The 139,259-nt window shown below is 35.5% G+C and overlaps 1 protein-coding gene across 1 annotated transcript; it reads right to left on the bottom strand.

Annotated features, from left to right (window-relative positions):
* Positions 1 to 22,123: 22,123 nt before the first annotated feature.
* On the bottom strand, positions 22,124 to 122,672 carry mTTF (mitochondrial transcription termination factor). The gene is made up of 5 exons (XM_081769313.1): positions 122,021 to 122,672; positions 93,140 to 93,312; positions 64,445 to 64,541; positions 47,009 to 47,162; positions 22,124 to 22,551 (listed from the first exon to the last, which is right to left on the bottom strand). The coding sequence occupies exons 1-5, from the start codon at positions 122,583 to 122,585 to the stop codon at positions 22,173 to 22,175; spliced, it is 1,368 nt and encodes a 455-aa protein (XP_081625439.1). The 5' UTR covers positions 122,586 to 122,672; the 3' UTR covers positions 22,124 to 22,172.
* Positions 122,673 to 139,259: the final 16,587 nt, after the last annotated feature.

The raw sequence follows: 139,259 nt of genomic DNA, 5'->3' as shown, positions 1-139,259 counted from the left end.
TTTAGAATGGAAGGTCTTTCTTCGATCTTTCGGGCATCAAATTTTTCTATGACTTTATTGAAATCTGAAATGCTGCTCGTCAAGTTTCTCTGAATAGAAAGCATCGCTACCGCAAATATTTTCCGCTTTATTTTCTTTGGGGTCCAGAAACACCTCTCTCCTTCGACAATATGCATTTTGTTAGCATTTCTTTGTATAAATATACGGAACAAAAAGTCCATTTTCAGGAACCACGTATTTTTTGTCTGTAAAGAAGCATGAAATCTAAGATGTTTTCCTTTGAAAATTAAAAAAAAATAGTGTAACATTCCAGCAAATTAGGCTAAAGAAGACAGATGAGTATTGGAAGTGAATGATTTGATATTAATTTATGCTCTCCGCCGGAAATCGAACACGGAATCATGTGCACGAAGGACACAGAGCTAGGAATTAGACCCGTAGTAAGACATTTTCTTCTTGGAGAATCGATTGACCCCCCTTCCCCCCCAGAATAGGATTTTAAAAAAAATAAATCTTATCCCAAGAATTTTCACCTTTGTATTATAAATGTTAAATAAAATCTATTGACTTCGAACGACCGCCCCCCAAACTTTCAGCCTGGATCCGTCCCTGCTACCACCAGACTTATATTTGTTCTTTGCGAGTTTATGTTTTGTGAATAACTTCTTTCTTCCACGCGTCTGTATCTTCCTCACCCTATCAACTGAGTCAAGCGCTTCTAAGCGGAGGAATTCGTAACTATTACAGAAGCTGACCAGTTGCGGAAAAAATGCAACCGTAAGGGACCAATACGGGAAGATAGGAGCGTTGCAAGAATAAATCCACTTCCCCATGTTAAGAGATAGGAGCTCGCTGCCATATGCTCAATGTTACTGCTTCCAGTGGCAACGTTCGCTGCCACTGGAAAGGTAAATCTCTCTCTTTCTTTCCGTTTTTTAATTGACTTTTTTCAGAAATGCATCAATACTGTTTTGCGCTCAAGAGCAAAGGTTTATTTTTTACTGATACACTACTTTAACACTTAAAAATATTTTTAGTATTTAAAAAAAATCCGGTTGCACAACCATGCAACATATAGTACCAGCCGCCACTGTTATAACAGCACTCGCAGATACTACGAATCACTGAAGAGTCTGCATTTGCCACTATAGCTTTACGAAATTTAGGATGTTCTTTGCACAACGTACGAAGAAGAAACCTCCTTGTTTTCCTCTTGGGAACATATTGATATGAAGAAACAGTGTAAAAGTAGCATTATAAACAGGTTGATCATTATCATCTCCTACCTCATTGGAACATAAACCTAATGATAAACATCAGGAAGTCTATTCTTTGAAAACTAATTTCGTCTGGCGTATCCTATTTTAAATAAATAAATAAATATCCATATGGTAACTTTGTTGCGTCGTTAAAACTTTCTTGAAGAAATTTTGGATTCTCAAGAGCTATTTGATAACTTATATACTTAATTTGTGATTTATCTCTTGGATTTTTAAATAATACAAGATCAGAACAATTCAAACTCATATCTCTACTTCCTTTTCCCTGATGAAATATGTTTTGTGTACTAAATATTACACTAAGATTTCTATGATGAGAACTCTTTGTAAAGAAGTGAACTATATTACTGTTCACTTCGCACATATGATCGTCAAGAATAAAATAAGGTCCAGCTTCAGGTAAAAAGTATTGTTCGAGGTAATCCTTCAATAAATTGCACTTTCATTTAAATTTCTCTATGGATTTTGCCACTCTCCATAGCACCAATGAATATGAAACCATGAGTGATAAATTATAAAGTAATCGTATAACAGAAAGTTCTTCGACGTCCACTTGGTCCAGCAACAATACATAAAAAGAGATGTTTCCACGTCGTACCCATTTTAAAGGAATATGATAATTATCTCTTCAACCATACATTTATAAATGTCCGTATTAGACTTTTCTTTTGTTTGAAGGAGTGTATCCATATGGTGCAGAATCATACGAATTTAGAATTTTCGGTCGTTTTATGTAATTCACCTTATTTATACATATGTGTTTCTAGCATGCTAACGATAGTATAATCTCTACTTCGGCAATTTTTTTCTCATTTTTAATTTGACTTCTGCAGTTTGAAATTATTATTCCTCTTCACAAACTCTCATTTTTTTCATCACATCAAAGTTTAAGTGTTTGGAAGACTCGTAATTTAATGAAAATCCTCGTACTTTACATACTTGATACTCTTTATTCGTACTCGGTAAAAAAAATTCGTAACGCATAATTCTTGAGACCAGTTGCTACATATTCTGCAATATATGCCTCTTTACCATATTTGAGTAATTCATTTGTTAAATCACTTTAAAAAGTCACCAGTTGGAATTGTGCTTTCACCAGGTTTTTGTGTCTAAATTACTGAATCGGTATCAAAATATAATACTCTTGTAGCTGATCTAAATACTTATACAATTCTAATCTATATGCGCTGAATATGCTGCTGTATATGCGGCTATGACGTTTACTGTTGATAATGAAAGAGGAACTTCGTCTGTGTATTGCCAATATCATATAACATGTCATTTATTGGAAATATTTGATGAACGTCTACATCATGTGCTGTTAATTTATCATATAACTCCTTGAGGTCATTAATGATGCTTACATGTTCCATGTTCTCACGTTGACCAAATTTTGTTTACCAAAATGAATTAAGCATTAACTTAGCTAAACTCCTATGTTCTGGATTATATTTAATTTTCTTTACGTCTAGTCGTATTCCTTCTTCATAAAATTATTGAATGTACTTCTCTTTTAGCTTATCCGTCTTTTCCATGACTGCCATCTACTAGCTTCCGTTTTTGCTTTCAAAAAGGTATTTATGTATTCTGCAAACAATGCATCACTTTTTGTTTCCTCATCATATTGAACAACATTATACGCCCAAATGTCATCAATATTTTGTATCTTTTCCCAATGCTCTTCTTATTTCATCTGCTACCCACCTACCATGTAGAACTCCTTCATCACTGTGATTACAAGTTGACTGATTTAATTCATCACAACTTGTACGACAGTGGAAACATTAATCTATCATTTGATTTATAAGGCACTACACGATGAAACAGTTTTTGGAGGAAGAATACTTAAGTAATCCTTCTACCTCTTCAATGCTGGGAAACTTAGAATCTCCAGTCAAATAGGTGGTCGGGTGATGAATTGGAAATTTCTTAGTTTTGCATATATATGGATATAGCCTATTAACTTCTACATCTTTATTTTTCTTTAGGCTCTTCTGCTTTATGATATAAACATGGTATTCACAAGTCCTCCACAAAAAGCGTCACGAGGATTAAATGATGTTTTCTTTGTGGATGGATGATTTACAACATACATCTTCATCTCCTGTCAACTGTTTTTTAAATTCAGAATCCCATATTTCGTGAACATCACATCCGAAATCCTTTAATTTTTGAATCATCTTTGTTGCTTCATATAGAAATTCCATAATGTCTGTAGCATTGTTATATATGGGATTTCTCGGTCATCAGGGTAACAAAAAATAACACCGTGTGTAAAGCGGCCTTCATATTCCCACACATGTATTCTTCCTGTATCGTCTGTCCATTCAACATCTAGTTTCATTGATACAATTTACTTTTTCTTACTACGCACAGCATTGGTAGTTTGACTTTTTCTTGGTTTTTCTTTCCAAGCTAATCACTGTGTTACTCCAATCGATTGTACATTTTTCCATCGATACCCGTTCTTTGGTATGACACCAATAGTATTTAAGAAATTTCTTCGATACAGCAAGCTACTTGCGCTAGCGATTGTAATACATTCAAGTAATGGATTTACATTTGTTTCTAACTCAAATGTATTCATAAAAGAAATACATGCTTGATATAAAATTTCTACATTTTATACACAATACTTTGTGTTCTTCTTTCATTTTAAAGTTGTCACTTCGATGTTCATTATACCATTCCAGGAACTTCTTTCTTCTGCTTTCATGGTGTCTGCTCCATAATAAAAATGTCTGGAAGTATACCTTCATATGTCTCGTTCTCTCGTCGATTGAAAAAGTGTGGGAAATACTCTTTGCAAAATTGAAGACCAAACGCACCACTTAATTTACTTAATGGCATAGGTAAAAAACTTAGTGAATCTATGAGTTACATTACCTACTTTAAGAGAGAAAATTTTGGTCCCATTTATGATCACTTCTGAAGTCCAATTCATCTCAATCATAATCTTTATGATGAATTGCACATCATAACCTTTGAATTATGTGCTATGCATTTTATTGTGTTAATGTTTGCACGTCGTTTTCGTAGATGTGTTAGGAAGTCTCTTACATTTTCTCCAAATATATATTCATGTATTCCACAAACGATACATTCATTTTTCGTGTTGTTATCTTCATAACAACGGTAGCATGCATGCTGACTAACCAAGACATTAGGTATATGTTCGTATATGTTTGCTTCAACATAATCTATTTTAGTATCTCGTGTCATTCAATATCATACCAAACAATCATAGCTCTCTTTTCCATTATATTTTGATTCGCCTTTTTTGATCATCATTCACTCACTTTCATGTAAAATTAGTGATTAGGAGGTACGATAGTATAACAAATGTTGCAATGCGTTTCTCCACATACATGAGATCATTTTTCCTTCATAACATAAATTTTCAAGCACTATGCACATCATTTCACAATTGAACATAAAGGTTTTCCATTTTAATAGGTATGACTTGTGATAATCATAACATGATTGACCATATAATTCTCGATTACAATCATTGCATGTAATAATGTATTCTCTAATGTCACATGGTAGCTTCTGATGACATCGGTAACACACAACTATACAATGTTTTAAATGTTCATGCTTTATTGCATATTTCTTATGACAATTTCCGCAATAATAATTGCAGCTAAAACATGCTGTCAAGCTTTCAATTACGTCGTAATGATTATCCCTGAAAAGTAAATTTAATGGTGTTTTCTCTTTATCGCTCGGTGGTGCTTCAAATATCACTTCTCGAAAAACCCCTATACACTGTGATTTTTATAATCCTTTAAACGCTCTTGAAATTTACGAATTTCAGGGATTCCAACACCATGACTAAGGTCTACATCGGCAGCTTTACACAGGTCTTCTGCTTCCTTTTCTATTACATATTTATATTGATTTACATATCTTTTGTATTCTGATTTCTACCCTTGTGTTTTTTAATCCTATGGCAACGACGATTGCATTTGCTAAACACATTGTACCTTTGTTCTTAATTCTAACAATACCCTGTTTTGCTTTTAAAATATTTGTTAGTATTCATAACACCTTGTTTCAAAGGACTTTGTCTTCTTGGCATGCGCACATCATGAAAGTTCACTATACGATCTTCGTTTATAAGAAAAGGCGCATTACTTTGAAGTACTTTTTCATAACTCATCCCTAACACTTCTGAGAGATTTCTAGCTTCTCTAAACGATAACCAAAAGCGACGATGTCCTCTTTCATTTGTGATTGTTATTCCCTAAGGGCCAGTTCTACAATATCCTGATATTCTTTTTGATTACTATCAGTCAGAATTAGATATCAAGAAGTTGTCAAGTACTTTAACCCGTGGATCGTTCTACAATGTACTGTGCCTGATATACACTCTGTCAGATAGTTAACCCGAAGCAAGGTTATAACGGACCATTTGATTGGTTGGATTTCTGTTACTGATACTGAAAACAACTGCGTTTTCAGTGTGCTTGTTTAAATTGAAGGAGGTGGAGAAAAGATTACTGCTGCAATGGCATGCGAAAAGCGAGTGCGAGAAAGAAGCCAAAATTTCAATTTTCAAGAAACTGAATTATTGCTTAATTTAGTGGAAAACGCAAAGCTATAATTAAGTGTAAACAAACGGATGTGTTGACATGGAAGGATAAGGAAAAATCTTGGAATGAAATCACAGAATGCTTTGATAGCCAAGCAGGTTCTGCCTCACGTACCGCAAAAACACTCAAATATAAGTATGAGGCATTGAAAAAAATAGCCAGAAAAGAACTTGCGAAAGAAAAACAGAAAATGTAAAAAACAGGAGGAGGTGGCCCTGTCGTTGTTAAGAAGAACCCTTTCACCGACAGGGTCAATAATGTTGCTTCCCTGTCGTTGTCTGCGTTAGAAAACGACTTTGATAGTGACAGCATACCAGGTGAGTACACCTTATGTTAATTATTCTTTATCCATATTAGGTAACACCAAGAACTCTTCGGCAAAAGTCTAACAGAAAGGGTCCAATATTTCAAGGCATTCAAAGTGTAGATTTGCTTCCTTGTACTATAGTGTAACAAAATCCGTGCCTATCAATAAATCTTATTTCCCGGATTCTATTCCGCAGAGAGGGTTCAGCAATACATGCAGCAAAATGTTGATTAGTGTCATTTTGTACATATTTGAAGTGTTATATCGACAAATATGATACAATTTGGAAATTATACCTTGAACAATAGAAACAAAATCAAATTACGGGTATTCTGAAGCAGGACGAGGGCCGAAGGCCCGAGTTGGAGTAGGGTAGAATACGCGAAGTTGTATAATGGCTTCGGTTAGAATAGGGTTAGTTAAGCCACTTTGTTTAATTAATTAAAATATATTTGGACGTTGCTCGCTATTGAACTATCTTATTATAGCTTACTATTCAAATATCGCAATCTTTGCATTCGGGCTACTGACGTAGATTACGGTGGGGTAGGTTTGATTGCATTTTGTGTGTAACATTTTACTACGGACACTGTTAAATTCTCACATGTTAAACATTTCGCCTTGTATTACAGTCTAAAGTTCATAGGGTATAGTTATGTTACGGGCTGTTATTTAGTTTCTCCCTCAAATCATTACGTTACGAAACATAGCTGAGCGAGCGAAGGGGATTAGAAACACTGCACGGCTCGTTGTGTTCCACCTTGAATCCCCTGATAATACCACGTTTTGTTCCACCTTGACCCCCCTGATAAGTGACAGTAGTGGCTCTGGATTTGAATTTGGGGGAGATACAAAATACCATCCATGTTACGTTCACAGTTTGTACACACCAATACACAATAAACAGTACCGGTATCAGTTGCTTCAACGATAACTGTGCCCTCTCAAAAATATGTTCATTCATTCCACTGCTGGTTTCTGTCAATGATGCTTCTTTACCATTTATACGACGTTCATATCTAAATGTGTAACTCTTCCTTCACCACTTTCTTTCAACACCCCTTCTATGGACAATAAACAAAACGTAATATTTCCTCATTTTATATATAAATTTGGGCGTTTATTACGTAGTTATCATCTAGTTCCATCTTCCACTAAAGCACGGCGAACTTCACTGAAGACGGGAACCTTGGTAGAGGGAGGTGTGACGTCACCGGTCCTTCTTGGAGACGGTCGAGCAGCATAGGTTACGCGGGCAGGGATCAGATATATTTGGTTCACTGACCATTCCAAAAATGCCAGGAAGATGTTGTGTTTCGGGCTGCAAAAGTAATTATTCGATAAAAGGCGTTGTTTGTGAATACGTGTCGTGTTTTTCATTTCCTAAAGAGGATGCGTTACGTGAAGTGTGGGTCCGTAATATTCCACTATAAAACTGGAGTCCTTCCGTGTCAAGTGTTGTGTGTGTCAAACATTTTGAAGCTGATTGCATTTTACGTGAAATTTCTAACGTTGATTCCAAAGGTGAATTGCAGCATTTTGTATATGACAAACCACGTTTGAAAACTGGGTCTGTGCCGACTATTTTTAGTAGTCTTCCTTCATATCTATCAAAAAAAGCCACCTTTTTTAAAAAGAAACAATCCCGATGACAGAGCTTTAGAAATTGATAAAAGAAAACAATTAGCTGAAAACGAGGTCTTAAGAAAACAATCAATAGAAGATACAATATTAACTTACGAACAATTAGTGGAGGGAATTGGTGACGAACTGTCAAAACTGCAGTACGAAAGTAGGGCTGTTGGGTACAAGATCTTGAATGATAAACTTGTGTACTCTGTAAATTTTATTTCTATGACAGTTGAATTTTATTTAAACATAGAAAGGGAAAAATGAAATGAAATTTTGAGTTTTACGTTCCACGGTTATGCCGGTTAGGCTAAAGGAGACGGTGATAATGAGTAATGAATTAAATTGTGGAATGAAGAAAGTGGGAGGAAACGGGAGAACCCCGAGAAAACCCACGCACACGGTGTTTGTCCACCACAAAGTTCACTTGGCGGGAGCAGGGTTTGAACCCGAGACCAAACATAGAAAGGGATTTAAAGGTTTCTGCATATTTGAATGATAATCCAATTAGTTATCAAGAATTAGGTGGTATTCTTGGACCGGAGTTGCTTAACAAATGGAGCTCTTTGAAGCAAATAATGAATAATTTCCTTGACTTCCTTCTATAGAATTAGTGGTAAAAGGTTTAAAATCCAAGATTCAAAATTTAAAAGACGATGAAACTCTAGCCGAACGATTGGAATTTTTATCGGAACAAATTTCCTTGCTTTTCACTTCGAAGAAAAACTACTCCCCTCGCATGATTTCACAGCTTTCATAATTTACATGCAATGTAGAAAGTGTTATGAAGCTTTAAGAGCAAACAAACTTCTTACATTACCACATCCTAAATATTTGCAGAGGCTCACAGCGTCATTGCACATTTCTCCAAATTCCAAAAGCGAGAACAACTATCGGGAAAACATTAACGGAACTACAAAGATGGGTTATTTTACAATTGGACGAAATATATGTTCATGAGGGAATAGAATACAGGTCTGGAAAAATAACTGGTTTTGCGCAAAATCATGGTGATCTTACAGAAGCTAAGACTGTTTTAACTTATTTGGTATCTTCCGCATTCTCTTCCTTTGAACATGTAGTCTCTTTACATCCAGTAAAAAGAATCTCATGATCACAAATGGCCGATATTACTAAACGAGTTATATGTATATTAGAAGAATACAATTTTAAAGTGTTATGTGTTATTTCTGGCAATAACAAAATCAATCAGAACATGTTTTCAATATTAGCTGAAGATTCAGACGATGAATGCACTTTGTTCGCCCCAAATATTGACCATCCAATCTACTATATGTATGACACTGTTCATATACTAAAGAATATTAGAAACAATTGGCTAAACCAGAAGGACCAATGTAAGACTTTCATGTTTCCTGAGTTTCCATCCGAAACTGAAACCTGTAATGTAGAATCTTTGAAGAAGGCTGAATTTAATAATCTGAGAACAGTTTATAAGAATGAAAAAGATAACATTTTGAAGAAAGGGTTTAAATTAAACTAAAAAACGGCGTATTCTACTAATCTGGAGAGGCAGCAGGTATCACTTGCATTAAATGTGTTCGGTGAAGCACTAGGGCAGCAATGACTACTTTCGGTTTTCAAGATACAGCAGTTCATTGACATTATTTGGAAATAATGAATTATGGTCCATTGTGAACACAAAAAGTAGTGGTTGTGGTTTTCGTAGAATGAACAAATTTGTTTATCCATTTTGCTCTGTTGATGATGATCGATTGCAATTCCTTGAGGATTTGATCACATGAGTCAGTAATTGGATGAAACAATGTGCAAATCTGAAGGGAGGCTCTTTGACCAATGATACAAGGAAAGCTTTAATTCAGAGCACGAAATGTCTTTTAAGTATAATAAAGTTTTCTTTGACAGTTTTGAAAGCAAAACATGTCTTACCTGGGAAATTTCAAACAGATAAGTTAGAAAAACGTTTTAGCATGTACAGACAATTTAGCGGGGGAAATTATAATGTTAACGTCATCCAAATATTAGAAGCCGAAAGAAAAATCAGAGCGAAGAATGTGCTGGAAATAAAGTCAGCAAGGTATGGTATGATAAAAGCTGAATTTTGATTCCATTAAGTTGTTTAACGACAACTTTTGTGAACAACTGGAAGATACAGGCAAGATTATAAGCGATTCATATAAAGATATTGATGCTGTTGAAGTACAAGAAGTTGATCAGTCGGCACTGCTATATGTTTGTGGATACGCAGCATTTAAACTTAATACAAGATTAACTTGCGCGCAGTGTTCAGAGCTTGTTGTTAAAGAAGAAGAAGGCGACGGGTACTTTGAAAACATCAATCGAGGAGGATTATCAATTCCATCCGATTTTCTTCTAAGTGTTGGAAAAATTGCTTTCAAGATAATGAGTTCGCTTGTGTCCCAAAACTATGAACATTCCTTCCTTCAAACTTGTGAGAAGCAACACAAACTATTATGTAGTTTAATAGTTAGGAGAATTAGTGCAGACGAGGCTACTAGCGCAATTGTTGCAGATAAATATAGTGTTTGTGGTTGTGAAGTGAGCAAAATTGCAAGTAAATTATGAGTGTGTTGAGCAACATCTTACTATCCAACTACAAGAAGAAACGCAATGATTTTTTGTCAGTGAAGACAGGAGACACAACAAGGAAGCTGAAAACACTCAAGTAAATCTGCAAAGGTACGTACATTGTTTCTATTTTATATCAAAATTTGTTATGCTAATGTTAAATAATTTGTTAACGTTTTCAAAGCAGTATTTCTGTGTTATAAAGTATGAAACGGTAAAGTACAAATAATAGAATCATAGTGCCAGTACATACTCTTCTGTCTTCTCTACAACAAAATTTCAACAAGAAAAAATATTAAAAATAAACCTCCTGTATTTCCGTGCTGCGGCATGCTGTAAGTCACGGCGAACTTCACTCGCCGTGTTAAGTCAAGTTGGAAGACGGACCGGTGACGTCACACAATTCTCGAGGAGTGGAGGGAAGGTTCCCGCCTTCAGTGGAGTTCGCCGCGACTAAAGCGATACAAATTTAAGAAAGAAAAAAAAAGTTCGCTTTTGCATAAATGTTAGGTTAGATTAGGTTAAACTTACCTCTAAACTGGATGACAACTTTGGAATTTAACCCTAAATTTGCACTAATCTCAAAATCGAAACATCGCATTCGTCACATGATTCTGCCATATTGAATTCTTGCCAAATAATTCACTTATCACATCACGTATAATCATGCGTGCATTTCAATAATACCAACAATTTAAACCATTTTCAACTGCAGAACCAGATATTAAGCGACTTTCACTCCACAATTAGGAACAATAAATTCACTATTTCCTATAATTGTAAAAGGAATATTAACGCATGTGGTGGACCAAATATTTTTATTGTTTATAAAAATATCAGTACTTGCTTCAAATCGTCAGCTTTGAAGAATATTTTGTGTAATATAATTACAGCCACTTATCGCTACATCTTCATATTAATAACTGGTTTCTTACTAAAATTTGTATATGATAATAAAAATTAGATGTGAAACTAGTGAAATATTATGATTTTTCCTTTATTTTTGGCACAGGATTCAGTGGTACAGCGTTTACCCCTGGTTCAAAGGGTCACAGGTTCGATTCCCGTCACGGCGGACGACATCGTATTCATGGGTTTTATTGGGGCTTTCCCATTTTCTCCAACTCTTTCATTCCCCCATTGCTTTCTTCATCATTCATTGCAATTTTATCCGATCCTTTAGCACATAGCTTGCATAAGTGTGGGATAGTAAGCTAAATTTCATTTTTCCTTTATTTTTATTTTATTTATTATTTTTTGGGTAAAAAAATATGCAGTCCTAGGCTGCAAGAAAAGAGATACAGTAGCGCCTCAGTCATTGTAGTAACGTTCTGTATTTTAATTGTTCCTCACTTTATTGGCCAAAAGTAGACATGTACGCCGCCGAAATTGCTGATGATTTCACCTTATTATCCAATATTATTAATATAGGGTCCGTTATGTGTAATGGTAGGGTAAGGTACTAATAAATAAGCACAGAAGCACTTGATTAAAATTGGCCAAGCATGATTTAAAATTTAAAACTGTAACTTAATCCTTAATGTTGAAAGGCATGGGTTTAATGAGAATTTGTACCATATACATAATCTGAACATTGAGTACTAGTGCAACTGGTATTTTTCATTTGGATTAACGATGTGCATTTCCTATTATCTTTGAAATCTTTTGGTAAATTTTCCAATTAGTTTATATTATAATCTAAGATTAGAAATAGTATAATTGAATATGTGAATATGAAGAAAATAAAACAGATTAAAATATTATTTAATAGACAACCTGTAATAAAAATTTCCCATATGTCAGTAAATTTTGGGGAGAGATAGGGACAGAAAATAATAATAACACTTCAGTTGAACAGCAGGATAATATTTTTTTATGTATAGGTCATGCATGCCTGTTAAAATTTAATTGCTTTTTTTTTATTTTATTTTTTTTTTTTTTTGAAAAACAGTAGTAATTCTTAGTTGAAAGTAATGATACTTTCTCTTAAAGATTATTTCCTCTTTTTGAAAATATTTTGTAGTATTATACAGCAGCTTATAATACTAAAAATAAATTATTATTTCCGTTTTCATTTAGTTCATCATGTTACCGTGTCTACAAATGGGTCCGCGGATAGCCGCCCAGTTAATGATGTGAATGGATCTATTATTAATTCTAATGATAGCCGCCCAATTGCCACCATCCCTGAAGATTTCCAGGAAACCCTTATTCTTGAGGTACGTTAAATGCATTATAAATAAAATCTGTTACTTTGCCAATTTTCTTGTCGCAGCTGTTTCATACTGCAATTTTGTAATACGTCACATGAAACACACGTAAGCATACTGACTATAAGTCCTACTAGTAATAAAATCTTTGTTAACAGTTGATGTATTTCAATGCCCTTACGTTAATTTTTGACATAAGTAAGATTATTGTTAATTTCAAATGTTAATCATTCTGTTTTCACACCTTCGGATTATGAACCGACAATTTCAGTTGTTGAAGTACCAGATTGAACATCGGCCGTCTTCTTAGATCTCCAGCTAGCGAAGAATTGCGGCACCAAAAAGGCACTTCAAATGCACCTTCATCTCAACCGCTTCCATCTGCAGTTCAAGGTGCTTTTTTTCTGTAATATCATGTTTTATTTTTAAATCATTTTTAAAAGGTTAGTATAGGATTTTTGAGAAGAAATCGAAACACGACTTCTAAACCTACGGTACGGACAATTTGCCACCATAATTCGACAAAACGGACAATTTGCCACTTATCCCCCGAAAGGTGGCCAATTTCCCACATAGTAGCAAAGCTATGACAGCGAAACAATATAATTTGGTGATTTTTTAAAATTCTACGCCGTAATATATATACACAATTTATATATTTTTTTCCATTTCAAACAGTTTTTATTTCACGAATGTTTCGAATCCTATTTTAAATTCATTTTCAAGTCGAAAGTTTAAAAAAGTGACCGGAGGGAAGCAAATCTGGCTCGCACTTTTTGCAACGAAGTCTTAAAAATTTTTACATGAGAAATACGATGGTTAAGTCAGTTTCGGAACGGATTCTTATGAACCACCTTGTATTCTCGCGTTCCGAAACTGATCGCAAAACTAACTTGACCATCGTAATTCTCGTGCCAAAATCTATAAGAATCCGTTGCAAAAAATGCAGGCCACATGTGCTTCCCTCTTGCCGAAAAAAATAAACAATGACAATAACTATTATAGAAGATGATGATTATAATTAAACAGATTGTCCAATTCTTCATTTTTATATTTACTTGTGAGTTCTCTGGTGATGTTCCATTTTGGATCCAGTTGTCCTGTATCCTGTCCTGTGTCAAGGTTTAGGTCTTGATTTCTTGTCCCAATTTGAAAACCTTCCGTGGTGTTTAATTCTATTGTAGATTTTAACCTATATATATATATATATATATATATATCAATTTTACCTCTGAATTTGATGATGTGAGTAAGGCTTTCTTCAACATATTTTTGAAGATTCGACGTAAGGCTATCACTTCTTATATTTCAAACACGTTCCTACATTTGTCTATGTTTCTTTGGGTCATTCTTATACAATAATTTTTGCAATACCGATTCACTTGATACACTTCACTGCTCTGCAATTTATCTGTGTAATAATTTTTCAATTGTATCAAATACTTTTCTAAGTTCCTTCCTGGTTGGATAACTATGTTTACTTCATAATTTGAAAAATTCTTCTTATTTTTTATTATTAGTTTTATTTATCGATTATTTGCAATGCCTAACCATTTATTTCTTGTACTATTTTTAATAGAATTTCTACTTTTCTTGTCAATCTTACATTTTAATAGAGATTCACCCATTCTAAATGAATTAAATGAATGGTCGTTCCAAATAATCGAGAATTCAGTAAAACTGTCATTAGAGTTTTTCGAAATTATACTCTAAACGCAACCACACAGCTAGAAAGGAAATTTGAAAAAATATTTGATATAATGTAAAAATTACTACGCAGTGGAATGTATGAAGTTGATTGGTATTGAAATCATTATTGTATAGTATTTACCCAAAGAAACATACAAACACAATGAAGAAACATATTAGGAATGTAATGGTACGTCCAGACTGGGGAACAAGTTGAGCGCCTTTTGTTTAGCAACAAAGTTGACCAAAAAGTCGACTGTCTGCACTAAGCAAAAGAGCGATTTTTGTTTAGCAGCAAAGTTGAGCAACCAATAGAGGTAAAAATGAAATCGAGTGATCTTTCCTACGCAAAAGTTGCTAAACATTTGTTTCTCTTCCAAAATGGAGAACTTGCGATTTGTTCCGCAACAAGCGCTAGTATAGATGTGCATTAAATTATTATTTAGTTTGTGAGTGCCTTTTTAATAATGTGCATTTGGTACATGAAAGGCTCTAAATATCATTTTACTATGTGAAACTTTTTCTTAAAAAAAGATTTTCAGACTTTAACAATAATGATGGTTTCACAAACTTCTAGGTCATAGGTTCTAGACTTGGGAAGCTAGCTCTCTTCGGGTGCGTGAGGAGCGAGCAAGTGGGCCGCAAGTTTCGAAAGAAAGCAAATATGTAATTATGAATAAATCACCACTTTTAATAAGCATTTAGCTTTAGAAAACATACGATATTATTATTATCTAATAGGGCCAGATGTGCTTTTGGCCGGACAATCTCGGTTTTGGAGTCGGGTCCCGTGTCCGGCTTAGTAGTCGAGCCGGATTCCCATTTGTCGTGCTTTTCTGAATCAGATTGAAAATGTTTAACTTTCCACCACTCTTATGACTGGATGGCTCTAGTTTCAGATATTTCAGAATAAGCAAATTATCACTACATAACAGACAGATTCTTTGGATATGTTGTTAATTCTAAGATGAGACTATTAGTTTCTTTGAAAAAAACAAGTGCCAGTGTGATCTTTTTTTTTAATTTTATAAACGGGCTCATGAATACATTGTGATTTCAGTGAAACAAAATTATACAAGAGACTGTTTCGCTTGGAAATTCCGACTGCTCTTTAAAAGAGTTTGTTTGTTCAGGTGTCTAATATTAAGTCCATTGATATGGATGGACTTTACGAAGGATTCAAGGTATTTCAAGAATTAGCAGCCTCAGTTATGTTCAAAGACAACAAAGATATTTAAAACTTTTCGGAAGTGCGAAAACACCAAGCAAGAAAGGTTCTGAAAATTTAAAGAAACTCGATCATATCTTTCCGTACAAAGTAATAATGCTTACTGCAAACAGGTATTTTCATTAATGAGGGGAACAATTTTGCAAATTAATGAAGTCCCACTTTCTAAGTCAATGTGTCAGTGCCAGTCATTGCCTTCTGCCCACCCTATTTATTAATGATAATAATAATTGGGTCATGAGTCACTCTGGTGTGGACACGCGACGTGCCAAGGAATTCTGTCGTTAATCCTTCGAGTTGTTGCTCGAAAAGTTGAGCGACCTTATTTCGTAGTGTGGACATGCGACTTGACAAAGGATTTTGTTGCTCAATAAATTTCTTGACTTATTGCTCAACATTTTGCTGGATTTTCTTAAGTTGATCGACTTTTGCAACCTAATCTAGACGTAGCCTAAGAAGTGATAGCCTTGTGTCGGGTCTTTCAAAATATGATAAAGACAGACTTACCCACAAAATCAGAGGTAGAATTGTATTTTTAAAAAAATATTTGGTCTAGGAATTAATTCGTGCGGGTGGACAAGAGATGGCGCAACGAACGGAGCGTCCCACAGTTCCGTGTATCCACACATGTGTTGCAAACCCCTGTCACCGCGTATCGTTCGTAGTATAGGGCAGTGGATTAAAGCGTCAACAACACCAGTTTGTAGTTAAGTGAACATGGCGCAATTTGTGCCTGATAAAGTGTTTTTGCGGGGTGTCCTGCTGCATTACTTTAACATGCAGAAAAGTGCGACTGAAAGTCATCGTATTTTGGTGGAAGTGTATGGTGACCATGCTCTAGCTGAGCGAACGTGTCAGAAGTGGTTTGCACGGTTTAGAAGTGGTGATTTCGGCTTGGCAGACCAAGAGCGTGCTGGACAGCCAAAAAAATTTCAAGACGAAGAATTGACAGCATTGCTCGAGCAGGATTCGTGTCAAACGCAGGAACAACTTGCAGCAGCATTAGGCGTTGATCAAACAACAGTCTCCAAACGCTTGAAAGCCATGGGAATGATTCAAAAGATGTCACATTGGGTTCCACATGAATTGAAAGACAGAGACGTTGAAAGACGAAAAACCATTTGCGAATTGCTGCTTCAACGACAGAGCAGAAAGGGGTTTCTGCATCGAATTATTACGGGTGATGAGAAGTGCATCCATTACGAGAACCCTAAACGAAAAAAGGCCTGGGTGAAACCAGGTGAACCAGGTCCATCACAACCAAAACGAGATATTCACTGTGCAAAGGTTATGCTGTGCATATGGTGGGATATGAAAGGTGTGGTGTACTATGAGCTGCTGCAACCGGGTGAAACTATGAATGGAGAACGTTATCGACGACAATTAATGCGTTTGAAGCAAGCTCTGGCCAGAACACGACCAGAATGGGAGAACAGACATGATAAACTTATTGTTCAACATGATAACGCTCGCCCACATGTCGCAAAACCGGTCAAAACCTATTTAGAAAATGTCGGATGGGAAGTTTTACCCCACCCGCCGTATTCACCAGACGTTGCTCCTTCGGACTACTATTTGTTCGATTGCATGAACAACGATTTGATTGGACAGCGGTTTACTTCTTCAGAAGATATCGAAACATGGGTCTCTGACTGGATCGCTTCCAAGGATGAGGACTTCTTTCGCCACGGAATCCGTACATTGCCTGACAGATGGGCGAAAGTGGTGGCTAGCGATGGACAATATTTTTCTTAAGGTATTTATGTATTTTGTGTTTGTACTACAGCTTCAATGTGTGCGTACCAACCGCACGAATTAATTCCTAGACCAAATAAATAAAAACCGTGAAAGATTTTCAAATCGGATAAAAAATCAATAACCAAACCAGAAAGTGTAAGAGGAAAAAAGATTGGTTTCAAGCGGTACGCATGGCAAATTTTCAGCGCCAACTCGGTTGTGTTTGTATGTAAAGATCATATGTGAGTATAAACGTAGACTTAACCCACACTTACATTCACATTAATTCTCTGGTGGTTGACTAAGGGGCATGGTGGCGTAGTGGTAGAACGCTTACCTCTGGTTCAAAGGGTCACAGATTCAATCCCCGTCCAGGTAAATTTGTGGTGGATTCTGCCGTTCCTCCCACTTTTTCATTCTGACATTTCTTTCATCATCATTCACTTGCTATTTCATCCGTCTCACTTAGCACTTAGCTCGCATAACTGTAGGACGTTAAACTAAAGAATTAACTTTACAAGGCAAAATTACCGACTGAGCTTAGGCTACTGGTTAGCGTTCTTGCTTCGCAATCGGAAGGTCCGGGGTTCGAATCCGGAGATATTGACAGTTGTTTTTTTAGTTTTCCCTCAGTTACACCAGACAAATGCTGGGATGGTTCAGTGAACTATAGGCCCTGACCACCTTCGTTGCACTTCCTTTTCTATTTGTGTTAACTGTTGAGTGCTCCAGTGTTAAATGGCCATGGATAAATAAATGATATCCATGCTTTTAAAAATATTCGTGCTTGTTAGTGAAAACATATTCGTAACACATTTGTTTCAAACCATTTGTAGATTTAATTACAACCAGTATTTTCATTTATTTATGTATGTATTTATTATTATTGTGATCAAATCCAACTTTGGTATCTGACATCGAGATTCACAATCACCGGTATATATTGACCTTCTTACCTTTCCTCCTCTAATTTCTACTCCCAAATAAATATTATTTCAGGCGACAAAATAGCAACCATGAAACTATCAACTGATGGTAAATAACTTGAATCTGCTCGAACAAATCCCTTCCATCATCGCGCAATAGAATTCAGTTGTGCACGTATCAGACAAATAACAAAGTAGCTGAACTCCTCTGTTTAACATGTGACATGGACCAATAAAATGGCGTATTTTTGCACTCCAGATTCCGCACAACTTCTATGTTTTATTACTCCAATAATTAAGATTTTAAAGAAATATTTTAATGGTCAGTTTGAGTTGTTGTTTCAAAGTTATTTGTAGAGTTAAATCTGAAATCCTCACACTACCGGGGATTCAATTTAGTGGAAATCCCCATTTTTTCTTAGTTTTCTTTCCAGCTAGTGATACTATGTAAAACAATTCGTCATTGTAGTTGAAACACGATGATCAGCACTATGATATCTACGGTAGTTGTAATAGAAATTTTGATAAAGTTATAAAATTTGAAACCTACATTTGAATGCATTAGTTCCTTTAAGCATGGGTTGGATATAATAATGTGAATAATACATGAAAATCAAATTGAAATTTCGAGCGTTGTTGTACAATAAGTGTTGTTGGTGCATCATTGTTTTATTTTTCACGTCCTAATCACCAGTTTTTAAGTTTTCTGCCATAGCTTCTCTTAACAGAGTTATTCTAAAAGTGATTCATACAGTTCTTTCTTTTAGCTACTTCAATGAATTCAAGGGCAAAACGGTGCAGGACAAGTTCAGCCCATGATACAAATAAGAAGTTTCAGGTGTTGCCGGATGCGGAAATGGAACTTGTAGAATTGCAAATAAAATATCTGAAAGAAGAGGAAAAGCGTCAAGCGGATTCGTCAGAGGAAAAGCTGAAATTAGAGCTGGAACTCACTAAAGAAAAATTTCGAAATAAGGAAAGACGAGCAGAAGAAAAACATAAACTGGAAATACTAGAATTAAGAAAGCAGTTATTGCAAAGACAATTGGAATGCAAATCATTCGCAAGCGAATAAACATGTGTATTTTTCTTTTCTTAGGTTTACAGTCATGTTTTGTTTTATTTAACACTTTTCTAGTTTTTAAGATCTTAGCTTTTTTATTCTATAGTATGTGATCTTCTTATTCTATTATTTATAAGCCTCATGTTTATATTTCAATGTGTTTGAAGTACGTCGGGTAGAACCAATTTGACTATTAAAGTATTCGGAAGCTTCAGTTCAGTTTTCTCTTATCCTTCTATGTGAACACATCCGTTTGTAGACATTCACTTATCGATTTATGTTTCTCCACCAAATTCGGAAATATTACCAGATTTATAATTCTGACTTGTATACAACTAATTGTAGCCTTGTAATAGCTCACACAGTCTGATGTAAATTCTTCAGCATATTATATATATATTTAAAAAATAAAGAATTGTCCTTGTTTATGAAAACTATTGTTTATTTCCTTTTTTTTATTTATTTATTTTTACCTCAAGGATCAGTACTGACATTAAATTAATAAGCTTGAAAAGTAATGTTAGATAAGAAAATATCCACAAGAGAATTGATTATATCAGTTCTCCATTCTAAAATCTTTCTTTTACGACGTTTTGAATCCTATTCTGGATTCATTTTCAAATTAACAGTTTTTGGTTTTTAAACTTTGTTGAAAATGAATCCAGAATGCGATTCTAAAACATTCAAAACGTCGTAAAATAAAAAGTGTTTGAAATGGAAAATTGATATAATTAGTCAATTATTTTGTGAATACTAGTGTGTCCATTCCGGCGAAGAATTAAAGAAAATATATTCGAAATTTTAAGATACTTTTTATTTAAGGGTATTAATACCAGGGTTGGAAACTGGTCAGTAAAATACCTTACTAATCTACTTAAAACGTAAAACGACAAAATTTTTAATTATTCACAATAGTTTAAATGATCGACAAGCTCTGAGCCCAATAATCAAACAATAATAGATTTTTTTTCTTTTTTATAGGGAGACGGAGAAAGTAAAACGGACACGTTGTTTAAGTAGAACGTTGTTATACTGCATCCAGAATCAAGCAGCAACAAATATTTTTTTTCAATGGATGATCAAGTAGGCAGAGCACCGATTCGCTACTCACACACACACACAGCAGTTGTGCCGGCTCAGTGACGTTTAAAACCGGGTTGTACGTGTTCTCTGTATTGTAAGTTACTCAGCGCTATTTGCTACTGTAAGATTACTTCTTGTGAATTAAATTGAGCTGTTGTGGTCTGAAAATTAATTACGTTGCGAAAAAAATAAAATCTTTAGTTGATTATTATCCCATAATATGGAATAAGCAACATAAAAAACTTCAAATGTGCATGAGCCGCAAAGAACTCTTTGAAGGTTTTTCTTATTAATCATGATTTGAACTGTGAGGAAACTTTATCGCTAAAACTCAGTATAAACATACTGTTCTATGAAGAATTTTTAGAAATAGGAAAACTGAGAAGGAAAATTTCAGTATAAGCTTACTTTTATACAACAATTCTTTACTCTTTATGTGTTATTCTTGTATAAAAATTAAATGTAACTTTGTTTTTCTCAAATATCAGTAAGCTGCAAATACATCTAAAGAAAATCAAGTAGTATTACAGTTCTTCGGTTATCTGTCAATTTAAACCGCGAGGTTTGTAGTGTTGAAAAACCAACATAGTTTAGAGATGGAATGTAATGTTCCTTCTACTGGAAGTAATCAAGTTATATATCTGCACTACAACTTCCGCTAGCGTAACTCCAAATTTTTACCTTGAAAAAAAGAAATATAATAAAATATAAATAAATAAATAATGTAGATTTATGAATTGTAAATATCATAAATAAATGGAGAGAATAAATAAATGTCATTGGTGCAGTGTAATTCATGCTTCTTTCCAAATTATTCTACACTTGGTCATAGATGTATCTGGTTTCAATGCTAATTTCATGATTCAACGAATGGACGTCTTTTCGTCGAAAAGTAAATTAGGAACTTTACCGATACATCCTTTCCGAAATGCTCTGTGTATGAGAATAAGTAAGGCACAGATATATGACCTTACGTGGAATAAAAGTATAGGTACCTATGCATATATTGATGGTCTTACCTCAATTTCGATAAAAAGTGGCTTACGACTCTTCGTTAAATCGTTGACGAAGTATTCGTATAAGATGAGCTCAACTGAAAGTATGCCTAAAATTCGTATTGTTAGATGGGCACAATAACAGTGAAGGACGAACATTGTATTTTGGAAAGTTACCAACAACAAACTTCAATTTACTTCCATTTTCGTGTTTCGCGTGTGACGTCTCCGGAAAGACATGATTTGGGGGATGTGAAAGACTTGATACAATTACAGTAAGTTTTAACTGTAAAACATTTAAACCTCCAGGTATGTTTTCATTTCATTATCCAATAAATAGATAGAAAGATATCGAACGTATAATTTCAAATGTTTTCAGTTAAATAATATGTTCAGTGTAATGCATATATGATAAGCCTTAAGTGTAGTAGTCGTAGATAAGAATGTGTAATTCTATTACTTATTCCAATCGAGCTAACCACTAAACTGTCTTCCGATTGTTGATTCCTTTATCCTTGCATTATTGTGTTGGGTTTATTTCCTGTGGCCACATCATTGTGAGGACCCGCTGGAGTTAATCAGACTCATAGCACAAACTCGGTAACAAGTACAAGGCTACTGTCGTGAGAGTGTGGTGCAGAGCGGATCCGTGCTGGTGTTCCCTCAGTGGTGATAAGTAATTATTATAAAAGTCGGAACGGAAGAGACCCAATACGGTAATAGTTTCAGTTATTTCCTTTACATTTTATTCTCAATTTGTTTCAGAATACGTATATTCATTTAGGTAATTCAAAGAACAAAACTGGATTTTGAAAAATCACAAAAATATATTTTTCTTTACTTTTACTACATTGCATCATATGAAAAAAAGACGTCTTTTTCCTATACACCTGTTAACATACTCTTCATATTGCTTTTTACTTTTGCATAGCACTGTAAGGCTTACAGGGTTGTAACCACAACTTCTTAATTCTTCGAGTCGTGACTGAATTGTTTCTAAACTATGGTTAAGAATTCGAGGCGATAAACACACTTGTTCTGGAGTAAAACCTTCTTCATATAGGAAGTCCAAAATTTGTTTCAGTTTGGGTACATTCACTTTCAGCAAATAAGGATTTTTTCTGGTAAGCAACTCGACCAAATCTGTGTTGCATTCCAAACGATCTGACAGGTATTCTATAACACTGCTACGATTTTCTAGCACTTCTCTGGTTTGGATGAATCTTCTGCTTGTGCTAAGGAAAAAACAAAAAGAATAACCTTGCAGATACAGAAAAATTCCATATTATATATATATGTATATATATGTACATAAAAAATTTGTAAGTTGTTAGTAAGACAACCAATCAAACCGCCCTTTGCTTTCTGTGCTGAATGTTTGTCTTTGACATGTGTAGTTCGAAATCAATACTCACAAGTAAGGTTTCCCAGGTGATACCCGCCAATTTTAATCAAACTTCACAGGTTTGTAGAACAGCAAAAAATAAGCGACACGTGTTTTTTCATAGTGGCCCATATGCATATTTAGGCGGTAAAATAGAGCTGCCATATTCTGACAACAAAGCATACTTTAGGTAATAGCGCGAAAACGAGAAGAGATAGCCATACGTTGTAAAAGAGCAAGTTGTCATGACACGATAAGCATTTCAATAACACATAGCGCTTACACGGGGATAACACACAACATCCGCAAATGGACCAATCAGGGATGAAAAGCAGTCACAGAGCTCTATCTATTATGCGAAATCCAAATAACGTAGGTAAGAATAAAGAATGATAAAGAATAAGTGATACGTGTTTTTTCGTTTTTGCAAGATGAGACAAAAAACGTAAATAGATGCATCGTTATCTCAATGTCGAAAGATTGGAGAACTGGGAATATGAACATGTGAACGTCTGTATGAGAGGCAACATGTCAATCAGTGTTGTAGAACTTGTTGCAGACACGCCAGAAGAGAGACATTGGCTCAAGGACATTGTAGTGTAGTGTAAAGAAGCAGAACCAGAAATGCGGCGAAAACTGGGTATTACCTGGGAGTGTATGTATACGTCAAACATGGAAGCCGTACAGTGTGGAAGTGGGGGCACAGTTGTGTTTTGAGACAAATAGACGACCGGTTGGTGGAGAACGTTTGTGCATCCTATACGTGGATATACGTGTGTTTGTGTGTATATGCCATGTAAAGATACCGGTAAAGTCCTGAACACATGAACCCGTGTGTTGTGAAGTAGTCAGCATGAGGTGTGTGTAAGTAGTATGCTATTGTTTGCAGTGTTGTGAAAATGACGTATGTAAATCCACACAATGTGCTGGATATGTTTATGGACGCATATAAAGAAACAAAACGTGTGAACACTGCAAAAAACCGAATATGAAATGGAAATAAAGGATATACTTGTTGATGTCCTGGAAAGTTTCAGGAAAGGTTGTAATACCGAAGTAGACGTTACAGATGATCTGGTATTTAGTGATAATGACGTACATGACGTCGCTTCTTCACTCGCTAGTGAAGATGACACAGAAAGCAACGAAGACGAAGGATTATCACAATGCAACGTCGGTATTGTGGAGAAATGGAGCACCAGCGAAGCTGTAGACACAGAATAAAAAGTGAAGGCAGTGCAGTTTTGGAAAACTGGAAAAAAGAGGCGTCTGTCGTTTGAAACTGTGAAACATAGGTTCAAGATCGTCAAAAGTAGGAATGATTTCTATAAATGGGAAAGACAGTTGCATGACAGTGGAACAAATTATGAAAAAGGGACGCATATTGATGCAATCGTATATGAGAAATTTCATACTGCTAAATGCAAAAATCTTATAATTCATGACACAGACTTACGACGTTGGGCTATAGAAGCTAATCAAACTGTGGGAGTCGACGGGTTTAAAGCGTCAAAGAAATGGCTATGGCAGTTTAAAAGGCGTCATCACATCGTGTCACGGAAAATTACAAAATATGTCACGTACAATAGCGCAGAACAATCCAAAGATATACATGATAATGCTAATAGGTTCGTGCAAAGTGTTCGCTCATGTATAAATTCTCATGGCACGGAGAATGTGTATAATACAGATCAGAATGGATTCAATTTGGAATTTCATTCGGGTAGATGTCTGGCAGTGCGTGGAGAGAAACAGGTCTACGCAAATGTGCAGTCTGTCTGCGGCGACACACAGTTACACGATACAGTCAATCGTATCTGCCAATGGAAAGCTACTGTCGCCTATGCTCATCGTCTTAAAAGAACCTCAGGGAAAGTTCGGGCCACGGGTACAACAGACAATGCTTCGACCAGAAAACTTGATTTGTGCATCGACATCCGACAAAGTAACCTAAGAAATAATCAAATTATGGTTTCAGTCTGCGTACCTAACACAAGTTTGTGACCGGACCGTGCTATTAGTAGATTCCTGGACTGGGTATGATAAAGATGATTTGGCAACTACAGGGTGCGGCACGTAAAACCGGCCCGTCGTAATATTCTGGTATATTGTGTTTTTGGCAACACTTAAATAATCTACCTTCCTACCAAGAGATGGCGTGCCGAGGTCGGGTCGACTTACGTGACCTGCAGCAGTCACGTGCAGCCGCAACCAGTGAAACTTGTCGAAACCAGTTGAGAAAAAGGCCTCGTTGTGTTAAGCCGGGTGAGTGTCAGTGTGTGATAATGCCGTATTCGATACCCGAGCGTGTTGCCATTGTTGAAGGGTTCATTCTCACTGGGTCTTTTGTGAAAACAAAGAATTTGTTTTGGGAGAAATTTCCAGGACGTTCTGTGCCAGCAAAAAGCACCATTCAGGAATTGATTGAAAAATGGCGGCGTACAGGATCGGTTCAAAATGCTCCCAGGAACAAACGACCATCTGTCTGCACACCTGAATTAAAGATGCAGGTGGAGGAGATAATGACAAGAAGTCCTCGAAAGTCAACCAGGAGATTGAGTCAACAGGTTCATGCGAGTGAGAGAAGTTGCAGACGTGTTTTAAGGGGATTGAAGTTAAAACCGTACAGGATAAGTGTTGTGCAAGAACTGAAGGAGCCTGACCTGCAGAAGAGGGGGCATTTCTGTTGATGGATGTTGAGCAATGTTGCCAGTGGTTTCTTGGATCCACTAATGCTCATCATGAGTGACGAGGCGTGGTTCCACCTGTCTGGGTACGTAAATTCCCAAAACAACCGGTATTGGTCGACAGAAAATCCACACGCAATCCACCAGGTACCCTTGCATGATGAGAAGATTGGTGTTTGGTGTGCCATTTCCGCCACACGCGTTATTGGGCCCATATTCTTTGAGACGACAGTGAACAGTGACGTGTATATGGGAATCCTGGAGGAGTTTTATACACACTTGACCGAAGAGGAGCGTCAGTTATGTTACTTTCAGCAGGACGGTGCAACATGCCACACATCAGCTGCATCATTCTCCCTTGTGCATGAGATGTTTACACCAGAGAGGACAATCAGCAAAGGCTTGTGACCTCCTCGGTCACCAGACTTGTCCACGTGTGACTTTTACTTATGGGGACTGTTAAAGGGAAGAGTATACGAAACAAATCTACACACAATTGAAGAACTCAAGACCAGGATCCAGGATGTCACCAATAGCATTACAACACAAGAACTGACAAGAGTATATATGAATCTCCTCAATCGTGCTCACATGTGTGTTGAAGTGGGCGGAGAACACTTTCAGCACCTGCTGTGAAGGTGAGTAGTCATATTCAATACATTACATTTCATTTGTGTGTTGTAGTTAATCATATTCAATACATACATTTCATTTTATGTGTTCACTTTACGGGCCGGTTTTACGTGCCGTACCCTGTATCACAGATCCAACCAAACAATGTATACACGACTCCAAAAGTGCATTACCACCTGCAATTCCACTTTTCCTGCAATAGCAGGCAACCCAAAAAGCTCGGCGGTTGGGTTGGTTGCAAATTCGAAAGGCGTTGGACTAAACCTCAATTTTGTCACAAATATATCAGTGTGGCAAACTGCAAATAAGAGAATAAAACAAATTGTTAAGAATGACAATTTTATGATTGTGACGGATTTTGATGACATCAAAAGTTACAAAATGACTTACTTAAGCAGTTCAAACAAGATGAATGGCAAGAAACAGATATAAGAAGAAAGCATTTCTCTCTTACGCCCATCCCACCCAAAAAAGAAACTCAAAAAGAAAAAGTTATATAATATAAAGGTTTCATATAAAAGCCTAACAGCACAAAAACAAATAGATGAACGAAACGAAAAAGAAACAAACACAGAATAGGGGACACCAGTGGCGTAGCAGACTTGCGGCCCTCCCATCTAAGATAAAGAAATTGGACCCTAGTTGTAAACCCCATTTTATAATAATAATAATAATAATAATAATTATTATTATTATTATTATTATTATTAAAAAGTCATTTCTTTTTCAAAATCTCTGACTCTGCCTAAGAGCATGAATGCATATAGCGATCATATGTGCACATTTTGTCAATGAGCGGTCCCAAAGGCCAAAAGGGGTGGAAATCTCCGAGAGAGAGAGAGCTCCTTCGTGGCTAAGCGGTTAGCGTACGCGCCTTTGCCGTGGGAGACCCGGGTTCGATTCGCGGCGGGAGCTCATGTGGTTTGGATTCCACGTAGGTCCACGTCTCACAGCCTCGCTGCTGAACGGGACGTAAAACTCAAAATCAATCAATCAATCTCCAAGAGAGAGAAATAAAAAACTTTCTTATGGTAAATTCTAGTTCAAAGTTCGAAGCACTTGCTTTTGCACGTGACTTTTTCTTTTTTCAGGGAACAGAAAAGTTCTGGCGCCTAAGAAATTATACCATATAATATTGCAAATTTGCAAGTGGATGTATTTACATTGCAATTTGTGGTAATAAAGATATGATTAGAAAACAATATTGTAATAAGTAAGTTTAATTTCTTCATTCATCGCAAGTCTTAGGGGCCCCTTATACCTCGCCGCCCCCCGAATATCGATATCGAAAATTTAGAATGATATATTCATGTCCATATATTCGCGATATCGAATGTTGATATATGATAATATAGATATCGACGATAGCGATGTATCGACATATCACAGGCCCAGGTCCGAGAAGTGATGCTTGAAATATACTGGAATCAACAATCAAATTCTTAATAAGTTTTCCATTTCCGTATTCAATGTTGAGGGGGAAGAGTGTGAACCCGAATAGAAATTTTAAGAAAAACAAATGTTAATATAAAAGTAGGTTTTCCGTCTCCCCTTGAATACAAAAATTAACAGAAAACTATTACTGCAATTTACCTTTTACTTCTGTTTCTGATTGTTATCACAAATCAGCGACAGTACACATACTTTACATAGTATACCAATACACACTATAACTTTTCACAACCAAGCAAGCCGGAAGATGAATTTCCTGTGATATTAAAGTGGAATGTTCTACAAAATAGTCATAATTCATTGGCCATATTTCTATCAGTACTTTGGTACGGACTAAGAGCTACAAGACTAACAGAACTAGAAATTAGATATTTCATTAATTTTTTCTCTCAGACTAAAAGACTACTGCACTTTCCTGAGATTTTCATTTTCTTAATATAAGTCCCCTATCCTGGGCTAATTCTGGCTAATCGGTAAACGAAAGAGCAAAGTTTGTCAACTCTCAACAGTTTGTGAGAAGATATTTCACAGTTCATGTTGTTATTTCTTCGTTGCAAAAACACTTCTAGTTGACTCTATTCATGGTGAATTACTGAACTTATAAACATTTACAATTATTGAAAAATGAATATTTTTAAACATAAAAAGTCGTTACAGTTCAGTAGTATGCAGAAGTGAAAGAAAATATTGTTTATTTGTTGAGATGTGCAAACTGAATGTGAATAAGTGTTTCCCATTCTCTTGTCCAGAGGCGGATCTACGATGAACTTCTGGGGGCTCGGTGGTTGGTAATACTCCTACTTAGAGCTATTTTTAAGAGCTCCAAACTCTGGAATGGGTTTTATTTATATATAAAATAAGAAATATTCCCTTTCTGGGAGGCAATCGCCATGATCGCCCACTGGATCCACCCCGCTCTTGTGTAGCAGTCTTTGAAGACATTTAGCTCGTGTATGCTCCTGCGATGGTGATTAGGAGTTGTAACATCTGGATAAATTTTATACTGATATCGGATAGAAACTTATCGGGATTTGCAATATCCGGTTGACGGATAACAAAACGGATGACGGATAACGGATAATATCAGGATAATGGTTGACGGATAATATCCGGATAACGAATGACGGATAATATAGAGATAACGGATACTATCCGCATGATGGAAAACGGATGACGGATGATATCCGGATGACGGATAATATCCGGATAATTTATAAAATTAAGATAACGGATAATATCTGGATAATAGAACATTTGGATAACTGATTACATCCGGATGACGAATAAAGATAATATCTGGATAACGTATGTGGTTTGAAAAACAATATAGGAGAGGGACTTATCAGTCTTTTATCCTCATGGAGTTATTAAAAGACGATCATTGGGCAGTGGTCTTTACCATTGAAAGATATTGCTTCTTAAAATGTTTCCTAGTAACTTCCAATTTTCTTGTTCTTGTTGGGTGCGATGGCTAATGGTAGAGCGCTTACTTTGGCGCGCGTGGTCCTTATTGTTTCGATCCCCGCCCAAGTAAGTTGTGTGGTGGAGAGTATCGTATCCGTGGGTATTCTCAGGGTACTCCCGCTTGTTCCCACTTTTCATTCCACTAATTCCTCTTTTACCATTGACTTGCTTTAATCATTCGGCGCGGCAGCTCAGTGGTAGAGCGCTTCCTCTTTTGCGTAGGGTCTTAATTGTTTCGATCCCCACCCAAAAAAATTTGTAGAGGACAATATTATATCCGTGGTTTTTCTCAGGGTACTCCCACTTCTTCCCACTTTTCATTGCACAAATTCCTCTACTATCATTGACTGGCTTTAATCATTCCGCGCGATGGCTCAGTGGTACAACGCTTCCTCTGGTGGACCAATTAAATTTGAGGTGAGATCGTATCTGTGGGTCTTATCAGGGTACCCCCGCTTCCTCCCACATTTCATTCCACCAATTCTTCTATTATCACGGACTTGCTTCAATCATTGGGCACAGTGGCTCAGTGGCAGAGTGCTTCCTCTGGTGGACCAATTAAGCTTGAGGTGGATGAGATCGTATCTGTGGGTTTTCTCAGAGTACTCCCGCTTCTTCCCACTTTTCACTCCACCAATCCCTCTTTCATCATTGACTTAGTTCAATCATTGGGCACGGTGGCTCCTTGGTAGAACGCTTCCTCTGGTGCGTTGGGTCCTTTTTCGATCCCCTTCGTGATAAATTTGTGGTGGACAAGATCGTATCCGTGGGTTTTGACAGGGTACTCCACCAATTCTTCTATTATCATTGACTTGCTTCAATCATTGGGCGCAGTGGCTCACTGGTAGAGCGCTTCGTGTGGTGTGCCAAGTAAGTTTGTGGTGTACAAAATCGTATCCGTGGGTTTACTCAGGGTACTCCCGATCCTTCCCACTTCATTCGACCAATTTCTCTACCATCATTAATTTGGTTTAATCATTGGGCGCGGTGGCTCAGTGGTAGAGCGCTTCCTCTTGTGGTAAAGGATAGTTTGTGGTTTACAAGATTGCATTCGTGGGTTTCTTCAGGGTACTCTCGCTTCCTCCCACATTTAATTCCACCAATTCTTCTATTATCATTGACTTACTTTAACCATTTGACGCTGTGGCTCAGTGGTTGAGCGCCTCCTCTGGTGGGCCAAGTAAGTTTTTGGAGTACAAGATAGTATCCGTGGGTTTCCTCACGGTACTTTCGCTTCTTTCCACTTTTCGTTCTACCAATTCCTCTATCATCATTTACTTGCTTCAATCATTGGGCGCGGTGGCTCAGTGGTAGAACGCTACATCTGGTGCGTGGGGTCGTTAGTGTTTCGATCCCGGGGCTAGTAAATTTGTGGTTGAAAAGATCTTATCCGTGGGTTTTGTCAGAGTCGTCCCGCTTCCTCCCACATTTCATTCCACCAATTCTTCTATTACACTAGTTAACAAAGGTTTTGTTACATAAAAGGAAATACCTGTTATAGGAACTTTTTGCGCTGAATTCGAATATGCACTCGGTTTTTCTCCATAACGTACGATTTTCCCTAACAGAGGGATTTTCGGGAAAATCCCTCAAAAATTTCCCTTTTCGTTTATTTTACACCCCAAGATCTTGTCCCCTTGCATATACTAACATAGAAATTATACCTAAGTATACTTTGATTCATATTTAACAAGCCCTCCAAGTTTCGTAATAATCGCTTTATTCTTTCTAGAGAAATAAATATGTTTGTATGTATACTGTGTGTACTGTTTATTGCACCTTATAGTAATGCTTTCAGATCTCTTAAGTTGAGGTAAAACGTTTTGCTTTATTACCACAAACACATATATAAAATATAATACAATATAATTTACAAGTGTGACAATTTACAATAAACAATAATACAAATGTACCAAAAGGTCATGAAAAGACAATCAAAACTATCACAATATATGAAACTTCCATTGGGTTACAAAAACGTACACTACTTCCTTCTTTTGTAAGAAATGTTGCATTCTCTAACAAGACCCCAACAATAGTCCCCAATCATTGAAGGATCCCATCGTCCCTGGTACCTTTTCTCCATTGCCATTATATCTTGGTGGAATCTTTCCCTGTTCGTCGCTGAGAGCACCTAGGTTAGCAGGAAAGAAGCTGAGGTGGGAGTGCAAAAAGTGGATTTTTAAAGACATCCTACAACCCAACTCTTTGTATTTCTGTATCATGTCCTGTACGATTTCTGTGTAACTCTCAGCTTTGTTATTGCCCAGAAAGTTGCGCACAACACACTTAAATGCTGTCCAGGCAGCTAGCTCAGCACTGTTTAACTTGCTGTCAAAGCTATCATCAAGCATTAATTTCCTAATTTGGGGACCAATAAACACTCCCGCTGAAATCTTAGCATCACTCAGGTTAGGAAACTTATCTCGCAAATACTTGAAACCTTCACCAGATGTGTCCATGGCTTTGACAAAGTTTTTCATAAGTCCTAACTTGATATGAAGTGGCGGTAGTAATATCTTATTAGGATCTACCAAAGGGGCGTATTTGACGTTGCATTCTCCAGGTACGTAATTCACTCTAGGTTCCCATTCCTTCACTTCATGTTTGTCATCAGCTCGGCTATCCCATAAACATAAAAAACATTGGTACTTCGTGTAACCGCACTGCAGTCCTAATAAAATACCAACTACCTTGAGATCACAACATATTTGCCAACAATGGTCCTTGTAATTTATAAGATTTAGCAAAGTTGACATGGTGTCATAGGATTCCTTAATCTTCACTGAGTGCGCAAGTGGTATAGAAGGTTTTTTATTTCCATTATGTAAAAGGACAGCTTTAAGGCTGACCTTTGACGCGTCGATAAATAACCTCCATTCTTCTGGAACGTAAGGAATTCCTAGCTCCGCCATCAACCCATTTATATCCGTACATACGCACACATTATCTTGCATTGAAAAATAGCTTGAAAATTGAACATGCCTTTTCCTGTACACTGATATGTTCGTTTCTGCATCCAATAAGTTCCACTGCTGGAGCCTTGATCCCAGAAGTTCCGCCTCTTTGTTTTGTTAGGTGCAAATCACGGACTAGGTCATTAAGTTCACATTGCCGGATGAAATGTGGCTCGCGAACGCAGTCAGGGATGAACGTTGGATCCTTGGATGTACATGTTGATGTCGATGGTTCATCAAGGTCATGATCATCATCAGAGTCTTTTGGCCATATCTCTTCCCAGTTGGTAGGGGGCTCGGGAAGTGGAAGTTCTTTTGCATTCTGTTACATTTGATAACAAATATTGATAACCATTTCATGAACAAAACGAAAAAACTTGGAGAATTGTATATATATATGTATTAAGATATACATATACTGTACGTTTAAAAAAATATACGTTGGAAGTACATTCTATTTTTATACACGTTTCTAATTTACAGAGAGCAATACAAGTGTGTTGTTGACTATTGTAAATATTAATTTTTATGTCTGTTTGTAGTAATAAAGCAAATCGTTTTTACCCCAACTCAGGAGATCTGAAAGCATTACTATCAGATGCAATAAACAGTGCACACAGTATACATACAAATATATTTATTTCTCTAGAAAGAACAAAGCGATTTTTACGAAACTTTTAGGGTTTATTAAATATAAATCAAGGTATACTTAGGTATAATTTCTATGTTACTATATGTAAGGGGGACAGGAGCTAGGGGAATAAAGTATCTGAAAAAGGGAAATTTTTGAGGGAATTTCCCGAAAATCCCTCTGTTACGGGAAAACTACGTGATGGAGAGAAACCGAGTGCATATTCGAATTCAGCGCAAAAAGTTCCTGTAAGATCAGGTGATTTTTCTCATGTAACAAACAAAAAGTTTAAATTTGTTAACTAGTGTTATCATTGACTTGGTTCAATCACTGGGCGCAGTGGCTCAATGGTAGAGCGATTCCTCTGGTGGGCAATGTAAGTTTGTAGTGGACAGGATCGTATCCGTGGGTTTACTGAGGCTACTCCCGTTTCTTCCCACACTTTTTTCCCCGCAATTCCTCTATTATCATTGACTTGTTTTAATCATTGGGCTTGGTGGCTCAGTGATAAAGCGCTTACTCTGGTGTGCCAAGTATGTGGTTTACAAGATTGTATCCGTGGGTTTTGTCAGGGTACTCTTGCTTCCTCCCACATTTCACTCCACCGATTCTTCTATTATCATTGACTTACTTTAATCATTGGACGCTGTGGCTCAGTGGTAGAGAGCTTCGTCTGGTGTACCAAGTAAGTTTGTAATGGACAAGATCGTATCCGTGGTTTTTGTCATGGTACTCCCGATTCTTCTCACTCTTAATTCCATCAATTCCTCTATTATCATTGACCTATCTTAATCATTGGGCGGGGTGGCTCTGTGGTAGAGCGCTTCCTCTGGTGGGCCAAGTACTTTTGTGGAGGACAAGATCGTATCCGTGGGTTTTGTCAGGGTACTCCCGCTTCCTCCCACATTTCATTCCACTAATTCTTCTATTACCATTGACTTGCTTTAATCATTGGGCGCAGTGGCTCAGTGGTAGAGCGCATCCTCTGGTGGACCAAGTAAGTTGTGTGGTGGACAAGATTGTACCCGTGGATTTTCTCAGGGTACTCCCGCTTCTTCCCAATTTTCATTCAACCAATTCCTCTATTATCATTGAATTCCTTCAATCATTTGGCACGATGGCTCAGTGTTAGAACGCTTTATCTGGTGCGTGGGGTCCTTATTGTTTTCATCCCCGTCTAAGAAGTTTGTGTTGGACTAGATCGTATCCGTGGGTTTTGTCAGAGTACTCCCGCTTCTTCCCACATTTCATTCCACCAATTCTTCTATTATCATTGACTTGGTTCAATCATTGGGCTCAGTGGTAGGGCGCTTTCTCTGGTCGGCCAAGTAAGTTGTGTAATGGACAAGATCATACCCGTGGGTTTTCTGAGGGTACTCCCGCAGCTTCCCACATTTCATTCCACCAATTCCTCTATTATCATTGACTTACTTTGATCATTGGGCGCAATGGTTCAGTGGTAGAGCGCTTCCTCTGGTTGGCAAAGTAAGTTTGTGGTGGAGAAGATCGTATCCATGGGTTTTCTCAGGGTACTCCAGCTTCTCACGTTTCATTCAATCAATTTTCTATTATCATCACTTGCTGGAATCATTGGGCACGGTGGCTCAGCGGTAGAGCGATACCTCTTTTGCGTGGGGTCCTTATTGTTTCGATCCCCGTCTAAGAAGTTTGTGGTGGACAAGATCGTATCCGTGGGTTTTGTCAGAGTACTCCTGATTCTTCCCACTCTTCATTCCACCAATTCCTCTATTATCACTTACTTGCTTTAATCATTGGGATCGGTGGCTAAGTGGTAGAGCGGTTCCTTTGGTGCGTGGGGTTTTTATTGTTTCGATCCCCGGTCAAGTAAGTTTGTTGTGGACGAGATCATATTCGTGGTTTTTCTCAGGGTACTCCCGCTTCTTCACACTCTTCATTCCACCAATTTCTGTATTATCATTGACGCTTTAATCGTTGGGCGCGGTAGCTCAGTGGTAGAACCCTTTCTCTGATGCATGGGGTCCTTATTGTTTCGATTCCAGGCCTAGTAAGTTTGTGGTGGACAAGGTCGTATCCGAGGGTTTTCCCAGGTACTCCCGCTTCCTCCCACATTTCATTCAACGAATTCTTCTATAATCATTGGAGATGCCTTGGTCCCTTGAGCATTGCGGTGATGTCAGAAATCAGATTCGGTCCCAAGCATTTGGGCTGTGATGTAAACCTTTGCTGTGGTTCAATCTCAGTATTTTATTACGCGAGGTAAAACCATCCATACAGCTATAAATGTTGTAATATCTTGCGCAAGCAGGTATTGACATTGAGTCAATCGGAACCACATTTTTGGCGCTTTGAGGCCAGAAACCGATTTCGGACATTACGCTGTCCTTAAACGAGTAGGATCTTTCCAATGTACCATTCGCGTCCAACAACCCCATGTTTAAAAGGGAAATAGAAAGGACCCGTGTCTAAAACTTCCGGACCCAGTTTCTTGAGGTTCAAGGCTAGGGATCGATTTCTGATACCACCATTGTGCTCAACGGATCAAAACCTTTCAAGTGTCGCCAACGCCGTCAATCAACTTCATCTTTAATAGGTGAATAGAAGGGACCCGAGCCCATAACGTCAGCACCCCATTCCTTGAGCTTCATGGCCTGAGCCTGATTTATGACATTACTACTGCACTCAGGGGCAGTGGTTACGGTTATGGGCACGAGCGAGTTCGAGCGAGTTTTTTTTTTTGAAACTCGATTCGACTCGAAACAGACATCTTTTTGCTCGACTCGAAAAATTTCTTCCAACTCGACTCGAATTTGGATCGTTTCGAGTCGAGTCGAGCCAAATCAAGCCAAATCTTGTGTGTAGTTTCAAGTTCATTTTTCACTTATTCTACATAAACAATATAATTATTATCAATGTTGCTACTTCCACTACAACTTATTATTATTATTATTATTATTATTATTATTATTATTATTAATAAATTCTGTAATTAAACTTGAAGGATAGGCGGTTTGCGTTTGAATACTAAAAACTAGTTGACTGCCGAATTCGGTAGTCGTGAAATCTAGGACACAAGGACATCGTTCACGAGGTTTTGTGTTTGAATTCCGGAGGAGCAAGTACTCGTGCTTGGGCCAAAATTTGTTATAAGTTATAGCGTGCCAAGCAAACATGTTTAAAACTGTTCTGCCTGTCTCTACGGTTGTCAACGACTTGTGCGGCTTGGCTCACAGCTTATTCATTATCGAACTGAACTGAGAAATAGTGATGCACACGAGTCGAGACACAATTTGTAAAATTCGAGTCGAATCGAGACTGCTCGTAAAACTCTTGATTCGACTCGAATGTCTCAAAACTCTTCACATATTTTTAAAAATAGTTTTGAAGAAACTAATCACTCAGAAAGTTATATATATCCAAGGAGGTAGGGATGGGGATCCAAGGGGAGCTACAGCCCTCTTGACACTCAGGTATACAGTGGATAAAATAGGCTTCAATCCTGCTTTACACTGGATAAAGCGGCAAACTGTGATTTAGTCGCTCCCTTGATCATATCCTGGATCCGCGGCTTTAAGGGTTCATAGCTGTAAAACTATGGGACCTATCGTTAGGGATGCGCACGAGACGAGTCGAGACAGAATTTTCCTGACAAATTTCGAGTCGAGACAGCTCTTCCAATAAAAAAGAATACATTTTTCGAGTCGAGACATCACTTTTACAGTACATTTTCGAGACGAGAAAGTCTCAGATTTTGTCTCGTGCGCATCCCTACCTATCGTAGTCGGGTTTAAGACTTCACTTAGAAACTAATATGTGCGCTATCCAAAAATAGAATGTTTCTGAATCTAAAGTACACATGCGACAATTTTTAGAGAGGAACTTTGGCTATGTGCATATAATTTGAAGTACTCACCAAATACCTATATAAAAATTGTTTCAGAAGTATGGCAGAATTCCGAAACATGGATATTTGGATAGCGCACGTACTAGTTCCTAAATAAAGTCTTGACCCTACTACGGTAGGTCGCCTAGTTTTGCAGCTATGGACCTTTAAAGTTCATTTCTTCATGTTTTTGGCAGCCTATAACTCCGAAATTAAGCATTTGTGCACCCAGGTTGGTTATTACCTTTTGTCTTATCTTGGTGTCAGGAACAGTATTTCTTCCAGATATGTTTTTGGGGTACTGCCTCCCTCCCGGAACTCTGAGACTGCCCCCCCGAGGAGACCAAAATATTACGTCTATAATACGATAATAAATAGAATAGTACCAGCAGTGCCCCCCTCACCCGGAACATTTTTTTCTGAAAAACCAACTGGTCAGGAATCTCCTTGCATTTTTTAATGGAGTATCGCATCGCAGTTTCCAGTGCAAATGGGAATGCAATGCAGGGCAAACATGGAAATGCAATGCAAATTGAAAAATGTATTGCAAATTGCGATACATTTGTGTCTTAAATTACTACGTAAGCGAAAATAAGGAGTAAGTTAAAAATATATTGCTATTATTTCAAGAAACTTCCCCCGACTTGAAGGGTCGGTTATTGCAAGAAAAAATGCCTCGACTTTGGATTACAATAGTTTTCCACTTTTGTCTTTCCTTCCCTTTGTCAGTTTATTGTTACTGGGTCATTCGCCAGATCTCAGGTTTCGGGTGATTATCCTTGTTTCTGAGCGTGTAATAATAAAAAAAATTTCCTTGAAGAAAAGGCGCATTGGCAGCAGATTGGACCTAGCCGATATATTGTATATATAGCATGGTTGGGTCTTAATTAGTAAAACGCAGAAGTGCGTACAGTAATCAGCAAAACAATAACGGTATTCTTCAATGCCGAAAATACAGTATAGGAAATTACACTCATCTTTGTCTCTCTTTTCTTTTTGCTTTTCATTTAAGTACTGAAATACCTGATACCCATTTACGTTCCTTGTTAAAAACAACATATGTTTTAGCAAGATTTCTTCTTGGAAGACGCCGCGAATCTCAAAAAACATCCCGAACAAATGGACTCTCTCTTTCTGTGTGTGTTTGAACCAACGGGTTGTTTTTCCTAAACCTAATTGTTGAATTTGCCGCTGTGGTAAAACTATTTCGCTCAATTTGACAAATAATATAATAAAATATAATAATTATCCAGCAATGAGCGTGGATTGCTAGGAAAAGCAGTGAACCCTAGGAAGTAGGGGCGGATCCAGAACGGACTTCTGGGAGGGGCGTGGATTGTAATACTGCTACTTAGCTAGTTTTAAGAGCTCCAAATTCTGGGATGGGTTTTATTTATATATAAAATAAGAAAGCTTCCTCTTCCGTGGGAGGGGGCGATTGCCCCGATCGCTCCCTGGATCCGTGTCTGCCCTATAGCCTCTGCCCGAAATTAAATGCATTGATCTATTATTTCCAATTCGAAGCCATTTTCGCTTCCATGTTAATGGTGACGGAGTTCTTGTTCTTTGTATCTCTGTACTCAAGATAATAATAATAATAATAATAATAATAATAATAATAATAATAATAATAATAAAGCATCTGAATAATAAAGATATTTTTCATCCTTCTTTAAAATTTCTGTGGATTTCTCTGAATCTGGATATGTTTTATAGTGTATAATGCAAAAAGGCTTCAAACAGCAATCTAGCAAAAAGTATTTGTGTAAAAGACACAAACGCCTTATCAGTTGCTCTGCAAAGAACTACTAAACAACTGACGTTGTTTCTGTTTGCCTTTAAACACAATGTTACGATTTACAAGGCACAGACAAAAGTAGAGAGCAACGTGAAATTTCGCCTAAGGCCACCCTCGTTGCTAAACTGAAGACTAGCACTCTGTCAACATATTGCATAGCTATCAATAAGTCACACTCACAGGTCCTTTCCAAACGTTTTGGTATAACAGGTTAATCAAACTACGTTGTTGTAGGTAAGGAATGAGACTGAAAGACCCATAAGTGTTGGAGCTCAGAGCCGTAGCTAGAAATTTCGTTGCCCGGGGCGAAATAGAATTCGGCGTCCCCCGACACTCACCTTACCAAACTTTTCCTTTCTGTGCTTTTATTTTTAACGTATAAGAGAAACACCTTTTTGTTGTTATGCTACGCTGTTTTTTTACCAAGCCGCTTAGACAGACCATTGCAACAGCCAAAAGCGATCGTTATGTATTCTTTAACAAATAAAAGCCACTCTCAAGAGGCTTATTTTAGACCTGCTGCTAAACTTGCCAAACTACCTGGGATACAAATCCATTTGGAGAATAATTATAAAAAAAGCATGGAGTCGATTCCCCTACGTCAGGACGACCATGTTAGACATGGAGTTGGTGGACGCGAGTGGTAGCGTTGGAAAGGTCCGGGTCACCTGAGTGCAGTAGTAATGTCAGAAGTCTGGCCCAGGCCACGAAGCTCAATGAATGGGGTCTTGACGTTATGGATTCGGGTCCCTTCTATTCACCTATTAAAGATGAAGTTGAACGGCGTTGGCGGCATTTGAAAGGTTTTGATCCGTTGAGCACAATGGTGATGTCAGAAATCGATCCCTAGCCTTGAACGTCAAGAAACTGGGTCCGGAAGTTTTAGACACGAGTCCTTTCTATTCCCCTTTTAAGCATGGGGTTGTGGGACGCGGATGTTAACATTGGAAAGACCTAGTCGTTTGAGGACAGCGTAATGTCCGAAATCGGTTCCTGGCCTCGAAGCGCCAAAAATGAGGATCCGCATTGGGTCAATATCAATACCTGGTTGCGTAAGATAGAACAACATTTACAGCTGTATGGATGGTTTTACCTCGCGTAATAAAATACTGAGATTGAACCACAGCAAAGGTTTACATCACAACCCAAATGCTTGGACCAGAATCTGATTTCTGACATCACCGCAATGCTCAAGGGACCAAGGCATCTCCAGTGATTAAAGAAAGTCAATGATGATAGATTTGGTTGAATGAAATGAGGGAGGAAGCAGGAGTACCCTGAGAAAAACCACGAATACGATCTTGTCCACAACAAACTTACTTGACCGGAGATCGAAACAAAAAGGACCCCACGCACCAGAGGAAACGCTCTACCACTGAGCCATCGCTCCCAATGATTCAAGCAAGTAAATGATAATAGAGGAATTGGTGGAATGAAAAGTGGGAAGAAGCAGTAGAATCCTGAGAAAACCCACGCATACGATCTTGTCAACCACAAACTTACTTGGCCCATCAGAGGAAGCGCTCTACCACTGAGCCACCGCGCCCAATGATTAAAGTAAGTCAATGATAGTAGAGGTATTGGTGAAATGAAATGTGGGAGGAAACGGGAGTACCCTGTCAAAACCCACGGATACTATCTTTTCCACCACAAACATACTTGGCCCACCAGAAAAAGCGCACTACCACTGAGCCACTGCGCCCAATGATAGATGCAAGTCAATGATAAGAATTGGAGGAATGAAATGTAGGAGGAAGCGGGAGTAACCTGGCTAAACCCAGCGTTACGATCATGTCCATTACAAACTTACTTGGCCCATCAGATGAAGCGCTCTACCACTGAGCCACTGCGCCCAATGATTGATGCAAGTCAATGATAAGAGAAGAATTGGAGGAATGAAATGTGGGAGGAAGCGGGAGTACCCTGACAAAACCCACGGATACGATCTTGTCCACCAAAAACTTACTTGGCCACCAGAAGAAGCGCTCTACATCTGAGCCACCGCGCCCTGTGATTAAAGCAAGTCAATGATAATGGAGGAATTGGTGGAATAAAAAGTTGGAAGACGCGGGTGTACCCCGAGAAAACCCACGAATACGATCTTGTCCACTAGAAACTTACTTGGTCCACCAGAGGAAACGCTCTACCACTTAGCCACCGCGCCGAATGATTCAAGCAAGTAAATGATAATAGAGGAATTGGTGGAATGAAAAGTGGGAAGAATCCTGAGAAAACCCACGCATACGAGCTTGTCAACCACAAACTTACTTGGCCCATCAGAGGAAGCGCTCTACCACTGAGCCACTGCGTCCAATGATTGAACCAAGTCAATGATAATAGATTTGGTGGAATGAAATGTGGGAGGAAGTGGGTGTACCCTGACAAAACCCACGGATACGATCTTGTCCAAGATAAACTTACTAGGCCGTGGAACGAAAAAGTTAAGGACCACACGCACCAGACGAAGCGTTCTACTACTGAGCCACCGTGCCCAATGATTGAACCAAGTCACTGACAATGGAGGAAGAGTGGAATGAAAAGTGGGAGGAAGCAGGAGTATCCTGAGAAAACCCACGGATACGATCTTGTCCACTACAAACGTAGTTGGTCCACCAGAGGAAATGCTCTACCACTGAGCCACTGCGCCCAATGATTGAAGCAAAGTCAATGATAATAGAATTGGTGGAATGAAATGTGGGAGAAAGCGGGAATACCCTGACAAAACCCACGGATACGATCTTGTCCCCCACAAACTTACTTGGCTCACCAGAGGAAACGCTTTCCAATTAAGCTACTGCGCCCAATGATTGCAGAAAATCAATAATAATAATAACAGAATTGGTGGATCGAAAACTGGGAAGAAGCGAGAGTACCCTGAAAAAACCACGGATACGATCTTGTCCACCACAAACGTAGTTGGCCCACCAGAGGAAGCGCTCTACCACTGAGCCACTGCGCCCAATGATTGAACGAAGTCAATGATAATAGAAGACTTTGTGTAATGAAATGTGGGAGGAAGCGGGTGTACCCTGACAAAACCCACGGATACGATCTTGCTAGACCGGGGATCGAAAAAGTAAGGACCCCACGCACCAGGTGAAACGTTCTACTACTGAGCCACCGTGCCCAATGAGTGAAGCAAGTCAATGATAATAAAGAAATTGGTGGAATGAAAAGTCAAGCGGGAGTGCAGTGAGAAAACTCAGGGATACGATCTTGTCCACATAAAATTTACTTGGCCCACCAGAAGAAGCGCGCTACCACTGAGCCACCGAACCAAATGATTAAACCAATTCAATGATAATAGTCGTTGCTGGAATGAAAAGTGGGAAGAAGCAGGAGTACCCTGAGAAAACCCACGGATACGATCTTGTCCACCACAAACGTAGTTGGCCCACCAGAGGAAGCGCTCTACCATTGAGACACATCGCCCAATCATTAAGGTAAGTCAATGGTAATAGAAGAATTGGTAGAATAAAATGCGGGAGGAAGCGGGAGTACCCTGTCAAAACCCACGGATACTATCTTCTCCACCACAAACATACTTGGCCCACGAGAGGGAACGCTTTCCCATCGAGCTACTGCGCCTAATGATTGAAGAGAGTCGATGATAATAGAAGAATTGGTGGCATGAAATGGGGGAGGAAGCGGGAGTATCCTGTCAAAAACCATGGATACGATCTTGTCCACCACAAACGTAGTTGGCCCACCATAGGAAACGCTCTTCCATTGAGACACTGGGCCCAATGATTAAGGTAAGTCAATGATAATAGAAGAATTGGTGCAATGAAATGTGGGAGGAAGCGGGAGTATCCTGAAAAAGCCCACGGGAACGATCTTGTCCACCACAAATTTATCAGGCAAGGGATCGAAACAGTAAGGACCCCATGCACCAGAGGAAGCGTTCTACCATTGAGCCACCATGCCCAATGATTAAAGTAAGTCAATGATAAAAGAGGAATTGGTGGTATGAAAAGTGGGAAGGAACGGGAGTACCCTGAGAAACCCACGGATACGATCTTGCCCACCACAAACTTACTTGACCAACCAGTGGAATCGCTCTACCACTGAGCCACTGCGCCCAATGATTGAAGCAAATCAACGATAATGGAAGAATTGGTGGAAAGAAATGTAGGAGGAAGCGAGAATACCCTGAATAAACCCACTGATACGATCTTGTCCACAACAAACTGATGAGGACGGGGATCGAAACATTAAGGACCCCACGCACCAGAGGAAGCGCTCTACCATTAAGCTACCGTGCCCAATGTTTAAGGTAAGTGAATGATAATAGAGGAATTGGTGGAATGAAAAGTGGGAAGAAGCAGGAGTACCTTGGGAATACCAACAGATACAATCTTGTCCACCACAAACTTACTTGGTCCATCAGAGGAAGCCGTCTGTCACTGAGCTACTGTGCCCAATGATTAAAGCAAGTCAATGGTAACAGAAGAATTGGTGGAATGAAATGTGGGAGGAAGCTGGAGTATGAGAAAACCCACGAATACGATCTTGTCCATTAAAACTTTCTTGGCACACCAGATGAAGTTCTCTACCACTGAGCCACCGCGTCCAATCATTAAAGTAATTCATTGACTACAGATGAATTCGTGGAATGAAAAGTGGGAAGAAGCGTGAGTACACTGAGAAAACCCACTTATGCGATCTTTTTCACAAAAAAACTTAATTGGCCCACAAGAGGAAGCGCTCTAACATTGGGCCACTGCGCCCAATGATTGAATTAAGTCAATGATAATGGAAAAAGTGGTGGAATGAAATGTGGGAGGAAGCGGGAGTACCCTGGCAAAGCCCACGGATACGATCTTGTTCACTACAAACTTACTAGGCCGGGGATCGAAACAGTAAGGACCCCATGCGCGAGAGGAAGCGCTCTACTACTGAGTAACCGCGTCCAATGATTACAACAAGTCGATGATAATAGAAGAATTGATGGAATGAAAAGTGGCAAAAAGCTGTAGTACCCTGAGAAAACCTACGGATACGATCTTGTCCATCGCAAACTTACTTGGCCGGGGATCGAAACAATAAAGACCACGCGCACCAGAGTAAGCGCCCCCTTGGCCCTTGGTCCACTTATATATGCATATAAATTCATTATATGCATATAAAAGCCTGAAACTGCGGCGCAAGTATTAAGAATGAACTGCTTATAAGAATATGCATTGTACTATTATCAGCAATTTATGTAAAAACTCATATCGGTTAATGTATGTTGTGAAAACCATATCCGAGCAGGTGTCGCTATTTTTTCTTTACAGAGTGTATTCGATAAAGGCATATCCTACACAAAAGTAGCGTGTAATTGCAACTTAAATTTTATTTGCTCTGACACCAAAACCATATCCACGAAGAAATTAATTTTTTTTCTGAAGACAGGTAATTCGAGTTACTATTCGGTTCAAACTCTCCTTTGTCGTGAAGTTTGTCGAAGAATCTGAAGCTTAAGATATATAAAACGATAATTATGCCTGTTGTGCTGTATAGTTGCGGAACATGGTCACTTATTTTGAGGAAGAACTCGAAGTATTTGAAAATAAAATTCTGATGTGAATATTCTAGATCCAAGATGGAAGGGAATGGGGAATGGTGGAAACTTCTTAAATAATAATAACACTGGTATACAAATTTTGATCAAGGTCGTGCTTATGTTGGTTTTAAGTCGTTTTCTTAATTGATCAATGAATGGCTTAACTTGGTGACCAAACGCTTCACTTCGGTTATGCACAAGAAATCCCGTCACCAATTTATGAAAGGCCTCCCAAGGGTTTCTCTCCAACTCCGTCTTTTTTTTTTAAGTGTAGCACTATAATGTTTGACAAATCTAAGGTCCTGTGAAAATATTAGCCAGAACTTTTGCCTCTGATAAAGCTGGAAACATTTGTTTGATACATTATAGGGCAGGTGAATTGCAATCCAGAGCTTCCAGAAATTGTTTTGCCAATCTCAGCTTCATATGTAATGCTAAAATGAGAATCTTCTCCCTGGGCACTAATGCTTCATTTATCACATTCTGTGTTCCTGGAATAAGCTCCGTTCTTTCAGGCCACACGGTTTGATTATAATGCTGGTTAGTTGCCCGACTGTCCCACAGACATAGAAAGCAGGAATATTTAGTATAACCACTTTGCAACCCAATAAGAAAACCAACAATTTTGAAATCCCCACACACGTCCCATTGATGTTCCTCGTATTTAGTTTTCTCCAACATCAGCTTCACATTTGAATATCTCTACTTAATCAATTTACAATTCTGCTATGAATCTTTAGAATCTATATTCTCTGTTTGCTACTCCGAACAATTATCTTTAATAACAAATGCGATAAAACCTAGCGAATATCGAAATAAAAGCACGCAAATTGCTCTGCATAAATCAGTATAGGAGAAAAATAAAACATGCTTATATCACTGAAAATATTGACACTACATAAATATAAGTGTCAGATTCGTGTTCAGGGGGCCAAAATACATAAAAATTCATCAAGAAATAATAATAAGCAAAATTTTGTATACCACTGTAATAATAATAAACGGCACAGTTCGTATCGTTTACTTAGGTTAATTAAGTCGTCTATTTTTTTCTCGGACTCCAAATCCCTAACGACCTGAGGAACAGTTCGCCCTATTGTTACTCGACCTATCATTTGATCTCACAGAACAGTAAATAGTTCTCCGAAATCTTTAGAGCAGTAGTTCCGAATCTTGTTTACCTGGCGTGTCCTTTCGTAAACACAGTATAATTTATCTCCCCTGACTACTAAGCATTGCAATGTCAAATCTTTAATAATAATAATAATAATAATAATAATAATAATAATAATAAATAAATAAATAATAATAATAATAATATCACCCATGAATGATTACTTCCAGCAGAACTTTTATATATCATTGTAGTGTATTATTATTATTATTATTATTATTATTATTATTATTATCATTATTATTATTATTATACCAGGTTTGTTCTCAATGAAACCACAGTTAGTATGCATAATTATTTTGTGTTTCTACGGCATTTAATTTAATGTCTTTGTTATAGTATTCGTATGTAATGAATGGTAATGAACAGTAATTAGTAATTGAATGTGGTTTATTTCTGTCAGTACTTTGTGACCCCTAGTTCACACAGCTTGTAAACCACCGCTGAAGAGCAAGCCATTTTGACAGCCTGTAGAACTTCGCGTCGTGAGTCTTATCAGAGATATTAGTAAAGTGGATCTTTCTATGTTTCGACTGCGCATTACCAGTGAATCTTCATAACGGATAGTAAATAATCCTGATAATTCATATAATATTGATGAACGGATATGAAACACAAGTATCACTGATAAATATCATTCGTCAGTTACAATAGATTATGTCAGGATGAAGTACGTTTAAATTTGAGACAATACAAAAAAAAAAAAAAAAACTTCATCCTGCAACAAGAGGTGTTTGGTGCAGTTGTACTCAGTAACTCTACTTGAGTGTCTGAGACGTTTGGCTGCTGATCAGGATGCGCTTGTAGTCGAGTCCTACTAAAATACAATTTTTTATAAACTTTTCTGGAAGTTTTTGTGTTCGTGTCCTGTAGGATTCGATTAAGTAGAATTTGAAACAGAGATGATTAAGAAAACAGACCCCGTTTGGTAGAACTTATAAATATATCATTTAAACGTGTTTTGTTAAACTATCAAGAAGTCCTAGTCGATTCCATGCAGCATCTATTTACATAGGCGAGATTTTAATTATAGAAATTATGCTAGAGAAATCAGGCGCATTCTGGCCTAATTCCCGTTCTCATAATTGTTGACGAATATAATCGTCATTTTCATTTGTTGATGAATATGATAATCGTTTCCATGTAGCTCTTGGTGGAGTGACATACGATACGGGTGGAACTTGTGATGGCTGAAAATACGAACAATATTTGCCTGATTCAGGCCAAACTCCCTTGCGATTGAACGTGTAAAAACGTGGGATCTATCGCGACAGCAGCTAAAACACTAACTTTATCCGCCATACCAGTCACTGATTTGTTTCTCGTACGACGTCAAGGTGTCATATTTCCAGTTTCCCGCAGTAGCTTAAAGATTACGTGTAAAGTCCATTTTCTTCCGGAGTGGTGGATATACAGCAGTATCTCTTATCGGTATTGGCTGCGAAAACTTAACTGTGTATTTCGCGGTAATTGTGCGCTTTCAGAGGCCAGCATTTTAACTCTTGTTTATCTCAAAATCAACTTTTTGAGTTACCTCACTTTACACACCCACTCGAGGACTGTTTACTTGGTTTGCATCTGTCGGGTATCTCTCAGCGCACCCACACACTCTTCTTACATCCGCCATACAGTAACAGCGATCGAGTTTTCAACATTCGCAGATACCATCGTCTCGAGTAAATTCACTACATTCGCTCACGACGTTCCCATGTATTACGAAACAAACACTCGACTCAAACCACAGCATGGACAAAATCGTTTAGACCATGTGCCTATCTCGTATATGTAATGTTGAATGATGCATTAGTATTCGTCTATGATTTCTTTCGACAGTATCTCTTGATGTATGTGGACTAGACAGGTACAGTGAACACCACTGACATCCCCTACATTACATTTTTTTCTTACGAAATTATATATATATTTATATTTTTAAATGGGCTACAAATATCAGCCTTTCTATCAACTTCACGTTTATAAAAGCAGTGAATCGATTGTATCTTCTATTGTCTACTACTATTAGCTTTACTTGACTTTACGATAAAAGCAATGTTTCGCAAACCTAACAATTTCTTCTGTTGCTAGATGGGTTCAGTACTTACTTTGAGAATACCTTCTCAGTACATCGCATCATCCATGGTTTAATGGGTTCTATACCAGCCTCTTTAGCTCTTTCCAATCTACTTTGAATCAACTGGGGACTGTGGCGGAGTACCCACATATCCTTCTGCACATCTTTGGGACAAACACCATTGTCTGTAAAGAGAACCATAACATTGATGAATAACATGCTATATATTTATAATATTACTATAGCTTAGTGTTTGTTACATGACACTGTGTAATCTTTTGAAAGTTCTATAAATGTCTCCTTTGTACTCCACTCACAATTGGTAGCTCTCAATTGTGGGGAAAACAGTGATTAGGAAATCATCTAAAGTAAACATATTGTACTGATTTTATAGGTAGAGGCTAAATAACGGTCCGGGCTAGTCTTTTTCCCCTTTACCAATTTATTATAAAAATTGTTAAATACAAATGTCTTTGATTACAAAGAATAAAATAGTGTTTATTTTATTATTGACCAGATGAGAGGAAATAGGTGTTTTGCACGGTGCCCCTTTTCTCAAGGCAGTCTCCAAGGCACCTGATGGTTCTGGTGAGTCTTGAAGGATAGCCCCCTCAGCCCAAGGCAGCTTCACGAGGCTTGGTTGTAGCAAGGATCCCTAGTCCAATGCGACCTCGGGTTAAGGAAAGGTGTATCCCTAGTCCAATGCGACCTCAGGGCAGGTGCTGGTTAGTTGATCAGTTGGTCGACTGATGCCAGGTCCCTCGGTGGTTGGGCTTTTATCTGTCCTCTTCGGGTCCTTTCGTGAGGTCAGTCTTCTTTTGGCTTTCCTCGGTGTCTTCCGTGTTGGCTTCTTGTCTGCTACACCTTTTACAATAAATACTTTTTACGTGTTGTATTGACATATGCTTCTGTTATGATGTGGAGATCCTTACAATATATGAAATAAATACAGTCAATAGACTATATATTATAAAATCATTATTCTCGAGATTGCCTTTTCCCATATATTGGAGTAAATTCTAGTTTCAACAAAGATTCGGAAGAACCATTTACCAAAACACACACTGAAAACAAATTTCTTAATAATTCCTTCGTCTTTAATCCATTTAATTAGAACATTTATGATACTCCACCACGGGTTAAAACATCACAATAGAACTGACAGTACTATGAATATTAATAGATTCTACACTTTCAATGACATTGCAAAGTTGTCGAGGAATGTTTTAAAAAGAAAAATAGTGTTTATGCATGGAAATAGTCAAAGTCGAATTTAAGTACAGTAGCACGTCGATAATCCGAACGCGGTCCCTAGAAGCTTTTTACATTTTGTCTTAGCTCTAGCGATAAACAAACAATAGGATTGTCCGTAGGCGTTGCGTGAAGTCAGTGTTTTTACAAAAGCTCATTTTTATTTTCTCTTAGTCCTATACAAGTTAAGTTTTAAGTGTGAATTACAAGAACAGTGTAATTTAGTGTACGAGCAGGTTCTTCAGAAACATTAAATGTAAGTAGCCTTACGTACGGTATTGTAATTACTGTATGTACTGTATAACCACTGTATCGATAGAAGAGCACACTGTACAGTATATTTAAGCCTAAGTGGCATTTTCTTGGTCATTTTCGAAAATCCGAACTGCCTATGGTCCCAATTAGTTCGGATTTTCGACTTCCTACTGTAAATGAATTTCTTCGATGCGAAACGTATGTGTAGAAAACATTATAATTCAATGGAAAAATATTTTTAGACGCCAATTTCTCTAACGGTGCGAGTCCCAGTCCAGTAATGCATTTCTTCATTCTTTATGTATCATATACATTGTACAATCCTGTTAGAATTCTTTATTTTTTCTTTATTTTCAGGCCAACCACTGTATCCAGAAGTGGAGAGAATACGTATGAAATGCATGAAATAGAACTTCAATTCGTGTCGTTCATCTTATTAGTAGAATTTTTAATTATCCTGTTTAGCTACATTGTTATTAAAGTTTCGCTTTGGTTAGTACCAACAGAATGTTTATTTAGTGTTTGTCTGATATATAGTTTATTTATTTATTTATTTATTCACTTTCCATTGGCCCCAACGAGCTAATGCTCACATTAAGGAGCAGTACAATCCAAATAAAACATGACAATATATGTTTGTCATAGACTAAAAAAAGAGACAAATAAAAGAAAGAAAAAAAATAAAGAAACAATAATGGAAATAAAGTACAATTATATATATATATATATATATATATATATAAGAAAAGGAAATACATGGTAACTATTAAATACACGGAACAATAATAGAAATTCAAAATATTGCATAAGATGTTAACTAGAATAACAATATATGAAATACATGAACAGAAACTTTTATAGTTATGGATTATATATGTAATTTACATTAACAACAAATTTAGGAAAATATCATATAGTGTGATAGTTATTTACAATGAGCTATAAACTGCTCCCAGTAAAGCTGTGTCACCTGTTTCTTAAATATATACTCACTACAACAATTTTTAAGTTTATCTGGAAGATCGTTATACGTTTTGAGTAGACTGTATTTGACACTCTTCGTGCCATAGTTAGTTGAGTTCATTCTTCTTATATGTAATGCATTTCTACGTCTAGTATTGTATTCATGAATATCGTTATTTTTTTGAAGCTTGAGATTAATGTGTGTCTGGGAATTTATAATTTTGTAGATTAAAATACTTGTTTGAAATTTTGTAATTAAATTTAGTGGTAATATTCCTGAGGTCATGTGCAAACTTTTGCTGGAATATCTGGGAGCTAATCCATACATTGACTTTATTGCCTTCTTTTGGAGAATTGCTAATTTCTTTATATCTGATTGCCTACCATTCTGCCAGATTACCGATAAGTAAGATAGGTGGGGTTGTATGAGTGAATAGTATACTGATCTAACACTTAAATTTGGTACGATATTACGTAAACGACTGAGAACTCCCACAACTGGTGATATCTTCTGTGTTAACATTAATATATGTTTATCCCATACCAGACCTAAGTATTTTACAGTACGTGCTCTGAGTCTAGTCAATTCATCTATCTGTAGTTTGTCAGGGATCCGTATTTTAAATGAAGGCTTATGAAACACTAGAAACACTGTTTTGGAGGGATTCAGCACCAATTTGTTTTCACAAAGCCAGCGACTTAAAATGTTTAAATCGTATTTTATATTACACAATAGTTCTTGGACAGAGTTTTCAACATAAAGTATTGTTTTGTCATCTGCAAATAAAGCAACTTTACCTTTGAGGTTTAACTCTTTTATGTCATTTATATAAATCAAAAATAACAGTGGACCTAAAACTGACCCTTGTGGCACACCATGAAGAACTGGTAATGCAATGCTCTCTTAACCATTAACATACACATATTGTGTTCTATTGTTCAGGTAACTTTTAAACCATTTCCTCCTCCTATTCAGAGTCACTGCTCTTATTCCAGTTTTTTTCCAATTTTTTAAGCAAGATTGCATAGTCAACTGTATCGAAGGCCTTTTTTAAGTCAATAAATAACCCTGCTGCTAGTTTATTGTTGTCTAAAGCCTCTTCTACTTCAATTACTGAATCAACAGTTGCATTTAATGTACTGCACTTTTTCCTGAATCCATATTGGTGTTTGTAAAAGAAATTAAATGATTCCAGATATCTAATTACCTTATTGTATACATACTTTTCTATTATTTTTTACATACAGTTTAGAATGGAAATAGGTCTGTAGTTACCTGGTTGTAATTTATCACCCCCTTTAAAAAATGGTACAACTTTTGCTACTTTACACAAAATCGGAAATGAACCAAGCTCAAAAGAAAGATTAATGAAATCAGCTAAACAGTACTTTAATGTACTTTTACATTTTTTAAAAATTTCGTTGGTAAGATTATCTTTTACCGTATTTCTTTTCATCTTTAGTGAGTTAATAACAGCTAAAACTTCATCAGCAGTCACAGGTTCGAAGTAAAACGAATTAACTCTGCTTTGATTACTGTACTCTTGGTCATGTACTTTAGAGATTTGAGATACCAAGTCTAGTCCTACATTTGTGAAATATTTATTAAGTGCGTTAGGTACTTCTTGGTCAACTATTTCTATTTCACCAACACGTAATTTAGCAACTTCTGATTTTTTATGCTGGGTTGTGTTTGTTACAATCTCATTAACCACTAACCAAAATTTTCGAGGGTCATTTATATTATTCATAATTCGTTCATGATAGAACGCATTTTTTAGATTTCGTTTCTCTTTCGTAACTAAATTTCTCACGTTCTTGAACTCTTTAGGTATGAAATTATTTCCAGGATATTTTTTGTAAGAACAAAATATTTATCTCTTCTACGTATTAGTGATAATAAATGTTCAGTCATCCAACTATTTTTGTAATACTTACGAGTTTTAACTATATTTGTGCGATTAATTGTAGCTTTCTGAATTCCAACATTTATATACGAAATTAATTGATTATAGAATTCATCGATGTTATTCCCATCAAAAGTTAACTCATTTCTTGAAAAATAATCATTTGCTTTCTTAAAATCAATTTTAGCACAACTGTTTTGAACCTCTAGCTTAGTCGCTGAAGACTGGACCTGAGTTAAGCTAGTGTTCATAATTAAAATATTATGATCGCTAAGATCTATTGCTATATTATTAATTTGCACTTCATGTTCCAGTTTGTTAACAATGACATGGTCAAGTAAAGATTCACTTGTATCAGTAACCCTTGTTGGGTATTTTACATTAGCCTGACATAAACCATTTAAATTAAGAAACAAATTATAATATATAGTTTCGTTCTCTTTTGGTTTTAATGTATCAACACTGAAATCACCTAATACGTACATTATACTGTTACTAAAACAATGAGTTATTTCTTCAAGGTCTCCTAAAAGGTTTTCAATATTATTTCTGTGTGGATTATAAACGTCTACCAATGTAATTAATTTGGAACCTATACAGAGTTGAATAGCAAGAATATTATGAATGTTATTAATTGTTTTTACAATACTACCAGTCCAATCGTTCTGGAGATAAATAGCAACTCCACCCCCTCTCTTACAATTTCGATTTACATGAAAGCCTGTATAATTCTGAATATTATAATAATCACTTTCTCCAGAATATAGCCATGTTTCGACAATAACGATAACATCAATTTTGGGTATTCTTAACAACAACAATTCAATTTCATCCCATTTGTTCCTTATACTTCTCGCGTTGATATACAATATAGAAAAATTCTTGTTTTCGAATGTAAGCTTAACTTGTTATTTACATAATCATCTATACTATCAAAAGTGTCTTCACTTATGTTTATTCTAAATGTTGAAGTATCGTTATCTAAATTGTAATCCATAAACTGCCTTAAACTATAACATGGTTGCTTAACATGGTTTTCAATTGCGGAACTTTTTAATATCATCATCATCCCTTATCCACACCGCTGGGGAATTTTCAAGTTGTCTTACGTACACTTTACAGTCCTTCACCCATACGTATTTGACCTCAGGTCGGAGGTCCCTTGCCTTCTTGTGCAGAGTCTTGTTGTACGCTGTAAGATGTTCATTAATATATATATCTTCTTTGGGGCCTTCTTAATGCCAATATATGCACTTGTTAAGTTTGGTTTGGATTTCCTCGCTGCTAGTACCGCTTCTTTCTTCCATCTGTTAAAAAAACGTACAATGATAGGCTTTTCGCATTCTTCTTTTCGAGTTGGAATACGATGCACTATATCTAAGTCCTGTTCTGTTATCGTTACCCCCAATGCTTTGCCAAGATTGATTATGGTCGTATAAAGATTTTCACCATCTTCTGGGACACCATGAATTTCAAGGTTGTTCCTTCTTTGGTACTGGTTCAACTCTTCTAGTTCTTTCTTACTTGCACTGTTATTTGAACATTCATTAATTCCATTCTTCAGTTCTTTTATATCTTTCCTGAGTTCTTCGAAGACAGCGTCTTTAAATTGCATTGCTTTCCGTATGTCTTCATTTTCCTTAACTACTGAGTCCAATTTCGTTTCCAGTTTGCTGTAGTTTTTAGATAGTTTATTGAAATTATCTGAGAACTCTTTCCTTAATGCATCCAACTGTTCTTTGAGCAATTTGTCATATTCTCCCTTCGATATTTTGACACAGTTCTTATGAAACCAATCGTTACATTTACCTTTACAATTTAATTCACCTTCACTTTTCCCCACCTGATTACCACACACAGGGCAATGGCATTTATCTGATTGCATTTTAAAGTATTTACACTGGTCGAACCTTTTCACAGAATTGCAACAGTAAATTTTGTTTAGCGCACTGGTACCACTGTTTCGACTTTTTCAGAAAGCGAATTTGCTACACTTTTTGCAGCTGATTTGCAATACTGATTAATGGCAACTGGAGAGGTAATTCAATTTCACGCAAATTGCATCAAAACGGACTTCATCATGCAACACTTCACTTCCCTTTAGGCCTACAATTATCCTAACTCTATTTTGTAAAATGGTTTTGCAGTCCCATTGATAACTAATTTGAAAAGTTATCAATACAAAGAACACGAAGGTGGCCCTACCTTGTTTATGGGTTCATCCAGTCAGGCACTCATACTTTCTTTAATATATTCATTCTGTTATTTCACGTTCAAGCACACGGCCCCTTAGTGTTACTCACTGAACATTCATACATCATTCAGCATCATTAAATCTCTTCTATAAAACAAAAATCCACTTGATACAGTTAAATATTGAAGAGCCACTCAAACCAAAACAACCTTGTTCAACCAATGTTGCTAGAATAAAAAGTTCGTTTTTTTAATTAGTTCGTTCGTTATTAGTTCGTTTTTTAATAGTCAAACGTAAAAGTGCAGATGCCAGATGAAAAAAATAAATCTTTCAGTTTTACGTTTAATGGTTATGTCGTGTAGGTTAAAGGAGACGGTATGATGGAAATGAATAAAGAATGGTGGAATGAAGAAAGTAGGAGGAAACGGGAACCCCTAGAAACCCATGTACACGGTGACTGTCCTCCACAAAGCCCACTTAGTGCGAGATGGGATCGCAACATGATCCTATGTATCAGAGGTGAACGCTCTACCACTGAGCCAATGCTGTCTATTAGATATATTATATAGATGCCTCCAATGGTTAAAATACTTATCTTACACTGAGCTACACGAGCATATGATGTATAACACACCAACAACATATTCATCGAAGAAATTAAACGTCTACTGACAGCACGAAACCCGTGTTATTTTTCAATCCAAATTCTTTTATCTTTGCAAAATTTCGTTGAAGAGTTTAAAGCTCAAAATATACAAAACGATAATTATGCCTGTTGTACTCTATGGATGCGAAACATGGTCACTTAACTTTGAAGAAAGAACGAGGACTGAGAGTATTTGAGGATAAAAACCTAATACGAATATTCAAACTCAAGAGGAACGGGAATAGGGAATGGTGGAATCTTCGTAACAAGGAACTGCATAATTTATACCATTTATCAAACATTGTTAGAGTCAATCACGTCTAGGAGGCTTACGTGGGCAGATCATGTAGTCAGAATGGAAGACATCAGAAACGCTTTCAAAATTTTAACTGACAACACACTTGCAAAAAGATTATTAGGAATAAGGAGGACAACATTAAGATTGATCTCTGAGAAATAAAGAATAGAAAGCTGAAACTCGATCCAATTGGCTAAGAACACATGTTAATAGGAAGCTTTTATATAGAGGGAGTGTAACAAAATACATGTTACAACGCTTGTGAGGTGAATCTACTCACATAATCAAGCAAAAATTAAATTAAACATTTGCTCAGAATCACTTAGTGTCAGGGTTACAGGCTGCCGAAAACATGAGAAAATGAACTTCGGAAATGAAATTTCTAAAACGTGTAGCCACAAAGCTAAGGCAACATGTTATCGTCTCAGACTTATAATCTGTTCTATCCAAAATTTCATTATTCAGAGTCTTCTATTGGCAGCGCAAAGGATTTCTGGACATTCCATTAAGAAAGGTAAGTTCGATTCATGACGCATGGAATGACGTTCAAACAAGTAAAAAATAAAACAGTTCACAGAACATTGATATATTGAACAGAATTAAGGTGACGACGCATTTTTGGATTGTTGTGCCTGGTTGCCTAACTACAGTAGAGATTGGCTGTAGTGGATAAAATTAAATCTAATAAAATTTTTAGTTTACTGTCCACGATTATGTCATGGTCTAAAGAAAATAGATTCTTCATGAAAATTATGGATTATGAAACAATCGTTAAAGTAAGAATATAGGATCAACCCCCTCCCTCCTCCAAAGAAACTCATGGACATGACGTTATCCACCAAAAGCTCACTTATCGTGGGAGAGAAATTGGGTCCTGTTATAGTAGAGATGAACGTTCTACCAATGAGTTACCGTGAATCGCCGAAACCCCTTCACGTAACAGACAGAAGATTGTGTTTACAATGTATGGGAGGTCATGACGTGTAGAAGCAAAAACGACGATGTATCAAAAAGTTGGAAAAAATCTTTGGGCGAGTTTAACGTCCCATGCCGGCTAGGCTAAAGGAGACGGTGATGATTAGAAATGAGTGAAATGGTGGAATGAAGAAAGTGGGAGGAAACGGGAGAGCCCCGAAAAAACCCACGCACAAGGTGTTTTTCCACCACAAAGTTCACTTGGCTTGAGCGAGGATCAAACTTGGGACCCCACGCACCAGAGGTGAACGCTCTGCTAGTGAGCAACTGCGGCCCCATGAAAAAGTCGGTGTTAAGGAGGTAGACACATCGGAGAGCTTGGAAACATGACCTTCGAGGCTAATACTGAGAAGAGAACCATACTACAGAAGTGCGACGGGATGCGGACCACAAAGGCAGAGTTACATGGACTGTCCAAATGCGCAAAGATCGGGTGCATAAAGTGAGTCTCCCAGTAGGGGCAATCATAGTGTAAGTTGCTAGTAGGAGCAATTATCTCTGGAGCTTTCCGTTTGAACATCGTGTCTGCGCAGAAGATGTTTCTTATGATAATATGGCTTAACAGCGTCGGAAAAGTTAACGTGGCCAATTATCACTATTGATTATGACAGTGTCGTACATCTCTGGATCTCTTGTCTTAAAATACTAATATTTACAGTAGCTCGGATGGTGAACTCTCCTCTGTCAGATATGCACTTTATTTACGGAGAAGCATCAAGTAGTAGCGGGGAAGCGAGCATATGTAAGGTGAACGGTTCCAAAAACAGAGGTTATAGTCTCACATCTTTTATCAGTTACTTGATATTCGCCTTCGAGACAGTAGATCTCCTTCACTGTCAAGATGAGAACATATGACCTCGTACTTTGTGTATGGATCAAAGTATCTGCATCGATAGGGACGCGTTCTGATAGTAGAATACGCACTACAGTCCGGGCGCTGAATGCTCACCATCTCAATGTGTGACGTGTCATGTATGAAGAAGAAATGTACCCATTATAAGTGTGTATGATGCAGAGTTTATCGCTACAGGAAGAATTTCATCGTGATCATGCATTTCCCAATAGTTTCTTCAGAAAACTGTTGCTATACCGGACTTTCTATCTATATTTTTGTGTACCAAAGAGGCAACTAGGACAGACATGTTGAACAAGCACAACAGTTGATTGGGATGTTATTGAACTGTATGCTACTCTTATGCAACACCATCAGCACAATTTTTCACTAAATGTACAGTGTGGTGAAATACAGGACAACCAGATTGCTCTCTATTTGTTTCTTACCCACCTCTGTGATGGCAATTACCGTACATTTCTATGTGACGTCGGGGGCGCGGTGGCTCAGTGGTAGAACGTTTACCTCCGGTGCTTGGGGTCCCTGGTTCAATCCCAGCTCGCGCCGTGTGGACTTTGTGGTGGACAAACACCGTGCTCGTGGGTTTTCTCGGGGTTCTCCCGTTTCCTCTCACTTTCTTCATTCCACCATTTCACTCATTTCTCATCATCACCGTCTCCTTTAGCCTAACCGGCATAGCGTGGGACGTAAAACGTAAAGATTTCATTTCATTTCTATGTGATGTCTTGCCGGAATTTTAAGGCAATTTGCCATTAGCAATTAGGTAGCGACTATAGTTTCGAAACGATGGCGCACTTGCATATTTTGGCATGAATATTAGAGACTTCCGCAATCAAATATTTGGATTGGCCACAGTAAAAATGTGCCTTGGCCACCACACTCATCCGACTTAGCTATATTGGATTTATTTCTGTTGGTGTCCCAAGCCAGAAAAACAATCGCCAATGCCATCTGTGTGATGAGGCCAATGAGGGACAATTTTAACATCGTATCTGAGGTGTTCTTTATTTTCTCTATCTTGTAAAGGTAAGTAACTTTGTAATACAATTCAGTATTATACCGAAGGCAATCTCAGGGAGTCAATCCCCATGGTAATACAGTGGGACTCATTTTATACGTTCGATCTTTGCACACTTGAATAGTTTATGTTGTGATCCTTTCTTGACCACCTGCCACCATACTACTGTATTATTGTCGTTTTTACCAGGGTCCATCTCGAAGGTTCATGTAACATGGTTTCGGAATGTCAGCCTCCTTAACACATCTGTTTTCGACATTTTGTCAGAAAGCCTGTTTCATTGTTCACATATGCCATTGTGTCCCATCCGTTCTCAACATTTTGTCCGCTACAAGAAAAAGTTGGGAGGCATGATGTCTCAGTGATAGAGGGTTCACTTATCTGGAAGGGAAACACAATTTCGAACCCAGAGGAAGTGAGCTTTTGGTGAGTAGCATTATGTCCGTGATTTTTTTTTTTTTTTTTTTGCGGGGAGGAGAAGGGGGCAACTCCCGCTTTATAACATATCTCAATTATGTAAGGTGATGATTTGATGGCTAATAATGGTGGAATGAATGAAGTGGGAGGACCGCGAGAAAACACACGCACACGGTGTCTGTCTGTTCACCAGATCGAACCAGGGACTCCACGCACCAGAGGTGAACGCTCTACAACTGAAACACCGTGATCCCCAACACCCGTTTCCTATCATATTTATACTAAACCAATTCCTTCATAATCAATAACTTCCATTAGCAACTTGTTTCTTTCAGCCCCAGGGCAACATGGAGACATCAAACTAAAGAATTTATTTTATTTTATTTTACCGCTAGTCTTTCCTGCCGTAGTTATGCAACCACGCACAACAATCAAAAAATACTTCACTATCTTGATTCTGTTCAAGGTATCAATGTTCTTTGAATGAACTTCCCGTTACTTGCTTGAACATCATTCCATAGTTCATAAATTGGAATTACCTTTCTTAACGGAATATTACGGAATTCATAATTTCCTGTGGGAGAATCCCTTGCGCTGCAAATAAAAGATTCTGAATAATGGATTTTCGGATAGAGTAGATTATAAGTCTAACACGATAACAAGCCGCCTTAGCTCTATGGCTACTAGTTTTGAAGATAATCACTTCCATAGTTCATTTTCTCACTTTCGGCAGCCTGTACCTGAAATTCAGTGATTTTGAGCAAATGTTTAATGGAATTATTTTTTTTGTTTGCATGAGCAGATTCACCTTGCAAGTGTTGTAACATGTATTCTGTTACACCTTATACATTATTGCAGGCACTTTCCGACATTAAAAAAACTAAGTAAATCTAGCTGGTGATGTCACTTTATAGCATTACTGTTTCCCGAAAAAAAAATAAATTAATTTTATGAATCCTAAATGATTTAGTCGTCTTTATAGTTACAGATTTTTTTTTTTTTTTTTTTTTTTTACATTCCAAACAAATATGCTATAATTTATTACTGTTATTGTTATGCGCAACGGTTTTCAATCTTAGAGAAAATAACACATTATTTACCTGTACATCCAAAAACTTGTGGTAATGGCATTCCGATAAGCAGTCTAATAAACATCTTATCCTTAGGCCTGTACCCAGTCATCCCATGAACTACTATTTTACTCAGATTATATATATATGTATATTAATGAAAGGGGATTTTTGAAAATTAGTAAAACATTTATTTCTTTTTGTTAACAGAAAAAGGAAAACTCAAACATCAATAGAAGACAAGAAGAAAAGAAAAAAAAACTATACAAAACTATTGTCATTAATTCCAAGAGGAAGCTTATAATTTTAACAACAAATGATTTTATTACATTCTAGTTATTGTTATTCTCTGATGCCGACTTTCTATGAACAGTTTATTTCTGTATTTCACTGTATATAAGATATCACAATAAATTATCGCTGTTAAACATATTTCTAATTATTTAAGTAGTTAGTTGAAAACTACAGTATTTAACAGTTTAGGTCAGTCTAGGCACAGTTCCATTCAAGCATTCCATATATTATAAACATATAAATTATATCCGTATCATAGTCTGCAATCGTTCACGGTAATATCAACTCACATATTTTCCTTTTTTTATTATTATTATTAAATCTCTTTCCTTCAACATGTGGTTCACATATTTAAAACATATTCTTATATTTCACTATTTGCATTCAAATTGTCGCTACCTTTTGCCACATGCAATTATTGCATTATAACACATTCAAAACAAATATATATTACTAACTAATAGAAGCCCTAACCTAATCTAACTTAACCTAAATATATTATGGACATATTTAAAGTACTCAAGAAAAAAAATAAAATTATAGCACCCTTATAGGTATTCTCCGTGAACGACGTATAAAATTATCATTATTATTATTACCTAGAATGAACTTAAAGTAGCATATGAGATAATTGATATCCCGGTCAAGATTCAAGTATTCTAATTAACAGCATTCAGAGCACTATTCAATTATCGAATATAACGGACATCATAATTTGATTCACAGATTTTCCGAGTTAATTAAATCTGATATCCAATAACGTATTCCGTGTTTCTGAATAATTGCTCATGGTGGAGCATTTAGCGTTCTCCCCTAAATCCATCATCACCATGAAGATTTTTCTGAATAACAAAACTCACTTTTACACAAATTTACATTTACTGACAAGATGGCTACTCTTAATGGTTACCAATACCGGAGAAGTTAATACTGAAAGTTTTATGTTTTAACACTTAACTGGCAAGTACCCATATGTCCAAATGATCTGAAGGTTGTCCTGATTTTAATTTTTATAAGGTTTTTGGCCGAATAGCACTTTTTGCGGCGATACTTTTCAATTTCTAGGTACTGTCTACATAAAGAAACTTACTTCACCTTCTAGTTTATTTTCACTGCACCGGATATTGTAGCATCCTCTGCGACAACTATTACTATCATTATATACTTCAATATATATTCGCTTTATTATTAAATTTAGTATTATTTAATTTCCTAAATTTCTAATTTAAATTTAGCAACCCAATTTTATTACTATTATGTATACCCATTATAAATTTTATACTTAATTTGAATTACCAAACTTCCTGTTTCCGACATCAGGCAGGTATGTAAATAAATAATATTCGTTGACTCTTAGCCATCGCTATCACTATTAAAACCATCACCTGACCTCAACAATCATATTAAAAAGTTCGTAAGTTTCTACCTGATCTAAGTGAAATTAAATTTGTTAATTTTATAGAGGAAAAATCCTATAGAAATTAACTACACGTACCTTGCACCTAGGTCTACTCCAACAATACAATTCTTTACTCGGTTCTTTAACATGTACATTACAGGGGCGTCATTTAGGGGGGATAGGAAGGGGCAATTGCCCTCCCCTGAGTTTGAAATTTATATAGATTTTATCAAAAGAATAATGGTAAATCAGTGAAAAACGAGAAATTTTACTTAAATCAAGGGGTCTTGCCCCCCCAAACAAAATCTGAAATGACGCTCCTGGTATATTAATAACGTGTTTCTGCTCTGCATGTCCAATCAATGTCATAACTGTCCTCTGGACCCCAATTTACTTGCAATAAATGGAATTTATAGCCTAAGAAGCAAGCCTAAATACCGGTAAAACAAGAGTATGTGTAATACCAAATCGTAAACATTGTCAACGGAAGTTGTGTTCACCAGCTGGCGCAGATTAAGAATAAGCAGACCAGAATACTTCCTCCTCCTCCCGAAAATAACCCGTAAGATTCTCAATGTAAAAATCTTAATATAATATATACGTATTTATGTCTATACGAACATATAAAACTATATTGTTATAGTTTACGGGAAAAGTGAACTGTAACATGTGTGTGTGTACACACACACACACACACACACACACATACATACATACATACATACATATATATATATATATATATATATATATATATATATATATATATATATATATATATATATATATATATATATATATATATATATATTGGCGTATTTAGGGGGTGGCTATCGAGCTCAACTCCCCCGCCCCCGAAATAAATTTGTTATATATAAAACTTCATTAAAATTTGTCAGCACCCAAAAGGAAAAATATACGTGCTTATTCACATGTTGTGCATAGTGCTCCCCGAAACAAAATCCTAAATACACCACTGTATTATTATTTGATTTTTATCTCTGAAAAGATGAAATAAAGAGACCGTTTTTCTTGTAACGTTCTAACAGATAAAATGATAAAAGGCGTTGGAATTTTATACGATCGAAAGGGAACATTGTTTGACATACCCTGCAATACCACAAGATAAACAGTTTACCAAAGCCAGATAAAGATATATTTTCTTCAATTGGCACTACGTGTGGCTAGTACCTATTACTACCACATACCACATAAAACTTACCACTACATATATTATTCAGTGTTGCAAACTAAGAACATTACAGTGACAGAAATAACCAATTACAGTAATATCTAACCAGGGTCGACTCCAATAATTAGAGTTCTGTCAATGGACAAGGTAGTAATATTATGTTACTACACACTTTCTGCACGACGTGTTTTTTCAGAGACAAGGCACTTTCCCTCCCGAAGATGAGACAAACAAACAGAACCACAAATACTGATCAGGGGCAAGAACGCACATTGGACTAAAGCGGGTTAACATGTGGGTGAACAGAAACTTATGATGTAGTGTGGATATGGAGTACATGCATTGTGAGTCCATGTTCAATGAAGGGACATTGAATTGTGGCCGATATGGGAACCTGTTGCACGTAAAAGTGTTTCCATTACTTCCGAATCCAGAAGGTGCATTCCCAATGTAGATTCAGTATAACAGTGCGCTTCCGCGTTATGAGGTACATGTCTGACAGTAGTTACGTGGTGTGATTGGAAAGTTTAAGGACAGTTGTCAACATTGCTCAGGACGAGTAGATATAATCGCCTGTTAGCATGGACGCGGTGGCTTGGTGTCCCCTTGAGACATGTTGAAACATGCACCGAGATATCTTTATTTAGTACGGCGTAGCGACCAGTTGAGTGCGGGCGTGTGTGTGTGTCTTGGCGAATTTTTAAGTGCGCAAAATGGACTCAGATTTCTTGAATAGGGTAATAACAGGTGATGAAACAAAGGCCCAATCTTCTTAGTGGAAGAACCCAGTTTCACCAAGACCAAAGAAAGCGCGACAAAGTCGGTCGAATGTGAAGACAATGTTGGTTCTTTGTTTTTCGATTCTAAGGATATCGTGCATCATGAATTTGCTCCTAAGGGACAGTCAACCAGGAATACTACAAAAGTGTCCTTCAGCATCTGTGCGAAAATGTGCGGCGGAAAAGACCTACCCTCTGGAAAGAATTGGATTCTCCACCACAACAATGCACCAGCGCATTGTGCGTTCTCGATCCAGGAATTTTTTGGCCAAATTCAACATTCCTGTGCTTCCGCAACCCCCGTATTCTCCAGATTTGGCCCCGTCCGATTTATATCTCTTTCCTAAATTGAAAAATGAAATGAAATCTGAGTTTTACGTCCCACGGTTATGCTGGTTAGGCTAAAGGAGACGGTGATGATTAGTAATGAATGAAATGGTCGAATGAAGAAAGTGGGAGGAAACGGGAGAACCCAGAGAAAACCCACGCACATGGTGTTTGTCCACCACAAAGTTTACTTGGCGGGGGCTGGAGTCGAACCCATGATCTTTCTAAATTAAAATTGTCATTAAAAGGGAAGATATTTTACTCAATTGAGGACATTCAAGCAAATACGGAGAGCGCGCTTTACACCATCACGGAAAATAATTTTCAGGAATGCTTCCAGAAGTGGAAACACCGTTGGAATCGGTGTGTTGATTCAGCAGGGGACTACTTTGAAGGAGATCCATCACAACAGCCTGTAGCTTCTGCCATTTTTAAATTACAAGCCCAGTCTTAAAACTTTCCAATTACACCTCGTAGATAAACAGTTCTCTCGCCACTGGATCGGCTGACGTGGGCCAATGAAGTAGCCATTGCGATCCTCAGACCTAACGCACTAAACTCTTTTACTAGTGAGAACACGTAAAAGCAATGGCGTACCAGTTCAAAATGAACCAACATCCCTGAACTGCAACAATGCATGACGCACGCCTGTACCAGCGACGATACTGATGTGCTCAGAAGAGTGCACGAATAATTGAAAAACACCCTTGCAGTACTCAAATGGCGAGTTGATCATCACATCAAGCATGTACTGTAAGTGCTGATCTCTCCCAACCTTGATATCTTGAATCACTCTTGTAAGAATCAAGTTAGGTAAAACTCAATACCAGATTCGTGTCTGAAAAATTTTAGTTGGATTCAAGATGGCTGTCATGATGGTAGTATGACTTCTTACTTAGAGCCCACCTTCAATAGCCATAGTGCAGGTTTCATCCCAATCTTGCAATCATTTCGAACTAACACGTTTACATATAGGCATTTGAGCACTATATATAATCCTACTACAAAATTAGAGAATAATTTGAGAACAACACTTTCCAAACGCTGTGACAAATTTCAATGACTAATCATTTGATATATAAATCTGGCAATGTAGAGTTGTTTAATAAACGCTTTAGGAAAGAGCGCTAACTGGGCGAAGTATTGTTTGCTACCCTTCTTGGTTTTAATAATCAGCTATGTTTCGGAGAGAAATGCAGCAGAATAGGGTCTATTTCTAACACGAAGCAGAAAATTTCATCGATAACAATGCAACAAACAACTTTTCTACAAAAGGTAACAACAGAGATTCATGTACTGTGCATGTCAGTTTATGAGATGATGACAAAATTAAATTTTCACAACACTTCTTGCAAAATTTGAATAAAATAATGTAAACTAATTAATTAATTGTGTTATCATTTCCCAGATAATATTAGTTGTCTTTAACACCATCAATACGAAACAGTTCCACTCCACATCAAAAATTTATCTTTTTCTGCTACAATTTTCTCCGAAGTATTTCTAGCTTTTAAAACCAGACGAATCTGTCTTAAATCACTTTATGGAGGCTCGAAAATAATATTTCATACATTACTACACATTGTGGACAGTACTACCAAATGCAAAATAAATAAAAAATTTTCTTACCCAACAACAAATTTAGAAGAAACTGGAGACGTGCAAATGACATACATTGTAAGAAAGGATAATCAGCAATCAGTCTGGAAGCTTCCATCAGTTCACACTAAAACGAACAAAAATGAGTCTTCAGGATAGGTGATGTAAATTTGGACAAGTATGTATACTTTCGTTTAAATGTTAAATAAACCTAAATGTGTAACAGAAAAGTTTGATCTAATGTTCTCAATCAAATGATATAACTAACTTATATCCTAATATATCTTATAATTACCCTTATTTTGCTTAAGTAGTAATTCAGTAACATAATTCCACGAGCTACTCATGCTTTCTTCGTTGGTTTCTTGATGCATCACTAAGACTAAAGTCCAAGAAATTACATTTCTATTTGTCCATATCAAACACTGCATTATAATATTGCCTTTTAAAGATGGTCGCGAAACAAAAACCAAACAAAGAACTCGTTCACAGAATATCACCTTTCAGTGTGATTAAAAGAATTGAAAGGTATAAGGTTAGTGCAAATTAAATTCTTGATTAAAACTACTGACAACACAGTCTCAATTCTAATAGATGTTGCTATGGTCCAAATTTAACTTATGCTTCTTAGTTCTTATATAGTGAAACCTGTCTTTAGCGAAATCGAATGGGACTCGCAAAAATAGACCTATGAAAAAAAAAAAAAAAAAAAAAAAAAAAAGCATATGCATATAATAGATATACCGAGATAAAATAAGATACTGTACGTAACTTAGTTTATTTACACCATTTATTTCAACTACGAAAAACTTTCAATGAACAAAAAACTGTACACACGTTAACAATATTTTTACAATAGTAAAGGAGGGTTTTCTGTACACATTTCTACTTTTTACAATAGTCAAAGAGGGTTTCCTATACATGTTATTGCTTGGCTGTTCGACAATGTGCATACACTTTAGCCTGAGAAATCACACTAAGGATATCAGTGTCATTTCGACGTAAGGCAAATTATTGTAGTTCCTTCAAATTTTTGCAGTTTGTTGAAAGTCTTTATTCTACATTTTTCTTACAACATAATGTCATATTCCTCTCCTTCCTCCACTTTCTCTTCTCCTTTCAGACTTTCCGTATAATTCTTAATTAAGATATCTATATCCGTTGTGTCTGTTTTGGTTTTCACATTAAGATATCTATATCCGTTGTGTCTGTTTTGGTTTTCACATCATAATTTGTTTCACTGAGAATGTAGTGTATTGTAGCATAGAATGTGTAAAATCTTCCAGCACGCTGGATTTTGGAACTTAAAACTTTTCGTTAAAAGACTTATTTTGATTTTCAGTGTTCGCGTAACACAGTTTCCGCTCAATAATAGAATTTAGCACGCTTTTTGTCCCCAAATTCATAGGATCGTGACATGTTTCCATTTAGCTGAAGGCAGATTTTATCGTATAATGTAAGACACTTGGGTCTGTGGCTTCAGACAGGAAAGAGTCTGGGAACAAACCTCGAAGCGATCAAGCCACCAGCGTATTTTGAATCTAAGATGGCTGATTGGAAAACTCATTTTACACCGTTGGTTGCAGCTAGGGTAACGGCATTTTGCGTAAAAGTTTATCATCAAGAGCACGTTGTGAAAATAAAATTAAATGAAGGGACAATGAATCTGATTTTAGTTTTTTTTTTCTTTACATAAACTACCAAATCTAGCAAAAATATGCTGTATTATGCTTCAACATATCATCTTTAAAAGAGCACAGATAAAGAAATCCTATCAAAAACAGTGAACCTGTCAATGTTAACCAAGTAGCAAGGACAAAAATATTGAAATCAAACAAGTAAAATAAATAAACAATAACTTTTTTTTTAAATAAATTTTCTAAAAGTAATTTTTATTACAAACTTTTCGAATAATTTAAATTGAAACATTTAATGTATAGAAATTTTTAAAAATTAGAAAATCTTAGAAAGATATGGGTATAAAATGTGTAAATAATTATTTTTGTCGCTACAAGCATTCTTTTTTATAGATGGAAAGATCCTCCAGAAGGCCTTTTATAAACCACCATCCCATAAATAGATGTCACCTAGATTATACAAAGTACGGAATACACTGAGATAGAAAATTCCACCCTAATATTGTTTGTTTGGGGGGTGTATAAAACAGTTGCTGGTAACAGTTTAGACATGAATGCCAAAACTAGCAAAAAAAGGATGATTTAAGGAGAAATGAGTTGATATAATAGTTGTGACCGGCAATCGATTTTTGAGTAAAGTGTGATGAAAATAAGCTATCCTAACCTCACTTAACGCACAGAACCGTAAAACAACCGAATGTAAGTAGAAAATCGCAAAAAGTAGATGAAAAAGCTGGCCTCCCATCGTTAAACAAAGACCCTATTGGCTATACTACAGTATTAAATATCCTAGAACGGTTATGTTATTTAGATTAGGATTATTGTGGCTAAATACCTACTACACTGCTATAGAAGTACAGATCTGACATTTTTGCTCCATTATCAAAATACTTGATTTGTATATTTCTGCGGTCAATGATGCTTCATGCTTATAAATTAATATAAAAATATCGTATGAAGATATACTGGTATGTTAAGGATAACTATTATGCTTATTCAGTAATAGTTTAATACTGTATTTTTATACCAAGATCCATAATTTCTTTATATGTGCTCCTGCTCCTTTAAACCCAAACATAATGCTGCACATTTCCGTTTGTATTTGTGCTTCTACTACTTTTTTTTTTTTTTTTTTTTTTTTTTTTTTTTTTTTTTTAAAGAAATTCTTTCGCATTGTGTTTTCAATATAAAAATTTCTATAAATTTTACTTTTCCCCATTAAGACTGGTTTGTTGCACTTATTAGCAATAGATGGCAGAACACATTTATTAATTTTAAGAGTAGAATGTTAACGTAATTCTTAAATGTAGCGCTCCAATTTTGCATTATTTAATTAGCAATATTAAACTTAGTTTTCTACTTTAGACTGAACTAGAATATTTGTGCGTTAACATTTAAGCAAAGTTTAAAATTTAAGCAGCCGGCAATAGCTGTGTTTGAATTATATTGAAAATGTAAAGTTGTCTCACGTTCTTGTGTTGAAGTGTGCTTCGATTTTAGTTAAAAGTCGATTTGCTTACTCACATACTATGGCTGACGCTGCGTTTCTCGTTTCTTCAAGGAATAAGAAGCTATTGTTATAATGGTTATATATACCATTTTCACTCGTGTAACAGAGAAGACCAAGCGCTATTGGCGTTGTGAAAAAAGATCAATTTGTTCTGCTCGGTGCATTACTACTTGTGACGATGACAGACTGGAACTTCTTAAAGATGGTACAAATAATCACTTTCATGGGACGACATTTACAGAATCGAAAATCTGTCAAGTGAGATCAATTTTGAAAGTGAATGCTGAAGCCCATCCTAATGCTCCCCCACAAGGAATTGTGAGGCACGCATTGATCGGGGTTCAAGATGAAGAAGTGCTTGTACAAATGCCCGATAGAAACACATTGACGAAGTTTGTACGGCGTCATCAGCATCACAACCATCCTCGTCTGCCCCAAAACCTTCAGCAATGTGAGATTGTTCCACCATATACAGTTAGTGAGGTCGGCGATATCTTTTTCCAGTTTGATTCTGGACTGAATGATCCAAACCGAATCTTAATGTGGTTTACCCATAATGACTTTGTGCTCCTCTCTCAAAGTGATAGAATACTTTCCGACGGTACGTTTAAAACTGTACCTAGACTGTTTTTGCAGCTTTTTACAATACATGGTATATTTGTGGACCATTTCTTTCCATTCGTATATTGTCTCACTGTCAGTAAGACTGAAGATACATATTCACGCATTTACCAAGTACACAAGAACTATGGCACTGAACATGGAATACCCCTTCATCCAACAAAAGTCTTAATGGATTTTGAAACAGCTGATATAAACGCAGCACGAGAGGCGTTTCCAGATACAATGGTCAAGGGATGCTTTTTCCATTTCACACAAGCAATTTGGCGTCAATGTTGTAATCGTGGACTCGTACTGGAATACAATGACCCTCAAAGCCCAAGAGTGAGAAACGAAGTGCGAATGCTACTTGCTTTGCCTTTCATTCCATTGTATGACTTGTTAGATGTTTTTAATATCACTGAAGATATGAGCGATTCAGTTCAAGATGTCGTTTCTTACATGGAATCGAATTACGTTAGAGGAAGGCCTGCCAGAGGAAGAAGAGGACCTCTCCCTCCACGTTTCCCTCTCGAATTGCGGAATGTTTATGACAGCACACTTCAAGGCGAAGAAAGAACCACAAACGCCGTTGAAGAGTTTCATTCGAAGTTTCAGAAGATGGTGAGCGTTCATCATGCAACAATATGGAGATTCCTTGAAAATATCAAGAAGGAACAAAGAGACGTAGAAATCATGATTACTCAGTTGCGCGGTGGTCACCAACATATTCGCAATCCTGTCTCCAAAAATTATGTGACGAATCACACAAGAATACAAACAATCGTTCGGAATTACAGAAATTACAGAGATGTTGTGCGCAGGTATCTTTGTGCCTTCAGCTACCACTTAAAATTACCTCGATTTCAGAACGAACAACAGGAATGAGAGAAAGGTTGGGATGTGAAGTATGTTGCTGCAATAACTGCTAACATGGCATCTAAAATTTTAATGTTGTGAATGGAATAGTTTTAAAATAAGTACCCTTAACTAAAATTAATGGAGTTTATATTTGAGTAAGTGAAATATTAGGTGTTCAAACCTTTGTGTTAGAAAAGTGAAAAATAATGTGTGTCAAGTTTCTTTGAAGAAATACTGAAAACAGAAAAATACACATGTGTGAAATATATTCTTTTTACCGTTAATAATACTCTTAAACAGTCACATTCTTGGCTGCGATATTGTGATAAATGATTGACAAATATAAGGTGAAAGTTGGAATATTTCGTGTAGAATATAGGTTTGTTTTCAGGTTAACCACAAGACTGGTTTCTATTCGAAGACTATTGATAGTGTGTAACTTCGGCAGACGTTTCTACATAACTAGAGAGCTGTATGACAAACCAAGATTGTTCATTTTTCTTGTATTTTTATTTTAGTGTTATTAAAATGCAAATGCAGTATATACTTTGGCTTTCATATTGATTTTCTCTGTACAGTACATTAAGATATCCATTGCAAAGTCTTAAACCCAAGGTATATAAAATAACAGGTAGCCCCAGTTCGCGATTAGCGTTCTGATTGGCTCCCTGTCCATGACGTCATGTGGAGGTATCGGTGAAGATTTTTTCGTTTGCCTGCTTGTTACACTAACGTGCTTTATTCTTAAAACTGAATTCACAACATAATTATGTACTTCCCAAATACAAATAATGAGTTTTTTCTACTCACAGATGAGACAATGAAATTTAATAATTAAATAAATACTGTCAATAATAATTAATTATCTATACAAATAAAAATGAATACAATGTTTGCTCGCTAACTTATCCCAAACCTTTCGGCCGATTTTTATAATTTTTATTACATGAGTTGACCTGGCCTGATTAAGATTTTTTATTACATTACTTTGATTTAAAGACAAATCCTAAGGGGGTAGAAGATGTTCAAAATTTGTGCCTAAGATACAGTATCTCACGAGCTTATCAAGTTAGAAAGATGAAACTCGGTATATAAATTCCTCATTAAACTTTAGGGAAAACATGTCCCATTGTTTTGAAAATTTCCGTTTCAAGAGGAAGAAAGGGCATGTTCTATTTATAGAATAAAAAAGACATTGTAACAATGTTTGACTGCTAACCCCTCCTCGAACAAGTATTTTTGATATTTTAATGCACCCAGGCCTAAAAAGAGGACCTTATTTTTTGGCTAGGGGGTGAAAGGAGATAGAAAGGAGACGACAAATAATTGAAAACCGTCCATAATTTTCGGGGTCACTGTTCCGATACCGTTTAAATCGAAATTCATCCTCTTTGGGCGTTGGGAAGGGGGTGAAATAGATTTTTGTCATTACACTTTCATTGAAACGTGAATTCTAAGAGGGAAAGGAGTTTAAATACTTTCCATAAACCAATCCTCTCCATGAGAGCATTTCAGGTAGTAAAATACATAAAGCAAACATAATTCAAAGTATTCAGAGACTCCGGGTATGTAATAACAAATTAGGTTAGATTGCGTTAGAATAGGTTAGGTTACGTTCAAAATCTAATCTATCCTAACATAACCGAACCTAACCTAACTTCATTTGGTTAGGCATTGTATTTTGTGTGTATTTATCAAACTGTCAGATATCGTTACTGCAAAATATTTCCTTTACAGTGTTAATATTCGTTTATTACTCAATACAACATTTTACATTATGTGTTACAGGTTACAAGTTGCACAGATAACTATAGAGTGGTATACATACATAAAAAAAGCGCCTTCACAGAAGAAAAAAATGCAGTTACTTGTCCTACACTTTACCCTTCGATATCTTGGAATTTACTTGTCGTGGCTTAGCCCCCCTCTGTCGGTCAGCCCTAGGGTTGCCAGACGTCCCGGTTTTCAATGAAAGAATTAACTATGCCGAGAAAGGCTTTCGGGATGCCTGTTTGTTCCGGTTTTCGTTCTTTAGATTGAAAAAAATCCAACCTGCAAGAACTAGTATGTCTCACCTAAAAACGGAAGGTTTTCGGAAGATTTGTGTAGCCAATTACTTTTACTAAACAAACAACAAGGAGTTTAAATATCACATCCATTCTTTCGTCCTATGGGTTGTTTAGATTCCAGAGTGGAAAAAAGGATTTTAAAAAAATATTCAAGAGGGAGAATATGTTATGACAGTAAGTTCTTGAATATCACTTTCAATAGAAAAGAACGACTTCTTTCCGGTGATGGGCTTTGACTACTACTTATTTCATATTTCAATCGGCAGCGCAGAACTGCTTCATTGTTGGACTTTAATCAACAATGGCGACTTCTGAGCCACAATTTACAATCAAGCGTTTTATCTAGCATAAGAAGTGACAGTTAAGCAGTAAAGGTATGTGTCTTGTTTAATATTAATACTCATTTTTTTTCGGCCAAACTTTTGGAAAGTCTGCGTAAGTCTTTAAAGAGGATTTAGCCTACTTTTGTTTATCGTTCGCGTAAAAGTATTTTTTCTTGCTATATGTTAAATTTGTATTTCTTTTATAGCAGTTTTTCTGACTCAGGTGATGATGCAACAAAGAAAAAATCTCTCTTCAATCACAAGTGGGAGGTGTTTCGTAATTGGCACAATATTTAGGACCTGTTAAAACACAACAATTCGGAATAAGGAGCGGCAGGCGGTTCCACTTATGTTACCTTTCCACATTCTTTATACAGCCCTTATGGGGCTTCATGTATGTTAACTGTGTATAGAATGAATTGGAAAATTTTGAGTACCAACCTGGAAAAGACAAGTAATTAATTCATTCTGACCAAATGAGTAGAAACCTTGACCTTATACATAGCCTGAGATTGGTGTCCCGGTTTTTCGTTTACAAAATCTGGCAACCCTAATCAACCCTTCAATGATAAGAATAATGGTAAAAGTGCACGAGAAGAACAAGTGATTTTGTTACACGATGTGGCATTGGAGAAGGAATAAAATCAATGTAATTTGTACGTAACATGTACGGTTCATTTCACAAGATTGGGTTAGGTTAAGTTCGGTTCGTAATACGTTTCTATGAATGTTCTGTTCAAAGGGCACTCTAAGCACTTTGCCAGAATAATGATTCAGATACTGAACAAAACTTAAGAATATCATTTAAACTAAAGAATACATGATAGTATACATTTATATTCTCGTTGGTACCCACTTCCACTTCGCTTTACGTACATAAACTCCTTAAGCTTCAGGCCCGCAGAAACAAATGTCAATAAAAGTAAAATAAACTATTGTTGTTACACACCTGTTTTTCAACTTGACTAGCGTCTAGTTTATCTTTTCCCCATGCCAGTTTGGTATCTCACAGGACTTTTAGCAGGACATTGAAAAAATATAGGACAGTTTGGTTTATACAATAGAATATTATGCTCCGAAGTACAGAATAAAAATATAAATGTATTGTAAGAAAATGCCACCTTCACCCCAATGGACAATTATTTGTTATTGAAAATAGTAAAAACACTAAATACAGCTCCAATATTGTTAGAATTCAGAACATATTCGCACTACCTAAGAAGAAATAGTTAACTCTTATTTATAGGATTACCATGGTATTTGACACTTTTTACACTATTCATATATAATTTTGAATACGTAAATGTAACTAATGCACGCAAAAATATTAACCATTTTTCTACATTTCTACTATCCTTTTAGTTCTTTTATTTACAGATTAACTTTATTTTGAGATTATTTTTCATTACTTCATATCTTTCTAATGAAAAAAGAGGATTGATAACTTTTTCTCTGTAATGAGATATTTGAATCTAATTAGACATTGAATTGTTTGATAAACGTATTTCCCTCTGAAATAAATAATGTAACAGCATTTCATTCATCATGGTTCTGCAAATTATATATACACTTCTAACAACTGTTATACAACATAAATTTTAGACAATTTCCAGTTCATAAATAATTTGCAGGATATTTCCAGGATTTTCGCCATTTTTCTGCTTTCCACGACTTTTCCAAGGCATTTCCACGACACACTTTTATTTCCAGGTTTTCCAGGACGCGTGGGAACCCTGCATATTATGTACAGCAATATTGGGAGGCGTTATGATACGTTGGTATATATGATATGATGGTTATATGATACGTTGGTATATATGATACGTTGGTATATACGTTGGTATATATGATACGTTGGTTATGATATGATACCAACACACCTCAATGCCTAGCCAATACTGATGCATACACAACTGAAAGAAAATGCTAACACATCTTGCGTTATAAGAAACTGGAGCATGGCAAGGTTTCTCAGCTAAGCTTCATTGGGAGAAGAATAAGCACATAGCTAACAGATACTAGTGACTAGTCCCTCAGAAAAAAATGCTAAGACACATTTAGCATATTGTTAATGGTATGTATCAATTTAAATCATCACTGGAACTACCTTTGGCTTGCATTTTTTAATAATTCAATCACTGAAAAATATAGGAAATAAAGGAGAAGATTAAAATATAAGACATATCTAGGATAAATATATACAAATTTCCAAAATATAGGAAAAAATAGGAAAATAGGACAGCTGGGAGTCATGTATCAATAATGAAGGAACAGCGTCAGATTTTAGACTACTTTTGCGGGAAACCTAGAAGCTCATTTTTCAGATCCTTTGGTAATCTTGTGGTGAAAAGTGAGGGGAACATATCCATGCGTTATCCATATTAAAAGTGTTCGTTTGATTACAGCGGAAAATTGATCTTCTTTGAAGTTCATCACTTTTAGGGAATCGATGGAACGTTATTGCATTTTATTGCTTCCTCTGTTATTACAATAAGCTAATGCGCACTTAAGATGGTTTTTGCCCATCTTGAAACAGTAGCGTAATTGTTTATGCTTTGTTTCACTTGTTCTGTTGAAAAATACCGCGATACCATCACGTGACGTCATCGGCCTCAAAGTATCCTGGGAAAAATGAGAGCAGAAAAGCTGAATCAAGAGTCCCCTGTCTTAAACCAAACAGAAGATTCACATGCCCATGCGGAGGCAATGTTGCCCTCAAATAAAGATGAAGTCTGCTCTTCAAAGGGTTGTTTATCATTATTTTGGAAGGAGACGAATTCCTTAACCAACGGGTGTATTTTTGTAAACTTATTAATGAAAGCACATTTTGCCCTACATCTTGTATTTAGTCAATCCATTCGAAGTGATCCAGTATGTGCACTCGACAATCTCAAAAAAACTATTTTTTTTTTAAATTATTGTATATCCTATAAAGGGTACTTCAAAACCGCAAAAAAAAATTTTAGAACACCTTATTTTGACGCAGCGGCTGCGGCCATTTTGTTTTCAGGCGTTTACGTTTTTCTGAATATCTCAGCATATATTTGTTCTATCGAAATGAAAATTGCGGAATCAATCTTTATTTCAAATTTCCTTTAGAAATAAGAAGCTACTGAGTGATAGAGTTATAGGCATCAGTTTTACTCTTCTAATAGAAACAAACCCCTGACTCCCAAGCGTTACCGGACCAATTGTCTTTTGGACGAAATGTCCTTTGAACCGAATCTCTTTGGACCAATTGTATTTTGGACGAAATGTCATTTGAACCAAATGTCTTTGGACGAAATGTCCTTTGGACGAATTCTCTTTCGGACGAAATGTCCTTTGGACCAATTGTCTTTTGGACGAAATGTCCTTTGGACAAATTGACCTATGGACCAAAGGTTCCTGGTCCAAATGTCTTTGGACTAAATGTTTCTGGACGAAATATCTTTGGACGAAAAGGGTGGTAACCCTATTCTGTACACCTTAATTCCCAAAAAACTAGCCAAAGACTGCTTACAAATTATATTATGAATGCCATTAATTGTGATGTAATATTCATATGATATTGTACGAAGTGAAATTTCTTTGTTCGTATATACACGCTTCTCCACAATGGATTTAATGAAGTTTCCTAAGAAATGCCTCTGAGCTGTAAAATCGGGCAAACTGAAGAATGCTGATCTTATTTGCAAGAGGTCTGTCTGCAACTGGCACTAAACTAAAACATTTCAGCCTGCAGCTCCATGGATGTCCTTCTGTGACTGCAGCATTATACTTGTTTGCTATGGCCTATGTATACCTTACCTCGCAACCGTAATCTCATATTAATGTTCCTCTTCCACTTCTCTGTACCTCGTTTCCGCTTCCTTCCTTGAATTGCGGTGTCTTCGTATTTGTTGCTAGTGTCCTGCATAACATGTCCTTCCCTCGACGTTCCAGGCTGAGCACTGTCACTCATTTGAAACGACTCACGAATTTCTGGCAACCAATACATTACAATGATAATGGTCCCACTATCATTGTGCAAGTTACATCAATAGTAACAGGTTACGAGATATATTGACATATTACTACCTGTATTTTATACTTGATTATATACAATTTGTATCGCTGCTGCTTGTATTAAATTGAAATAAACGTAAAGGACGTTTTGTGGGTTATGGGTTGCATGCATGGAAATTTCTTCATTAAAGATTTCTAGAATATGCTGAAATCTTTGTTTCTCTTATATTACTGCACATGTAACTAACAATTTGAGGGATGATGTGTTAAAGGGATACCGATCATTTCCATTTTCAAAATTTTGTAGATTATGGGTTTCACGCATGATGCCACAGATATGATAAATATAACTATCCATATCTGTATAGCATATTTTTATTTTGTCCTGATATTTTGGTTTCATCACATTATAATGGAAACATACATTAAATATTTTGACAATTCTAAAATCGGCATACTAACATACATTGGTTTATTAAGTAATATTTTGATCTTGTTCATATGTACAGCTACCAAGTTTTCCGCATACACGGTGGTGCTTTTATAGTTTGGATTTATTACACGCTTCTCATATTTCTTTTTATCACTTTAATCACCAGTTTAATGTTAACTCTTTTTCTAACATTTTCCACTGTTTTTCCAAACAATGAGTTGTTCATTAACTTACAGCAGTTTTTCTCAAAATCATCTGTTGCGTTTGTTCTCATCTGTGTGTTTAGATCGATATAATTCTGTAATAAATCTATTTGTTTAAACTCTATTACTTGATATATTTTCTTTAATTTTAATTCAAGCAACAGACATTGTTTTAAGGTTGAATAGTGAATCATATTTGTGTTTATTATTTAGAATTGTTAATAGCTTAGATTGTTTTGAGCCAGGTGGACATATATTTTGAGATGCTAAGGGATAGTCTTTGTGATGGTCATGTAATTTTTTGTATATACAAGATCTATTAATCTATAACTATATTGTAATTGGTAGGTATGCTTGTGAAATTTATTGTTTCTATTTGTTCTTTATCTAACCATTTAAATTCTTTATAGGCAGATATTGACTCCTTGTCCAACTAGATAAATTATTCGCGTCTAGGTATATTAGAAGAAGAAGAATCTTCTTTATTTTCTATGTTTAAAATCTTCCATATGTTCATTATTTACCTTTACATATCTCTTGAACATTGACTAATTCCTCCTTTTATATCTTTCTCTATTACTGAAACCATATCATAATTACTTCATAGTTCTAATTCTATATTTGTCATTTTAACACTGCATCCCAAACCAAACTTGAAGCGGTTATATACCGAGTCGGATCAAGCCCATAAGCATTTATGAAAGTTTCTCTAAACTTTCGAACACATCCGCTAATAACAACATCTTTAAGTATTTGTAAGTCATGATATTGTCCAAAAGTTTTGGTCTTAAAGTTATTCTAAACTGTCTTTGTATGTTCATGGTCTTTCACTAATATTAGTGCTATTAAGCTTGCTGAAGAATGCTTCTTTTGGTGGTAATTGTTTTTCTCTAAACTTATTCCAATCAACATAATCATATAGGTACCAAATTTGCTTACGATACTTTCGGCAAACCGTTTCGGTAAATTTCTACAAATTTTCTCGTAAAAATTCTCTTTTAAAAATCTTACACGCATAAAGCATTAAAATTCTTACACAATTATAATAGTTTATCTTACAATTTTTACACACGATTCTTACTAACACAAGTTTCTCTTAAAATTCTTGCATTCTGTTTCCCTTACTTGTCTTACATTCAAATATTACACACACAAACCTTCTTAAATTTATTACACATTGCTCCTATTACAATTTTTCCCGTAAAGTTTTCCGATTGATATGATTATTCTTATTTTTTTTTAAGTGAGTATGAAGCCAGAAATTAACAATTCTGCTAGCTAAGTGTAATATTAGGGAACTAATTGGAAATGTAAAAAGGTACCGAAAAATATTTGGATTAGGATTACTGGAAAATTTACAGGATAACAACCTTTTAAGTGATGTAGGCCTGATAATTTACGCACAAGGAGTAGAAACAATAGATAATTTAAAGCTAATTTCTGAACCATTCTACGACAATATTATGTTGGTAAAAGTCAGCGATATTTCTGAGTACAAGAATAAAGCGAAAACCACAGGTCTTCTTCTGAAGTCAGACTTTTGTGATAGTTTTAATAAGTATTTATAAGATTCAAATTTTCTCTCGTTTCACACGGTATTAGAGCCCAAAAACCATTTGTTTTAACACGAGAAACAGGCTGATGTAACGGAGTTAAGACGAATTCTAGGTGAAGATTTTACAGAAATTCGGAAAAGATATCCAATACCAGTTGCTGTGCCCTATAACGTTGAGGTTTCTCAATAAAACTAAAAGATTGTATTACAGAAATTACTGGTAATTTTAGAGTCGCTTAGAAGGGAATACTACTTTCTTTTAGACTTAGACATTACACAAGATTTCGTGGATGTATTTATTAAGCACGAAATGATTTCCTATTTTAAAGAGAATTATCATTTTTTTTTTTTTTTCAAAAGAAGAAGTAGATTATCTCAGAAATGTAGCCCAGAAAAGTCGAAGAAAACTGCGCAGAATTTAAAAATTATAGTTAAAAATGATCGTACTATCGAAATCGATTGTCCTCATTGGAACACTAGAAACTGTTCTGTAAACTTTATATCCTGTTCGTCTGCCAACTCAAATTGCCCGGTGTTTCAAAAGTAATTGGCAACCTTTTAGTTCATTTTTATGTTGTCTCGACGAAGATTACGAAAGACGTTTTCGTGTCGTTTGTGCACGAATTTGAAATTACTAGATTCGAGTCTACGACTTATAATTATTACACTAAATTTTGTAAAACAGAGCAAAGTTTTGATGCTATTCGAGATGATACAAAAGTTAAGAGCATAAAAAGTGCTTGAGAAATGTGCTATTTCACGAAGTTCCTACCATCAAATGTGGGAAAAATTAGTTAATAAATTGCAGACCAGCTACTGGGTGGTTAACGAAAAGGAAAATTTTGCAGTACGCTTACTGGCGAAATTTGACTACTAAGAAATTAACCGGAGTCTGTGTTCGATTAGAAGGCAATCCAAACATTAACAAAAACAAATAAATTATGTCCTTTCGGCTTTAATTACGATTAAATTGCAATTAAACAACACTCGACGCGTTCTGATCCTTGGAGATAGGCATGATAGAAGCATAGCTAATTTAAAACACGAAATTAAGTGAGCTACATCATTACGAAGCCTGGGCTGAAACTAATAAAGTGTTGAAAGATTGTGTATCGCTGCCCCCCCCCCTCCAAAAAAAATTATGAAAGACACATTAATAGTGATTGCTGGAGAGAATGACGTAGTACGGATTGAGGGTCAGGAGGCAGTGCGAAACTTGTGCAAAGTACTGAGTACGTTAACAAAGACTAATGTGTATGTAGCCTAATGGGAATTCCATACAGACGACCTGGCAGAGAGTTCATGTAAATAGACTACTGAATTGGACCAATCGTAAAATAGCAAAAGTATGTAAGTCCTTGCCAAATATAAAGTACATTGGTTTTCAGTTCCTAGATAGGACACATTTCACAAAACATGGGTTACATTTAAACAGCAATGGGAAGTGCGTTATGTGTAATAAATTTGTTCAGCTCATAACCTCACGGTCTTCTGCCTCATGTAATGCAATAACTCTAGTGCGTGTTAATTTTTAGATCAATAGAATTTAATGATACAGGTAGTAGAGACCTAATCAAAAATTTGTCAGCGGTTATAGGACAACCAGCTGATGTAAAACAAAATCACTCTACTAATTTTAAAGTGGACTACTTAAATGTTCAAGGGATCAACAATAAACATGTAATTTAAATGCCTTTGGGAATAATGATAATTTAGATGTTTTAGGTTTAGGTGAACATTGGTCCATAGGGGTTGAAACTGTGTTTAATAAATTGGATGACTAGGTACCAGTTAATAGTTTCTGTAGGAATCACCATGCTCATTGTCGGGTAGCTATTTTTGTCAGAGACAAGCTTTCACTTAAGTGTAATAAGTTAGACCTTGACTTTGTATGTACTGAAATCGATTTCGAGACCACAGGTATCGTTATTAATTGTCTAAAGTTGCTTTTTGTATCATTATAGTCTTTCTAGATAGGCTCGAGGAACTGCTAAAATTTTTAAGTAGGCCTAGTTTTAGAAATTTTAAGATAATCATAGGTGGTGATCTAAATTCTGATTTTGACGTAACAATAACAATAAACTCTTTGTGATATATCCATATTTCATAACGAGGAACTACATAGTTTATACGGTTTACCCAACATACGTTGTTAGGGTCGTCAAGTCTAGAAAGCTTAGGTGGGCAGGTCATGTAGCCAGGATAGAAGAAAGTAGGAACACTTTCAAAGTCTTAACTGCAAGACCAATCGGAAAACGACCATTAGGAAGACTTAGGCGCAGATGGGAGGACAATATTAAGATTGATCTCGGAGACAGGAATACAAAGTAGAAACTGGATTCAATTGGCTAAGGATAGAAGTCAGTGGAGAGCTTTTGTGAACGCGATATTGAACCTCCGGGTTCCATAGACCATAGAGTGAGTGGGTGAGTTAGATACAGGGTGGATTGATTTAAATCAGTCTGATTTAAATCATGATTTAAATCACTTGATTTTTTTAAATAAAAATCATTGATTTAAATCGAATTCCGAAATAACTTAATTTAAAGTGGAAATAAGTAAAATCCCGTTTCTGTTCTGTTATTTCGATTATGGAAGTTAATAACCATAATACAATGAGACTCAAATGTACAGTATAGTATGGAAACAAGTATCATGCAAAGGATGATTAGGGAAAATCCCGTTTTCAACAGGTAACGGAGCAATCCTGCTTTCTTCTTTTCGTAGCAATGGGTTTGGGTTTTAAAATCGTTAACTATTCCAACGGGGAAATCACATCGATATTTAAGACAAAAATTCTTTTTTGTGCGTGTCTGTTTGTTTGTTCCCAGATAATAGGGCGTATTGAAAGGGGTCCTATCCCCTCTCCATTTTTTTTTGTTAATTTTATAACTTTAGGCGACATTTATGTATTTCATGCCGCAAGGTAGTTCTGAGTTTTTAAAAACAGGCCCCTGCCAAATATCAGTAACTTTTGTGAAAAAGTGTCATTTTGATAAAAGTTGCTGTACTTTTTCCTTAATGCTTAACCTTTTAAATTATATCACCTATTTTTAGGGAATAGGGGAGAATCTTCATTATTCGATTAAAAAAGTACCAATAAGGCTCTTTACTTCGTTTTCTTCAAGACTGGAGGCATTTTAGAACACGCTGCAGGTTACATATGCTTTCACGCCTTTCTGCGTTGAGGCATAGTGTGTGATGACGTCATAAATTTAAAAAGATATTTTGTGTTATGCGTATTATTATTTTCTGGCGGGTTACATTTTGCATTCAGAAGACTGAAATTTTGCACACTCGTTCAGTGTACCCCTTAATAATTTTCAATCTCTGCGTGGAAACAGCGGGGTCCAGAGGGACAAAAATGTTCTTTTAAAAAAGGATATTTTTAACACAAAAAAAAGCTTTTTTCGTGATTTTCCCGCCTCACATGAAGACACATGAATGGTACCGTTTGAAAGGCTATTCTATTCTGAAGAAAATGATGTACGTACTATGCTCCTATGATAAATAGGGATGTCTCAGGAAACTTATCTGAGATCCTGTTTTGTACGGGAATCTGGGGAATATTTTTCGCGGGCTTACTTTTGCACCTACAAGATCGAAATTTTGCACATTTACTCAGTGCACCCCTCGATAATTTTCAGATTTCTTTCAGATCTCTGCCTTAAAACAGGGGGAGGGGTCCACAGAGGTAAAAAATTTTTAAAAGATACTTTTAACAGAAAATTCCATTTTTCGTGTTTTTACTCGCCCCAGATACATGATGAAGACATTTGAAGGGCACCGTTTGAAAATTTGTTTTATTCTGAAGAGAATAATGTACAAATCATGATCCTAGAATAAATAGGGATGTCTGAGGAAATTTTTATATTACTTCCGGGTCATCTGTAGCATTGTGGGAATGTTCTTAGCTCATTATTAAATAGCTTTTTCACCCTCACCCTTACTACTCAAGATAGAAGCTTGAAATTTTGTACACATATTTACTACACCCCTTAGTATTTCACAGTTTATTTTGAGATATGTGCGTTAACACAGAGGAATCCAGAGGGGATCAAAATTAAAAAAAAAAAAAAAAAAGTTTTAAAAAATGCCGATTACTCTCAAAATTTCCCGCTTCAGAGACATGATACGGAAATGTGAATGTTACCGTTTCAAAAGCTGTTCTGTTCTAAAAAGAGTGATGTATGTACCATGATCCTAAGATAAATAGGAATTATGTTGTAGCTGCTTGACTGAAAGTCTATAATTAACCTTTAAAAAGAGCCATAATTTAAAAGGGTTAAGAAACATTGTTTGGGATAGATATAGGTTAACGATTGTTGATAATTCAAAATTCAACCCTAATACTTTCACTTAAATGGCATAATTAGCATTTAATACTAATTCCTAATGCTTTTTCTTCAGTTTGCGTCTTGTGTTATACGAGGAGAAAGATTTGATTTAAATAAAAAAAAAATCATGATTTTTTCCACCCTGGTTAGATATACCCATATTTCCATTTTTTCTAAAATCATGATTGTGTATGGATAAAATTGGATAAGACACTATTAAGTAAGAAGGTTGATGCCTTGTCTACAGAATGTAAAATAATAGTCTCTAGGCCAACATTGAAGGTATAATATTTGTGTTTACGAATTTACTCTGCAATATGAATTGGTTTGAATTGCTGTCGAATTACAATAATGTACTCTTTGAATAGTTCTTGAATTATTTTTTTTACATAATTTTGACATTCAGGCCTTCCAGCAGGACATTGAAAAAATATAGGCCAGTTTAGTTTATAAAATAGGACAGTTTGGTTTATACAATAGAATATTATGCTCTGAAGCACAGAATAAAAATATAAATGTATTGTAAGAAAAGGCCACCCTTCACCCCAATGGGCAACTATTTGTTATTGAAAATAGTAAAAACACTAAAAAATGCAGCTTCAATAATGTTAGAATTCAGAACATATTCGCACTCCCTCAGAAGAAAAAGAAATAGTTAATGGCTTTTAACACTTCTTACATGTCGTTATTCATACATAATTTTGAATACGTAAATTCAATTAATACACACAAAAATATTAACTATTTCGCTACCTTTCTACTATCCTTCTAGTTCTTTTATTTATAGACGAACTTTACTTTTACATTATTTTTCATTACTTCATATCTTTCAAATGAAAAAAAGAAAATTGATAACTTTTTCTCTGTAATAAAATATTTTAATCTAATTAAACACTGAATTACTTGCTCAACGTATTTCCCTCTGAAATAAATAATGTAAAGCATTTCATTCATCATAGCTCAGCAAATTATATATACACTTCTAACAATTGTTATACAACATATATTTCAGGACATTTCCAGTTCATAAATAATTTCCAGGAGGATATTTCCAGGATTTCCCCCATTCTTCTGCTTTCCATGACCTTTCCAGGGCGTTTCCACGACACACTTTTATTTCCAGGTTTTCCAGGAAGCGTGGGAACCCTGCATATTATGCACAGCAATATTGGAAGGTGTTGGGATATGTTGATGAATAACAACACACCTCAATGCCTAGCCAATACTGCTGCACACACTGCTGAAAGAAAATGCTAACACAGCTTGCGTTATAAGGAAAAACTGGAGCATGCAAGGTGCCTCAGCTAAGCTTCAGTGGGGAAGAATAAGCACACAGGAAACAAACAAACAAAGGACATGGGAGGATAGGAAAAAGCAAACTTAAAGAAGTAATAGTGAATATTAGTGACTAGTTTCTCAGGGGAAAAAATGCTAAGACACATTTTGCACATTGCTAATATGTAGCAATTTAAATAATCACTGGAACTGTCCTTGGCTTGTAGTTTTAATAAGTCAATCACTGAAAAATATAGGAAATAAAGGACAAGATTAAAATATAGGACAAATATATACAAATTTCCAAAATATAGGAAAAATAGGAAAATAGGACAGCTGGGAGCCTTGCTTCATTCCACAAAGAACTTGTTAATAGGAGTCTACTCAAAAAGTCACATAAAGAAAGTAAATTCAGCTGGTATACCCCTCAACTTTACTCAATGACGAGTGAGGTGATGTTACATTTAAATATATACAAGAGAGAGAAAAATGAAGTGACTGGGTCAGTCAATTTGATAGCTAGGAAAACATATACGCAAGCTGTTAATGAAGCGAGAAAGCAATATACTTTGATAAAAATCGACTCGTCTCTTAATAAGTGTAAACAAGCTTCGAATGTAATTAATACTGTAGTTAAGAGAAATCGGGACTGCGCCATCTAGAAGATTTTGGTAAATTCTTCGTGACCTCTGTAGATGAGGTACACAATAATATTGACAAACCTGATGTAACGGCAGTCAATCTAATGGAACAAACTATAAATCCTATACAGGATAATTTTGTATTTAGAAACATATCTCCCCAAGTATATCTCAACATCGTTAAGTAACTTTAAGTGTGCAAATAGTGTTGATGCTTAGGTGCTTACCCATTGCATTAACCAAAGTATAACATAGGGAATCTTCCCTGAAGTTATAAAATTATTGCAAGTTGCACCTGTGTATAAAAAGGGATCCGAAAATTGTCCATCTATAAATAGTTATCGATCCATTTCCCTGGTACCAGTCTTCTCAAAAATTCTTGAAACTGTGATACATATGCAGTTATATGATTACCTTGTTAAGTATGATGTAATTAGTGATTCACAGTTTGGTTTTGTAAAGGGTAGATCTACTGTTGGAGCGAACGATTCGTTAGTAAATAAGGTTATTAGAGGTTTTGAAAATAAGAATTTTATGTAAGCAACATTTTGCGATTTAAGCAAAGCCTTTGATTGTGTTGAACAAACAATTCTTTTTTTTTTTAAAAAAAAAAAAAATAGCGTATTACGGTATCAAGATCATTCAAGTCTTACTTAGAAAAACGTAAGCAAGTTGTTTTTGTAAATAACGATGAATCTGGTATTGCATCGGTTAAGTACGGAGTACCCCAAGGTTCAGTAGTCGGAGCACCTTTATTTTTACTAATGGCCTCTATTATGCTCATCACACCTCTCCCACCCGTTCGTCATCGTTGATTATTTGATTTTCATTTTATCCCTCCTCGTCCTCACTGCTTTTACGATCTTCCTCATTCCAATTTTTATTCCAGTTCGTACCTTCTTTCACTTTTCAGCAAGCTGACTGCAGGAAATACAGGAATTAGCGTAAGTATAACGAGACTTACTCATTTGCTGAAAACTCATCAATAGGTAAGTTGAAAGATATTTATATTTAAAGAAAGAAAACTACAATATAACTGACGAATTCCAGTGAAATGTTTAAATAATGGGGAGACAGAATACCAAGATCTTGTATTTGTAATCTGAACATGAAGAATTTACGAAGTGGGGTGGGTCTTTAAATGAGGTTTTCCGTGAACTTTTTTCGTTTTTTTTTTTTTTTTTAAATTTTAGAAGGTAATAAATGAACGTGCTTTCAATTCAAATTGCACTTAATAAAGTACAGGGTTTGAAAATATATATATATATAGTTTTTTATCCGTTCAGCGAGATAAAACAATACCATACATTATTTTTAGTTGTCTCTCTTTCGTTTCGGCCAGGTAGTATGTTGGATATACCCACACCAACAAATGACCTTCGCCTCATCTCTATTCGCATTCAACTGACGGTGTGAGGGCCAATTGAACACAGACCTCCACAAAAGCGACAAAATTTTCTTGGTTACCTTTATATTACAGGGTCAATTGGCGATGTATTGATATATGGCTTGAACGCATGCAGAAATTTAAAGTTTACGGGTACATTGGGGTTATTATTGAAATCTGAATGGTCTTTTTCAAAATCCAAAAGTAAAGGGAGCCTCTGTAGAAGTGATTAAGAACTGGAAGTTGTAGAATGCACTAAAAACGCCGATATCAAACAATGTGTACACACTTGCCCTTTTATAGTACTTCAGAATCGCACATTTATGTACATACTTGTGCAAATGAACAGAATCAACATTTTGTGTTGTAGAGCACATATCATATAGAACACAAATTTCAATGCACATAACTGAGTTTTACTATTTAGTGCACTATTGACTGAATTAACATTTGTATTCTTTGTGACACTGAGTCTAAAACTTATTTGCATGTGGCCAAAGTGCATCATTACGGTACCACACTTTATTTAGAACGGAAAAAAGTTTATCTTGTGTTGTGCAATTGTCCCTTCTGATTTTATTCTTGCAAATAGACTACAAATTTTCGATCGGACTCTCATCAGGTGAGAAAGTGATCCTTCACGTACCAAAGTGCACCCAAACTCAACCACATCTAAATATAATAGGACGTTCTAGAAACACTGCTGAACTTAAAATTTTTTGAAAGAAACAAAATAATAACGAATAACAGTGTTAAAAGCTGCAAGAATCCGATTATGTTGCAAACTGAAGTTTGATTCCATTAATTTACACAAGGGTGTATATCTTTTTCTTTTGAAACACTTTACTACCTTATTCATCAAAACACAGTAATCACTCCTTCAAAAACTGAATTAGTTCACTTCTAAAGTATGGTACTAAACCATAAATTAAAGTGTATTCTATTTTGTCATACTCAAACTGCATTTTCTCGGTAGTCTAATTGTCTGCGAACATAAGCTTAAATATGTTGACATCTTTACACGCAGTGCGCACACTTCTGTCCACAGAAACCTTGACTGCCTTTCCGAGACTACGAGACTGGCAGAGGCTGCCAAAAAATTGAACGTACATCCCTACATTTTTCGGACCATCTATCTTCCCTCCATTCTGCTACAGATTAACATGCTTATTCTTATAAGAGTAAAACACTATCTCCACGTTGTCGCCAAGAAAATGTATAGTTGGCATATAGAACACAATCATAACAAATGACATATATATATATATATATATATATATATATATATATACACCTAGGTATATATATGTTATGTGATGTATATGTAGATAAAAATCAAAACCTAGCATACTAGGTGATATGGAACGATTCAAGCCTGTAGGGGACAGAATCACCAAAGAAAGAAAGATATAGAGACAGTGTTTTTGAAGTCATGTTTTCGTTGTTTGGTAGTTAGCGTGACTGACCTATACGGAGGTCTCTTTTTTATGGGTTCGAATCCTGTCTACCAAAAGTTATTCTTTGTATTAAGTAAAGAATCTGCATTCTATTGCAAAGAACATTCATATATTTTGTACGAGTATAAGAAAATTATAAATACATCACAGAGAATATTAAATTATACAAATCACAAGTTCTTTTCATTTTATCTCTGATGTGCACGTGGTTCAGAGTTCGACTTCCTGTGGGAGAGAACAAAAGATTATTTCACAATAATTTACTTTAATTCATCGTCCGTCTCCTTTAGCCTAATGGGCATAACCATGGGGTGTTAAATATATATATATATATATATATATATATACATTAGGGTGGTCCTTAATTTTTGATTTCCGAATTTCTTTGGACGAGCCCCCTCAAATGGTTCCATGTGGAACTAAATTACGCCAGGAGAAAAATGAGCTCCATTGAATAATATTAATTGGTGCCTCAAGCAACCTAAGGTTTTGAACCGATTACAATACATAGCATATGAAGGGTACGGGGAAAAAACAAGGAATGTCCATGTATGTGCTTTTTCGGGTGCTTTGTTCTATCTGTTGGTGACTCTTGGTACTATTTGACTGTCTATGGCATGCATGCGTAGATGTAGAAATGTTCAAGTAAAAAGTGGCAAAAGATTTCATAACCCTATTTTTTGTATGCAGTTTTCAATATTAAAACGCCGTTTTCTCGAAAATGCAGTTTTGTGACATTCCTTGTTTTTTCCCCTTACCCTTCATATGAGAAAAATCTGGAATAAACTCTTGTAATTTGGAAACGCCTTAATGGAACACGAAGATACCCTGTATAATGGGACTAGAGGAAGACACACACCTAATTTTGTATAGTATTGGCATGGCGGCCATCTTGAAGTCCGCCATCTTGGATTCAAGTCAACATCTTTAAATAGGAAGAGGGTGATGTGACATATTATTTTTGAAGCAGCGTTTCACCAGAAGCACAAATATGGCACTATTTTAAAGATAGCTTTAGTCATGTAAGAATTATTACCTGTGAAAAGATTTCTCCTTTTCACAGGTAATAATTCTTACACTACTAAAAGTATTTTTCAAATAGTGCCAGATTTGTGCTTCTGGCACTATTATTCAATCCTATATTAACCTTAGTAAATACCGTAACGATGATAATTGTGTTAATGCATTTAATTATTGGACTAGCATATTTATTTCTGTCATATTCAATACATTGTAATTACTTTCTAGTTAATTTGGTTTCTTTGTTGGTCAATATATGGCAGTAGCAAATACTGTGTACTTTGTAAGTTCTTTTTTAGTTATTTAAAGTGTAAATGCATAAACATAGAAAATATTTTAATTATAATTTTGTAGGCAAATATTTTTGTTTGCTCGCAGTATTTTTGCTGCGTGACATTCGATTTTTAATATTAAATTGAAGCTCACCAAAATAGTTTATATCTATTTGAGTATTTGTAAGCTACAGAGGAAAGGTTTAAACTCTGGCCACAGAGAAGGTATGGCCTCCGACGGTCCACCCATTCTCGGATGGGAATGAAACTCTTGTTTAAAAAAAGTTATTTTAGTTTAAATGTCAGGGTCAACAGTTGAATATTTCACTTTTCTAGCGAGTTTTAATAGAAAAATGCAAACTGCGGATACAACCATGTGTCGAAAAGGAATTTATTTAATTGGTAGCACCAATGAACAGATTCTGGGAAGTAAATTACCATCAAACAAGCAAGTGTTAAATATCTTTTTCTACAACTTGAGAACGATAAATCTGACAATGACGGAAAGTAGAGACGGTATTTTAATTCCGCAGGTGACAAATGACCCATCGGAGCCTGAAGATTTTCCTACGCAATGTAATTGCCAGATGTGCTTCAGAAAAAATGTATGTCCCTATAGAAAATTGGAAATATTGTGCTGTGACTTTTGTAAATGTAAAAGTGCTGGTTCGGAGCAATGCACGACCCCTTATAAATAATATTGTTTAAGTCTTTATCTCGACTCTGAAAGATTTGGAATATTCATTTTAATTTTTGGCACTATGTTATTAACATTTGTATCAACATTATCCACTACGATGTATTTGTTTAAAAGTATATACTTCTTCTACTGGTAAGGTATTTTTTTTGCTATTTGAATCCACTCATTTTAAAACCTTTTATCTGAAAATACGTTATTGTTCCATTTTTCTTTTCTTTTTTCAAATTACACTATAATTAGAACTATGATATTTATTTTACAAAGGAGTAAAATGAGCAACCAGCTTAAATTCGGCCCACTGGGTACGGAGATATATCTAGACAAAAATTTAATAATTTAACGTCCATTTTTAAATATGACAGCCAAACGGCTATGATCTGGATTATGTGATCGTTTTTATACTCGTATAAGTGTTTAACAAACCCCACAACAAGACTTAGGAGATATAAAACTTAGCACGTGAGATGGGCTAGCGCCTGCAGTACGGATATATTGTTAAGAGGTAAAAACGCCGTAAAAGTTATTTTTTGTAACAACAATTAAAATCATACATACTACTACTTTTCCTTTAGTATATAGCCTAGTTTTAAACTAAATCCAGCATGTTGTATACTATTTTAAAGGTTATTAAATTCTGCTTCCTTTTTGTGTCTCATTAACATGTTGAATTATTAGCCATTTTCGAGAAAATTACGAAAATAGAGTAAAACTTTATCTTTAATTCTATTCTTTCTAATTTTTCGGGAAAACGGCACAGATTTCGTGAAAAGTGCAAGAATATAAAATTGTAGAGTATAATCTCTTTCCGAAGGAAAATAGATTATCAAAATCGGTCCATAAATGGCCGAGTTATGAGCGTTTAAAGGTCATGATGCGCCATCTTGAATCCAATATGGCGACTAAACGACCATGAATCAGATCACGTAACCACAAGAAATTAACTCTTTTTTAAGTGGGTAATAACACTTAGCAGTTAAAATGAGGGCACATATAATGCACACGTGACATGGGCTAGCGCCTAGACAGAGTCTTTCCATTTTTAAAATACTGTTAGTTTTTTGAAACTAGTCGATTATTTTCGAAAGTAATGATACTCATATGATCTATATAGGGGAAGATGCTGTACCTTGGGACACTTTTATTAAAATCTCTCATTTCTCAGTAATGATTAGTCCAATCAGGTACCTGAAAGCATGGTAGAGTGCAATAGTCCTTTGAGCATTTATTTAGAAAAAGTAGAAGTTTGCTTTTCTTATGTTCTTACTGCAATACTCTGTTTTCTAAGACACTGCTAAGTGTGCCAAGGTACATAGGGGTGATGTACCTCGGGACACTTGGAAACATGAAGTTAAAGTAAGTATAAGTGGTTTGATTTCTTGTTAGATATTAAACGTATACTAAAATAAAAGTGTAAGGACAATAAAACTGAGACTCTGAAACATTTATTGTATTTATCTGTCTGATAATACAAATTAAACATAGATTATTATTTATCTATCGAGTGGTATGAAACCTAACACTTTTATTTTATTTATGCAGTAGTATAAAAGAACTCTATTCCACCAATAGTTAAGAAAGTGAGAATACTTGTGTATAAAAGAAACAAAACCTACAAAACATATATTGAAATATTTAAGCATTTACAAAGAATATCAGACTACGATCTCTCTCCATGAAAAGTCTATACTTCACAAATTTTATACTTGCATAAAAAACTCCCTAATCAAGATCATATCCTTCAAACGAAACAGGAAACACACAGTATTTCAACTTTCGAGATGATGAACCTTGAAGTTCCTTTGCATGAGGTACTTTTACTTTGTTATTCTCAACAGGATGATAAAATTCCTTAGAATCTTCCAAGAATGTGAAACACGTACCACCAATTTTCTTTGGCTTCGTCAAATACTGAACAGTGTATGCGAAGTCACTCATTTTTGCACATATTTTCCCAACATAATGCTTGATAGACATCTTTCCCCAGACTACGATAAGAACAAAATCATTCTTCTCTATGTTTTCATCTTCCAGGTTGTTATCCAGTTGACTTACTAAAATTTCGTTTCGTAAATCCTGTAACTCGTCTACTGAATCATCAGTTACCAGTTCTACTGCTTCAAGGTCTTCCGAATCTGAATCTTCCTCCCAAGCTTTTCTTTTCTTCGTGTTGTTCTAGATTCTCCTCTCGTTCATGTAGGTGAATCATCACGTTTTCTTCTTCTTGTCGCATTTATTTTCCTTTCTTCAATTTTTTTTTCTTTTTTCTTTTTTTTTTTTTTTTCTGGTGTGTCAGTTAGCACCCGAGCTCTGTCTTTCACTCGCCTAACTTTCCGCTTGGTAGATGAAAATAATCTACAGTTAGGGAGTGGTCTTATTTCTTCCGGTGATAGGGATGCGGCTCTTACTTCAGCTTGCCCGGACGGAGAAGAAACACTCGCACAATTTGACACATTCGTTAAGGAAGGGCTTGGAATACGTTGGACAACCACACACGAAGAGGTTTCTTTGGAAAAAATATTAGAATCGACACAAGCAGTTTCAGGGATAGAATGTTCTGATGTAGCTGCATCAGTTGAACAACCAGGTTGATCAAATGGAGAGTTGTTGCTTGAGATTGGTGGAGTTGATTCTAAAAACTGGTCATCTGTGAATATGTCCTCATTCAGAGGCACTAATCCGCAAACTTCAAACCCTTTCTTGATATTCCGTGGAATGAACGCCTTATCATAAGCCTTACCAGCAAGTTCAGCCACATCATATATCGTGATTCTTTTATATGCAGAGGAAGATGTCCCGGGAGAGGTAGAAGACGATGAAACCATAAACTCAGTTGCTACTTTGTTGTAAAAGGTTTTAAACGGTCCAAATACTGTTCTGCCCAAAGGCTGCATTTTATATGTTGTGTATAGGTGGAATGTAATTAATATCACTCCAGCATCTTTTGCTCTAGATATTACAGGAACTGAAAGGTGGCTTTCGTGGTTGTCCAGAAAAAGAATAACTGGATTTTCTTTCGTCGGCTTTTCATGACCAATAAAGTGATTCAGAAACTTGAGGAAAATATCATCGTTTGACCACCCAGATACATTTGCTGCTCCAATAGCTCCCGCAGGTGCTCCTCTCATCATTGTCGATTCAACAAAGATGATCCTGGGAAATACAAATAAGGGTGGAACACTGTTCCCTATAGCATTAACGCATGCGATCATTGTGACGTTGGGCCCTCTTTCACCTGATGTGATACTACCAAGCTGTTTTTCTCCTCTGGGTGCAAGAATTTTGGGTGGGTTGAGTACAGTTGAGAGTCCTGCCTCATCAACGTTGTAGATTCTACTAGGGGAAAACTTCCTATGTTGCAAAACTTCTTTGTAAATGGCGAAGAACGTCTTGACATTTTCTCTTGTAAACGACAGCGATCTAGCAACTTGTTGGTTCTGGTTTGCGCAGCGATATTTCAGTAGAATGCCTCTCTCGAAAGCATCGCAGTCAACCTTTACCAGCTTCTTTATTTTCTTCCCATTCGGTCGGATATTTTTTATTGTTGCATTTCGCAAATTGAAATGCTAATTTCTTCATTGCTTCTCTCGTTAAGCCATACTGCAATCGTGCATTTAACTTTAAGTACTCCACTAACTCTAATTCTTCATCCGCAGTAAAAAGTTTCTTGCAGTCATATTTGGGTTGGTATACGAACTTCTTCAGCCCTACAGCTTTGGACACTTGGACGTGGCGGAAAACGGATGTCTTCGGAACGTCATATTTTTTGGCAGCAGATCTTATTCCTAACTTCCCATCAAGTACTTCTTGGACGGCTGCTTCTGCTAAATCTTTCTGAGGGCCAGGGCGTTTAAGACCAGTAGAACTTTGAGGCATTTTCCAAATCTGGAAATGAAAACAATAATATAATATTCGTGCTGTACTTTGGGACATGTCCCAAGGTATACTGTCCCATGGTACATCACCCCGTCTTATTTTACATTTCTGCTTTTAACATTCCCAACGCTACGACTGAACTTTGGTTGATCTTACAGTTTACAGAAGAAAAGACCATTTATTATAAGTATACTACAAAATAAGGAAAAACAGTGAATTTAGGAATAATATTTTAAAAAATTATCTTCAGAAAATACCAACCTGAATTTGTCAAAAATCGTTTTTTTTTTTTCCTCTGTTCGTGCACAACAAATCACATACACGAACTTTCTATGTATGAAATGGCGCATCTCAAGAGCAGTGTTACCAGCACCAATACAAACATAAATCTTTCTTAATGTATAAAATATCTCAAACGTCCCAAGGTACAGCATCTTCCCCTATATATATATATATATATATATATATATATATATATATATATAAAATCATTAAATACATAAAGAAGAAAGATACACAAATAAATTTAAACAATCAAGTAACTACTCTTCATTTACGGAGTTAGCTACCTTAAGTGTACTATACCTCCAATTTATTTGCTAAAAAATAAATTAGTGCATTCACACTGTTTGCCTCCTTGTTCCAATTTCGCATCATACTTCTCAATTGCTTTATAGGTATTTTTAACAACGGAATTCCATCATTCGGATCATTTATATGCATCTCCTTCAACAAGTTGAATCTTGATTCTAAGATCCCTTAAAAGTAAAAGATAGATATTCATAGGTTAAAAAGTTGTAGTTCATGTCAATGGAAATAATTGGAACTATATTATAATGACACTAATTTTACGAATATTAATGAATGAACCACTGAAATTTAAATTTTGATGAACTGACATGAAATTTGTATAAAGAATATAACAAGAGTATATCAATACACATACTCTTCTTTAATTTTTTTCTTATACACCTACTGATAACTGATAAATTTGCAACAATAATGACAGGTTCTTTTAATTTCCTATTTGATTACAATATGAAACAAGTGAGTTTCATTTCAGAGTGTGAAACTACGGTAGACTTCAAACTATGCGAATTCAACATTCAAACATGAAGTACTGTTTATAATAGAATTTTAAGATCAAAGATAGAACCTGTTCCACAGACGCTGAATCCATATCGTTAATTTAAATCACTTCCGGTCTAAAAAGAGGATTAAGAATCGATAACACAAAACCGCATCTCGATATGTCTAACAATTCAAGCTCTATAAAATTCAAATCTAAAACCGGAAGTAGTAGTACAATTCAGCAACTTCCGGTTTCGGTAGTGTTGTGGGCTGCGATATATATACTTTTGTGACACTATCGATTGCAGAAAACAGTTTCTCGCTATCTTTTACCGTTTCTGTCATATGGCGATAAATGTTGGAATCAGAAATGGCTGAGCCACTTCAGGTTTCTATAGAGGGTTAACGGATGGGGATGGAACCTACTCTTGGGAAGCAGAATCGATTGCAAAAAGTACATCTTGACATCTCTTACTGTTTTGGTTCTATGGAAATCAGTATTGAAATCGGAGGTAATAGTAAATTTTAACACCCTCGGTGTTAGTAGGTATTACTGGTTGGTGTAATATAAATCGTGGGGTGTTAAACTGAAAGACTTCGTTTAATTTCATTTTGTAGTAATATATTCACTTGAGATGACGAATTAATTGCAAAGAACAATTTGTCGCTATTACCGTTTCTGTTATATGGCAATAAATGTTGAAACCGAAAATTGTTAATTTGAACTACCTGTGTTTTTGAATATAAGGTTAATGGAGAAGGTGGAACTTATTCTTAAGATGCTGGATATGTTGAAAAAAAAAAAAAACTCTTCTTACAGTTTATACTTTATGGAAATCAGTATTGAAACTGGACGTAGTAGTAAGTTTTAGCCACTTCTTGTTTTGGTAGTGTTGCAGGTTGTGGCGATATGTTTTATTCAGACCTGAAACGACTGCAGAAAACTGCTTATCGCTATTACCATTTTTCTTCCATGGCGATAAATACTGAAACTCGAAATGGTTAATCCGAACTACTTCCGGTTTGAATATAGGGTTAATGGAGATGGAACCTATTTTTAGAACGCTGAATAGACTGCAAAAATGCTTCTCTTACTGTTTATGCTTGATGGAAATCAGTATTGAAACTGGAAGTAGTAATAAATTTCAATTATTCCGACTTCGGTAGTGTTACAGATAATACCAGACGAAATATGTGACATCTATAAATAGGAGCAATTTGTCCATTGATGTTCCCTGTTTTGAGAAAAATATGGCCATTCGTAAAGAATTTCTCTGGTTTGTCCAACTGAATATTGAAATTATTGCTTATAAAATAGATAAATTCATGAAAACTGAAGGTTTCGATTCAAATAAGTGAGTTGCATAAGGTCATGATGGATCTTCAAAATATGTGGTGTTCAGATGATCTTGCAAGACAAATACGACAAAGACCTGTTTATCCACTGTGCCAGTCACAAATTAAATTTGGTTGTAAACGATTTACACATTGTACTAACAATCCGAAACACGATTGCCTCACTAAAGGATGTGATACTGATAAACTGTTTTCGTGAATATCCTGGAAGAATGAAGTATGTACCGAACATTCCACAATTGAACGGCTTGGGCGAATATAATGGTAAACACCATTTCCGGATTAATTTAGTTATTAGGTGGAATGGGATGTAATTAATTTAATTTCGAACCACGGAATAGTATCTAGGTAATTTAATTTTGAAAATGTACCCGCAGATGACAGGGGAAGTATGTTTGATATCTGTCACTGTATTGAGCTGCACGCGAATGTTGAACCTTGTTTTCCAGTTTGCTCGGAAGTTAGAAAATGTGACACCATTATGTTACCTCAACCCGTCCAATTATGTGGCACTCATGGTTTCAGAAGTACAAAAGTATTAGCATATTTAAACAAAATTTTGTAAGTGTAGTATAAGGACTAGAAACGTTATCAATAGAATGTAACGCAGTTACTAGAAAAACTGCTTTCTAACTACATTCTGCCGCAACAAAACCTTAATTCATTTTGTGTGTCCACTTAATAGCAAAGTATTAGGCTCTGCTACAACTGGTAGCAAGTACATTACAATCAAGATATTTGTACATGTTAGACAGTGTACAACATAGCCTATGAAAAAAAAAATGTAACAGTCGTGAAGCAGATGCTGCATGCCAGAATATTCTGTCTTCAATCAACACTGTAGCACAAAACATTGAGCTTGAATTTCAATTGTCAACAACTATCACATACAACACAACATCAATCCAATCATCCAATATAATCAAGTATCGAGTTTTGGAAAAGACAGCTAATAATTCTTGTTTGGATTCGTTCATATTATTATTGGAGGAAAATTTTTCAATAACAACTTACTCGTATTTTCTCTACTATTATTGCACCCTGCTGTTTAGTCAACAATCACAGCGTTTCTATGATTTTATAATCTGGAATATTTTAGTAGAGATATAAAACTTGGTACAGTTTTTGGAAGGAAAATACAGAAAAGAAGGACGATATGAGAGAATTGAAAATGAAAGAAGTGGTGAAACAAGCTAGGACATTTTCCCCCACAAAGAAACAAGTCCTTTTATTTCTCTGATCCAACTATGTACTAGGAGTATATCATTTTTTTTTTTTTTTTTTTTTTTTTTAACCTTATGCAGAGTAAAGTCTTAGTTGCGTTCAACAATGACAGAAGAGTATTTTAATGGAATGTGCACATTGAGTGTACATTTAAGTCTGGTCCAGGAAAGAAGAAAAGAAATAGAAAAAGAGGTTTAGCGTAGACAGAAGAAAAACTATTTTCACATAAGCTCAAGATCACAGTGAAACACTCTTTCAAAAACTACTTTTACACCTCTCCCCCTGACCCGTAACCTGGCTATATCCATGCTCAGATATCAAACTTTCTTGGGAAGTAATGTGCCACGAATCCTATATCCAGAAAGTTAATGGTGAGTTTTGTGTTTTTCTTTCAAACTTTTAATTTAAAAAATGACAATTTGTATTTCCCGAACTTTTACTTCGGACAAGTTTTTAAAAGTATTTGTAGGGAAGTAGACTTAAATGTGTACCGGGCATAAAGTGTAGTACCCTTAATTCTCTTTCAAATTATTTATATTTGAAATCATTTTTAATAAAACCCCAACTGGCCAAAGTAGTATATATATTTTACGAGTATATATATGTGTTACAGTTTCGGCTATGTAACACTGAATGTATAATTTACGAGTTTAAGTACCTCCGATGCTGAAAAGGAGAATAGACAAGTGGAAGGAGAGAAGAAGGAAGAGCTCATAATATGTCTGAGGAAGGCTATGTTACATGGCCGACACTTTAACACACACACACATATATACGCATATATATATATACACACACACACACACACACACACACACACACACACATATATATATATATATATATATATATATATATATATATATATATATATATATACCGGTATACTGCTTTGCTCACTTGGAGTTTTTTTAGGAATCTTGAATTTTCCAAAACTACAATGAATAATTTACAAGTCTCCAGCTCTAGACATCTTTGCTGACACCAATTAAACCAGGAACGAAATACTGCACTGAGTGAATGAATGAATACAAAGGCATGTGTTAAGGATCATAGTAATATAATGTGCTGGTTTATTTACTGAATCATGTTTCATTATTGTGAGTGCTATTTCTTTGCAGCACTACAAATTTCTTTACAGCTTGTCATCCACAAATACGCTTGAATCCAGAAACGAAATTACTCTTGTCACCTCGGATTTCAAAGGTGACCTCTCCATTATTTTCACTACAAATTTCTGACATCCTGTACGACAATCTTAGCGAAATTCAAGAATCTCTCTTTAAAGCAAAGAATTAACTTTTCATAAAGCATTCTTTGATGTATAGTCAATGTTTACTACAAATTTAGCTTCTTTCAGATTTTCATTCTTCTGCAAATCAATGTTCAATAATGGCTTGCCTACAAAAGAACTATCTTTCACAAAACGACCAGCTACAGACAACGCAACGGGATGGAGTGAATTCTAAAGGAAAGGAGCTAAGGGAGTCTCTCCCTGAAATTCGTGTAAAATGGTACAATAGTCTTTGCTAATGTTATGAAAAAGCCTAGTTTTGCACCAAGCAACTTGTCATTTATGGAATTTCTTATGGTATTAAAGCTCTTACATCCTGGCACTTTCCTCTCGTCAGCAGCCTGCTGCATGTATTTCATCACGTGGGGGTAATATTTTCCCCATATTTCCATCACGTGGGGGAAGCAACCTATGGATTTTCTGTCCATCCAATGCTACAAAATTTTAAAGAAATCATAGAACATCCTGTGTATCTTATATAATTTGTTCGACGAGCTGGAACGTCTTTGAATAAATTATAAGAAGCTCTCACATATTATTCTAATTTCCAGCCTGTTGCTTGTATGGCAGTTTTGAAAGCACAATTCAGAGTATGCAGCTCACAACTTCCAATGTCGAGGAGGACTGGATCTGAAGATGAACTTGCAAGATCTTCCTGCAAATCACTTAGAAACTTGAAATTAACATGAGAGTTGAGTTGAGTTGATTTTAGTTTAGCTTCCCTTTCAGCAGCGAGGCTATATGAGACGTGGACCTACTGATTAACGTGGAATCCGAACCACATGAGCTCCGCCGGGAATCGAACCCGGGTCTCCCACGCCATAGGCGCGTACGCTAACCGCTTAGATTAACATGAGAGCCATCCATGGAAATTTGAATAATTTTTTTCAGGTCTAAATCTGACGCAATTCTTAAAACTTGCTTCAATGTTTGTACACGTTGAATGTCTGAGGAAAATTGAATTCAAATATCTTGACTAAACCTGGTTTTTATTTATGTGTCAAAACGAATTGTGAGGTCTACTTGCTGTAATTGTGAGACTTTGTTAAGGCTTTCATCAAATCCAATAACGTTATGCCTGCAGCTTTGTAGTTCACTGAGGAGATCACTTTTAAACAGTGGCCCAAGCCCATGAACAATGTTATAAGCTAACTTCGTACGTCGTAATTGCATCTTCTCTACCTAGGATCATCAGCTTGAAATTTGCTGCGAGTCGGGAAGCAGATCAGAATGACACATGTTCCATTACAGCCTGCAAACACCACAGAACTTCAGCTTTTGGTTTATTTGCGGCCAATTCTTCTGAAGTCACTATTGTCTCCTTACTTACGGCCACTTCTTCACTGATACACAAAGATCCTGGATTTTCAACAGGAGTACTAACCCCTTCAATCTTTTAACAAAATCTCGAAATCGACTGATTTACCAACGAGTTCTTAACAGGTGCACTGTGTTTCTTATAGTCTAGGCATAGGGGCTTAATAATTGAGTTCTAAGGGAAAATCATGTAACAGTTTGGCATCCGATATTTTCTGAATATACATCCATCATTGATCACAAAAATATCGGATGCCAGAAAAAACACTTCACGGGAGGGAAGGGGGAGGAGAGAAAGCCGAAATTTTAACTGTTTCTATTATTCACTGTATATCTGCAACCATTGGAGCTAGAACTTCCGAACTTTTATTTTATTTGTCTAATTGTCTTCTACAATTTAATTTTAGTACATTTTTGTGCTAAATATAATGGTTTTGTTGTTATTTTAATTTTTACGCAGTATTGGTTGCGTGTGACGTCAGCTTTTTAGCCACAGATGCTTTACAAGATCGAATTCGGAAAAATGCTTCCTCTAAGTTTTTCGTCATTTTATGCTCTTTCAAAAAATGCATACCTATATTAGTGTAGGGCTAATAGTGCTTGAGTTATAAACGACTATATTCTGACGTGTGCGAAACTGATCACGACGCGGCCCAAGAGTTACCTTCCCACAAACGGTAGATATTAGCAGCTGATGATTAATATATATATATATATTGCCTGCAAGTATATAACCTGATGATTAACACATTCCGGACGGACTGCGAGCATAGCTCGCAGTGCATGTTTTGTCCCTGTAGACGGGCTGCGAGCTATGCTCGCACTGTACTATTCTTTTTTTGTGGCAATGAGACGATGGGCGACGCTCGCACCTCGTTTTGTGTATTTGTTAATCGTGAGTATGTGGTTCAGATTCCAAGCGCTAAGTGGCGTGTGTGTTCAGTTTTGTCACAACTGAGCTGTAATTACACCTTTGTAGGGATACGCGGTTTTTGCCTTTACTTGTGAAAATGGTGAAGAAGTTCTTGAACTTTTTCACACAAAGGCTAATTACCTGTGATTTTCGAGTTTCCATGTGGACATAACAAGTATCATTGTTGAAACTCTCACGTTGTGTATTTTGTGGCTCTTTTCCAATTATAGCCTACATATTACATGCGTATAGGATTTTTTTTTTTTTTTTTTAACATTGTAAAATTTTTTCTTGCTTTGCGTAATTGAGGGAAGAACATAGACTGAAAGTATTTGAGAACAAGATCCTGAGACGAATATTCGGACCCAAGAGGAACGGGAATGGGGAATGGCGGAAACTTCATAACGAGGAACTACATCATTTATATGGTTTACCCAACATTGTTAGGGTCGTGAAGTCTAGGAGGCTTAGGTGGGCGGGTCATGTAGCTAGAATGGAAGAAAGTAGAAACGCTTTCAAAGTCTTGACTGGAAGACCAATCGGAAAACGACCATTAGGAAGACCTAGGCGCAGATGGGAGGACAATATTAAGATGGATCTCGCAGAGATTGGAATACAAAGTAGAAACTGGATGCAGTTGGCTAAGGATAGAAGTCAGTGGAGAGCTTTTGTGAACGCGGCATTGAACCTCCGGGTTCCATAGGCCATAGAGTTTTATATATATATATATATATATATATACAGTAAAAAGTTAGAAAATGTATAGCAACTGTTGAATGTTACACACCTGTGTAAAGGGGAAGTTTTGTAGTTTATAAAATGGTATAATAAATAGCATTGTTTTGAAAACTGTATTTTCTACGAAGTTTTAAAATATGCCAAAAAATCGTCGTCTACAGGAAAAAATCAGGTATTAAAAGGCCCGTCCGGAATGGGTTAAGTCTGTCCATAATCTAATTAAAACATCCACTAATCTTATTAAAAATTCCCTGAAGAATGAAAAGAGAGCTTTCTCTATTACACATTATGAGAAACTGCAAATCTGTTTCTTTATACGTGTCTCTGATATCTTCTAAAATATGGATAAACATGCAGCTTTCTATTCATTTTCCTGAAAAAATCTTGTTTTGACAAGGCCTGTTTTTGCTACAAATCCTTCGACTTATGTACTACAATGGTACTGAACGAAATAAAGCAGGAACCAGGTTTCAAAATTGCCTTCAAGAGGGAATCATGAACAGTTTGCCATCCACTTGTTTTTATATATTACCATCTTTCCCTCTTAACACTTACTGTAACGGTAAGTAATAAAGCATGACATACGATATGCCTATACTTTATAAGGATCAGTTATTAAACTGCAAAATTTTATTTACAGAAAAAATCATTCGCCTATTAGTAAGATTGTGTACAGTTGCTATAATACATTAAATCTATAATAAGAAACTTAATAGAAAGAAAATATATGCTTAAGAAATCTTTACACAAGAGAACAAATTATTTGATTTCTATAATAAATTCTCACTAACGTTATATCACTCTTATATCTCAAAAAAGATAAAGAAATTTGTGATATCCTTAATACATCATTCAGTCTTCATCACTCTGTTCATTAACTGATATTGAACTTTTATTCTCGCTCGGACAACTACACATTGGAGTGCACAAGAAACCGCGATTCTTACATTTGCATTCCAAACTTATACACTCAAGTTTCTGACAGCTACACGTCGTAATCTCTAAACAAGCCTTGAGAATATCTTCGAGTGCTTTCAAAACTAGCTTCAGAATTTGGTCCTCCAAGTACCATCTAGAGTCTTCTGGCCTTGGTAGATCGATCTCACACTTATCATCGTTTTACCAAATTGCTGTTTGGTAATGGGATCTCCTTATATGTTGTTTCAGAGCATCGCTAGTTAGAGGTAATCTCTACAGGCTGCATTTTCCTAAAAGCTTCATCACAGGTTGAGGATCTTTGTAAAAAAACAGTTCTACAGATTCAATAGTCTCTCGGGTTGAGGCAGAATACTACAGATTGCAACCATCTCATGTACAGTTTGTAACGCAGGACACTGAAGGAGTCTGAGTCACTTCCATTATATTTATTTATTTTGTGTTCAAGAGACCACAGTATTGTACATTTGTACATGCGGTATAGAACATGTCAAATCGCATTAGTTCTATATAATAAGTCAAATCGCATTAGTTTTATATAATAAACTACTACAATAATTTCTTATATAGCTCGCGACAAAACATAACCATTTTTTTCCTCGAAGGTCAAGATCTAAGGGTTTACTTGTCCCTACCATAAATCCTTCATTGTAACTAGATTCAGGCGTTGCCGCTCCAACTCAGGTAGAAATGTATGAAGCTCTCAGTATGGCTAACCCCATTACGGTTATCATAGTAGCCCGAGCCCGTGCAGAGCTCTAAACACATTACCCCACAGAAATGAGTGCCATAAGTCCAGGCTTTCTAAAGGCTGTTGCGCCAGGAATTTAGTTATCATTATTATTATAGCTAATAATAATATGTAATACAGTAAAACCTGTCTTCAACGGACCCTTTATTAAACGGAAAACTGTCTTAAAGGGAAATATTTCATGGTCCCATGGATTTTGGAGTAAAAGACATGTAAAAGTCCCTTCATTAAGCGGAAACTGTGTTATGCGGACAACGGAAAGCAAAATAAACCTTTAACGGAAAATTCTGAGTTTCAGACTACATCGTTTAGAAAATTTTTAAACATCCTGTGAGAGGGTAAACATATACTGTCTGCGATAAATACTTCGTTCTTTTGTTAAATCTTTATGGGCAGTGTTGACCTTCGTCAATCACTACTCATATTCAGCTCCCACAATATTTCGCTAGTCCTACGTAGCATGTCAGCTGTCAGTCTTCTTTGTAGGCGTACTTCTGTTCCGCTTGTGTAGCAACTAGCGACAGCCAACAAAAATGAGAAGAAAACTGACAAAACAAAGTTCTGGAAAAAAGGAATTGAGGTAAAGCAGAAGTTATATATCTCCATCACGTGTCCTGAAAACAAGGAGGAAAGAGTTCAGAGGACTTTCAAAATTCCAGAGAAAGCTTTTCTGTGTCCTGAAGTATACCGCAGCCAAGTAGTAGCAATGTATGCAAAAAATCCTGCTTGACTATTGGGAAAAATGTGCACAGCATATTTTGTGTTTATTTAAAGTTTTTTTTGGGTATTAATCCGTTGAAGGAAAAAGTACTGTAATTGAACAAGTTGCGTACATCAATATATTTTCTCATTATGTCCGTTATAAGCATATATATTTTTTTAACGGAAAGGTCTATCTCCATTAAGCGGAAACCTGTCTTTAACGGAAATTTTTGCGAGTCCCGCTCGATTCCGCTGAAGACAGGTTTCACTGTATTAGTAATAGGCTTAATAAAGATTCTGCCTGTTTATCTGCTCTGCTTGTAAGTATAATATTTCTAACTTTAAGATATAGTTATACAGGTCAATATATAATTGATCAGTTTCTTTCTAATGTGATTCGTCATGTATATAAAAACTGGACAAATTACAAATTAGGGTACTATACACAGGAAATTAATAATGAAAGCTGTATTACTCAGATATTAACCTGCATACATTAATACATATGAGGATTTAGGTACTTAATAAAATGCTTTTTAATCATTTCTTTTTTTAAAAAAGAAAGTTTTAAATTGTCATTATAGACAGATGGCTTGTCGAATAATAATAATAATAATAATAATAATAATAATATTTATAAAAGACTAACATTAGTGCATCACGCTAACTCCTAATAGTAAATCACGTTGATGCTCATTGCAATAATATAATGCAATAATTTAGATTTGAGCATTTATATTTATGTATCCGCAAGTTCGTTGGTCGGCTACCTAAAAAAAAGAAAGAAAAAAGAAAAAAGTGAATGCAAACAATTAGAGCTCTTAAGTATTTACTTTAACCTATAATTAGTGCTTGAACTTTTCGGGTAAACTGTACCCGCCCGATACCCATTGCGTTTCGTTTACTCGATCCTTAGACCTGATAAACCCGTTTGACCCGTGTTTGGCCTGTTTGGACCGTTTGAACCGATAGACTCGTTTTGAGTTCGTACATGATAATTATAACAATTTGTGTTATGATAATAAAGTGAAACAACAAACCATTTACAATAATGACAGACTAAGCTTGTTTTCATAAAAACGGGACTATCAGGTCATTCCTATTCATACGGATAAAAATACAATATCGGTCCAACGTGCGGTCCAGTTTCTATTCTATTTTCCGAGCATTACCGCAAATGCACAGTAGCCCGAAATGGCTCGGACGTAAAGACTATCATTATTATTATTATTATATTAATAGGAGAGAAAATTATTTGTTGAATGACCTGTACGTATTTTATCCCTATTTTAAATGGTTATTCTGGTTTTATGTATCTGCTCATTGGTTTGCAACACTCAGAAAGAATAGTTCGAGACTTCATTGTTTACCTTGGCGACAGGGAGAGCGGCTAAGCTTTTGTAATACCGGCAACATCCAACTGGTTGACAAACCGCACGTGGCCGCTAACAACCATATGACAGTTTTACTGCTGATAAGAAGACTTGGTTTAGCTTTGAAAACCACTATACATCATATTAGTCTTACTACACGATATATATATATATATATATATATATATATATATATATATATATATATATATATATATCACACCATGTCTATTCATCTACCTGGTTTTATTTATAGTGCGAGAATCTGTAGTTTTTTGTACCTATTATCAGGGGTAAAAGTGGGGGGCGATAGGTAGCGCATGACGTCATGTCGTTCCCCCTATCTTTGCCCATTGTATTGTTTTTAGAAATTGCGGGTACGCCGTACATAAATTGTCGAGGTGAGGGGACGGCGTACCCCCGCACTTTTACCCCTGCCTGTTTGCTATTTTCGTTTAGTATTTAGCAAACACGTATTGAAGATATTTGATCATAATCTATATTATAAAAGAGAACGTACAAATCCTTTGTTCCCTCATCACGCTAATACGGCTGAACCAATTTCTTTTATTTTTGGGGGGTTATTAGAATTTGGACCCTAGATGGTTTTTATCATATCACTTTAATTTTTAATTACCAGTGTCTTGAGATAATTGACCATTCAAGTGTCCATAACGTACAAATCCTTTGTTATTAGTTCATCATAGGTAAAAATAAACGCATTTATATGCAACCCGCATGACCGTGTCACTCGGCGGGTTAACATAAATGACAGGCGATATAATGTTAACATTTACTGCAATTTGAAAGCGAAAAAGTAAAAATTATCTAAGTAACAAAGTTTATTGCGACCGTGTCACTCGGCGGGTTAACATAAATGACAGGCGATATAATGTTAACATTTACTGCAATTTGAAAGCGAAAAAGTAAAAATTATCTAAGTAACAAAGTTTATTGCGTTCCGGGGTGACCGCAGCGAAGCGGGGTGAACGCTGCTAGTAATATATAAATAAGAATAACTACTCATATAATAATAACATAAATATCTTCCTATTGATTCATACAACTACATGTTTCTAGCTTAAGCATGTTCATAAAATTCTGAAACAGTATAGAAGCGGTGTTTATGTAGGTACTTTGTTAGTCTTTGTTTAAAAAAGTGATTAGATTTTGAGTTTCTTATGTTGATGGGTAAGCTGTTATAAATTTGTATTCCTGTGTATTTTGGACCTTTTTGGTATAGTGCTGTATTATGAATGGGAACTGCAAGATCACTTTTGCTTCTAGTATTGTATGTATGAATGTCACTGTTGAATTTAAGGGACGATTTAAGGTATTTTCTTATAAATATTGCCGTTCGCAGTATATAAAGACAAGGCAATGGGAGAATTTTAAGCTCTCGGAATATTTTTTTTGGGTGATACTCTTGATTTTGTACCTTTCATTGTTCTCAGTACCGTTTTTTGAATTTTAAAAATTGTCTTATTTTCTGCCGTGTTTCCTCAGTGTATTATTCCATATGTAAGTAGACTCTCAAACTGACTATGATAAATTACTTTTAATGTTGATTGGTTAAAAGATGTTTTCACACTTTTTAAGGCATAGTGCACCTTACAAAGTTTCTTTTGGAGTACCGATACGTGCCTATCCCACGTTAGTGTATCAATTACCCAGAGTCCTGGAAATCTCGTTGCTTTAGAGTTATCTATACATTTACGCGTATTTTTAATAGATATGATGGGATTATTTACATTCGTATTTCCAGAGTGGTGGAAGTTTATTACTGTAGTTTTATGGGTATTTAATTTTAATTTATTGTTTACAAGCCACGAGTTTAATTCTTCTATTGTTTGTTCGATATTAACTTGCATTTTACTGTCGGTGTATTCAGTAATGGCTAGACTTGTATCATCAGCAAACATGGTTGGTTTGGCAGTTTTTATGTACGCTGGAAGATCATTAATGAAAATTATGGAGAGTAGACCCTAAAATCGAGCCTTGTGGCACCCCGCATTTTATTGGTTTAATGTCAGAGGTATATTTGGAACTTGTACCCCGCTTATCCGTGTGATCAAACTACGGCTCGCTCTCTACCTTGTAAATAGCTTTGGAATCATTTATTTACAACTCCTCTTACACCGATATTGTTAAATTTTTCGAGGAGTACTTGATGCGAAACAAGGTCGATTGCCTTAGTTAAGTCTAGAAAAATGCCAGTACATTTTTTACCTGTTCTCTAATGCGTCACGGATATAATCGAGATAATTAAATATTGCCGTCTCAGATGCCTTTGTGCGTTGGAAACCATTTTGAGCAACGTCTATTATATTATATTTTCCTAGGAAGCTTATTATGTTTTTGCATAGTTGATTCGATGACTTTTACGAAAGGTGAAAGTAAGGCTTTATGTCTATAGTTTTCTACCTTATGGTTATCATCGTTTTTATGAATTGGCTTAATTCGTGCTTACTTTAATTTTTAAGGAAAGTGCCCTGTTGAAAAGAAAAGATTTATAAGATATGTCAACGGTTTCTCTATAAGAGCGGAACTTTTCTTCAGTATTACCATTGGAATGTCATCAAAACCTACGGACTATTTGTCTTTTTGCTTTGAAATTATTTGAGCAACTTCGTTTGGTATTATTGGCTGAAGGAACATTGCTTTAGTGTCCTATTTTCAGTAGATTTTATTATAAAGTTAGTACTTGTTACATTTTTATTTCCAATTTCAGTAAAATAATTGTTCACAATATTAGCAACTGATACTGGGTCAATTATTTTAGTGTATACATGATTCAATTCAATGTTTCCTATCTCCCTAGAAGAGGCTTTACTATTTGTTTTACTCTTTACTATTTTTAAAGTGTTTTTGATTATTTTTAGAACACTCAATTCGTTTGTCATATTCTATTCATTTTGCCGTTTATATTACACTTCTATATATGCACTTGTAATTCGCGTAATATCTATTAAGTTCCGGGTTTGATAACTCTTGTTTAACTTTTTGTGTCAACTCTCTAATTGTTTTGCTGGATTTCTTTATTCCTGAAGTTATCCACGACTTTGTCTTATGTGCGTAAATTTTATGAGTGGTTGCTGGGAATGCTCCCAGGAATATTCCCAGGCTTTATCTACTTGTAGTTTGTTTGTAGATATCCTCCCATGTTTCACCGCTTAAGGGATAGTTAAAGTAATTTACATTGTCTTCACTAAAATTTCTTTTAGTGATAATTTTCGATTTTTTGTTAATATTGCTAATGATTATGTTTAGAATAGTAAAAATTTGGTCTTCATGGTCAGAAAATCCAGTATTAAAAACTTTCACGGAATATTCTAAAACATCTTTGTTTAGCAGCATTTGGTCTATTGCGCTCTTTGTTGTCTGTGTTATTCTGGTGAGTTCCCTAACTACTGGCGTTGCTGTATGAATCAATAAGAACCTGTACATTATTATCAATATCGTTTGACAAAAAGTTTGTATTCAAGTCACCTAGTACCACTACTTTATTACTTGGAGTAGTTAATTTTTTCAGTATCTCATCTAAATTGTGTGCTAGTATCTTAATATTGCTATTCGGGGTTCTGCAAATACAAATGGTAGATAGTTTTCGTTTTGGTAACTCCATTATATAGGACTCAAAGTCTTTTTCGGTGTTGAGATAAAGAAAATTTTTACATATATTTGTTTCTAATCTTGTTTTGATATAGATCGCCCCCCCCCCCCTTTGGGTATCCGTTCTACAGTAGCACTCTACTAATTTATAACTATGGATTTTATGATGACATTCTATTTCATCGGATTTTAGCCAATGTTCCGTTAAACAGATTACATGTATATTATCTAATTCAGTGGAAAGTAGTACTTCTAGCGTGTTAATTTTTACCTTATTGAGACCTTGAACATTTTGATGAAAAATATTAATATCACCTACTGATACTTGTGGAATATTTTGTTTCTTGCTTAAGTTTTTTTCTGCCATGCGGAAATATTAGTTTTGAATTAATTGGCGTTTCACGAGTGTTTGAACATTTAGTGGCGTCAGTATCCCCTACCATAAAAAATCACTTGATAATACTTTTCGCGTTCTCTTCGTCGTTCTACCTTTGGGTCATTTTCTGTAGTTACATCGTCTACCCGATTGTTTTCTGTGTGTGGGTGTGATAACTTGTTTTCATAATTTGGTTTATTAACATTACTAACTTTACTAACGTTACTGCTAATTTGGCCTGACCCTATAACGTCATCATAATCTGCTGTCACATTGCTACTATCATCTGCTTTCTGGTTTATTCCTATCTCTGCGAGATCCATCTTAATATTGTCCTCCCATCTGCGCCTAGGTCTTCCTAATGGTCGTTATCTGATTGGTCTTCCAGTCAAGACTGAAAGCGTTTCTACTTTCTTCCATTCTAGCTACATGACCTGCCCACCTAAGCCTCCTGTACTTGACGACCCTAACAATGTTGGGTAAACCGTATAAATTATGTAGTTCCTTTTTATGAAGTTTCCGCCATTCCCCATTCTCGTTCCTCTTGGGTCCGAATATTCGTCTAAGGATCTTGTTCTGAAATACTTTTTGTCTATGTTCTTCCCTCAGAGTAAGAGACCATGTTTCGCAACCATACAGAACAACAGGCATGATTATCGTTTTGTATATTTTAAGTTTCAAATTTCTCGACAGAATTCGCGACGACAAGAGATTTTGAACCGAATAGTAACACGAATTCCCTGCTTTTAGTCGACATTTAATTTCTTCGTGAGTATGATTTTCGTCTGTTAATATTGATCCTAGATATTTTAAAGTATCCCCTTTATCAAAAGTATTATTTCATATTTTAACGCATCCACAATTTGCCGTATTACGGTCCCGACGCACTTCCATGTATTTAGTTTTCTCTGCATTTACTTCTAAAAAATGATACGTAAAATTCTGAATTAAAAGTTCTAAATATTGAATATTAAATGCTCCCTGCTGAAGTCCCCTGTACAGTATGAAATAATTAAAACAATACCTTAAGTAGCCCATTAACTGTAATCCCAAAAATGATTCCCAAAAATAATCCCAAACTTTATTAAGATGTTACCATCATATGGATTACGATGCGAGTTTGACATGTTCGATTAGTCCCAGACGAGTCAGAAATATCGCATTTTATTTCTGTTGTAAGCAAAAATAAATTTGATTTCCATCATAGAATTGGAAGAAAAAAAAATAGATTTAAATCACGATTTGAACAGTAATTTAAATCAATTAACGTTCCCAGGAACGTTTGGTTCTAAGAATATTTCTTCCGAACGATACTGGATCCAAGAGATATTTGGTCCGAAGTACAATTCGTCCGTAAGACATTTCAGCTAAAACATTTGGTCCAAGGGGCATGCACATTTTGTCCCAAGACATTTTTAATATTTGTATTTTGTAATTATTGTTGTGAAATTTACAATGAAATTGTACACTCGAGATAGTGGTTCAACACAGTTTCTTGTTCTCACCATGAGGTGCAAATAACGTAACTTTTGCTGCTTTCACTAGCAAGTGGAAATGACAGTTTTTTGCTCTTCTATCCTATTGGAGGCAAAGAAGCAACAGTTTATGTTATTTTCTCCTAGTAATGAAAATAAACATAAAGCGAACAAAAGCAAGCAAGTTATTTCCATGACGGGATAACAAGTAACCATACTGGACTACCATTTCCGATTTATAACTACTGATGAAAGCAATAAGTTATGTTATTTGCACTTTCTGGTGCATGTTACTACTTTGGCTGATGGTGTCATTCACTGAACACAACGCAAAATAAGATTATACAATACCGGGTACCTTCGTGTTTCCAAGTATCTTCGTCACAGACATTTTATAGAAAAGAACTAGCACCGGTACTTCATTAATTCAATATCATAAGAGGTTCGAGACTGAAGAATTGTTATAAGATACGATGCTTAAACTAGCAAAAACACAGTTTACAAGTAATTACTTTTTACTGTTGTAACGAGATAATTCTATCCGTTACATTATGTTCATTTTCTTCAATTTTTCTTTCTTTCCTATTCTATTTTTTAAAATTCCATTCCTTGTTGTATTAGGCCTGTTCAAAATGATATATTTAACTTAGAACAGTACTTTTCCAAACAACTTTATCATTAGTTATTAAAATGTTGAGGAGGAAATTTTATATTAGAGGGAGTAAGCAACATTGGCTAGAAGCAGAAACAAAGGCAGGAGGTGTGCGTACTGGGATGTCAAAAATCCGCCGAGGTGCTTCGTTTTAGATACACAGTTATAACGTATGAAGAAAACAATAAAATCAGATAAGGACTTGTTGATTTTGAAAAAAAAAAAAAAAAAAAAATATAGGCCTAATTTTCTAAAACTAATAGAAAGGAAAAAAAAAGGACAAATTTCGTTTTGTATGCATGTTTTGTAGGGCAGCCATATTTCTGTGTAACATGTAACAATTGGGGATGAGAGGCTAGTTTTACTAACACTCCTTCTTTGGGTTTCCAATAAATGCCAAGATGTGATTAAAATTTTGATTTACGAGTATTATTGTTATTTTTCTCTCTCATTATTTATTTCGTTGATATGTGACGAATTGAAAGTAGTGAAATTGATGATTATTTAAATGTGCTGAGGCTTAGATAATAAAAAGGTGTTTATATTCTGTAAATAGATACTAGAATTGTTTTTGATATAAAGGAGACGAAGATAAAAATTATTATTTCGTGATTTCGTTCTTAAAAGTTTCTGATTTTTGCTAGTAATAATATACTCTTCGTGTTACAAAACGTATTCTACGTCTTAATAATGGCAACAATTCGGTATGTTAATTGTAATATTAGATTTGTTGAACTAATGAGATGGCGCAATGGCATAGCTCGAAAATAGTTAATTCTGGTAGTGTAATTATTAAATTTTAAATGTCAGGATAGGTAGTTACAAATGTAAAGTTAGGATTTTCTTTTTAATTCGTGTTGTATCAAGTTCGTTACCGGTAGAAATATTGAAATTCTGATTAGTCATGGCACAGTATTGTTATTTCGCTGCAAGTAAAATTTTGTCTGATTACATGTTTACTTCAGAATACGGAATAGGACAAAAGGAGGGGGGGGGGGTAGTTTAAATTTTGCGGTTTAATATATTCACTAATTATTTTGCGATACGTGGTTTCCTACAGCAATTATTAAAAACAAAATCTTGGGTTGTTTACATTTGAGGGTCTTACTTACTACAGCTAACTACTCAAAATAGTTTATCACACATATGCATTTGTTTTTAAAAAAATAAATTCTCTTCTTTTTTTGCACCCAACAATCCATGTCCATTTCTTCTGGCTTTTGTATGATATGTCCGTTAATGTGAAACTTTTTTTCTTTTTCGTGTGTTAACTGCCAATTTTATCAATGTACCGTAATATGTTCGGGGATCGATTGCCTATCCTTGAGTATAAGGAACCCAATTTAATTAGACTTACCGTCGGATGCTAAAAGTATTTGAGGGAGGATAAATGTGTTGCCAATTATGCTGTTCCATGTCATTTATTTTAATTTTGTTTTAGTTTTCCTACGTTCGAAGAAAAAAAAGGTATACGTTTATTTTAAATATATCTTGGAAGAGTGTATTATTGAATTGAATACGAGACGACTGATTACCTCTGATTGGACGTTTGTGAACATAATATCTGTGACAGAAATCATTCTCGGAGAGGACATGTTACGAAACTTATCAATTTTTGGTCAAGTTTTCGATTCTTCAATCTTATGTTTCTGAATTCTTTCCAAATTTTTACCCAACAACTATGAGTTTACATTTAACTTTAATTTGTCCTTAAGCTATGTAACAGTTATTATGGTTTGATCAGTGATGAGGAATATGCAAAATTTTGAAAATGAAGGAAAGCTGTTATTGCGTTTTCGGCTGCTTGAAGTGTATCCAACCTTTCGTTTATCTTTGTAATCCTTCATTAATAATACTGATTTATTACATTTTCGGAGTAGTAGTTAGAAATTTTTAAACTCCAAAGGACCGTAAACTTCTGAGACTAGTTTTTTTTATTCTGCGTTTTCTGAGTGGCGTAAACTTTTCCTTTTGTAAGGCCTCTGGGGTTAAGTAAAAGTTTCAAGCTTGAATTGAAATTTGGGAAGTAATGTAGAAAGACGATTTTTTAATTTTTATCCGGGGATATAATTGTAATGAAATAATGTATCGTAGTTAATTATATAATGATCAGGAAATGTAGATCCTTTCTTCGTTGACTGAATAAGTTACGTAGCGACGCGTCAATTGTAAAGAATAGCCAATGAATGGTAAATATGAAAATATTATTACGATTAAATGATTACTCGTAGTAAAAGTTTGTAACGGAGCTGAGAAAAAAACAATAATCCCCGCGGCTGTCTCTATCGTCTTATTCATTGCGTTCGGTTTTAAAGTATTAATATTGTGAATGCCCTAGAAGTGGAATTGTTACTTTAATCGTAACATTATTGAAGTCAATATGAATTCAGTACGTTAATGGGAATAAGAGGCCATTAAAATAAAATCTCTGCGATATTAGGAACTGTATGTGATGATCATGCGTACGTGTTGATTGGACAACTAAGTGGTTCTCAATCTGGTCCTGGAGTTCCTCTGTCTGTCGTCTAAAATTTAAAAATAATAATAATTAAAAAAGAAGTTTCTTTTCCTCAATGTGTGTAGAAGTATTGGATTTACCTGATAATTGGACATCGACATTTACCACATTGATTATTATTTCTTTTGGAATCATCTATAATTCTGGAAAATTTTTCACCAATCTAAATTCTGGAAAAGTTTGAAAGTTTAACAGAAGCATTAACCTTTTTGTTACATTTGGTTGGATTATTGGATGAAGTATTAGTGACAGTTTATACAGCATATAGTCATGTTTAATTGGATCTTCGATCTTGGTACTGGAAATTGAGACTAAAATTATTCTGCTTTCAGTTTTCTTTATTTTTGGATGATACCATGGAATTTAGTTGCATTTTGGATATTTGATAAACTTTCGAGTTACAGTATTTAGAAATTAATATAGAATTAATTGGCCTCCTGTGTATTTCTGTTGGACAAGTAACATTAAGTTTAGTTGGTGACTGAATTAATTTATCAAAGGTAACTGTGAGGACTAAATTGGTGATCAAGAATAATTACTAAATTATATATTTTTTCCTTTCAACGTTATAAACTTAAAGTTTTTCCTCTTCGGGTAAATGCTGAATTAACGATGGACGAGATCTTATGTCTAACTGTCGACGAGAATACTAAATGTTTTGAACCTCGAAGACTGTGATTTGAAGTAATAAAAAAATTAATTTAAAAAATCTATTGAACAATTTTGCAATAACGCAATGTAACTAGATTGTATATTGACTCCTTTGTGTTAATCATTAGCAGTTTCTCACCGGTGAGAATAGATCATTTTAGAAAAAAAAAAAAAAAATTGCGTGCTTACTTATTGGAGAAAAAAAGAACTCTTATTTGATGAATGTGTGAACGTGATATATATTTAAGATGTTCATTTTTTTAATGATGGCTATCTCTATTATTTTATTTATTCAAGATTATTTTATTTTTCTTGTTATTATATTTTTGTCGTTTGTTGTTTTGTTATCCCTTTTTGGGAAATAAGCCTTTAAAAGAACTCAGCGGTTTACATATTTATCAATTATTATTTTTTTAACCGTCTCAGTACCTGATTTATGGTAGGTTTATGGAAAACATATTTTATTTAAGATATTGTTAATGTGTGATTCTAAGCTAGATATAAAAGTGATATGTTTTTTATTATTAAATGATTATTTTATTCGAAAGGGGCTCAGGTTTTGTTGAGGCAGGGATCTGCACTACTTGGCAAATGGATTTGCATGGTCATGGTCAGTGGCGGCTCGTGATACTTATACTTAGGAGGGCTGCATAAAACAAAACACCTTATTTAGAATTAATTCCATACGATGGTCCATCCTTGTACTAAACTTTTCGATAACGCTATCATTGAAGTTAGGGATTTTTTCAACCATTTCCATTTCTATTTGATGACATGGCAAATACCGTTGACCATTCTTCTTCCCTTGTATTTCTTAGAAAAGTTTTCACTCTTTTAAGGGTAGAAGAGCATCATTCAGGTTCAGTTAGCGGCAGTGTTATGAATATTTTCAAAAGTTTGAGTACTTCAGAAAAAGTGAAAGCAAGAGTACTGTTTATAATATCCTGGAGGGAATTCACAGCACCACCAAGTTTTCTGATCTTTTCTCTTGCATAAACTACACTAAGTTCAGTATGAAGTTCATCTTTATCAAAAACAGGAAAGAGCTCTGTACATTTATTGAAGATATTTTTCGGGAAAGGAAGCACTAAATTGATCAAAATTAGATTTCTGCAGAAGTGATCTGTAAAATGGAAGCGTAGGTTTACTTGCTTTAAAATAACATCAGACTTCTTTGGCTGCGTTTGCTCTTGATTGTGTATTTGAAACAATTCTTTTTTGGTTTGGATTTTACGTTTCCATATCAACCAGTCCTATTGATTCCCTGATTGTATTAATTTCAGTAGTGAAGACAGATAAATATGACTGAACTTTTCTTGTATCAATATGATAACTATGTAGTTGGTTATGTAGAATACCTAGATGTTACGTAACTAAGTTAAAAAATAAGCAGAAACAAAATTCTTCAATTCACTAAGCATTAGGGTATATCTCTCCCACTACAAGGCAGACGCTTCATTTATTGTTGTAGTGCTTGAGGTCTCGGATTCTGACAAAATTTGGAAGCATTCTTTTAGTTCTTCCTGCTTTTCATGCACCACATTAACAGTCCTAGATTTAAAATTTCATCTTGTTGGTCCACCACTGGGTATCCGCTTTGCAAAACAGGAATCTAAAACTGCTGTTCTGTTATGAGAGCGAGAGAAAAACCGGGATAGCAAAAAGATTAGAAAAAAATATTCTGGCTTTAGTGTTTTGTTTGGTGGCTCTTTCCATTACAAAATATAATTTATGAGCAAAACAGTGAACAAAATAAGCATTACGATACACCTCTCTCACTTGACCTCGGCTCCATTTATTGCCCCACTCACTACAGGTGCGCCAATAAGAATTTCACTCTTACGAACGAAACAGACCACTCTAAGAGAACTGCAAAAAATCTAATTGTATAGTTTGATATTTCATAAATTTTTTCACTTGTCTTTTGGAAACAATGATACAGAAGATAAAAACCACAAATAACACCATGCAAATATTGAAAGAATTAAATATAATCGCATTTTGAAAGAATTAAATATAATCGCATTTTGAAAGAATTAAATATAATCAAATATTGCACAGAATAAATCAGTTGCCTACTAGAAACACCCCGCCAGCAGACAAACAAACCCCAAACAACATAAGTATACTCAGCGTTGCTAATCAAAGAAAGGGGCATTATGCCACTCGAAGCTAAAATCAGGAACTAAATAGGATTGGCCAGGGGATATTTCCATGGAGTTGGCAAGCCTGAATATACGTACTCATCGCTTATCAAAGCAGACGAACACAAAACGAGAAGAGCGCGCTTGCGCACACTGTCAAGCATCCGAAAGGACTGCATGTATTGCAGTCCACACGTTATCAATATAGCCATGCTGAAAAGAGAAGGAAGTAGAATCACAGCATCGTAAGAAAGGCCAAGCGAGATTGTACTGACAGTCCCAGGGGGTGAAGTGGAACAACAAAACGCGCGTAAAAAGGGCATAAATACAAAGATTGATTATTAACTCTCGAATCGGAAATATGGAATTACATTGGGAGGGGGGGGGCTGCAATCCTGCAGCCTTCCCCCACGGGCCGCCGCTGGTCATGGTAATGAGAATCGGATTGAAAATTTAATTTTCTTTCTTACTCTTATTTTTCATATATTTTATTAATTTTAACAATATTTTAATAACTTTTATTTATCTTTACTGAGTCATCCTGTCTCTTTTGGAATTAAAGTTCTCGCTAGTATGGCTATACACCTCCATTGCCTAAATTCTAAAATTAAAAGAAAATCCATTTTTTTCTTAAATTCAATTCTAGCTATTATTATTATTATAGAGATTATTTATATTTTTGGAGACGAGATAACTAATGCGTCTCACTGTTGACACCTTCAAATGGTTCATCCTTCAGATTATATACTTAAGTTAAACCCTAATTTCATTCGCTGAACATATGGGTAATTCTCAAAATAGGGGAAAAAATGCTGTCTCCAGTTAATATTTTTTAAACCAAGGACACTAATTGCTCAAAAATTGAAATATATGTGTAATTCAGTTCCTTCAACAATGCCATGTACATTTCTTCCTCAAAATGTACTATTTGTAGAAAACAGCTTGGTACGAAATTTAAAAGTAAATGGAGAATGTCATTAGCATGGCTGTAACCAACTACATTTTCACGGTTTTTTCTTCTTATAAAGTAGCTGTTTGTATCCGTACTCCTTTGATATTAAGGGACAACTTTTAGGCGATATTCAACTTTACTGAGCTTCAAACATAGCTTCGAGTCTTAATGTATTCTTATTTTACAGACTTTAAAAATTTTGTTCCCATTTCTGCAGTCGTCAGCAAAGGCGCATTTTAAATTGATATGCCGTTCGCTGAAAAGAGAAATGCGACCTGGCAACTGAGCGTCTAGAACGGTTTTCGTGTGTCATTTGTTGGTCAGTGCAGTTGGAGGGAAACTGTTGACTAAGATAGACATTACATAAGTATTTGTATGATTTTCCGGCAGGGAGGCAAAATAGATTGTCAATAGTGTGGAGACTGTGGAAATCGAAGTAATTATTAAATCAGTGCGATATTGTTTCTGTAAATTAATACATTAGGAACTTAACGTATTCAAGTAATGTATTCAATAATTTGTGGAAGGGGTTGTTGTACAAGCTCGGTTAAATGCAATTTCGTCATTAGCATGGAAATATTGGCGTTAATTTATTTTCTCTTTTAATTTATTTAATTTGAGGTTTATTATTGCTTTCCTGAGAGTATTATTTGTTTTTTAAAATAAACTTGCCTTGTTACCTGATTCATAAGTGATTGACAGGCACGTACCCAGAAATTGTTTTTGGGGAAGGTTCAGACTTTACCTGCGGATTCTAATTCATAGTAGGAGTTTAAATTACATAGAAAATGTTGACTAAATTTTAATTTGATGAAATTTAATTTTCAAAACTAGCGGGATCAAGAGAGAGGAGTCAAGACGGGCAGTGGGGATTATACCCAAAGAAAACCATTTAGGTGTTTTGGGCTTATATCTGAGTTTTCTATAAAAGGTCTTACTCTATCAGCACATGACAAAGGATGTCTGTCTGCTTTGTGTTTGAAGTTGTATTAAAAAAGAATTAAAGGTTAAGGTGTAGTGTCCATGTAGCCAGTGAATTGCACACTATGTACTGTACAAAGGAGCATTTAAGTACGTCGCAGAAAGTTTCTTTCAAAAATGGCTTAGAACTTTGATCTGATATTCTAATGTAGTTCATACAAACCCTAGATGTTAAACACATTTTATTAAAATCTATGTAGAGTGAATTGGAAGTAATTCCTTTTCTAGATCAAATTTCAGAAATAAATAAAACAGATCCCCTTAGTTCAAAATCATCGGGAAAATGATACTAGATCTATGTAATAGCAAGTAGCATAAATTTAAACTTGCATGTGAGGTGGTATCTTGATTTTAGATCATATGTGCGTAAGTGCTGGGAATATGTTTTCCAAAGAATTATAAAAATACATTTGTGTACCAACACTCTTGTACATTTATTGAATATCATTGTCTTGCAGACAGCAAGAAATAATTACCGAAGTGACAGTGAGAAAAAGAAAATAATAAATTATGAGCGATACAATGACTGTTCCTAAGAAATTTCGCTACTTGACAACTTGACTCCTGAAAAAATGGACAGTAAAACCTATAGTTAAAAGCCAAAATGAGAAATACAAACAAAAAAGTATAAAAAAGCGTGTTCCGAAAAATTAATTCTGATGAATGCCAATGTAAATTTTGAACGTTTATAGCGAGTTTTATTAATCGAAGAACCTTTAACACTAATCTTCTACTTTCTGATAAAACTTTAATAGATAATACAGTGATAATATATGTCTAAAAATACATAGCGTATTAGATTAATGTGTACAAACAAAATAAGAGCAAATACATGATGCTAAAAGAAGAATGTCTCTGGAACTTTGGCCAAACGCTCATAGTTTCGGAGATTTGGGCTGCCGAAAGCATGAAAAAATGAATTTTAGATACCCCTTTATTAAACAACTATCCAACATAGTGAGTGGGTCTTAATAAACCACTTAGGAAGTCCTACATGTTATATTTAAAAATGCGTGTTTCAAAACTGTTCGATGCGTGTACAAGAGGTTTCTGCAACAATAACCAATACTGTTGGTTCATGATCCCTTTGGGGAATCCCTTGCGCACACATCGCACAGTTGGAAAATCCATTTCTAAATCGAATTGATAATGGCTTCCTAATTTATTAATCAGCACTCCGTATGTTTGATAGGTTTAAAACATAGGTCTCTGAGATACATTTTCCCACGCTTCAGGCAGCCTCTAGCTTCAAAACTATGAGATTTTGGACAAAGTTTGTTTCCTTGTTTTTAGATCAAGTATCTCCCCGTATATTTTTTTTCCGCCTTAATATCAAACTTCGTAGTCGTAGTAAGAAATAGTTTCTAATTGATTTCGGTCATGGGTGCGAATTTTTGCTGTAATTTTTAACTTAAACTTCAGCAAAGAAAATAAAAATTACAACACAAATTGACACCTACGATTGTAATTACCCAAAGAGTAGATTTCTAATTATTACTATTTGCAAAATCACATAGCACACCACTTTCTATCGGCTAACTGTGTACTTTGTCATTAGCATGGATTAATATTTCACGTGAAAACAACTAATATTTTTTTAAAACTAACGTTATGCAGATTAAGCTCTGCTTAGCATCAAAACATACTTCTAAACTGTATCTGAACTTACTGAAAGAAAATGAATAGTATTAAAAAATATATATATTTTCAGCACTTTTATTCCTCAATTTTGCCGCTGATTTGAGAATTACTCATACACGTAGTACTGAGAGTTTATTCTTTAAATATCAAAGATTTCAAAACTTAATATGTGGCTGAGAGTACATTTCGCAAGTGTGTTGCCGTTATCTGTTTTGTTGCTTAGATACTTAATATTCTTAAGCATCACATCGATTTACCAACACATCTTCCTTCTCAAATATTAATACTAAACATGTCTATGTAACTGGTGGTATCCATAAAGCTACAAAAGCAAAGCAAGACAGCTTAAAGTAAACAATGTTAACTTTAGTAGATTACGTAATGTAGGATTTTTACTCACGGACAGAACGCACAAACAGCTGCATTTATTGGTTCACGTTGTTTCGATTAATGTATGGGAAGGGGAGTAGTGTGTTAGAGCACTTACCTCTTGTGCGTAGGGTACCTGATGTGATCCTCGGCCAAGTAATTTGTGGTGTACATCATCATGTCCGTAAGTGTTCTCAGGGTACTTGTTTCCATCCACTTTCGCATTCCATCAATTCTTCTATAATCATTCACCTGCCTTAATCATAGTCTCCCTTAGCCTAAAGAACATAATCGCGGAACATTAAACTGAAATATTTCATTTTTTCCGATTACTTTAATTTACGTAACAGTTCACGTATAAAATAACTTGTAACTGGAGTAGTGATTCTAAACCTTAATCGTGCAAACTTAGATAATCCGTCAAATTCAAAACAAATGCTATTTCACTTCCCTTCCTTTCAAAGATTCCTTAACTCATTTTCCTTGCGCATGTTAAAATAGTACGCACAGTTTGATTAATTCCGTACAAACCGATGTGCCACAAAAACCATTATTAATGAAGAAACACGTACCAGCTCCTGACTACGTGGCCACAAGCAAGAGTTTTACCTACTCCGCGCCTGAGTTGACATGTTGGTAGTCCCGTTCTGTAATGCACGATTACTTTCGAAGGAAGCAGGTGCGAAAGTGGACATACGGTAAAACAAATTTTCATTAAAAAATCATCTACTAATTTGTAGTAAGCGGCCACTTGAAACAAGAGGCATCTATTCCGCGTCAGGCAGGCCGAAGCAAGTGGACAGCGCAGGAATGTCCGTAAGAGAATCTGTAACGGGGAATGCAAGTACACACCTCAAAAATGATTGCTTAACGTACAAGAAGTGACTGCAGAAAAACTTATTTCGTGAATTTCTGTATGGATCCATACAATTAATCTGCACGGGGTATTTTTAATTAGCACTTACCTTCATGTAAACAAACCCAAAGGCCCGTTATTGCATTGCATATGACTTCCTGAACACCTGTCTGTTTCACACTAGTGATTATTCTCTCCTACATTAAGCAGAAATACTCCCCAAGAGGAAATTAATATCTTGGAAAATCCTTTTCACGTGCAGGTGTAGTTTTGGAGCACCACTAGAAATAATAGTTGAAAAATTGTAAATCTTTCACTAATTTACTTCTTACCGTCACCTAAAAGATTTTCGCTAGGCGACATGAAATTATCCCACTTGGTATAGATAAAATTCAAGGGGACCATCAGAGACAATGACTGAAAAACTACAAATCTTTTTCGATTTCTACATGTACGGTATAAGAACTACAGAGCAAAAGCAGAAACCAACCAGTAGTAGGTAGCCACTAAAAAAAATCACGAATGCTATCTAACCGAGTGAGTGTAGGGCGAAGCTGGTGGGCGCGCGCGGTAGCGTGTCCAAAGGGAGCAGGCGCGTCGGCGATAGTAGGCATACGTGTAAACGAGGACAGTGAAAAAACAAAGGTTTTGGCAAATATGCGAGTTTCAATAGCACTTCTCATGGCTTTACACTAGTAACGTTCCACTTGTGAACGCTTATAGTTAAGGAGCCGTACTTCCCATTTAGGGAAGGACGAGAAACGCCATACTTTCAGGAATTATTCATTGACCATCTAGGATGTTAAAAAGTAGGTAATAGACTGAGTTCTTGGCCTTGTACTTAGGAAATTTTTCTAGGAATATCTATTTTTTTTTTATATCGTATGGGAATAATAATGTGCCCTTGTACTTAGTGTATGACTATGTGGGGGGATTTGAAAACACATATTGCATGTCCCGTGCACGTGGATACTTCTTACTGTTGCACTATGTAGAAAAATTATTCTATTTGGTGTACAAGTAGTAATAGAACACAGAAGAAACGGAGATCACGCTGTATTCTCACTCCATGCTGGAGTGTGAATACAACATGATCTGGGTTTGTTGTGTGTTCTATTACCACTTATACATGATATAGAATCATTTCCGTAGGTAGTGCAACAGTAAGATGTATTCTCGTGCACGGGAGATGAGAAGTAGCTGTTCTTAACTATTACCAAATCAAGATTTGGAAAGAAGAAGTAAAGGAAACGTTGGAAGGAGATCCTATTCTGGAGTATAGGCCAGGCAAGTTGATCGTAAAAATGTGATAGTTACAGAACAATAAGCTTTATTGCAGTTCCATCAGACAATTTTCACACAAACTTTTATTAACCTATCAAATATATATATATATATATATATATATATATATATATATATATATATATATATATATATATATATATATATATATATATATCCGCACAACTACGTTTTTATTGGCGGATTATTGTAAAACTGCACCTAAACTATATTTAACTGATAAACACAATATTTGGAAACCTATTGTGGATCAACTTACTCAATTTGAAGGTTAGAATCCATGGATTACGCTTTATATTCTCTTCTGATACACCTTTTCCTTGTAGAAAACGTATATTTTCCTCTAAAATATCCTCATTTACTAAATTAAGTGCTGAAAATTGTTTAACGGCATTTTCAGCTTCTACGTGCGAGTATCCCAAAATGTTCTGCAGACTTACTACAACCTTTCGCTTCCCGTAACTTCCTACATTGCATGTTTCAAACTCGATGTCAGGCTCTTCATCTTCGCCTGAGTACCGTGTATACTCGAAACACTGAACTTGCACACACTTCGAATACTTCAAAACACTGCACGATAATAAACATGGTACACATGGTTTATTAGATAAAGTTGAAAACAAGTGGCAGTTTCCAGCATTCAATATCCAACTATTTTTTTTGGAACTTGATAGTGACAATGTACATCTGTAGTAGTCACAAAGCAGTGATCTAAATTCTAGGGCTGTATAAGCTTTTCTAATTATCAGCAAACTTCTATGTATGATCATTGAATGAAATAAATGAATGAGATTGAAGTGGCAAAGTCTCGCAATAGACTGCATCAGTGATGCCAATTCCTTCAGAGCCGTTTTCCCTTCACAAGCTTCAGAATTTCCCTTTTCCGGACAAAATTTCCCTTCATCCAAACCGTTCAAGTACTGTATTTAGTAAATGTATTTTTAATCGTTTTCGCTTCCACCCCCTCACCCCAATCTTATAACCACATACAAGCAGATACCTGACAGTCTTCCTTTGAGCTTACGCAGAATTTGAAACTGATTTGTTGTTTAGGTATCTAAGGCGTCGCGATAGAGGAGGGGGAAGAACATGGAAAGGTGTAGGGTAGGACCAATGTTAAAGATGCAATATCTGCATTTGCCTGGTTTGACTGAGGAAAAACCCTATAAATACCTCGGTCAGGACGGACAGCCTAAATAAATCATAAAGAACATAAAATAAATATTATGTAAATTTAATTTTTATCCTAGATATCATGATAGATTTTAATATTAATGTAACCTAAGGTACAAAGAAAATATTAAGTATATATTTCGTATGTACTTACTTAAGAACAACACTCCCATATTTACTGAAACGAATACGAACAGTTACAAAGAAAACTCTAGCTGCTACTGTCTTTGGCTGTACACGAGGAATGTTCGTAAGCACAATACAGAGTTTAGAGATGCGGAATTCTTAAGAATTTATAATTCTGTGCGCACAGTTACCAGAAAATTTGTAAACTTACACAAACACACACACACACTAATGACCCAGTATTCGCCCATATATACATATTTACATTCACGACACGCAGATTTTCTTCTCTTACATCGATTAATCCTCTTCACAATCAATTTTCTGGTTGGGAAAAACATCTGATTGGGAAAACCAAACTGTTATAATAGCTGGAGTGATAATTTAATTGAGAAATATTTCATCTTATTGCATTGCATTTAATTCAACAAGAGGAAGATTAAATTTGATAAAAGATTTTAAATAAGCATTGTTGTAATGTTTCGAATTTAACTGAATATGTTGATCGATGTGTAATGTTGGTAAATATTAACGAATGCAAAGCAAGATAACTTGTGAGAATTTATATGAAATATGTGCAATGGATTATGTTTGCAATAAATACGACGTTGAATATATACTGACTTTTAATGAGATTAATCAGATACGTAAATACATTCAATCTATAAATGATTGAAGAGAGGTTCAAATTTCCCTGCAATATTGAGAGATTACAAGCAATTTCCCTTTTTCCCTTTTCTCCAAAATTTACTCAAAATTTCCCTGCGCCAAAGGAAATTTCCCTTCAATTGGCATCACTGGACTGCATATACATTCTAGTGTCGTCTGCATCAAGAACTCTAGTGTCATCTAGCGGAAGATGAACAAAACATTTAAATATCCAATTCCTGCTTTTCCATCAGCAGATAGACGACTAGCTCGGGTGAGTAAGGCTGCGCCTCCATTGCATCCGAATGCGATTGCGAATGCGAATGCGAATTTCCCAGCACGTGTAAATAAATTGGAATGCCTCGACTAGTTCCGACCTGCGAATTGCGAAAACGGACGAAATGATGCGAATGCGAACGATCCCAACGTGCTGGGATTGTTCGTCCGAACTCGTGCGAATGGAGAGTTGTCTGCAGAGAAATTGAGCGCTACGTGAGAGAAGAAGAGTTCGTTTTGCGTTCGTTGCGAGCTGCGGAGATAAAAATGAAAATGAAAATGGAAATAGATGTTGATGTTTTAATAAATTGTGTTTTCGATAAAGTTCCATTGTAGATCCAAGCTCATCCAGATTACCACAAACGACACGTCGTGAACAAATTATGGGCAGATGTAAGTAAAGAACTTGGAGTGGAAGATATGTATAATTTTCTTTGTTTTCTCTTTAAAATATGAAGATTTAATTAACACGAACTGCAACTTTTAATTCAATTTATATTTTGTCTTTGTTCCTCAAATAATGATTTTACGAATACATTTAATTATTAACTAATATGTTTGAAATAGCAAAAACGGGTTTTTTTACTTACGGAGAAAATTTTCTTAGAAAGTTGGTTGATTTTGCAATCTCTAATTTTATTTAGTTAATTTACAGGGTGTCCGAGAAGTCCTTCCCTGATTACAGAAATTGATAACTCAGGCTAGAAATAAGATAGAAATATGAAACTGGTGTTGAATTGTTTACAAACTATAAAAGTTTTGGTCACATCAGTACACTTCCACATGAGCACCCTTGGTAGCACGTAGCACATCTAGGCGTTATTCAATTTCCATCCACACATTAGCCAACATCACTGGAGGGATCGATGCAACGACTGTGGTTATTCGTTGCTGCAGGGTTTCAAGATCTGGTACACGTGTTCGGTAGACCTCATCCTTGACATAACCCTATAAAAAGAAGTCTAATGGGGTTATGTCTGGAGAGCGTGGAGGCCAAGCTGTTGGTCCATCACGACCAATCCATCGCCCAGGAAATGTCCTATCGAGATAGGCACGGAAGTCCAACAAACAAAATTGAGACTTGGTAAAACAGAACAAACCTAACACAGACAAAAACTTTTATAGTTTGTAAACAATTCAACACCAGTTTCATATTCCTATCTTATTTCTAGCCTGAGTTATCAATTTCTGTAATCAGGGAAGGACTTCTCGGACACCCTGTATTTTAAAGTGAAAATAGCGGTTAGCACAGAAGCATAATAATAACAGGAGCGACATTCACTCTATTTTGCACACAAAGGAAATTAATAGATATCATTATGATTATGATTATTATTATTATTATTATTATTATTATTATTATTATTATTATTATTATTATTATTATTATTATTATTATTATTATTATTATTATTATTATTATTATTGTTATTATTATTGCTCTGAAACTTTAAGATATGAATTTTCAAGCAAAAATATTTCACATTGAAGGTTTGAAAGATATATTGCAACTTGATTCGCATTCACAAAACTTCGGATGTAGTAGAGGCACATGAATTCGCAGTTCGCATTCGCATTCGCGTTCACAGTCGCATTCGGATGCAATGGAGGCGCGGCCTAATACTCCGGGAAGTAGAAACGAGAAACAGTTCTGATTGGTTGGCATTATCCACTTCTTGTCATGTTGCATTAAAATAGCAGAAATCAAACGTTTACTGGTCGGCCTTCGTGGCGGAGTGCGCTGGCGCTACATGCTAGCAATAAAAGTCTCTTTTGGCGCGAGTTCAAACCCGGCCCGAGTATTTTTTTTACATTTTATAACACTTATTAAATTAAAATAATATGAAAATAATACTTAAAAAAGTGATTTATTTATTTTTGTGCAGATAAGTAGTTGTAGTACTTATGCCCTTGTACTCCAGGATATAGGGCTCGTTTTGTTCCCCTTGTACTTCATGATATAAATTTTGCGACTAGGATAGCGCGTGGAAACTAGGAAACTCGCGCGGGAAGTGAAAGGTTGTAGTAAGTCTGCAGAACATTTTGTGACTAGGAAACTTAAAACAACTGGCTAGGATAGCGCGTAAAACAGCTGGCTAGAGTAGCGCGCGGAAAAACGTACTTCGGGGAGTATTACTCCCCCGAGCGAGTCGTGCAGATACGAGCACCATAAACATTCTGGACACTATGCAAAGGCCTACTGAAGCTTGATTAGAGCTATACTAAGGAGTTCGAATAACATATTGCCCCTTATGCAGTCATTCTGACACGTGATTAGTGTCATACTAAAGAGAATGACTAACATATGTTTCCTGCAGTAGTCAAATCTTAAGTATTACGCTAATCTTACTTCAAAACGACTCTGCATAAGGCCTATTGTCTCTTGCAGTAGTCAGGCTTGTAGAATGACGCTAATCATATGTCAAAACGACTGCACAAGGCCCTCTAATAGGGTTGTCAAGATTTTGTAAACGAAAAACCGGGACACTAATCTTAGGCTATATATGAGATCATGGTTCCTACTCATTTGGTCAGAATCAATTAATTATGTGTCTTTTCTAGGTTACTACTCACAATTTTCCAGTTCATTCTATACACAGTTAACACAAATGTAGCCCCAGGCCCGCATCCACGGGGGCTAAGGTGGGCCAGTACCCCCTAAATTTTTACTGTCCCTCTAAAAATTTTCACGGTAGGCTTGCAAATAAACTATAATATGGGTACAAACTATAATATTGTTGGGTCGGCCCTCCCTAACTTCTGCCGGGCCCCCCTACATTTTTGGGCTGGCTACCGACCTGTGTTGCTCCCCAAGGGATATATGAAGAATGTGAAAAGGAAGCAGAAGAAGAGCTGCGTGGTGTCCCCTATTCCTAATTCCGATTTCTTGTGTTTAACAGGTCCTAAATATTGCACCAATTACAATACACTTCCCCATTTATGATTGAAGAGATGCTTTTCCCTCTGATGCGTCATCATTTGAGTCAGAAATACTACCTTCCATTTTTAAGTAAGACATACTAGTTAATGCGAGTTTTTCTTTTCGGCTTAAGTTTAGAGTTACCCTTCCTGTTTCAAACCTACAAAAAAATCAATTAAAACATTAAAGATTATTAGGTTTGGTTAGTTTAAGTTAGGTTAGGTTATCCGGTAAGACTAGTTAAAACCTGAACAGTGACTAGAACCGTTTCTCAAGGAAGAATCAATTATCACCTTAATTCAGTAATCCGTGGTTCTCGTAAAACTTTAGGAGATTCCCTTCATTATTCTTATATAATTGTGTCGAGTTCAATGCGGAAATATCACACAGAGTGGCGAAGGGTGGTAAGAGGCCCTGAGGCCCGACCTATCCATTTACCTTCAGAAATTATAATTTATAATTAATTTATCTTCCTTGCACAGAATGTATGATAATTTTCTAAGTTGAAAAATAGTTTATTGTTCGATAAGGAAATCGTGCTTAGCACCACTGCTGGGAGGCTCACCGAGCAGTGTCTCAGGCAGCAGTAATACTACCGCCAAGCTACTCAGAAAATCCCGCGAGAGAACATGTTGGTAATAACCTGCGAGAGGACTAGCTCAGGAGAGTAATGCTCCCGGAAGTAGGAACGAAAACCACAGTTCTGATTGGTTGGCGTAATCTAGTCTTGCCACGCTTCATTCAAATAGCAGAATTCAGACAAATGTTGTTGTCGGTCCTCCTGGTCCAGTTTGCCGTGAGCAGCGGTGTAGTGAACATCGCTGTGGTGTGCCTCAGATCTCAACGAGCTTCTTACGTTCGTTTGAAATTGTTTGTGTGTTTAGTTTGCTGTACTCAGTCGTGTGTTCTCCGTAATAGGAAATACAGTGTACCAGTGAAAAATAACAGTTCATACCAGTGACAAGCAGTTTATTGAATATAGTACCCAGTTTTGTTGTTTCTTGCTATGAATAACCTTCGGAAAAATACTGTGCGGCTTGCATTTGACAAGACGACACGAAATATCCGGCCTTCGGTTGCGCTCATTCAAACTTGGTTAATTAACGAGTTACAGTTATCGATACACGATCTTGAAGCTAGTCAACTTCACAATGATGATTATAGCTTATATTTAAAATTTAAATCGCAAGAGAATGTTGACACATTTTTACGACGACACCCGGAATCACTGGATTTTCGACATGAAAATGGAACAATAAGTCAGGTCATACTTTCAAATGCTAGTATACAGTACACTCGTGTACGCATTTTGGATCTCCCGATGGAAATTAGTAACGATGAACTTAGTGCCGTCCTTTGCCCTTTTGGAAAGATCATGTCCATAAATGAAGAAATGTGGTCGAATACCCTCCCTTTTCCCATTTACAATGGCAATCGTATTGTGCAAATGTGTTTAGGAAAACATATTCCCTCAAAAATTGTGGTACGAGGTTGTCGTGCTACTGTGATGTATCAAGGTCAACCACCCACGTGCTTCATTTGTCTGGCTCTTAACCACGTTGCAAGTTCCTGCCCTCGCAAAACGAAAGCTCAGATGCCTTCCGTTCCCGTAACTGGATTTAAGATGACCGAACTTTCTACTGGAAAAATGCCCACCACTCCGAACTTTTATCCATCTTTTAGTGCAAAAACCATGACTAATGAGCCTAATGCCCAAAATATGGAATTGGAAAACACTTCAGTTGCCGAGGATGTTAATCTCCATGCTGATAAGGACTTCCCCCCTCTTTCAAGTCATTCTGAACCACTTGCCACAACAGACCCAGAGGAACGGAAAGAAGATAGTGGTGTCACCTGTGAGCACCCTATACAACTACGAGAGCCACAACAAGCTGTGCATACTGTTTCTTCGTCTGAGTGCCCACAAAAACAAGAAGAGTCTGTTAGCTCTCCTTCCCCTTCCCCCTCCACTGTGGTAGTTCGTTCTCCCCCTTCAGTGGCTGTAGTGAGTGACCCAGTTTTCAAAAAAAGGAAAACAAAAAGGTTGCAAGACAATGTATCGAAAACAAGTGAGTTGTCTGTGTGGAATTCTCAGACTGTATCGCTGCCAGCGGCAGTGGAGTAGATGTATCTGCATCCATAGTCCATTTTTGACCTTGAAAGTACTTACACTCTAGGTACTCTATGTACATACTGTCATTAAAGTAATGAATATTGTAATTACTCTAAGTACTCTCATTGAAGTACAAAGGTTCAATTGTAATTGAATTATTACCGGTACTTTAGGAACAATTACTGACATGTATTTATGCTGTACCGGACTGTAGTTTCATTATTTTGCCTACGTAATAACGACCTACATATTTTTTGTTCACTTTTTTTTATATGCGTTCCTTTGTAGAGCATGTTAAAGTGACAGGATGAATTATTTTTGATAAAGGTTTAAATAGGAAATTGAACGAAATGGTTGGCTGTGCTTGTACTTTATGTTGATTAATTATTTTTGTGTACTTTGTAACATTTTGAATGTCCAAACAGAGCTCGCCCATATATAAAGTGATAAGTAAATGCATTTGTAATGAGGGTGTGACATTAGATGAATTGAATCGGCAGACTTTGTAGTGCTTTGAATTATAGCGACAGATTTAAAGAAAACAACATTAGTTACTGAAAATAAATTGTTTTGGGTTTAAATGAGAAAATAATGTTAATTTAGTTCTGGGTAGGGTGGGCATTTTAATATAAAGGAAGTAATTAATAATGTAAAGAATTTACGCATGTTTCTTGAAATGTATAATTAATGTTAACCGTTTGATTTTGATAGACTTTTTTGAAACGGAAACGGAATCCTTTAAAGATTAATTGTTTGGATAAACAGCAGGTAAACAAAACTGCAACGCGACAGGTTCAGGACGCGACAGGAAAATTAATTCAGAACGACAAGGGTTCTTTAAGAAAAGAGACCGCCATCTGTTTTAACATAAGTGCCCGCAGGGGAGGTTGGGCGACACAGAGGATGTAATATATGAGTTACGGAGAGTGAGAGTAATAAAATCATTTTAGAATTTCGTAGAATCTTCTGGATTTATTTTTGTTGGTATACAAACTTTGATGCAAATCAAGTGGTTACATTTGAAGAAATAAAAGCACGATGCGTTTGAGTTGGTGAATTGTATTCTGTAGAAGTTAACAGAGAAGAAGAATTTATCTGTAAGTATTGGCTTTGTTTTTTTTTTCTTGTTTTATGTTTATGTTTTCTTTTTTTTTCATATGAGAAGGGACATTGGAAATGAAATACACGTAAACATTTGTAATTGTTGGGAGTATAAGGGGGACGGAAGTGTTTGTTTTTTATCGGGAATTGATTGCGGATTTTCCGGCATTGAAAAATGATATGACTCGGTGTACTTTTATGGAATTATAACGTGACTAAGATATAGTATAAAGTAATATGTAGGGAATCATCATTAATGATTGCACCGGGACTCGAATTAATATTCTCCCACGTGGAGAACCGTACGCTAAATATTTTTGCTTGCAGTGCGAACTTGTTACTTATACATAGCTATGAATTGTGTAAGACATAACAGGTATATATAAATTATATTGTACAGAAAGTTAGCAGAATGCGTCCACGGGAATCGAATTACTATTCTCCCACGTGGAGAACCGTACGACAAACATTTTGCTTAGCAGATGTTGTTACTTATATGTAGCTATGAATTGTGTAAGATAACAGGTATATATAAATTATATTGTACAGAAAGTTAGCAGAATACGCCCCCCGGGAATCGAACTAGGGCTCTCCCACGTGGAGAACCGCACGCTAATTTTTTTTTTGTTCGATGGAGTTTTTACTTATATGGCACTAAAATTGAACACAACCTGTGACGTTGCCGGGAATCGAATCAGGATCTACCGCGCCGAAAGCCAAACACAATAAACAAATAGCAAGGAATTTTGGATTGTTTGGACCTCTCCGTCAGGACGAGGCGTAGTTATTATTTTACATATTAAAAGAATAGATGCATAGACACACAGACAGATAAATTTCATAATAAATATGCGATTATTTTCTTGCTCATAGGACCCTAGCATATCTTCAGAATATAAGAAGTTAGTGTTACATGAAAAGACCATTAAATGATGGGTGAAACTGATTACTTATGTAATATAGTATTAATTTTTATTATTTTTGTATGTGGTATTAACATTTACAGTAGGGGAAAGGAACTGGGTAGCCTACACCTGCTTTGAATTTTGCTTGTTTTTATCTTTAGTAACATTGAACTGAACATAAGTTTGAATTTTGATGACGAATAATATTTTTATATTTGTTAGCATATGTCAGTGGTTCCCAACTTTTTTCATTTTGAGGCGCACCTGGAAAAAAAAGTTAACTTTGTGAAATGCAGGAGCTGAATAAAGCTTGGTATGTGATACTTTTGTAATCATTTTATGAGAAAATTTAGATTTTTTTCTTATCGTTCCTTGAAGGTACAAATAATCGTATTTGATTTGGAGTTTAGTGTCCCTTTTTAGCACCATAGTTATGTGAGACATGGACCTACTGATTAACGTGGAATCAGAATCCTTGAGCTTCAGCAGGAAATTTATTCCCCACGCCAAAGTCGCGTACGCTAACCACTTAGCCACAAAGAAGATTTATTCGTGTTTAAAACTCACGTAAACTAAAATATGGTATATTCACCTCGTGATTTACAGCGGTCGTAAATTAATAGATAGGAGTTTTGTGTTGTAAATGGGAGGAGAGTATTTGAAAATGTTATTTTGCTCAAAGTCACGTTTCAGTTTTATTAATTGAATACCGGACAAGCACCTTTTGTAGGTATAGAGCATATGTTATTTTACTTTAACGCCTTAGGCTTGCACTTCTTGGCTATGAAAGATGGGAAACTAGTTTAAAAAGTAAAACGATTACTATGGTTTATATGAAAGAAGCACCGAGAATTGAACTTGGGCCTACGTGTACGAAAAGCGCCCAAGCTAGCCATTAATTTATCGGAATATATTAGACAGTATGGAGAATAAGAATTAGCACCAAGAATGTAATTTTACGTGCGTATGTGACATACAGGCTGGGACGTTTTTATTCTAACATTATCAGTGAGATTATTTTGTTTTGCTAGTATTATATATCTAGGGTTTAGGGTAAAGTAGACGGATGAAAGCGAATACTTATAAGTAATTTATGAAGGGAAGAAATAATAGTGGTAGAGGGAAACAGACATAATGTTTCTTCGAATGAAAGGAAGACATTTCGTATGAGACATAACCATACTATTTTATTGAGGCATTAGGTCATAGATTTTTAGATCAAGAATTTTTAGATGGGGATAATGTAAAAGTAATTAGAACATGATACGGTATTAGTTAACGAAGAATTCTCTTTATTGAAATTTTGTGTATGAAATTAGTACACAGTACTAATACTGCGTACTGCAGTGTGCTAAAATGATCCGAGAATAATAAGTTGTCTAATATTAATCACGACGATTGCATGGTTTAAAGGCACTTTTTAAATATAGAAATCATATTTGTTTCTCGCCGAGCGACTTTGTATGAGAAGTGACTAGTAAGAGGAGATATATATGTAATAACAGGTAGTGTACGTCAGAGACAACTTGTAGTTATCTAATTAAGGTAGGTAGCGACACTTTTTTTTTGTTACGGAATATAAGAGATAAACGTTTATTCGGCAATGCAGGCAACGACATCTAATAGTGTGATTAATGTACTTATTATTGGAACTAGCCTTATATATTGATTATAGTATTTAAGTTTATGACAAGATTTACTAGCTTTGAAATTCTGTAGGTCGTCCGCAAATTTCCTGTACACTAGCGCCGTGTTTGCCGTCAGATACGAGGCAGCTCAGATAATAACAACTATTGGCTTAACCGACCTATTAGGAATTACCGTGACTGAGTTACTGAGATGCCTTGTTGTTACAATAAGGATAATAGTTTTAATTCGGTAACAATATCTACTGTATAAAAACAAGCAAATGAGAAATGGCTTGTTTTAAGATAGCACTGGATAAAGTATACCCTTTAATTGGCCTACACACCGTCTGCATGATGTAACTAGCTCTATTAAGAGTTAGGATGGGTTGCATTTTAGATATAACGAAAGTTTTACGCAGTATACTTGACATTTATGCTACGTAAAAATAACGTATTTTTAAGTAATGTTTCATAAGTTTCTTTTTGGAAGTTTGTGATTTTTGTGACAAAAAATTGCATTAGGAAGTGTGCTGCAATCTATTTTGTATTTATATAATTATTACTATAATTATATTTGCTATACTTCAAACAAAATTGAGACTTAGCCCTAATAAATGACTGCTTAATATTTTTAACAAAACATATTGCATTTAAGTTGTTTTGTTTGAAATATAATTGTGTTCTTATATTTGATATTGAGGAATTTCCGGCTGTACTATGATCGTAAGACTTCTAAGAAGGAAGTGAAGAATAGCAAGCGAAACGAAAATGGCCCCAACTGTGTGTAAATCAGCAATTCACAACTTTTAATGCAAGTTGGCTACTAGTATGTAACTGACAGATTGTTAGAATCTTGCAGATGCTCGCTTGCTGATAACTTAGAGATCAGAAAACTTTTAAAAGTTCCGCAAGTCTAGTACAAGTGAAGCGCAAACTTATGCTATGTAGGTTGTGACATACTCTGCAATGAAGCAGAAACGGAACTGGTGGGTCACATACCTAGAACAGATAGAAGATGGACGAGAAATAACTTACATTGGATTTTCTAGAGATAAGGAGCGATGTACATAGAAGACAATCGAATACAAAATGTATAGATGTTTCTGTCGTTTAGCAGAAACTGTACAAATGGAAAAGATCAGCTGATGGAAACATGTAGAAGAAAATGATGGAGACCTTTGTTCACCAGATGATTGATATCATTTGAATACATATGAAAGTTACACTTTTATATTTAAGCTGAACGTTACAATTTTTCTACAGCGATAGGAAAATGATCTATCAGTTGGCAACACTGGAAAAAACGTTAGAAGCACAAACGGTGGATGGTTTAAATTATTTATTTTTACGTCCTAATAGTTTTTAGTCTCACATACATTAATTGTATTTTCGTTTCTTTATTATAAACATGAACATGCAAAGCATTTTGTTTATATGGTTAGTTTTAATTATTTGGTATTTGATATTGTACTGATTGGTATATTATTTCAATTACTAGAAGATAGTTGAAAAGTTTTGTGTAGTTAGACGACTATGGAAACCTTAGAGTATTGTGATATGAACATGTTTTAAGTTACAGAAGAAGGGTGAAACAGAATTATGCTGAAAATTTGTAGAAGGAGAATGTGTAAGGAAATAAGAGATTCGTGAATTTAGAGAGACAATTGAAATCATATTTAGTTATTAAACTAAAATATTTGATAAAGATTTTTAAAATTTTCTATAATTTTATCTGACATATCCAGTTAAAATTGCGCATGTTATTCACAAGTAATGTAGTTAGACACGTATTTGAAGACATTTAGTGGTACTTTGATACATTTTTAAAGATATGCCTGAATATTATTTTTAACGTTATATAATTGTTTGACTACATAGATGAAAAGCAATCATACTGATATGTATTTTTGGTTATATGTTTTGTTTTCCAAGGCCCTAATACGTAATATAAGCTATTTAGCATTTTATGAACTTATTTCGTTCATCCACTACTAAATTACATCCATCAGTTGCACATTTAAATCAGTAAATTTTTTAACTTATGAATCAACTAGTTATTAGTGTGAAGAATACGTTACATCATAATAAATTATAATTGACCAAATCAATTACTTCTAAGTCTTTAGTAGTGGAGGTTCAGATGTTAATTATCTCAATTATTTAAAATTGGATTCCAATTGTAAGTGCACTTGTTATGATTACTTTTGATATTTTAGTTTCATATTTAAGTATAAAGTTTGTTTGTTTATTATCTATATAAGTAAATGTTTGTATTCATACTATTTAGAAGTTCCTATAATACATTTTCAATGAAAGGAAAATTTTCTGCATTTTAGTTTATCCGAAGAAACAATATGTAGTGTATTCCCCTGCAAGAGAAATGTTTCTGAAATTCAGTTTAACAGAAAAAGTTGGTAACAAAATATGTTAATAAAAAAATTTTAGTGCAAAAGTTAATGTATATTGTAACCAAAACGTTTCTACATTTTAGTTTCTCAGAAGTTAGAAAAAATGTAGTGTCAATTTTCTGCAAGAAAAGTTTCTGGAATTTAGTTTAACAACAAAAAAATAAAGGTTTGTAACGAAATGTTAGTAAAACATTTTCAGTGCAAAATTTATTTGTATAGTGTTATAACAAAAAGTTACCGAAAAGTTTATATACTTTTAGTTTTTCAGAAAAGTTAAAAAGAATATGTGGTGTAATTATCTGCAAGAAAAGTTTCTGAAATACAGTTTAACAAAACAGTTGGTAACAAAATATGTTAGTAAAAAATTTTTAGTGCAAAATTTTATCTGTATAGTGTTGTAGCAATAAACATTCTTCATTTTAGTTTATCCGAAGAAACAATATGTAGCATAATTTTCTCAAGAAAAGTTTCTGGAACTTCGTTTAACAAAACAGTTTGTAACAAAATATGTTAATAAAAATTTTTAGTGCAAAAAGTGAATGTTAACGTTGTAACAATAAACATTCTGCATTCTAGTTTATCAGAAACGTTAGAAACAATATGTGGTGTAATTGTCTGCAAGAAAAGTTTCTGAAATACAGTTTATCAGAAAAAGTTTGTAACAAAATATGTTAATAAAAATTTTTAGTGCAAAAAGTGAATGTTAACGTTGTAACAATAAACATTCTTCATTTTAGTTTATCCGAAGAAACAATATGTGGTGTAATTGTCTGCAAGAAAAGTTTCTGAAATACAGTTTATCAGAAAAAGTTTGTAACAAAATATGTTAATAAAAATATTTTTTGTAATTGATTTGGTCAATTATAATTTATTATGATGTAACGTATTCTTCACACTAATAACTAGTTGATTCATAAGTTAAAAAATTTACTGATTTAAATGTGCAACTGATGGATGTAATTTAGTAGTGGATGAACGAAATAAGTTCATAAAATGCTAAATAGCTTATATTACGTATTAGGGCCTTGGAAAACAAAACATATAACCAAAAATACATATCAGTATGATTGCTTTTCATCTATGTAGTCAAACAATTATATAACGTTAAAAATAATATTCAGGCATATCTTTAAAAATGTATCAAAGTACCACTAAATGTCTTCAAATACGTGTCTAACTACATTACTTGTGAATAACATGCGCAATTTTAACTGGATATGTCAGATAAAATTATAGAAAATTTTAAAAATCTTTATCAAATATTTTAGTTTAATAACTAAATATGATTTCAATTGTCTCTCTAAATTCACGAATCTCTTATTTCCTTACACATTCTCCTTCTACAAATTTTCAGCATAATTCTGTTTCACCCTTCTTCTGTAACTTAAAACATGTTCATATCACAATACTCTAAGGTTTCCATAGTCGTCTAACTACACAAAACTTTTCAACTATCTTCTAGTAATTGAAATAATATACCAATCAGTACAATATCAAATACCAAATAATTAAAACTAACCATATAAACAAAATGCTTTGCATGTTCATGTTTATAATAAAGAAACGAAAATACAATTAATGTATGTGAGACTAAAAACTATTAGGACGTAAAAATAAATAATTTAAACCATCCACCGTTTGTGCTTCTAACGTTTTTTCCAGTGTTGCCAACTGATAGATCATTTTCCTATCGCTGTAGAAAAATTGTAACGTTCAGCTTAAATATAAAAGTGTAACTTTCATATGTATTCAAATGATATCAATCATCTGGTGAACAAAGGTCTCCATCATTTTCTTCTACATGTTTCCATCAGCTGATCTTTTCCATTTGTACAGTTTCTGCTAAACGACAGAAACATCTATACATTTTGTATTCGATTGTCTTCTATGTACATCGCTCCTTATCTCTAGAAAATCCAATGTAAGTTATTTCTCGTCCATCTTCTATCTGTTCTAGGTATGTGACCCACCAGTTCCGTTTCTGCTTCATTGCAGAGTATGTCACAACCTACATAGCATAAGTTTGCGCTTCACTTGTACTAGACTTGCGGGACTTTTAAAAGTTTTCTGATCTCTAAGTTATCAGCAAGCGAGCATCTGCAAGATTCTAACAATCTGTCAGTTACATACTAGTAGCCAACTTGCATTAAAAGTTGTGAATTGCTGATTTACACACAGTTGGGGCCATTTTCGTTTCGCTTGCTATTCTTCACTTCCTTCTTAGAAGTCTTACGATCATAGTACAGCCGGAAATTCCTCAATATCAAATATAAGAACACAATTATATTTCAAACAAAACAACTTAAATGCAATATGTTTTGTTAAAAATATTAAGCAGTCATTTATTAGGGCTAAGTCTCAATTTTGTTTGAAGTATAGCAAATATAATTATAGTAATAATTATATAAATACAAAATAGATTGCAGCACACTTCCTAATGCAATTTTTTGTCACAAAAATCACAAACTTCCAAAAAGAAACTTATGAAACATTACTTAAAAATACGTTATTTTTACGTAGCATAAATGTCAAGTATACTGCGTAAAACTTTCGTTATATCTAAAATGCAACCCATCCTAACTCTTAATAGAGCTAGTTACATCATGCAGACGGTGTGTAGGCCAATTAAAGGGTATACTTTATCCAGTGCTATCTTAAAACAAGCCATTTCTCATTTGCTTGTTTTTATACAGTAGATATTGTTACCGAATTAAAACTATTATCCTTATTGTAACAACAAGGCATCTCAGTAACTCAGTCACGGTAATTCCTAATAGGTCGGTTAAGCCAATAGTTGTTATTATCTGAGCTGCCTCGTATCTGACGGCAAACACGGCGCTAGTGTACAGGAAATTTGCGGACGACCTACAGAATTTCAAAGCTAGTAAATCTTGTCATAAACTTAAATACTATAATCAATATATAAGGCTAGTTCCAATAATAAGTACATTAATCACACTATTAGATGTCGTTGCCTGCATTGCCGAATAAACGTTTATCTCTTATATTCCGTAACAAAAAAAAAGTGTCGCTACCTACCTTAATTAGATAACTACAAGTTGTCTCTGACGTACACTACCTGTTATTACATATATATCTCCTCTTACTAGTCACTTCTCATACAAAGTCGCTCGGCGAGAAACAAATATGATTTCTATATTTAAAAAGTGCCTTTAAACCATGCAATCGTCGTGATTAATATTAGACAACTTATTATTCTCGGATCATTTTAGCACACTGCAGTACGCAGTATTAGTACTGTGTACTAATTTCATACACAAAATTTCAATAAAGAGAATTCTTCGTTAACTAATACCGTATCATGTTCTAATTACTTTTACATTATCCCCATCTAAAAATTCTTGATCTAAAAATCTATGACCTAATGCCTCAATAAAATAGTATGGTTATGTCTCATACGAAATGTCTTCCTTTCATTCGAAGAAACATTATGTCTGTTTCCCTCTACCACTATTATTTCTTCCCTTCATAAATTACTTATAAGTATTCGCTTTCATCCGTCTACTTTACCCTAAACCCTAGATATATAATACTAGCAAAACAAAATAATCTCACTGATAATGTTAGAATAAAAACGTCCCAGCCTGTATGTCACATACGCACGTAAAATTACATTCTTGGTGCTAATTCTTATTCTCCATACTGTCTAATATATTCCGATAAATTAATGGCTAGCTTGGGCGCTTTTCGTACACGTAGGCCCAAGTTCAATTCTCGGTGCTTCTTTCATATAAACCATAGTAATCGTTTTACTTTTTAAACTAGTTTCCCATCTTTCATAGCCAAGAAGTGCAAGCCTAAGGCGTTAAAGTAAAATAACATATGCTCTATACCTACAAAAGGTGCTTGTCCGGTATTCAATTAATAAAACTGAAACGTGACTTTGAGCAAAATAACATTTTCAAATACTCTCCTCCCATTTACAACACAAAACTCCTATCTATTAATTTACGACCGCTGTAAATCACGAGGTGAATATACCATATTTTAGTTTACGTGAGTTTTAAACACGAATAAATCTTCTTTGTTGCTAAGTGGTTAGCGTACGCGACTTTGGCGTGGGGAATAAATTTCCTGCTGAAGCTCAAGGATTCTGATTTCACGTTAATCAGTAGGTCCATGTCTCACATAACTATGGTGCTAAAAAGGGACACTAAACTCCAAATCAAATACGATTAT

Source organism: Thermobia domestica, chromosome 8 (genome assembly GCF_964235325.1).
Source record: "Thermobia domestica chromosome 8, izTheDome1.hap1.1, whole genome shotgun sequence".
Classification (NCBI taxonomy): domain Eukaryota; kingdom Metazoa; phylum Arthropoda; class Insecta; order Zygentoma; family Lepismatidae; genus Thermobia; species Thermobia domestica.
The sequence above is the reverse complement of the archived record's forward strand: the minus strand, read 5'-3'. Positions and strand labels throughout refer to the sequence as shown.

What these genes read in the sequence shown, in the direction of transcription:
- mTTF (XM_081769313.1), bottom strand. Translation starts at nt 122,585, where the DNA reads ATGCAGTCTATTGCGAGACTTTGCCACTTCAATCTCATTCATTTATTT. An exon ending in TTTTAGCAAATAAATTGGAG is followed by an intron (nt 64,542 to 93,139) that starts GTATAGTACACT and finishes TGTTCGTTTTAG; the next exon opens with TGTGAACTGATGGAAGCTTC. An exon ending in TCTTCTAAATTTGTTGTTGG is followed by an intron (nt 47,163 to 64,444) that starts GTAAGAAAATTT and finishes TTCTCTTTACAG; the next exon opens with ACAATGGTGTTTGTCCCAAA.